This window comes from Adiantum capillus-veneris, chromosome 5, assembly GCF_014529385.1.
Source record: "Adiantum capillus-veneris isolate H3 chromosome 5, ASM1452938v2, whole genome shotgun sequence".
Classification (NCBI taxonomy): Eukaryota; Viridiplantae; Streptophyta; class Polypodiopsida; order Polypodiales; family Pteridaceae; genus Adiantum; species Adiantum capillus-veneris.
This window is the reverse complement of record NC_140935.1, coordinates 4,789,426-4,933,604: the sequence shown is the minus strand read 5'-3', so window position 1 is coordinate 4,933,604 and position 144,179 is coordinate 4,789,426. Positions and strand designations below refer to the sequence as shown.

At 42.8% G+C, this 144,179-nt stretch overlaps 2 protein-coding genes and 1 long non-coding RNA gene across 8 annotated transcripts; 2 read left to right on the top strand and 1 right to left on the bottom strand.

Moving 5' to 3' along the window:
* Nucleotides 1–33,570: 33,570 nt before the first annotated feature.
* Nucleotides 33,571–47,885, top strand: LOC147456816 (N-acetyltransferase). 2 transcript variants are annotated; one of them, XM_086511928.1, is made up of 13 exons: nt 33,571–33,731; nt 33,809–33,982; nt 34,046–34,152; nt 34,612–34,709; nt 34,803–34,851; nt 34,927–35,019; nt 35,122–35,232; nt 35,379–35,886; nt 35,993–36,414; nt 36,522–36,631; nt 46,832–46,890; nt 46,972–47,159; nt 47,277–47,885. In XM_086511928.1, exons 1-13 carry the CDS (start codon nt 33,659–33,661, stop codon nt 47,463–47,465), a joined length of 2,181 nt encoding a protein of 726 aa, XP_086368054.1. In that variant the 5' UTR covers nt 33,571–33,658; the 3' UTR covers nt 47,466–47,885. The 2 variants fall into 2 exon arrangements, with proteins under 2 accessions (XP_086368054.1, XP_086368055.1); XM_086511929.1 differs by having other exon boundaries at nt 33,572–33,731; nt 34,070–34,152.
* A 21,070-nt stretch (nt 47,886–68,955) lies between these two features.
* LOC147456815 (uncharacterized) lies at nt 68,956–72,807 on the bottom strand. Its single transcript, XM_086511896.1, has 2 exons — nt 72,526–72,807; nt 68,956–69,054 (listed from the first exon to the last, which is right to left on the bottom strand). Exons 1-2 carry the CDS (start codon nt 72,805–72,807, stop codon nt 68,956–68,958), a joined length of 381 nt encoding a protein of 126 aa, XP_086368022.1.
* A 781-nt stretch (nt 72,808–73,588) lies between these two features.
* On the top strand, nt 73,589–128,208 carry LOC147456814 (uncharacterized). Of its 5 annotated transcripts, XR_015188268.1 has the most exons (5): nt 73,589–73,685; nt 73,916–74,013; nt 74,112–74,163; nt 74,765–74,841; nt 127,931–128,208. It is a non-coding gene; the product is annotated as an uncharacterized LOC147456814 (long non-coding RNA). The 5 variants fall into 5 exon arrangements; XR_015188267.1 differs by lacking the exon at nt 74,765–74,841; XR_015188270.1 differs by lacking the exon at nt 74,765–74,841 and having other exon boundaries at nt 73,645–73,722; nt 73,899–74,013.
* Nucleotides 128,209–144,179: the final 15,971 nt, after the last annotated feature.

Here is a 144,179-nt window from a genome sequence, read left to right as displayed (position 1 = left end):
ACCATAACTCCAAAGGTACACGAAATTGTAATGAAGCATGTGGTGATCTATAGATCAAGTACACGAATGTGTATAATGCTTTAGCCCAAAACGCTTGCAATAAATTAATCTGTGATAGCATAGACATAATCTGCTCTTGGATGGTCCTATTCATTCATTCCGCAACACCATTTTGTGCAGAGGTATAAGGAGCTATAAACTCATGCTTAATTCCCCTACTTGAACAGAAGTCTGCAAACTCTTTAAACTCTTTAGAGACATATTCTCCACCATTGTCTGAGTGCAAAGCTTTCAACTTATGTTCAGACTGAGTTTCAACACTAGATAAGAACTTCTTGAAGCAAGAAAAGGTCTCATCGTTAGACTTCATGGCGTAGACCCAAACATGCCATGTTACATCATCAATGAATGTAACATAATAGGATGCACCACCATGGGATTTAGAAGGCATGGGCCCACATAAATCAATGTGCACAAGCTCTAAGGGTTTTCTTTCTTTGTCAAAAGAATGTGTACGATGTGTCCGTGTTTGCTTTCCATATTGACAATGTTCACAAAAGGCAAAATCAAAAAATTACAAAGACGGTAAGTAGCCCAAACGAGAGAGTGTCTCCATTACCTTCTTTGACATATGTCATAATCAGCTATGCCACAAAGCAACTATTAGCAGCTCGATTATAGAAAAAACATTGTTTTTATAAGATACATAAAGAGGATAAAGTGAACCAACTTTAGAACCATAGACTATAATAAGATGACAATTTGCAACACGCCATGACTGCTGATGAAAAGTGACTTTGTAACCCAAGTCATCAAGACGTCCAACCAAAATCAGATTGCATGTCAAGGCTAGAACATGGCACACATTATGGATGATAAACTTCACCCCATTTGCCATAACCATGGCAATATCACCTACGCCAACAATGTTACAAGAGTAACTGTCACCAAGTGTAACAGAGCAAATGGTTTCCTCGTATGTAGTAAACCAATGTCTATTAAGTGTGACATGCAACGAAGCACCCGAATCAAGAATCCATGTAACCTCACACTATCAACCCTCAACAACATAGGTTATGCAGTAAAAGGTATAGCCAAGTCTCAAAAACCTGACCAAGTCTCAGAAATGGTCGGGAATGCCGTACTAGCCAAAAGATGGCTCCACAAAAGCGTACAATGGCAATATTCACAAAGATGTACAAGTCTATCACGACGCTCAAACATGCGCCAAAAGTATGTGCATGCAAAGAAGTATGCCTGCGGGGAGTCAAACTGCTCTCAAAAGAGCTCAAACAATGTGAAAGGTGTCAACATATGCATGTACACATAAAAAACTGCTCCCACTGGAACCAAAATATCGCAAGCACTGAAACCTATAGATTGTGAGTTGATACCGATGCCGTAGCCAAAGACGAGATCGAGGCAGACAAGCACAGAGAAAGCTAACCAAGCCGCTCTATGTACCTGTACATGTATCTATATATGTACCTGTAGTCGAAGAAGACAATGCCATCAAACTCCCGCTCTGATACCGTATGACACCACTCCGAAAGACGCTACACACTCCTGAATGAGCCGTGGACTCTCGTAGATGGAAGAGACTGCAACAATGGTACCTGTAATGGCTATGGAAGCTTGCATCACAAACTACCAAAAGAGGGCTGAAAAATTCAGCTCCTGAATTGTAGCTTGAATGAGGTTTATGATGGCACGAATGGCTCCGAAAGGGGGATAAAACAGTAGGACACCTGGAGGAAATGCTCTCAGAATGCTGAATTTGTCGATGCCGAAGTCGAAACCCTGTTTACACTCTTGAAAGTGCGCACATGCACGGAAGCAATTTTGGGAATGAAACCGCTCTGATATCAGATGAAGGAGAGGATCCAGGAGCACAGCGAAAGAGGAAGATAAATCATACACACTCACTCACACACACACCACCATAGCCACACACAGAGGTTGGAAGGGGAGAGCCAACATACACTATGTGCCCCCTTTCTTTCTTCTCTATCTTATGCACTAAGGCACAATACACGTTGTACTTAGTGTTAGTGCCTCACACAAGTGTATAGTTGTACACTTAGGGTTAGTAGCAGCTAGTGATGGGCGGTCGGCCACATGGGCATTAAACCTAACAGATGGTACAAAATAATTTGAATTTGGGAGGGGAAAGGGGGGGTGCGCTTCAATCTCAACCATTAGATCCTTTTTGCATCCAAGGGATCTCACCAAAAGGCACTCTTCAACATCTACCCTTGATCTTGAGTGAGATCCAATGGCTAGGAAGGGGTCCCCTCTCTTCAATATGCGTCTTTGAACCTCCTCCCTTGATCTTGATTGAGATCCAAAGGCCCAAATTGAATCCCCCATTCAAATGGCACCTTTGAACCTCTACCCTTGATCTTGTGTAAGATCCAATGGTCAAGATTGCACCCCCACTTCATATGGAGCCTTGCTCTTTTATCCATTGGACAATTTGCACCTTCCCCTCCAATGAACCAATGGTCCATCTTCCAAGGCCACCCTCCATCCTTTCTGTACCATCTTGGTCTATAAAATATGGGCCAAAGACCCCACTAGTTAGTTTCTTTTGAAACTGACATATTCTAGCTCAAAACCACTAAGAGGTTTTTTGTGTCCCCTTAACCCCCTACCAGTTATAAATTTAATCCCAAACCTTACAAGGCCCCAAAGTAGTCCAATATTTTTCTAATGCTGTTGTAAACTAAAGCTAAATTTAGATAATGGGCCTTAAATAGCTCAAGTGGTTTTGAGAAGATTTATCACTGTACAAAACACCCTTTGAACTTCAAGATTGGTGCTTCCATGATGGCACAACTTATTGAAGGGAATGGTCGAGGACTCCATAGAGGACTTATAAGAAACACACATGGTCTCCCTTGGAGATTCCCAACCCTACTGAATAGGGGAGTTCCACCATCAGATTTTAATATTGGTTTTCAGGGCATCTATGGTAGCTCTAGAAGCCTTGGTAGACATTATTAACAGCACAAGGGCAATCCTTCATACTTTGTGGTGGTGCAAGATCAACCTTTACAATATGAAAATTCAGTGGAGCAATCAGAAGAAATCTTTTCGTCATTGAAGTGCAATTGACTCGGGTACATATCTAGAGGGTACTGAAAGCCTTTCTATGCTTATTGACATTGCAGAGGAAGTCAGGCTCAGAATGTCAAATCTCACAAATGCCTGAGAAGGTAGGAAATGATGCCAAGAAAGATGGGGATCAATTGAGTGATTTTCTTGAAGAAATTTTGCATCTTCAAGATTGGCAAAACCTCCCCATTAGCACCAGGTATCAAGCTTTGCCTCTCGATCTTGACAGCTCAATTGTAAGAAAAATGAGCAGTGCAAGGGATGCTCATGAGGCTGCACCAAGTCACTTTGTATTCCACTATAGATGTATCCGCAATCCAAACCTGAGCCCCTATAACAAGGCATTATGCCCATTGACCGAGCTTGAGGAGTGATCGTCTCAACTCCAAGACCCCCGCTATTGCGTGTCAGGTCCTTGCTGTCATACATCAAAAAGCCTAGCATACATCCACCATCAATGGGTCTTTCTTAGCCCTAGTACATACATGTTCTATGAGGCTTATGAGAGAAAAAGGGAGCCAACCCACATCTTTCTCTAGCAGCCCTTGACCCAATTCCAGAATACCTAGCAACACCGCATGCCCCAACCCATTGATCTCAGTACTCTTCGTCTCTTGCAGCAACAGGATCTAAGATTCAGGTCATCATGCATCATCTTAGATCCTCCACACCACATAAGTTTCACAAATAGTTTCTTTTAATTGATGGGCTCGTCTACTATGTAGAGGCAAATCCACTGTAGTGCCCTTTCGAACTAGCATACCGGTCACTCCAAGCAATCAACCACACAAACCCGCGGGTAGTAGATGCAGGCTAATTCTCACTAAAATCCCCTTTCATTCCAAGGAGGCAATGCATCCACTTCAATCCCATGTCCTGGAACCTCCCTAGATTAGAATACTCCCTAAAAAACATGATCATCAGGCGGCGCATCTTGCATAGCTTTGTGTTTGCCACTTTCCTTCATCGAGGGAGTATTCCTCCGCGGCCGACATCAGCCGCAACTTCAATGGTTCTGCTTCCCAATAGTGCTTAGATTGATTTATTCATGTGCCCCAAAACACTCCAACTGATCCGATACTCTTTGCTTATGCTTGTATTGGCTGAGCATAGCCGGCTGCCCCGTAATCACCACCAACTGTTGCATCTTGATCCGAGAGATGCTGGCCTATATGCTCGGACCTGTATTGTCCATTACATGTGTGCATCACATTATCATCCAGTTCCCATTTTCGACGAGGAAACCATCGGCCATCTGTGGCCTATTTCAGTAGCCAACTGCCCCGTTATCACCACCGACTGCAGCATCCTAATCCAAGAGATTGTTTGATGGCCTATATGTTTGACCTTGTATTGTCCATTACATGTGTGCATCGCATTTTCATCCGGTTCTCGTGTCGACGAGGGACCCATTGACCATCTACGATCCACATCATTGGCATACTATGTTGTTCAGTTTGGTACGGCCTACCTCAACCCACATCAAGCTTCAAAAACCCAGCAAGCAGCTCCAATTTGCCTGGCTTAGCCATGCTAGGACTGATCATGCTTAGTGGCCCTTTTGCTTCCACTTCCTCGTACATCCTGGTTGCTTTGTATTGCATTATCATTGTACCCACAATCCGATCTGGACCCCTTTCCTTGGGTCCCATACTAGGACTTTATGCCCGTTGTCTTCTTGTATAGCCCAGCTCAAGGAGTCACCATCTCAACTCCAAGACTCCCACTATCACACACCAAATTCTCACGATCATACATCGCACAAACCTCGCATATGTCCACCATCATTAAGCCTCTCTCAACCCTATTGCATGCCCATTTGGTGGGATCATTAGCCAAAAGAAGAGCCAGCCTTTTTGACCATCAAAAAGTCTCAATCCGATACTTTCAAGCCGCATATGTGCATCCCTAATAAGTGTTGGGGTTAAGGCCTATGTGCCTTGACCGGTCGCCCAAGTCATGGACGTCCGCTCACTGTTACCCTATACTTATAGTGAGTATACTGTATAGGGGGAGCTTCCACTTCACAGTCTCCCCACCCACATTGTGTGTGTCTTCTTCTCTCTCTCTCTCTCTCTCTCTCTCTCTCTCTCTCTCTCTCTCTCTCTCTCTCTCTCTCTCTCTCTCCGCGTCCGTCTGTGGTGCTCCCCGATCCCCTTCAATTGGTATCAGAGCATAGGTGCGGAGGGAGCGCGTGTGTGCACAGTCACGACGACAGCGGAGAGCCAGTTTCATTCCCGAAATCGCGTCCGCGCGCGCGTACTTTCAAGAGTGCAAACAGGGTTTCGACTTCTGCATCGGCAAATTCAGCTTTCCGAGAGCATTTCCATCAGGTGTCCTGACGTTTTGCCCCCCTTTTCGAAGCCATTCGAGCCATCACAAACCTCATTCGAGCTACGGTTGAGGAGCTGCATTTTTCAGCCCTCTTTTGGCAGTTTATGCTGCGTTTTTGGGTTGAAACGGAGGTTTTTTGGCATAGCTTTCACACCCGGACTCAGATACATGTGATCCAGGAGTCTACCTTGGGGTTTTGGCACGCTCCGGACGCACTCGTCATATTAGAATTTTAAAATTCTGAACGCTCAATTTTCTACAGCAACAGTTGTTTATTGTGTGTCGAGGATTCCACACATGGTTTGCTCTCAGAAGTGAGAGTGATATTTGCTGCAAGTTTCCTCACAGGTGGGAGGATACGATGTATGCCTTATGTGGTTTGATGCTCAGGGAGACTAATGTGATTGCATTTTGAGCTCGGCAATGTATGCCTCGAGCATGTTTTTTGGCAGTCACAGGTAGAGCAGATATTTGTGTACTAGATTTACAGGTGTTTGCAATGATGTATGCAAAGTGTGGAGATTGGTGCATGCATTTGGAGTGCGGTTTGATGCGCTTTGATTGCTCATGGTTTTGAGCGTGCAGTCAGTTTGGTTACTGGTTTTGTGGCCGTTTTACTGACGAAACTCTGGCAAAATTTTCCCAGGAGTTTTATGCGCATCATTTATGCGATCTAGGCAGAGATTGCGGGTTGCACTCAGCATTTGCGTGCGGTGTTCTCTGCAGTTGAGAGATTTGTGCGTGTGTATGCATCGATACCGCACAGTGTGGGCTTGGTTATTAGCTCACGGTTTGACAGGCGTACAATTATCTTGGCACACTCACAGGAGTGAGTATTGTGATGTATGCTTGTGTGGCTACGAGCTAGGTAGCCGGATTCGAGCACTAATGGCTTGAGGTTTTTTGGCAGGTTTCAGCTACAGGTTTACAAGTTTATAGGCAGGTTTGAGGGCTTATTTGGGCGCTGAATTTTCAGCCATTATTTCCTCTTTGCAGGTGTCCATGTATGGCTCAGTTGTAGGCTGATTTGGGACACATTTGTGACTTGTTTATGCAGTTGTTTAAGAGCTGAATTTTGGGGCTGATTTTACAGCCATATTTACAAACTTTTGTTGATGCGATTCGAGCCAGTTTAGGGCTGATTTGGTTGACATTTGCTACTCATTGTTGGTTGCTCTTTTGCGAGCATTATGGCTGATTTTTCATTTGACTTCCAGCGTTATGGTCTGACACAGTTTGATGGTGCAAATTTTGTTGCTTGGAAGGAGCATATGCTTGTTGCATTGACGGATTTGGGGCAGGATAAACCCTTGCGTGGTTTATCGACGAAGCCCAAGTCTATGCGTGATGATGATTGGTAGGATCTTGATGAGTTAGCCATGTCTACGATTTGTTTGCATCTAGTTGAGTCTGTTTACTGGCAGGTCTCGAGGGAGACTACAACTCATGCTTTATGGCAGAGTTTACATGCTATGTACGTGACATCCATGTCTACAGGGGAGTCTAGTCCCACTTCTATGTCCATGGGAGAGATTGTTCCCACGCGCAAGTCTCGACGGCATAGAGACTTGACATGTTGGCATTGTGGACATAGAGGGCACATTAGGCGTCGATGTTTCAGGTGTTTGAGACAACGGAGGCGACAGATGTGTGATGCAGATTTGGGCATGACAGATGCTAGTGAGATCAGTATGGTGGTTACTGAGTATGCTTGTGATGGCGATGTCACATTTACATCTAGCTTGTCTTCAGACGATCTTATGTCTACGGATTGCATAGCGGATTGCACATTGTCTTCACATTGGTTACTAGATTCAGATGCTACTTTCCATGTCACGTCGCATCGTGAGTGGTTTAGCACGTTTTCTAGTGGGAGACTTGGTTGTGTGCACATGGCTGATGGTGTTGTGTATGACATTGAGGGTGCAGGAGACGTATGTTTGTCCTTGCCCAGTGGTATGAGATTTACCCTGCGTCATGTGCGTTATGTGTCAGATCTGAGACGGGATTTGATCTCAGTCAGACAGTTACAGGATAGTGGATGTCGGGTATCGCTGCTTGAGCGATCTTTTGCGTTGCATTTGGGTTCGCTAGTGATTGCGAGAGGTGCTAGAGTTGGCACATGGTACCCATTGCACGTAGTACTGGTGCGAGATGGTCGAGTTTCAATCTTGTTACAGCCATGCAGAGAGCGAGAGACTCGGACAGTCTCTTTTGCTCATGGGTTGCATGGAGTGCAGAGTGATGAGCTCGTTGTGCAAACAGTTGGGGCACAACTTGAGCAGTCACACAGAGAGGTGACAGAGTCAGACATGCATGCTTTGCTAGTGACTGAGCAAAGCAGAGAGTCAGTTGTGCGAGATACTTCTATGCAAGATAGACAGGTAGAGCGGTCTTGCTCTAGTGAGTCACGACAAGAGGATGTTGTGCAAGAGTCTATGCATACGGAGTTAGAGCATAAGAGCTCTAGTGAGTCACAGTAGATTGAGTGGTCATGTTTGTAGTGGATGATTGCAGAGGAGACTGAGATGTTAGCGATTATGCAATCATTCCTTTCTATGCTCGACAGTGAGCATGGGGATATAGTTGTGCAAGATATGTCTTCCAGCAGACACCTAGAGCAGCTAGTTTGCTCTCAGGTTGCACGACAGGTTGATCCGTCTTTTGTGGACAGTCAGGAGATGCATGTGGCTGACACGCCTTGTCAGCCAGAGATGCCTATTGCCAGGGATATATATGTTGATGCATGCTCCGTAGAACTAGCAGGGCCCGCTAGCATTGCATCGGCATTCGGTGGTCTCATGTATGAGATGTTGATCTTGAGACCGGATATCGCAGCTGCAGTGGGAGCATTTGCAGCAGAGTTGATTAGTTGTTCGATGACTGATCTCGGCATAGAGCATAGGGGAGGTTTGCAGGTATTGGACCGATACTTGCAGGAGTGCATGAGCTCTTGTAGACTATTTGCAGAGCTTGGAGCTAGCTCTGTGTGGCTTCCTCAGCGGCATGTTTGTCTACCAGTAGAGCCGGATGCACTAGCTCATCGAGAGTCAGTGGGCATAGGTTGAGAGAATATCTCACCTTGACCGGTCGCCCAGGTCATGGACGCCCGCTCACTGTTACCCTATACTTCTAGTGAGTATACTGTATAGGGGGAGCTGCCACTTCACAATCTCCCCACCCACATCGTGTGTGTCTCCTTCTCTCTCTCTCTCTCTCTCTCTCTCTCTCTCTCTCTCTCTCTCTCTCTCTCTCTCTCTCTCTCTCTCTCTCTCCGTCTGTGGTGCTCCCCGATCCCCTTCAATAAGAACCAATAGTTGCTGGCTATTTCGGTGTACCTCGACACCTCTTGTGCTTGCAACATTACCGCAAAAGAGACTCTTAATGGACCCAAAATCTGGTACAATTCGCAAGCACCATGTATCGTAACCGCCAAACCATACCCCAAGCAACCTTTAGTATTAATGATTGACCCATGCGAGGTTCCTAAGACCATCTTCAATAATATCGTATCTGGTCATAACTGACTTGCAGAATATTCCAATCACCCATCAAAATGAGGACCTTCAAGCTCGGAAAAACCATTATCATCAGCCCCATCAAGCTTTCCATAGGGTCCTTATCGACCATCGTGCACCTTTGCGCATACACGAGCATCTGCTCTTTTTCACTACTCCTTATCCCCATTCCAAACGACCTCAACGGCGGGTTGGCGCCAAACATCTTCCTTTGGCCACACATTTCCTTTAACGCCACTGGTGATACCTAGTGTGTTGCAAGGGATGCCATTCCGGAGAGAGAGCTTTCTGCAGTACACCACAATTGACATAAATATCCACCAAGGCATTCCATCTCCAAAAAGCATATATTGATGTTATGCAGCTCTTTCAAAGCACCTACGGTGCCAAAAGAGACTCCTTGTTTGATCTAGGACTGTCACCATGCATTCAAGATGCAAACGTATGTGATTGCATTCGAAAAGACACGCTCACTTTGTATCCACTAAAAACAGCCCACAAAACTGGAGAGAGGCCCTCGCTTCGCATCAACTAGAATTCCTCGCTCTGCCCTTCTTGGGCATATGCCGCAATCAATGCAAGAGATGGCGTTCCAAACAAAAGGACTCCTTTAGCATTCTTTTACCCATATGAGCATTGTATTTCGTGCCACATGCCTTCAAGATGCAAGCATAGGTGATTGTTGCCAGAGAGATGCCCTCGCTTCACATCCGATGTCCTTGCTTTGTGTCAGCTGATGTCATTCGCTGTTGGGCATATCTTGCAATCAATGCACTCCAAGAGATGAAGTACACCACATTTGGCATAAGCAGACACGTTGAACAAGGTAGTCTCAAGCACAACGTTTTTTTTCAACATCCCTTGGAGAGACACCCTCACTTCGCTTTGCTCAAAACAACCCTTAGCTTCATGGCCTTGTCCCTTTTGGGCTTTCTAAAGTACACCACATTTTGTGCACATATTGATCAAGGCATTCTGAATGACAACCTCTTTCTTCAACAGCATATGACTAACAATGTTATAGTGAAATTTTTTGCCCATATTAGCATCCTGTGTAGTGCCACATGCCTTGAAGATGCAAGCGTAGGTGGTTGTATCTGAAGAGACAACCTCGCTCTGCATGGCCAAGGCTTCCTGCCCTGTCTCTGTTGGGCATATCCCACAATCAATGTACTTAAAGAGTCAAAGAACAAATAGGCAAACATATCGACGAAGGCATTGCCAAGCATGACCTCTTTTTTCAACATCCCATGACCAACAATGTCATCATTGTGAATTCTTTTGCCTATATGAGCATCTTGCGTAACAAAGATGATTACATCTGGAGAGACACCCGTACTTCACATCCATGAAAACAGTCCAACACCTTAGCGCTGCCCCTATTTGGCATATAGCGTAGGTGATTGCATTCAGAGAGATACCCTCACTTTGTGTCATTGAAAACAGCCCGCAACTAGAGAGAGGCCCTCGTCGCTTCGCATCAGTTGAAAACACCCTCGAGATTCCTCACTTTGTGCTTCTTGGGCATATGTTGCAGTCAGTGTGCTCCAAGAGATGGTGTTATAAACAAAAGGACTCCTTAAGCATTCTTTTGCCCATATGAGCATGGTGCGTCGTGCCACATGCCTTCAAGATACAAGCATAGGTAATTGCTACTAGAGAGATGCCCTCGCTTCACATCCACTATCCTTGCTTTTTGTCAGCTGATGTTGCTTGTTGTCGGGCATCAATGCACTCCAAGAGATGAAGTACACCACATTTGGCGTAAGCAGACACGTTGACCAAGCTAGTCTCAAGACTGATGTTTTTTTTCAACAGCCCCTGGAGAGACATCCTCGCTTCGCATTTGTTCAAAACAGCCATAGCTTTTATTGGTAGAGGAAGAAGGTGAAGAAGAAAGAGAAGAGGGTGACCTCTTTCTTACCCATTTCTTCCTTTGTTTCCTCTCTTCCCTTTCGGGGTGACGAGGAGAAGGACTGTGTGTTGATCTTTTCCTTCTTGGGAGGAGTTGGCGATCGTCTAGACCGCCGTCTTCGTGGAGCCACATCTTCAGAGGAACTTAAAGTTTCATTGATTTCTTGCTCTTTGGACGACTCCTCTCGTATGGGAGAGAGTCTTCTTTTGGGGGTCTCTTCAAGAGGCCTCCTAAGCTCTCTCTCCTCTTAGAGAGGAAGGGAAATCTCATAAGCGCGAAGTTGTTGAGTAACTTCGACATGCAAAGCAGGTAGCTTGTTGCAACCTAGTAACAAGATAATTGACAAACATAGGGGCATCATCATTAGCACCTTCATGTGCAAAATCAAATCTATCAATGTGCATTCTACTCTCTTGGTTATTGTCAGCCATGTTAACAAAAATTGTGTACGTACTTAGTGTATGCTTTGACAATTCAAACCTTAGTTGCCACTCCTCTTAGCCTTTGAAAATTGGCACTTAAATATCTACATCCACGGCTCGAAGTGGTTAATTATAAAGAGTGGGTCTAATATTGCAGAGTTGCCGAGGGCGAGCTCCTTTCGGACTTCTTATGGTTCAATAACGGTAAAGCTATAGGTAAGTCTAAAAAGACTCCATTATTAAGTCCAAAGCTCTCGAGGGTGTGCACCATATTCCACATAGTGGGCTCAACAAAACTGATAATATATTTAGTCCCACTTACCCTAATATAATTAACAAAATAAACCATTTATCGGCTACTTAAGGAGCTCTCTTCTTAAGCAAGAAAAGAGAAACCAAATACTTTGATACCAATGTAATGGAATTGGCCTATTTACTTGAGAGTAGCGGAAATTAGAGAGAGTACTTTTTGTGAATTACTTTGTGAGCATAATGGGTGAACATAATTGAAGGTAGCAACATAAACATAGCATTTAGTTAAATTGGCATGAACAATACTTTTGCAAGAAAGAGAATTTAGAGAACATGACAACAGTTGAGGACCGGATTTATGTGGAGCCGGTCCCCCCTCCCAATAGGCATTTGTTTATGGTTTCTCCCATCAAGAGAGACTTATTACAATACAAACTTTGTGTTCCTTGTGACCTAGGTGATGCAATGAAGATGGAAAGTTTTATGCATCACGAGCATAGCATAGACTTTGTGAAAAGTATTAACTATCCCAAGCCTCGTTCCCAAGACCTCAAACACCTTTGAAGATGGAGAGAGCTAGCAACAGGGAATGAGGGTAGGAAAGAGGAAGAAGAAACATTTCATAGGAGAAAGAATTAGTTCCTTACTTATCATCACTCTTCTTGCTAGCATACATAATAGCATAGTAATGAAGTTGGAAAGCTTAAGCATTGAAGCATGGATCTTGGTTGGATTTGCATTCCATAGCTAAGAGTGTTGGTGTAGGCTCTCAACCTCTCTACTTGCTTGGAGAAGGAGAGGGAGCTCTTGCACTTTGCACTTCACACAATGAGAGAGTGTGTGAGTGTATGCGGGAGAGTATAGCCATCAAGCAGCCCCCTACTTGCTTTGGTCGACCCCCCCTTGTAGCTCATGCTTGAAGCTCATTGGACCCCTTTAGGCTTAGCCAATCACAAGCAAGAGTCATACCAAGCAACAAAGGGTAGTCTTGGGACAAGTGTCCCCTTCCCCCTTTGAGAGAGAGGGCTTGATAAATACTAAAACATTAATTAAATCCACTAAATTATCATTGGACCTCTTTGAAGGCAAACCAATAGGCTTTACGCACACCATGAGGGTAACCTAGCTAGGGGCTTGACATGTGTTCTACTTGCCTCTTGGACAAGAGGTGCCCTTTGGGAGAGAGAGTGGTCAAGGAACCACCCCCCCTTCTTGCATGGCTCACCTCCTTCTTGTAGGGATTTACTTTGACTTTTGTGCCACCTCAAGCTCCTCAACCTTTGGCCTAGTTCTCACCACAAGCTTGGCCCTTAAGCCCTCAAGCTTGGGCTGGGTTCTCACCTCAAGTACAGCCCTATCATCTCAAGCATGACAAGCACCTCAAGTATCTCAATCATCCACTTCAAGCATCTCAGTCCTCAGACATGTCAAGCACCTCAAGCTTGGGCCGGGTTCCCACCACAAGCACAGCCCTAGCTTACCTTAGGTCAAAGGACTTTTAACGCAAACTATCGGAGGTCTTCAATGAAGCTAACCCTAAGATCTTTATGCTCCATTGGTTAGCCTTGCTCTTTGATGGGCCATATATCATTTGGGCCCCTTTACCATTGGCCCCGTATTGAGGTAGATCTATAAGCACATGTCTATATCATAACCCTTGTTCCCGTTTATTCTCCCACATTAAATGATCAATTTAATATAAAAAAATCATTTGGGCTGGTTAGATATTAGATTTTATGACATTACCTCTCTTTTGAAATCATAGTCGTCCTCGACTATGAGGTAGAAGAGATAAAGTCTTAGTCATTAGTCAATCTTACTTAGCGGGTAAAGGATCCCTTTTTACCCTACGACATCTTTCTAAGATGGATGGTTAATCCATTTGGTGCTTAGGAGACATAGCTACCGCAAGCATGTCTGCTCTTTACTCCATTTCATTCTGCCAAGTAGAGTGACAAATTATACTCGGTGTATGAGAGACGTCGTAGGGGAAATCTATTCGAAGGATGATGTTATGGAGAAGCCTTTCTATCACTTTCTACTCTAGAATAACACATTCATGGGTATGCACTCACAAAAGTAACAAAAAGATATGAGACTAAATTATTTGATGAATGCTTTAGAGGCTTTTGTGAGCAAAGGAACGACAAGTTGGGGATTACTAACCTTGTCAATTAACAGCCTTGTTCGCTTTACTCTTACAATATCAACTGTCCAACCTCAAATGGGTTCAAAAAGACAACATCAATTGTATGCCATCAATAACCTATCCAGGTTTAGATTGAAGCTAAAACCGTACAACTTTGATGCATAGATCAACCAATTACAGCACTACAAAGTGTTGATGGTATTGACTTTTATAGCTAGGGCCATGATATATCTAAGTTCTGATGATATATTAACCATCTTTCACATAGGAAAGAAGGTTTGTACAATCGAAATCAGTGTAAATTTCAATCTACTATGACAATCTTACCTGAATACTATGTAGTTCAGAGCACCATAGCATGGAACATAAGCATGCACCAAAACAATGCTAAATGTTTTACACATTACACACATTCAAGATGACAAAGAGATGGCCGACGAGCAAAGAGAGATTTGATTTGGTTGCAATAGAGAGCCTAGAGAAGGCATTACTCCGTCACTGTTTCAATAAAGTATTTTATAATCCCCCTAATCACCGGTTCCTGTAACATTCTTATCAGTACTATGTAGTTCAGAGCACCATAGCATGGAACATAAGCATGCACCAAAACAATGCTAAATGTTTTACACATTGCGCACATTCAAGATGACAAAGAGATGGCCGACGAGCAAAGAGAGATTTGATTTGGTTGCAATAGAGAGCCTAGAGAAGGCATTACTCCGTCACTGTTTCAATAAAGTATTTTATAATCCCCCTAATCACCGGTTCCTGTAACATTCTTATCAGTGATTGTACATTGTGGATGATTTGGATCCATGCCACCTTGCTGTTTAAATTGATGTGTGTCCGTCAAGTCAAGCTTCATTCCATCCCACTAAACTCTTAGACCAGATTAATCAGTATTGTAGAGAAGGTGATTGATTGATCAAATGCAAACTCACCTTGACAGAGTTTAAACTCCACAAAATTTTTTACTCTCTGAGCTCACTTTTTAAGCCAAAGTCCTGCCTACTGGCTTTGTTCTTTTTTGAAATCATGCAAAAGAGATGTAGGCTCTCTTAAGTAACTGGACTTCAAAGACATGCCACTCTTGAAACATTTCTCGAGAAGGTCAATGGCATCAGATTTCATACCTGTTGGGTGAAGGTCAAAGGCTATTTTTTGAATAAATGTTTGTGGAGTGTTATCAAACCCAACCTATGTCTGCAAACTTACAGACTTGAGACTACAAGAATATCAGGAATATGCAAATCTCAGAGACCTGGCAATCAACATATGCCAAATCAAGTGGTGGTTTTGGAAACAATTAGGGACGCTAGAGTAGCACATCGTGTCAGTATTTTTTATTGTGAGTGGTTGCTAATGGTGGTTTGGATGTTGGCACTTTGGGCAATGCAGTACAGCCTTGATTCCCATTGTTGGCAGTGTCAATGCTAGTCTTAGATCCCTGAACTGGTTGGCTCGAGTTCGATGCACTGGCAAAGTGTACCATAAGACTTCTCTTTGCAGAGTCTGTTCACTTCATTGTGATTAATCACATCATTGTCTGCACTCAATTGCAGAGCTGTTTGTTGCATCTATATTTCTGTAGCAAAGGTCCAAATCCAAAAAATTCTTCGAAGGAATTTCCACAGCACTCTGGATATGCTTTTACCATTGCAAACTTTTCTTTGGCACATACACGGAAGTGATAAATGCATCCAAAGACCTTCAAGTGAGTGAAGTCTGGTTTCTTGCCAGTGTACTTCCTGCCCATAACTAATTATGGCACTTTCTTCTCAACCATAGACACACATGAGATCTCTGGTTTTCCTCTAAACTATACTACTTTGTTATAGAGTATGCATCGGTAATCTGCTTACTTCTTTTCAGATGCATCCAGAGATATAACACTATATAATGACCACGCTCTGTGAAATTCGACATTGATGTGCGCCCAAGAATACTAATTGTTTTGAAACTTTGCTTGATTAAGATGCTAATAAAACTTACAAACAGAAGATTCTGTGTGAATGAGCTGGCCAACATCCCACAACAATACAGACGGAGGCAGGTTTACATAAAGGCTTTTAATTGGCAGATCATCCATTTGGCATGTGCTAAGTAGAGAAGCGACTGCTCGCCGCAATTTTCCATTATGCTATTTGAGCAGATGCCCAATCCGATTGTCAAATGGTAGTATTATAAAATAGACGCATTACCTCATTAGTGTTCGGGCATCAAGTGATTATTCTGTGATCCTGTTCCAAGTCTCTGTATTTGCATGACGTGGGTCTAGAACCCCCCCAAAGCAAAATACTCTGACCAAAGGAGAAAGGTTGCCGAGGTCGAGAAGAAACCCACAGCACTCCAAGTCCAAAGGAAGTGTAGGGCAAAGGGCAAATGAAAAGGCTAAAGGGCAATGCCGGATTTGTTCCGCTTTTCCTTCTAGCAGGTTTGGAATGTATGTTTCCTTGATGCAGGCAGAGTGGCCATAGTAAGGACAGTCCCTCTGCAAATAGCTTCATAGATTCATGCCTTGTTCACAGGCTCAAATAGGCTTTAATGTTACAAAGGAAAATCTGCTGCAGAGAATGGCATCATCATCATGAAACGAGGGGCCCATTTCTTGCTGTTTATGAAAACTTGAACCCAGCTGCGATGGGGTGACATGGCATACTGCGCCCCTCCTCCTCTAGGAAGCATATGCATGCATCTGTGCTAGCAAGAGCTCAAGCTGATCTCTTCTACGGCAAAGCTTACCTCTCCAGTCCTCAGATGAGAACACTCTGCACCACAGGATCGAACCTCAGCTTCAAAGCTAACGCCTACATCGGAAACGTCTACGCAAGAGGATATGGTACGACACATTTGCAATTGACGATTGGGATGCGGAGTCTTTCATCCGCTTAGGAAAAGTTCTGAGATTTATCAACTCTTGCTGCTCTCCTCAACGTAGCTTCGCCGACTTTATACTCAACCTCCACAAGCTACTTCCTCTTGTCAATTTCTAGTATGTGGGTTTATTGAGACATGTCAATGCAACGATTGTGGATTTGGGCCGAATACACATTGCCCAAGCCTTTGCTCATCCCTCAGGGACGGGCGGGGAGGCTTTACACATTCATATGCCCAAGTCGTAATAAATTAATAAAAGCAACGTCTGCTTGCATGAAAAGGCACTTATCCTATTGGTTGCGCTCTTTGTCTTTGTTAATTTATGGTGTAGAGGTAAGTTATGGACCACCACTTTTTGATACTTTACTCACACGATTGATTTGCACCACTCATCTTGGTTGCATTAAGTGATGACGTCCATTACCTTGCTCACAAGAAGGAGGTAGAGATGTAAGCAAACCAAAGAGAGTGACAAAGATGTTGTAGCCAATGTTCAAGCAAATATTAGTGCAACTCTTCTCTTGAGAAAACCTCTACTAATTGCATTGGTGGTCACGTGCACTCATCTCTTCACACCATGTTGAAATGCTTGGTAGAGCTTTGTGTTATAGAATATGTGTTGATGTGCTCTACTATCATATCTTGCTCACAATAAAGAGGTAGAGATGCAAGCAAGCAAAAAAGGGCAACAAAGATGTCAAGGCGAGTTGCGTCCCTGATGTTTAAGCCAATGTCAAAGTCAAAGACAAAACATTGGAGATGGATAGAGAGAGGGAGAAACGGAGTTATAGAATATTTGTCAACGAAGCCGCTATAGTGCACATGAGTGATACATGTCATGGTGACCCAATGAGTGCATCCAATCGTCCTCCTTCCCTACCATACTGGTGTTACCATTATTAGTTAAGTAGAAAAATTATTTAAGTTGATACATATGTCAAAAAGTTTATGCTCTGATGGATTGTGTCAAAAGAATGGATGCCATGCTTCTTTTTTTTGTCGTTGCAACGCGTGGGTCACATATTAGTTGTGCAGTAAGCTGTCTATGAAAGAAAAGGACTCCCACCGTGAGGATATGCAAGGGTTGAGAGAGAAAGAGAGAGAGAGAAGAAGAAGAAGAAGAAGAGTATTTTAACGTCGTAGGAAACTATCCCAAGAGACCTTAAAGATCTATTCGACGAGGAGAGTTGAACTCAAGAGAGAGCTTGTGTTTGTTAGAGATTTACTTTTTCCAATGTGAACATGCCACCTCCTTTAAATTAAAGGCCCCTCATTTTGTGCGAATATAGGCTAAGGGCTTTTGAAGGTATGAATGCATGAGACAAAAAGCACAAATCTTGCAAGTTTTAATTGGCCAATTAATTGCACACTGTCAAGGCCTGATTAAAGCAAATAGATACTTGACGGATTGCTCTCGGTAATAGCTTCGCACACGCACAATGCTAGAAGCGAATTCCTCCTCACCTAATTACCAATGGATAGTGAAGCATGCTCGTGCGGCCCATGGTGTGATTGAGGGGATTGGGATTATCAAGCTAATGCACATAGAGATTAGTGAAGCAATAGACCTAGGTATGAAACCGTCGCCTCTGGTACAACTTAGAGAGAGAGAGAGAGAGAGATGAAGTCGCGGAGCGGAGCTTAGATCGACTCACACACATACACACACAAAGATACACAGATAGAGAGCTTACACAGTACGCAGAGAATTCTTTGAAGGGTTATCACCCAAATATTATTATTCACACAAGTATAAGTGAGGATATACAAAGAGTTAGTGATAAGCGAGTTAGGCGGGCGGGCGGCCATATCCGTATAAGAGGCCACTTGGGCTGTAATCCCAACAACCTCCCACTTAAAGTCCAATGTGGCACTTTAAGTAATTGTAAATCTATGAACATAAATGTACAAAGATTTACATGGTTGCCATCTATCCAATGCCCAATAACTCATGACAATGCACAAAGCCCTCTCCTGTAAGTCCCTTTGTGAGTAGATCAACAAGATTGTCCTTGGTGTGGATCTTCAGCAGTTGTATATGCTTGTCTTCAAGTACTTCCCTAATGAAGTGATATTTCACATCAATATGCTTAGTCTTCGAATGGAACACTGGATTCTTTGCCAATTGTATAGCACTTTGACCATCACAATATAACTCTGGCATGTCTACTTTGATTCCCAAGTCTGCTACCAATCTACCAAGCCAAATAGCTTCTTTGCATGCCTCATTTGCTGCAACATACTCAGCTTTTGTAGTAGACTGCGTAATACAATCTTGTAATCGAGATCACCATGATATAGCACCTCCAGCCAATGTAAAGACATAGCCTGATGTAAATCTCCTCTTATCCAAGTCTCTTGCATAATCTGAGTCAGTGTATCCTCTGACACTCAAACCCTGACTACCATAGCATATGCGCATACTCTTTGTATGTTTTAAGTATCTCATGATACCTTTCACTGCCTCCCAATGTTTCTTGCCGGGATTTGACATATATCTGCTAACCACTCCCACTGCAAATGCAATATCCAGACATGTGGCAATCATTGCATACATCAAACTCCCACATGCTGACGCATACGGCACCGTATCCATTTCAACCTTTTCCACCTTAGACTGTGGGCAATCTTGGTTGCTTAGTTTCACATATGACGGCAATGGTGTCATCAATGTCTTTTCCCTGTCCATATGGAAACGTTGCAACACCTTGTCAATATACTCTTCCTAAGATAAGTAAAGCATCTTCTTTGACCTATCTCGCTGGATATGCATACCCAGTATATGACTTGCCTCACCCATGTCTTTCAGGTCAAAAACCTTTGCCATTTTTGACTTAAGAGCTGAAATTTCTGCCATTTGTCTACCAGCAAGTAACATGTCATCCACATACAAGATGAAGATTATCAATCTATCATCCTTAGCTTGTCGAGTATACAAGCAATGATCTGTCTCACTTCTCTTGTATCCTTGAGAAAGCATAAATTGGTGAAACTTCTTGTACCATTCTCTTGGTGCCTGTTTCAAGCCATAGAAACTCTTTCTCAAATGACATACCAATTTCTCTTTGTCTTTCTCAACATACCCTTCTGGATGTTGCATATAAACCTCCTCATGCAAATCTCCGTGAAGAAATGTTGTTTTCACATCCATCTAATGTAAATGTAGATCATGGTTGGCAACCAAAGCAAGTACACTTCTCAATGTTGTCATCTTGACAACTGGTGAAAAGACTTCATCAAAATCTATTCCATGTTCTTGCTTAAAACCCTTAACAACCAACTGTGCTTTGTATTTTGGCTGTCCATCATGAGGAGTAAGCTTATACCTGTAAACCCACTTACAAGGTAGAGCTTTCTTGCCCTCTGGCAATTGAACCAAATCCCACGTTTGATTCTTATGCAGAGCCGTCGTCTCTAATTGCATGGCCAACTGCCATTTTTTCGAGTCAACCACTTGTAATGCCTCCTTGTAACAAGATGGTCCTCCGCAATCCGTGAGCATGACATAATTTAGAGGTGGCACATAACGATCAGGTGGAAGGTTATACCTATAAACCCACTTACAAGGTAGAGCTTTCTTGCCCTCTGGCAATTGAACCAAATCCCACGTTTGATTCTTACGCAGAGCCGTCGTCTCTAATTGCATGGCCAACTGCCATTTTTTCGAGTCAACCACTTGTAATGCCTCCTTGTAACAAGATGGTCCTCCGCAATCCGTGAGCATGACATAATTTAGAGGTGGCACATAACGATCAGGTGGTTTGGAGACACGCTCAGAACGTCTCACCACAACTGATTCTGCCTCTCTAGCCACTATAGGCTGTTCTTGAGCCTGACCATGCTGTTTTGATGTGCTAGCACTAGGTCCATCTTCCCTAAAGACAACTCTTATGATCTCCTCTGTCTTCTCTGGCTTAGCGTGAAACTTGGCTTCATTGAAATGCACGGCATTGCTACGAATAACTTTTGTGGACTCAGGATCCCAAAGCCGGTAACCCATCTCGCCCGATTCTCCGTAGCCAAGAAATATACACTTCTTGCTCTTTGGTTCTAACTTATTCTTGAACTCCTTAGGAATATGGCTATAAGCTTCACAACCAAATACTCTAAGATGCTTATACGAAGGTGCCTTGCCTATCCATAGCATCTCGGCCACTTCACTCTTATCCAGAACCCTACTAGGAGACCTGTTGATCAAATGGACTGTAGTAGCCACTGCTTCCGCCCAAAATCCATCAGGCAACTCAGCATTTGACAACATGCTTATGACCTTCTCTTGTATGGTCCTATTTATACGTTCTGCAACTCCATTTTGTGAAGGATTGTATGGTGCAGTAAGTTCCCGCTTTATCCCTTTTGCTTCACAAAAGTCTTGGAAAGCCTTGGAAACGTACTCTCCACCATTGTCTGTCTTTAAGCATCTCAACTTCTGACCACTCTGATTCTCCACAAGTTGCAAGAATGTCTTAAAGACCTTGAGCACTTCATCCTTGTGCTTCAAGAAGTAAACCCATACTCTGCGAGAATGGTCGTCTATAAAGGTACAAAAGTACGTTGCTCCACCTAGCGACAAACTAGACATTGGTCCGCATAAGTCACTGTCATAAAATCTAATATCTAACTAACCCAAATGATTTTCTCATATTAAATTGATCACTTAATATGGGAGAATAAACGGGAACAAGTGTTAAGATATAGGTGTGTGCTTATAGATCTATCTCAACACGGGGCCAATGGTAAAGGGGCCCAAAAGGGAGATGGTCTATCAAAGAGCAAGGCTAACCAATGGAGCATAAGACCTTAGGGTTAGCTTCATTGAAGACCTCCAATAAATGTATGTAAAAAGTCCTTTGACCTTAAGTAAGCTAGGGCTGAGCTTGAGGTGGGAACCCGGCCCAAGCTCGAGGTGCTTGTCGTGCTTGAGGTATTTGTCATGCTTGAGGTTCTTGATTAAGATGCTTGAGGTGCTTGACTAGCTCCATGCTTGAGGTGCTTGACTTGCTGCATGATTAAGGTACTTGAGGTGCCTTGAGAAGCTTGCCTGAGATGCTTGTGGGAACACCCCCTAGTTCAAGTGCTTTGTCATGCTTGATGAGTAAGGTGCTTGATCACCTAAAGTCAAAATCATTCCTACAAGAGGGGGGGCGAGCCCTTTTCCTAGGAGCTAGAGAGAGAACACCCACTCACACACACAAGGGAAGCCCCAACTTGAAGAGGCAGCAAGGACACATGTCAGGCCCCTACCCATGTTACCTTCATGTGTTGCTTGAAGCCTATTGGCTAAGCTTCAAAGGGGTCCAATGATAAATTACTTGAATTATCTAATTGATTTTTCATTTATCAAGTCCTCTCTCTCAAAGGGGAAAGGGGGACACTTGTCCCAAGGCTACCCATGTTGCTTGTAATGGCTCCTGCTTGTGATTGGCTAGGCCTGGAGGGGTCCAATGAGCTTCAAGCATGAGCTACAAGGGGGGGTCGACCCAAGCTAGCTAGGGCCTTGCTTGAGGGGTATACTCACCCACACACACTCACAATCTCTCTCATTGTGTGCTATGCAAAGTGCAAGAGCTCCCTCTCCAAGCAAGTAGAGGTTGAGAGCCTACACCAACACTCTTGGCTATGGAGTGCAAATCCAACCAAGAGCCATGCTTCAATGCTTAAGCTTGTCATCTCCTTCTTCTTCATTACTATGCTATTATGTATGCTAGCAACAAGAGTATGATAAGTGAGGAACTAATTCTTTCTCCTACGAAATGTTTCTTCTTCCTCTTCCCTACCCTCATTCCCTGCTAGCTCTCTCCACCTTCGAAGGTGTTTGAGGTCTTGGGACTGAGGCTCGGGATAGTTAAAGCTTTCTTCAAGTTTATGTTATGTTTGTGGTGCACGAAGCCTTCCATCTTCATGGCATCACCTAGGTCACAAGGAACACAAAGACTGTATTGTAACAAGTCTCTCTTTATGGGAGAAATCATAATACAAATGCCTATTGGAGGGGGGACCGGCTCCACATAAATCCGGTCCTCAATTGTTGTCATGTTCTCTAAACTCTCTCTCTTGCAAAAGTATTGTCTATGCCAAGTTAACTAATTGCTATGATTATGTTGCTATCTTCAATTATGTCTACCCGCTATGCTCACAAAATCATTTCTTGAAAGTACTCTCATTAAATTCCGCTATTCTCAAATTGAATAGGCAAATTCCATTACATTGGTATCAGAGCATTTGGTTTCTCTTTTCTTGCTTAAGAAGAGAGGTCCTTAAGTAGCCTATAAATGGTTGATGTTGTTAATTATAATAGAGTAAGTGGAACTGGGATCTAATACCGGTTTTGTTAAGCCCACTATGTGGGGGATGGTGCACACCTCGGGAGCTTTGGACTTAATAATGGAGTCTTTTTAGACTTGCCTACGGCTTTACCATTATTGAGCCATAAGAAGTCCGAAAGGAGCTAGCCCTTGGCAACTCTGCTATGTTAGACCTACTCCTCTACTCTCTATAATTAACCACTTTGAGCCGTGGGTGTAGATACTTAAGAGCCGATTTTCAAAGGCTAAGAGGAGTGGCAACTAAGGTTTTGAATTGCCAAAGCATACACTAAGTACATACATAAAATTTTGTTAACATGGCTGACAATAATCAAGAGAGTAGAATGAACATTGATAGCTTTGATTTTGCACATGAAGGTGCTAATGATGATGCTCCCATGTTTGTGAATTATCTTGTGACTAGGTTGCAACAAGCTATGGGCAACCCTACCTTGCAAGCCGAAGTTACTCAACAACTTCGTGCCTATGGAATTTCCCTTCCTCTCCAAGAGGAGAGAGAGCTTAGGAGGCCTCTTGAAGAGACCCCCAAAAGAAGACTCTCTCCCATTCGAGAGGAGGAATCCAAAGAGAAAGAAAGCAATGAAAGTCTAAGTTCTTCTGAAGATGTGGCTCCACGAAGAAGGCGGTCTAGACGATCGCCTACTCCTCCCAAGAGGAAAAGAGCAACCCATAGTCCTTCTCCTCATCACTCTCAAAGGCAAGAGAGGAAACAAAGGAAGAAAAGGGCTAGGAAGAGGTCACCCTCTTCTCCTTCTTCTTCACCTTCCTTCTCTTCCGATGAAAGTTATGGCTATTCTCCTAGAGAATACAAGAGGGGAGGGCATCGCAAATCATTTCCTGCATGGCGAAGGTCACAAAAGCTAAAGAAGTTCAAGGAGGGAGGAAAGAGTATCTCTTTTCTCACCTACGATGGCACCTTTGGTGCTACCGACAAAGTGTTGGCCTTCATCCAGCAATTTGATGTGGCCTTTGGAGACGAGGGCTTCACAGAGTCCTCCAAGCTACGCCATGTAGCTATGCACTTCCAAAAATCAGTTCGTCAATGGTGGGCTAGCCTTCGTGGCAATGGAGAAGCCCCAAAGACATGGAAAACTCTACGAGTTTCCATCATGAAGCAATTTCTTCCAAGCGATACTAAAGATAAAGTTCTTACCGAATGGCGCGGCTTGAAGCTCCTCTCTCATGAGTCTATCAACAAATATGTAGATAAGTTTTGGGATTTACATCTCAAAGCTACTGTCTTTCAAAAGATAGACTTTGCCAAGCAAAGACAGCAATTCTGTGCGGGATTACCTGAAGAGATGGCCGAATATATCAATTCTCAACGGCCCGGTACTATTACCGAAGTAATCCACCACACCATGGTTGCTTCACGCATCAATTTCCATCAAGGGGCTATACGTAATGTCAAGCCCATGGAAAACAAAGATAAAAATGATGCAAAGGGGAAATCCAATGCTCAAAATAATTCCCAAGGCACTTCCAACAACAACAACAACAACAATCGGTCCAAGGAGAAGGGAGTTTACAAAGGTAAAAACAAACTCTCTCCTGAAGAGCTTGAAGCTTTTCGCAAGGACCATAAGTGTTTCAAGTGTGGGGAGCAAGGACATGGCTATCGTTCTTGCCCCAAGAAGAATACTCGCAATGAGACTCCTAGGGCTTCCACCATCGAAGCTCCAAAAGAGGATGCTCATTGCAAAGGATCATCACTCTCCTATGCTTGGGGAAAGGTAAGAGAGCATGATGCCTTCATCTTGTTTGACCCTGGCTCTACTCTCAACTTCATATCAATAGAGTTGGCCACCAAGTTGGGCATTCAAGCTTTTGAGATGGGAGATATAGTAACAGCTGATGCAGCTTTCAAGGGACAACAAGCCTCCGTTACTCCCTTGATTGGGAAGTTGAGGCTTCATGTCCAAAGCTATGTCGACAAAGAAGACTTCTTCATCTCTCCCCTCCAACATCAGGATGTTATCCTAGGGGCACCATGGTTTGATCGCATGGCTGCCAACATGAAGTTCCCTGAAAGGAGAATTTACTTCACCTACAGGGGAAAGAACATGTATATAGATGCTAGTGAGCGTGGTCGCACTATTCCACTTGTAAATCCTCTTTCTTTTGATAAATCAATTAAGAGCTCAGTTTCTGCGTACATGATTTATGTCAAAGAGTCTCTAAAAGCTAATAATGTTTCATCAAATGAAAATGATAGGAATCAAGAAGAGTTAGACTTTTCTACTTTTCTAAAAGGATTTCAAGATGTGTTCATCGATGATATCCCTATGGACCTACCTCCAAAACGAGGGGATGATGACCATCGTATTGAGCTCCTTCCAGGAAGCTCACCGCCTAACAAACCTCCTTATCGAGTCTCACAAGCTCAACAAGAGGAGATCATGAGGCAAGTACAAGATCTGGTAGACAAAGGGATGGTGAGGCCTAGTTCCTCTCCCTTTTGTTCTCCAGTCCTTTTAGTGCAAAAGAAAGATGGTACATACCGTATGTGTGTGGACTATCGAGCACTAAACCATATCACTATCAAAAACAGATTTCCCGTACCTCGGGTAGAAGATCTGTTTGATAAGCTACAAGGCTCTACCTACTTCAGTAGGATTGACCTTAAGAGTGGCTATCATCAAATAAGGATAGTGGATGAGGATATCTTAAAGACCGCGTTTCGCACAACATTTGGTCTTTATGAATATCTAGTCATGCCTTTTGGCTTGACTAATGCACCAGCTACGTTCAATCGTTTGATGGAGAAAATTTTTAGACCATATCGAAAATTCACTGGAGTGTTCTTCGATGATATCATCATCTACTCCAAGTCTTTGGAGGAACATAAGCAACATCTCCAAGTGATTTTTCAAGCCTTGAGGGAGAACAAACTTTTTCTCAACCAAAAGAAAAGTGAATTCTTCCTTCAAGAGATTCAATATCTAGGCCATATTATCTCTCACGATGGTATTCGTATGGATCCATCAAAGTTAGAGGTAATAAAATCATGGCCTAACCCAAGGAATCTACATGAGCTAAGAAGCTTTATTGGTATGTGTGCATACTATAGACGCTTCATAGCAAAATTCTCTCAAGTAGCAGGACCACTACACGACTTAACCAAGAAGAACATTAAGTTTGTATGGACTGCTAAGGAGCAAAATGTTTTTGAAAAACTCAAAGAGAAGCTTACTTCCCAACCAGTCCTCGTGCTTCCGGATCTCTCAAAGCCATTTGAGGTCCAATGTGATGCTTGTGGTGATTGCCTTGGAGCGGTTTTGCTTCAAGAAGGGCATGCCATAGCATATGAGAGCCGAAGGCTCAATGGTGATGAACGAGTCTTGGGCATTTATGAGAAAGAGCTTTTAGCTGTTCTACATGCCCTAGACACATGGAAGCACTACCTATTGGGGACTTCATTTATCCTACGAACCGACCACCAAAGTCTCAAGTATTTCATGACGCAAACCAAGCTTTCCGACAAACAAATGAGGTGGGCAAATTTTCTTTCGCAATTTAATTTCCATATTGCTCACATAGCTGGTAAGCACAATCAAGTTGCCGATGCACTTTCACGACGACCAAAAGTTAATGCGGTGTCTATAGCTACTCACAATGATCTATCCTCTATGATAGATGAGTATGCTACTGACCCTGACTTTAGAGACATAATGTCAGCCCTTGCTTTGGGGAAGAAAGAGGAACCATTCACCTTGCAAGATGGTTATCTTCTCCACGGCAATAGGCTATGTGTTACCCATTCCCTTCGTGAAAAGGTTATGTATGAATCCCATGCTCCCCCATATGCAGGGCATAGAGGTATTCAACCTACTCTCCGAGGAGTAGAGACGTATTTCTATTGGCCTACCATGAAAGTGGACATACAAGAGTATGTTTCAAAATGTGTAGTATGCCAAAAGACCAAGTATGATAGAGGGAAGCAACCTGGATTACTCCAGCCATTGCCTATTCCAAATTCACCATGGGAGAGTATATCCATGGATTTCATCTTTGGATTACCCAAGTCTATCCATGGGAATACAGGAATATGGACAATAGTCGACAGGTTTAGCAAGCAAGCACATTTTATTCCTGTCAAAAAGACTATTAAGGCACATCAAATGGCAACTCTCTTCATATCTCAGATTTTCAAACACCATGGATTACCCACATCCATCATGTCAGATAGAGATCCTAGAATGACCAGTAATTTCTGGAAAGGTCTCTTTGAAAATCTAGGAACAAGATTGAATTTCTCTTCGGCCTATCACCCACAAACGGATGGCCAAAGTGAGATAGCCAATCTTACGATACTCGATCTACTCAAGACTTATGTTACCGAAGTAGATCAACGCTCACAATGGGAAAAGTATTTACCGCTAGTAGAGTATGCCTACAATAATACTGTACATACTTCTACGGGCAAAGCACCTTTCGAGATCATAGAAGGAAGACCTAAAAGTCCCTTGCTACTGAAAGTACATGGGAAGATCTTCGCCGCCGATGAGTATAGCCGTGACCTACAAGAATCTTTTCAAAAGATTAGGGAGGCTATAGCCATCTCTCAACAAAGGCAAAAAGCTGCTGCTGATAAGCACAGAAGAGCCTTAATGTTCAAAGAAAATGATTGGGTCTTACTCAAGTTTCCTAAGGCTCGATTAAGGCAAACGACGGGCAAAAATCCTACGGGCCATCAAAAGTATTATGCTAAACTAGCAAAAAGATACTATGGTCCTTTCCAAATCTTGAAGCCTATCAATGAGACGGCTTATCAACTCAAGTTGCCCAACCATTGGCTTATACACAATGCCTTTCATGTAAGCTTACTTAAGCCCTACAAAGGAGAGCCACCAATTGAACCAATTATTGAAGACCCTCCCGAAGTTGAAGACCAAGAAGAGGTGCTACAACCCGAAGCTATCCTTCGGCATGAAGACAAAGTACTACGACATGGTAAGATTATCCGACGGTATCTTATTAAGTTCAAAAATTATCCTTTTGAAGATGCTAAATGGATGCAAGGAGTACAACTTAAGGATAGTATGAACCTTGTCAATGCTTACAATGCTACATTAGAGTAAGCAAATGTACAAATTTCTTTTAAATAACTCATGTTTTTGTCTTATATGACTAGTCCTCTTTTTAATTGTGCACAAATTTAACTAGTATGCATGCTTAGAATCATGTTTGTGATGACGACGTCTCTCAAACACCAAGTAGAATTTGTCACTCTACTATGGGAGAATGAAATGGACTAAAAGAGCAGACATGCTTGCGGCAGCTATGTCTCCCAAGCACCAAATGGATTAGTCATCCATCTTGGAAAGATGTCGTAGGGTAAAAAGGGATCCTTTACCCGCTAAGTACGATTGACTAATGACTAAGACTTTATCTATTCTACCTCATAGTCGAGGACGACTATGATTTCAAGAGAGAGGTAATGTCATAAAATCTAATATCTAACTAACCCAAATGATTTTCTCATATTAAATTGATCACTTAATATGGGAGAATAAACGGGAACAAGTGTTAAGATATAGGTGTGTGCTTATAGATCTATCTCAACACGGGGCCAATGGTAAAGGGGCCCAAAAGGGAGATGGTCTATCAAAGAGCAAGGCTAACCAATGGAGCATAAGACCTTAGGGTTAGCTTCATTGAAGACCTCCAATAAATGTATGTAAAAAGTCCTTTGACCTTAAGTAAGCTAGGGCTGAGCTTGAGGTGGGAACCCGGCCCAAGCTCGAGGTGCTTGTCGTGCTTGAGGTGTTTGTCATGCTTGAGGTTCTTGATTAAGATGCTTGAGGTGCTTGACTAGCTCCATGCTTGAGGTGCTTGACTTGCTGCATGATTAAGGTACTTGAGGTGCCTTGAGAAGCTTGCCTGAGATGCTTGTGGGAACACCCCCTAGTTCAAGTGCTTTGTCATGCTTGATGAGTAAGGTGCTTGATCACCTAAAGTCAAAATCATTCCTACAAGAGGGGGGGCGAGCCCTTTTCCTAGGAGCTAGAGAGAGAACACCCACTCACACACACAAGGGAAGCCCCAACTTGAAGAGGCAGCAAGGACACATGTCAGGCCCCTACCCATGTTACCTTCATGTGTTGCTTGAAGCCTATTGGCTAAGCTTCAAAGGGGTCCAATGATAAATTACTTGAATTATCTAATTGATTTTTCATTTATCAAGTCCTCTCTCTCAAAGGGGAAAGGGGGACACTTGTCCCAAGGCTACCCATGTTGCTTGTAATGGCTCCTGCTTGTGATTGGCTAGGCCTGGAGGGGTCCAATGAGCTTCAAGCATGAGCTACAAGGGGGGGTCGACCCAAGCTAGCTAGGGCCTTGCTTGAGGGGTATACTCACCCACACACACTCACAATCTCTCTCATTGTGTGCTATGCAAAGTGCAAGAGCTCCCTCTCCAAGCAAGTAGAGGTTGAGAGCCTACACCAACACTCTTGGCTATGGAGTGCAAATCCAACCAAGAGCCATGCTTCAATGCTTAAGCTTGTCATCTCCTTCTTCTTCATTACTATGCTATTATGTATGCTAGCAACAAGAGTATGATAAGTGAGGAACTAATTCTTTCTCCTACGAAATGTTTCTTCTTCCTCTTCCCTACCCTCATTCCCTGCTAGCTCTCTCCACCTTCGAAGGTGTTTGAGGTCTTGGGACTGAGGCTCGGGATAGTTAAAGCTTTCTTCAAGTTTATGTTATGTTTGTGGTGCACGAAGCCTTCCATCTTCATGGCATCACCTAGGTCACAAGGAACACAAAGACTGTATTGTAACAAGTCTCTCTTTATGGGAGAAATCATAATACAAATGCCTATTGGAGGGGGGACCGGCTCCACATAAATCCGGTCCTCAATTGTTGTCATGTTCTCTAAACTCTCTCTCTTGCAAAAGTATTGTCTATGCCAAGTTAACTAATTGCTATGATTATGTTGCTATCTTCAATTATGTCTACCCGCTATGCTCACAAAATCATTTCTTGAAAGTACTCTCATTAAATTCCGCTATTCTCAAATTGAATAGGCAAATTCCATTACAGTCACTGTATACAAGAGCTAACCGTTCATCCTTATGATTTCCCTTTGATCTATGTGGTTCCTGTATTTGCTTACCACAAACACAATGCTCACAAAACTCAAAATCTTGAAATGAAAAGCCAGGCAAATAACCATAACGAGAAAGTATTTCCATTCCTCTTTTTGACATATGTCCCAGCCTACGATGCCACAGTGACACACTTGGCTGCTCAATCACATTAATTACATGGGTTTTGACCTCTGAAACATGTAAAGTGTACAGATTTCCTGACTTGCTGCCATGTGCTACAGTCATCGAACCTTTGGAAATCTTCCAAGCATTGTTCCCAAAAACTGTCACATAACCCGCATCATCCAACTTCCCTATACCGATCAAGCTCTTTCACATTGCTGGAACATGTCTGACATTCTTGAGCCATAAAGAAGAGCCATTCTGAAACTTCAACTACACATCTCCCACTCCAAGTATGTCACAAACCTGCTCATTGCCAAGTTTGACATAATCTTTAGTAGCCACATATGATGTAAACCACTGTTTGTGCGGAGAAACATGTAAAGATGCCCTGAGTCGATAATCCAATCACTCATAGCATGTCCATCCTCTGCAGTCAAGAAAACAGAATCAAAATTGCTTGTGAGGAAGATGTCACCAGCTGCTATACCAAAATCGCTGTCTGAACCAGATCCTGTGACGTTCACCTCTTCAATCTTCATTGAACTCTTCTTTTCATCTTTGCACAGAACTCTTTGTTTTGCCTTTTTCTTGTTTCCACTTCGTACAGTCTCTCTTCATGTGACCCTTCTTGCCACAATGGTAGCATTCTATGTCATCCTTTGACTTCGAGTCACGAGACTTACTTCGGTTTTGTGCCTTCTTACTCTTTAGATTGTCGTCTCCCTCGAACAACCAAAGCACTATTGCCTTTGTCTTTGTCAATGTTCTTCATGTTCACTTCCTCTGTGAGCAAGCTGCCTTCTACATTGGCACTTGTAAGACCTTCTGGCACGACAGAATTACTTAACGCTGTGCAAAAAGTATCCCAATTGTCTGGCAAAGTGATTAAGAGAAACATAGCTTTTCACTGAATCTGGAAAGACTATCTCCTCTGTTGTTAACTGGCTGAAAATTATGTGAGATTAATTGAGATGATTTGACATGGCTATCCCTTCCTTCATCTTCAAATCCACCAATTTCTTGAGCCAGTAAATCTGAGAAGCAACACTTTGTTTCTCGTACATACCACATAGCTTTTGCCATACGTCATACGTTGTAGTCTCTTCCGCTACGTTGAAGTAAATATTTTCTGCCAAGTCAACATGATTGTGGAACAAGCTAACTCGTCAAGCTCTTCCCATTCATCTTCAGCCAGATCTTCTAGTCTCTCCCCTTTGAGCTTCAGTGGTTTCACTTGTTTTTTCTGCACCAAAACCTGCCAAATGTGTTTCTTCCAGAGTGGAAAGTTTGTGCCATCCAACTTCTTTATGTTGTAAAGAGTCTCACTTTGAGAAGATGCCATGTCTGCCAAACTGTTTACTCCTGGTAAAAATCCAGCAGAGTTTCCCCTATAAACTGGCCTCTGTACACAATAAACAAGCTGTAAACAACAAGCTGAACACCTCTCCTTAAGAACTATTAGTATTTTGAATTTTTTTTGAAAGAGTCTCCCCTGTAAACTGAGCTTTGGAAACCAAAAGATAGCTCAAAACAACCATAAATAGTTGACCAGTGACAAATCTAAAAATCTCTGTAATATGTTGTCCTGTAAGCATACACTGTCTCCTATCTGGGCGATCACATAACCTGTATCTGTTTCAAGACTGAACCCTGAACAATGCCTCAACTGCTTGACGCATAAGATGCAATCCAGTGTCTACACAAAGTCATACATCCTATGGGATAAAAGTCGCCGAAGAGGATGCGTGTAGAGGGAAACTCCAACAACCTAATCCACCTCACACTGGGTAACCCAGCCCCCAGTGCTTGGCTTTAAAAAACCTCACACATGACCCTCTTAGATGGCTTAGCAAACTGCCCAGAACTAGCATACATCCTACAATAGACCAATCACTGTCCTATGACCACTGCGGCAGTCTGTCTACTAGCGTGACTCACAACTAGCAGACCCACAATCACAGTACATCAATCTGCAATACATGCCAGTGGTGTCAAACCGTCATATAGCCACACCTCCCCTGGAACCTGGCAAGCACAAGAAGTAGCAATGCAGACTGCAATATATATATCTGATGATATATATGTGTACTTGGTCTATAGATGATGCTTTGAAGACTAATGAGTGATGTATGTCGATGCCGATATTGATGTTGACCACCTCCTGCTTGCCAATCTACACAAGACGGGTTTCTTTGTGGCTGAAACCTATCTTTTGATGTAGTGCTCAGAACGAAATTCTGAGGGCATAAACAACTTCGAAAAGGGGGTAAAACCCCATATCACCTACTAGAAATACTCCCGGAACGCCGAGTGTGAATTTCCAAGCTCCGGATCCAGAATCTGCCTGAAAAGTGCGCGCGCATGATTATGTGAAAACGCACTGAACCTTGCTCTGATACCAATTGAAGTCGCGGAACGGAGCTTAGATCGACTCACACACACACACACACACACACAGATACACATATACACAGATAGAGAGCTTACACATTACGCAAAGAATTCTTTGAAGGGTTATCACCCAAATTTTATTATTCACACAAGTATAAGTGAGTATATACAAAGAGTTAGTGATAAGCGAGTTAGGCGGGCGGGCGGCCATATCCGTATAAGAGGCTACTTGGGCTTTAATCCCAACAAGAGAGAGAGATGATAAATGGTAAGCTCTCAATTGGACTAAACTCGTCGTTGTTTTAGCATGTAGAGAGACGAGTGTGTGAACTATCTTTCGGACGGGGGAGAGAGAGAGGGATAGTATATACTAGGAAAAATTCCCGAAATACCCCCAATATTTGTCATAAATTCCCAAAATGCCCTTCAAATTTTCCAAAATTCCCAAAATACCCTTAGTCGTGAGATTAAATTTCTCCAAAGATATAAAAAATTGCAGCTTTTCATAAGAAGACTAATTGTCTATCAATTCAAGATGCTAAAACTAGAATTTGAGTTGGTTATGTAGGCTTTGGAGATAAATCGTCATTATTTTTTAGACACAATCACCTTTTTTTGCGAGGTAATTTGTGATAAATTGCATGCTAAGCACTCAAAAACGGATCTCAATTGTCAAAAAGGAATAAGGATTAGAAAATTTTCAACAATCCGACCAAAATAGATACAAGGGTATTTTGAGAATTTCCACAAAATTGAGGAGTGTTTTGGTAATTTTCCCTATATATCAAGGTTGGGTTCAAACGAGGCCGGAGGAAGAAAAAACTGTTACAGACCTACTGCCGCCTCATATGAACAGTGAAAAAGTTGAACCGTAGTAGAAGAAGAAGAAGAAGAAGAAGAGAGTTTTAAAGTCGTAGGAAACTATCCGAAGAGACCTTAAAGATCTAGGAGTAGGGAAAATCCATAGTGCTTCAAAGATATCTTGGCGCGTAAAATTTATAGAGTTAAATTTGTCAAAACGCGCCAAAACCTTTAATTTTGAAACGAGAAAGGAGAGAGAGCACTGCTCTCAGAGTACAATAGACGGCGAGGTTACTGAGAGAGAGAAAGAGAGAGAGAGAGAGAGAGTTCCAAATGCCTCGCAAAGCTACCCGTGAAAGTGCTCCCCCTCAGCCTTCAACAACCTCGGCTGTATGCGTCTCTGTTGGTATAGATTTCTCTGCTTACCACCCTTCACTTTGTTCCATCATCTTTCAAAGCTGACAGAGATCTTGATTTGCACAGGTGATTGCAATGTCAGCATTCCCCACAGCCTTTCCCATGAGCGATCAGGGAATGCTGTGTCGATTGAGGTGCCGAATCATGGTCGGGTTACGATCACACACGAGATCAATTCTGCTGAAGCGAGGATGGTATCTATATCCAACAGTGAAAAAACTTCCATCTCCAAGAAGCAAGGTATGGTGAGGTTCATATTTCAGCTTTGGAAGACTTTGCGTAACAAGATGATAGTTATTACAGATGCTACCTATCCTTCCTCTCCAGGCCTGCCAAGCTTACTGGAAGGATTGTCAGTTCAGCTCTTGAACCCCAAGTCTTTCGACAGCCAAGGCCACCTCCTTCTGAAGGTTAGAACTTAACACTACTTACAGTTCATCGACAAACACAAGTAGCAGTTTATTGCCACTTCAAACAATGCTGTTCATAAACCATTACTTCCAGCTGGGTGGTATGGGCATCAAAAGAGTACTATTTATGATGAAATACATTTTGTCCCAATGAATAAAAATCCCACTAGAAGAAATCTAGTCCTTGATTCCTGTTTCTGGGTAAGCAGATCTAAATGGAGTAAGTACTTCCCTCAAGGAGAAAATTGTGCAGTATCACAAAAGGATGTGCTGGTAACGGTAAATGCAAAGCATAGTCGTACAAACCCTGCTTTTTTAATGGATTGGTAAACAAATTGAAAGACGCCTATCACATAAATCAGGAGGCTGGCATTTTCACTCTGAAGTATTTAGATTAATGTGGCGATTCCTATGCAATCCAACATTTCAATGAGAATGTTCACCTTGTGGCATTTGCAGGCTGTTTTGAAATTGTACAGCACAGAGCTCCCTGAGATGAGTTTTGCAGCCAATACCGGGAAAGAGTCTCCTTTCCTAGATAAATGTGTTAGTAGTGGGTCTGTAATCAGCTCTCAAGTCAAATGCTCCTTGCTTGCAATTTTTTCACATGCATTGCCCTCTCTAACCAGAAGGTTTGCTGCTGTTTGCAGGAAGTATTGCACATTGCTGCTGAGACATGCTGCTTGTTTGAAAGATGATGTAAGACTTGTGAGCAGTGCAATTGGATCATCATTTTAAAAAATTGCAATGTCTTAATTTAATGATTTTGTTTAGGTTGTAGCCGCAGTAAGTTATCAAATTCTACCCCCAGATACACAATATGCTGAAATACCTTTGGCTGCAGTCAGCAAGGATTACCAGCACAAGGTGCAACCATATATACGACAATCGGATGCCTAATTTCTCTATGCTGGGATGCAACATGCTAGCTCTCTAAAACTTGTTGCTGACAGCACATATTTCTTTCAGGGTATAGGATCGTTTTTGTTCACAGAGCTGCAGAGGAGGCTTCAAGATGTGGGTGTCCTCACAGTTTTCTGTTGGGGTGATCAAGAATCAGAGGGGTTTTGGATTCAGCAGGTACAGAAGCATGTATTGCCAATTAGGGCTTGCACGAAGATCTATCAGTTCGAAGAGTGCTTTAGTTTCACTCTTTATTCAACCTTGAGTATGCATGCATGTCCCTTCCAGTGCTTGATCATTTCTAATGGTGTAGTTGATGTCAGGGTTTTCTCAAAGTGGCAGAAGTAGACAGGCTTGGGAAGCCTCGCAAGTTGCCCATAAAACCAGACATTCGCAGAGCAATGAGCATTCCTGGTAGTGCAATGCTCCTTGTCTTGCACATGGACAAGAAAGCAGCAATCGTTGTATCGGATACTGACAACAAAGCTGCTGTAACTCCACCTAGACTTGTTCAGCCTGATACAGCTGAAGGCTTCCATGAATCTGCTCCACCACCTTGTTTGGGACCATCTCCAGTGGCTCTTATTACCACTCCCATGGTTGGTGAATCTAGAGCTCCTGTTAAAGCAACGCAGCTACCTGCATCAGATGGACAGGTTAAGTCATCTACCATTGTGCCGTCAAATATGGAAGGTGCCTTTTCTAGCGTTGCAACCCAAAAAGAGCTTATAAGCTCTATGACAACCAGCAGGAATGCTGCTCATATAGATGTGCCGATGGAGCCGATGTTGTCCTTGACATTTGCGCCTCCTCAACCTGCAGCCATGCCAGGTATGTGATGGGAAAGTTTTTTCACGCTGCAGGGCTATGCAGCTTCCATGTGTTGCAAAGCTTTAAGTCTGGAATCTTCTGACTTTTATTGTTGTTCTTCCCAAAGGTGATGACCTTGATTCTATGGAGCTAGTCATGCCAAATCAGGAAGGGAAACCAGGAGCAAACCATAGTCAATCCTCTTTTGTATTCAATAAAGAGAATGTTTACAGCAGATCTAACCAGAGGGGTAGAAAGCCAGAAACTCCACAGGTGCAAAGGACCAAGAAGCAGAAAAATGAGCAGGGTTCCTCTCAAATGTGTGAGAGGCAGCTAGATTTTGCTCCTCAACCTCAAAGGTCACCAATGCAAGACCTATCTAGTATGAATGTTACACCCTTAAAAGCACATCTTCCAGGAACATGCTCGGAAATGGTGAAAGAGATGAAGCAAAATCTTGGGGCCTATGCCAAATTTGAACAACAATTATGTCCAGCCATTATGCTCATGAACATGGCTGATGATAACAGGAGGATGCAGCTTACAAAGGTGAGTGACTTGGAATTTGCTTGATCAACACAAAATCTTCATCGTGTTTACATCAACTAAGATTTGTAATTCCAGGTCTAGGTCACTTACTAGCTTCTTGTGATCAGTTTGTAGAAAGGCTCGGAGGAAGAGTTACTAACGATGGTAGCCAGTGTACACATGTGGTAACTGGCGAGGCACGGAGGACGCTGAACTTTTGCAATGCTCTCAATGCTGGGTACATTTTTTTGATTCATGAGTTACCACCATGTTTTTTTTTTTCATGTTTTTGCTTTTGCTTATTTTTCTTTTGAAAGAGTCTGAAACGATACGCCAAAATAGTACATACGAAGAAATGTCTCACATTTAAGAGAAACCAAAACAAGCCTAGAGCTAAGGGGAAAAACAGAAACAAAGAAATTCTCTTCAATGTCTACAAGAGGCCACAATGACCTATACTTAGTCACAAGGAAAATGGCACGTTTCATCGTGGCTAGAAATGGTCATTTTCTATCATAGGAAACTGTGAGTTGGAGGGAGCTTCTAACTTTGATCCTTTAGAAAACAACTTGTCAATGATTCATATAAACATTAGAGGGCAAAAATATGAACTTACAGTTAAAACGAATCTTTGGAAAAAGATCTCTAGCATCTTCGATCCTAGTTGTAACAACTATAAATGTCACATGCACATCTAACCTTGTGTGTGTGTGAACATGTTTTAACTCTTACATCTAGGGTTTAGGACGACTTAGGAAGTGCTCCACCATTGTTTGCATATCAACCAAGAACTTGAAGTATTCAACATTGAGCCCTCAGAATCGTTAGCATTCAACATTTAGTCCTTTCAATATCCCAATGACTTAAAATGTTGACAGTTGGTGTGAGAACTATCTCTTATTTATGAAAATCCTATGAAAAGATAAGTGCTTGTGTGATAAGACAAATGCATTCTTTTTATGAAAATCAAGGGCTCTCATTAAGATAACCTTTGGACCTTATAAATAAAGGATTTTCATGTACATAAGATATTCTATGCTATCTTAAGTTAATGTATTAGATTGCAATTTGAGTTCACTTTACTTTTTAACATTGTACTTCTCTCTTTCTCTATCTCTTATTGTGTAAGCTATAGTTGCCTACCTTTCCAAACCCCCTTGAGCTCTATTGCACTCATCGACTATCCCAACAATTGGTATCAGAGCTTTGGTCATTAGAGTGCAGTTGAGTTTAATTAGGGTGCAATTGAATTTAATTTCTCCTCTCTATTATTATCCTTTTCAATTTCTAATTATCTCTTAATTAACTAATGTGGACACATTCTTGAGTTGATCTCTTCAGCCACTATCCTTATAGTTGATTAAAAACGTAATTAGTGTTAGTTAATTGCATTTAAGATGCTCAATAAGCTCATGACTTGAGGCTTTTTTTAGTCTTCTCTTTAATGAACTCTCTAATAAGAGCACTAGATTATTGGTGTCCCATTATGTGTGTAGTTCAGCTTGACAGATATTTAAAAATGTTAAAAATGCTATATTTGTGTTTGCGTGCTTGCATGTAGTGCGAGATACTTCCTAAAATAAAGAAGTTAAAGTACTTTAACTTACTTAGCCACCCAATCACACACAAGTGCTCGCTCTCCACACTATCTCGCACATGCAGCTTCAAATGGGATCTACGGTTGAGGTGATTCGGACCGTAAGATGCACATTTGTAAATTCGAAACATTTGGTAAATTCGAGGCAGTCCGCGCTCCACGTCTTGAACCCGTGACCTCTCCACTGCAAGCCATGTGCACTAACCACTACGTCCGCATGCGTTCGTTGAAATATAGGGGATTCGAGTATCTCATATTGTAAATGTGGGCCGATTAATAAATTGATGATAAATTAGTAAATTCGGACAGACTAGTAAATTTGGGACGATTGTCAAATCTGACAGTCCACGATTGACGCGTCCCGCGTTTTCCTCCTCCACCATTGATCCCATTTGATCATGCCCGTGTGATACAGTGATGAGGCTCGCCCACAAGAGTCAGCTCGTCGTTCGTCATCAGCTTACACCCAACGAGCCAGCTTTCACAAGCCCACAACTCGCTGTATGTTGTCAAGTATCGAGGCAGCTACTCCATCTAATTGGCACTGGTTTTACAAGCTACAGCGTCCATTACTGTCGCTCCAAATATGCTTAAGGAGAATACTCAGGGCAAATTTTGTCTGCAATCAATTGCCTAATTGCTTTGTCAAGTATCTACTGCCACGCTCATCTTGGCTCTATTTCGCTGACACAACCAGCCCATTAAATCTTGTCACACTCTGCGTTAAAGCTGCAGCAAAGCAACCACCTGCCGTCTCCATTGCTCTCCAACACCATCGCGGTGTTTTTTTAACTTGCCTTGGCCCAGCTGAGAACTCGTCCACCTCTTTTTGATTGTTTGTTTTCTTTAAACAATACCCCCCAAAAAAAGGTTTAATTTTATTCGCAGGTTCCTGCATACATCTTAACTCTCTTTGAGACCTACAACACGCACATGAAGGACTCTACTCTTCCACTTTTGCAACAATAACAATGTGTGAGAAGCGACCCTGTGGATGAAGGCGGAAGAGATGATGGCTCCTCTTCAATTGTCATATCGATGATAGTGGATGTTTGTGTGGCTCCATGCATCTTATTTTTTCCTTTCTTTGCGTCCTCGATCCACTTTTTAGTTTTATCACTTTCTCTTGTGTTTTGAATAGGTGCTTCGCCCATGAAAGGGTTGTTCGCGTGTATTGCTCTTCCTCGTCGCATAGAGTTCTCACTTGCTCCTTAATACTTTCAAGCTCCTTTATCATCGAGGGTTGATTTTCTCTCTCTTTTGCGGGAGTATTTTTACAGGTTGCGAGTTCTCCCTTAAGTGTCTCAATCAATGCATCCTTTTCATTCATGTGTTCTTTCATTGATTTCCAGGATTAAAAAGCAGCAAGTGCATCCTCTAATCTTTCTTGCATCATGCATTCCATTACATTCACTTTTGTCCTCACTATACTTTGTATTTCAACCTTCAATGATGTGTACATCTCATCATGCTTGCCAAGCATCTCTTTGTCCAACTCTTTTCCCATTCCCAGATTTGCATACATAGCTTTTTGTAAGTCTATGCATTTGTATACATCTCTTTTTCAATTTCACTCCTCAAAAGGCTCAGTCTGTCCTTAATCATCACCTGTATCTTCTCATACATTAAGTCATCTTTGACTCTAGAAAGTTTCTCTACTCTAAAAAAACTTGGCGATAGTGTACTCTCTCGAAACCTTCGCCTAAATGCCGCTTTCAATTTAGACAAGGTTTCATAAAGATCGAGATCAGCTGATTGGTCCATCCTGAAGCAGTCCGTGTGAGGCTTCGTATAAAGTATTGGACAGTTCTTCACGATGGAATTGTTTATCACCTTATAGATAGTAGGTGACAAGTTTCTTCAGCTTGTCAAGGTGCAAGCGTAGAGAGAGCTTTGATTCAATGAGAAATGAAATGAAATGATATATTAACGTCTACAAAATGCCAAAATGACCTATGAGACCAACTGATTACAATGATGAGTCTAGAACCAAGTCTGGGTACAGACAAAGAAAACTAAAAACTAAAAACTGAGATAGGAGTGCTACCGACTCTTATGGGTGGTTGGTAGGTTGAGCAATGGTATCATGCAACAAAGGTACAAAGTGGGGATAAGTGTCACCATGATACAATATAGCAGTAGCATGAAGCCTATCCTGATCGACACTCTGGGTGTCGTGCTAGAATCCTGTGGGTCCTTTGCCGCAATCTCTGTCGGTGCTGTGTGGCTCCTCTCCTCAGTCGCGGTGTCTCGATCTCCCCAACTCTATAGCTCGGTCAATGAGAGTACCGCTGGTGTGTATGGGTGGGAATCGAGCTCTATGATGGTGGTGTCCCCTCTGTCTCTGTGGTACTTTCAAGAAATCTGAGATGCGTCTCTAGGACTGTCTCTGTCTATGCACTCTCAATAGAGAGTCTCTATGTCTCTGTATCTTAAGTAGAAATAATTTCAGATGTCTCTGATCCTGATATCTCATGACTCTATCTAACGAGTCAAAACCATCTCTGAATAAACAGTGAAAGCGTCCCTGAATCTCATAGTAGATAAATGATATTGATCTGGTAAGTGCCTCAACCTCCATAGGTGGGGCAGCCAGCTCCGCTTGTATGATGTCATGTGGAACTGAGGCCTTGGCTCTAATCAGCCTGAAATCATAGATACCAAGGACCTCTCCATATTACTCCATCCAGCAGTGTCAACAGACGGTCCCCAAACCTGAACCCCATAGTACATAACGGAAGCGACCAAAGTGTCGAAGAGCCAGAGCTTTGTTCGGGGTTCTTGGAACTGAACCGGCGAACATATCCTCTCTAAACCGCCTAGGGTTGCATAGGCACGAGTCAATCTAGTGTCTGCTGCCACTTTTAGTGTGAACCTTGGTCCACTAAAGACCACCCCAAGATATGTGTATGCATCAGTGTACTCCATACTGTCCTGACCATATGTGAATGTAGGTGCTGATCTCCTAACCCACTGTGGCGTGGTATTAAATACCATGACCTTGGTTTTACACAATCCACTATCCCTTGCAAAACTATGCAATGCGTCCAAATGTCTCTGCATACCCTCTGGTGAGTCTGATATCAACACGATATCGTCAGCATACTATAAAAGAGGGATCCATGTCCCTGTTGCAAGCTGAGCACCTCTACCTCCTCCTCTGTCAATATAATCAGAGACCTCATCAACATATATACCAAATAAAGTAGAGGACAATGGGCATCCTTGTTTCACTCCGATAGTAGAGTGAACTATGTCAGATATCCCCTCTGATGTGCGTACATGACCCATCATTGAATTGTACAATGCCATAATCCTCCATATCAGCTCTGTGGGTACCCCCAATTCCATAAGTCGGCGCATCAATCTGGCCCTCGGTATTGTGTCAAAAGCTTTGTGGAAGTCCACAAAGCTGCAATATATCCGTCTACCATGTGCTCGACCCTCCTCAATAATAGCTCTGAATGTAAAGACATGATCCAGTGTGGAGAAACCCCTCTTTAAACTAGCTTGCCCAGGTGCTCGTATTCCCATAATCTCTACCCAACTTCTCAGCCTATGCTCAAGGATGGATGCATACAACCGTGCCAATGTGTGTCCTACCATGATAGTACGGTAATTCCCCGGCACTGTGGGGTCTCTTGTCTTGAAGATAGGTACAATAGTAGATAATCTCCAAGACTCAGAAAAGCCCTCACAGATGACACGGTTGAATAACCGTGCAAGCATCTCTGCCAACAAGTCCCCAGCATGTATAATGTGCTTTGCTACCAAACCCTCATGACCCTGTGCCCGTCTGGTCTTCATCGTGTCAATGGCCTCCTTTACCATCTCAGTGGTAAAGAAGGTGCTCGTAGCCGGACATGGCTGTGGTGGATGTGATAGTGGTGGTTGTCCAGGTACAGTGTATAAAGATGCTGCATATTGCCCCCATATCTCTGTAGAAGTAATCACTGGTGGGGGAGATTGCTCATGGAATAGACGCCAAGCCTCTCCTGAATCTCTACTAAGGAAGAGCTGATATAAATCTTGCTCCATCTGGACCAAGAAAGCTCACTTCTTCTGTCGCACTAGTCGTCATGTAGCAATACGAGATTGTCTATAGGTGATCACTCCCAATGCAAGCTCTTGTTGTATTTGAGCTCTCCTCTGTCGACACTCCTCATCATACCAGCTATTCCGAGGCATGTGCCCAGAACGACGTCTTTGACCAGGTTGAGTGTGTGGGTATGTCTCTGTCGTTGCCCCAACCAACAGAGAGAGAGAGAGAGAGAGAGAGAGAGAGAGAGAGAGAGAGAGAGAGAGAGAGAGAGAGAAATGAAATGTCATATTAACGTCTTTAAAAGGCCAGAATGACCTATGAGACCAAATTGATACAAAAGTGGTGAATCTGTTACAATGTTTGGGTACCTTAGTACTAAAATACTAAGTGTGAAAATAAATGTGAAAAACTAAATACAAAGTATTAAATAAACTTCTTAGGAGCATTCTGGGTGTCTGGCTAGAATGCTTCTAATCCTTTGGTGTAGTCTCCTCCGGTGAAGTGTGCTTCTGCATCTCGGTCGTGGTCGTCTCAATTTCCTAAGCTCAATCGCCCTGTCAATGAGGGTGCCTTTGGTATGAGTGTGGGTACTCCTTTGTGCTGGCTGTTGGCCTCTTGCTTCTCCTTCCACTCTTGCTTCTCGATCCGAAGAAATCTGTGATCTGCCTCTAAGGCTGTAGTGCTCTTTGTCTTCTCATTAGATTTTCCCTGTGCCGATGTAGTTCCAGTAGGTACAAGCCTAAGCATCTTTGATCTTGGTATTGCATGACTCTATTTAGAGGTCCAAAGCCTTCTTTAAATAGGCAATGGAAATGCCCACGTATCTCATAGTATACGGTGCAATGGCATATGTAGTGTAATTCTGTCTCCGGCTCCATTCCGCATAACTTGCAAATTTTGCTCTCAGGTGGGATTCCCCTAAATTTGCCAAATTCAATTTTCAGCTTGTGTGAGGATGTACGAATCTGACCAATAGCACATCTCAAACCATGAGACAGGTGGGTATCCATGTAGCTTGGGCAAATCACAAATCCATCTTCAGATAGCTGTAGGAAGTTTTCTTTGTAGTCGGCCATCTTCATACCCAATTCTTGTGTAGGGTCTACCCATGTCCTCTTAGTATCCAACTGTATAAGATCCCGACGGATGATTTTATTAATCTCCGTTCGTGTAATTGCCAGTGATGGAGCCTCAAGAGAGTATTGGAAGGGGGGTAATCTTTCCATACTGAACTTGTGTCTCTCGCATACGAGCATGATGTATCCCCTTTCATTGCTAATTGTCGAGAGGATTCGAGGGCCAGTCTAGTATATCGGCAATTATTTGTATCCCACAAACCATGTATAAAGGACACTGATCTGGTAAGAGCTTCAATTTCTATCGGAGGGGCAACTAGTTCCGCTCGGGTAATCGCGTGTGGTACGGAGGCCTTGGCTCTAATCATTCGGGAAATCATAGATACCAAAGGTCTCTCCATTGACTTCCAATTATCCTGATCCACAGATGGTCCCCAAATCTGGACCCCATAAAGCATAGCCGAAGCCACCACAATATCAAAGAGCCAAAGTTTTGTTCGTGGTTCCTGAAACTGCACTTGTGAACACATCCTCTCCAACCCTCCCAAGGCCGTAGAGGCTCTAGACAATCTAGCATCCGTTGCTTTCTTAAGAGTAAACTTCGGTCCTGCAAATACCACACCAAGGTATGTGTATGCATCTATGTACTCTACTGTATCCTGGCCATATGCAAATGTAGGTGCCGATCTCCTAACCCACTACGGTGTGGTGTTAAACACCATAACTTTGGTTTTACCCAAGTTTACCGACAGTCCACTGTCCTCCGCGAATTTATGTAATGCATCTAGCTGCCTCTACATTCCATCTGGTGATTTTGCTATCAATACAATATCATCTGCATACAACAACAAAGGGATCCATGACCTTGCACGTTGAGCACCTCATTTGATACCTCATCTATGTACATACCAAATAAAGTAGGGGACAGTGGGCATCCTTGCTTTACTCCCAACGGTTTAATGAACAATGTCGGAATCCCCTTCTGGAGTACATAGAGAGAGAGAGAGAGAGAGAGAGAGAGAGAGAGAGAGAGAGAGAGAGAGAGAGATTTTGCGTTGATTTTGCAAAACACTAGATTGCTGGTGCAAAGAACGCTAGGCTGAGATGCTCCTTTGTAAAATGCTAGGGCTGAGCTGAGTGCTACCGTATCTAATCAAATTGTTAGCTAATTGGCTCCCTTTATAAGCGAGTTTTGATGGTTATAAACTCCTTCAAGCTTAGGTAGGGCAAAACCTTCATAAAAAATTCTTATAAAATAAATCACTAAAATGATTTATTAATAAGTTTGACCATGGCTAAGTTTTTGGGTGAAACTGTTGCACGTCTATCGATCCAAAAATCCGGTTGATGTGGGGAATGACTCGTTGGATTCCTCCAACCTAAAACTACATGTATGTCATGTTAGATGGCCATCTAGTATAACAACACCTGTCAATACACTTGTATAATCCATTTATGCAAGAGGGTTCCAAAACTGAAAAGCCTAATCTAATGGCCTCGTCGAGAAATTCTCCTTGGATCCTAGACTCTCCTGTTTGGGATAGGTGGAAATTTGACTTTGGAAGGCGATAAAGCATGTCCACGTGGGGCACAGAGCTCTGTGCATGCGATAGCTTGTTAGCTTGCTGTCAATAAGATTTTTGTGCCTTGCTTAGTCGAAGCTTCAAAATCTTAGAAATTTCGTCTAAGGATTGGCTCTCAACGTTGGTATCAGGCAATTGGGACTAATCGATCTAGTCAACAAAAATGTTGCCTCATACAGAGTTCTACCAATGGCATTGGAACAGGAGTCATTCAAAATTGCTTGTACTAAGGAGAGACAATGCTCCTAATGAAAGTGTTGATCATGTACATATGACTAAGACATCGAAGGCTAATTGATTATAAATCTCAATTTGACTATCGTATTTTGGGTGAAATATAGATGAAAAATTCAACTTAGTGCCAAAATTTCAAAGAGTGATTGTAAAAAATGTGATGTAGACTTGACATCACAATTGACCTAAGCAAATCACAAAGGGGATGCCAGTGCTTAATGAACAAACGTGCGACATCTTGTGTTGTGATTGTGGTCTTACACGGAATGAGCATGCAAAATTGTTGAAATGATTAAAATATTTTGTATTCCTTAAATACAAACTAGGTGGAAGATTAATCACAAAATGCATGAAAATGTTTTGAAATGGGTCTTCGAGAATAGGAAGTGGTATCAAAAGACCTTGTTGCTTACCAGTTCCTATTGCATGACATACTTAAACATATCTTTTCACATTTAGCCAATAGAAGAATTTTTCTTCATTTTTCTAAAGTGGTATGGTATTCGTATCTTTGTGCCCTCTCGTGAGTGGATTGTGCAATATGGCTTGCCTAAGAGAAGGTAAGTCAGAAAAATACAAGAGACCTTTACGAATGAGATAGTTGTTGGACCTTTGGGTGGCAAGAGTCTACAACCATTACCTATCAAACTCGGAATTTGCATACTGATTTTGTATGTTGTCAAAGATACTCTTCAAATGGAAACTGTGAAACTTGACTCAAGAGTTAAGATTTGTCCTTTGCGACTTAACGCATTTGCAACGGGATTAGCTTTATCGAGAACATGTTCAATTAAACCACCAAATTGCTCAAAAAACTGAGACCACCTTGCTTGGCAATCACTCCAATGTGCACTAGACATAGACTGGAGTCACTTGAGAGCTTGTTGATCATTACATGTTAGAGTTATGTCATCTCTCGAGATTCTTCCAGTCGGCGGTCCCAATTTCTCCTAGGGACAGGTGTTAAGGAGTGAGGGTTGTTTTGTGGTTATGCTCGGTCAAAGTGAGGTAGTTTTCTCATGTTGGGATTTTTCAACTATGTTCAGTTCTCGGGTTTGGTTCATTCTATGGGTATTTAGGCTCTTGCAGGTTGTGAGTATTTCTCCCCAGCCTCGATCTATTTTTTCCTTGAGCTTTATGTCCCTATATTTTGCCCTTTCTTCCCCATTTTCCTCATTTCAGCCCCTTTTATTATAGGTTATGAGCTGGAAGACTGGGTTTGGCATTTTGTGTCTTACTCTATATAGGAAGCAAGGGGGCTAGATCGGAGTCGATGTGTCCACTGAATCGCAGGCCGGTTCTTGTCTTCATTGCATCTTTTGTTGCCTATTCTGACAGTACAAACAATAAAATCTCTACCATACAAAATATGCTTCCAATGCTTTAGAGAATGAGTGATAGAGAGAAGTTTTTTATCGTACATTGAGTAATTCTTTTTTGCACTCCTTAACTTCCTACCGAGAAATGCAACTGGACAGCCATGTTGCTTGGTCTTGCAGTAATTTCTTGGGTAATGGAAGTTCAACGAGTGTGTTGTCTCTCAAGTTCTCTAGCTGACAGGAGTAAGATCATAGAGAATTGTTATGCCCTTCCATAAGCCTCCCTTAGAGAGGCAAGTCTGGCCTTTATGTCCTATTAGCTTGTACATACAGACAATGTAATTAGATTTCCAGAGACAGAGAGAGAGAGAGAGAGAGAGAGAGAGAGAGAGAGAGAGAGAAATGAAATGTTATATTAACGTCTTCAAAAGGCCAAAATGACCTATGAGACCAATCAGTTACAAAATAGTGAATCTAATACCATGTCTGGGAGAGAGAGAGAGAGAGAGCAAGAGCGCATTTGCTTTGTTGTATCTGTTTAGTTCCTTCACTACCCGTTAGAGTACTTATCTCTCTGGCTGTGGCAGAGCTTGGGTTGTATCACCTGCTTGGCTCAAAGCAAGCGTGAAGGAGAAGAGGTTTGTCGGTGAGTAATCAGCTAAAGCTTAGACTGTACTTATGAAGAAGTTATTCATTGATGAAGCAAGTTGCTGCTGTTGTGATGCAGAGGAAGGAGCTTTTATTCTTAAGGATGCTGTCTTTGAAAGCAGATACAAGACAACATTGCAAGATGTTATCACACAGCGGAGGCAAATGCCTCATGGGTTGCTTGAAGGAATGTACATATATCCCACAAAGCATGTGCAACCACCAGTGGAGACCATGTCTGCCATTGTCTTGTCGGCTGGAGGCAAGGTACACTCACTGCATCTCTATTGTATTTGTTGAAAATTTCCATACCTGCCGGACGAATTTCTTGCATTAAGATATGCAATAAATTTACTCACTGTATCTCTCTTTTATGATGCACAGGTGCTTGCCAGTTTTGAAGAAGCTAAGCAGTGTGTAGATGCAATCGTTGTCGCTTGCGAGGATGACATTTCTGAGGCTCTAATTGCAGCAAAGGAAGGGCTGCCGACGTACTCAAGTGAGTGGCTAATGAGTTGTATCATGAAGCAAGAGCTTGACATGACAACTACGCAGTTTGCAGAATCGCTTTGAGGCAACACATGGCAGAATTGTTCGAGTGGACTCATGATACTCCATAACCTGGTGACTTGTTTTACAATGTGATGCTGGCTAATGTATGTCTGTCTCACCACTAAATTGCATTGGGAGATGCTGCAAGGTGAAGATGGTGCCTCTTGAGGGGAAGGACAGCTTTTCCTGTGCAGATAACTCGAGATGGTTGAAGAGTCCAGCCCGTTGGCATATCTAGGAAGGTTATCAGCATTTGTGAATAACAGTTGGACTTGCCATGGTACCTGGCACCTGCCTTATTGGATGGAGCTTTCTTGTTTGTAACATACGAAATCAGCTCTTATTAACAGTCACTTCATAAACTGTTGAAGGTCCCATTTTGTCCTTTCAACAAGATTACTGATCCTCTACTCAGTTGAGAATTACATGAAATTGTGTCTGTGCCAGGTTAATTTGGCGCTTCCATAATTGTGTAGACATGAGGAAATAAACCCCTCAAATCGTGACACTCGCCATCACTAGAGCCGGTCAGCCACTGCCACTGTCTTGGGCCATTTAGACATCAGGACTCAGGAGAGTTGCAAATAAGAGTATCATCATCCTCGGAATTAAGTGGATCTCACAAAAAAGGAGGTTTGCATCTACTAACATAATATGGCGGAGGACGTGACCCTTTACACGTCACCTTCTGTGAGATGAAGGCTATAAGCCAAAAGTGGGGGATCGAAAAAGAGAGCTCAGAGGGGGAGCAAAGGTGGCCGGCCGTACTCGTAGGTCTTAAACTTGGGGGGAAAGGTGTTGTCGATGGGGGACCAACATCGGTGGGCTAAAAGGGTTGCAGGAGCAAATCTGACATGGTTAAGATTGTCATGTCGTCAAAATTTAAACGGGGCCATGTGACCCAAAAAAAAAAAAAGAGGGGAACTTGACTTTTGAAGAAAGAGATGAAAGCCTAGAAATAGATGAGGCTAGGCTCTGAGCTACCCTGAGATGATAGCCAGCCATCATTTTTGCTACAATCTCCTTTCCCATCCTGCCTTTACGCCCCCGTATCGTCTTCTGACCATCACAAACGATCTCAATCTCAAAGGGGAAAAGCCCACTAAGGCTCCTCTTTGGGTGGACTTTCTTGACCTCCAGCTGAGTACTATCCTTGGCTCAATAATATAGGGGGTGTTGGTAAAGTCTTGGGACAGAAGGCTAGAGGTGGAATCAACCCCAAATGGCACCCACAACTACTTATTGATGTGGTTTTGAACAAAACCCCCAAATTGATTGTACCCATTAAAAACTGCTCTGGTAACATTTTGCATCAGGAAAAGATTGAGTGTTCCCAAATTCATCGTACCCATTAAAAGATAACATTCTGCATGAGCAAAATATTTTGTACAAAAATTTACCTAATTCTTGTTGTCATTGCTTCCAGCAAGGGCATCTGATCAAAGATTGTCCAGCTCTTATACAAGCATGATAACAAACCCAACTTGACAAAGATAACAAAGCTCCCCAGCAAAGATCTTTCTAGCTTGTCAACACAAGGAATACCTCTAAATTTTAATAAAGGAAAGGAGGACCAAACCCTTATGCTAATTATTTTGATGTTTTGCTTGAAGATTTACTCCATCCACATGCCAAGCCAATTTGAAGTCTGATGCCATAGAGCTTAAGGAGACAGAGAAGGCTCGTACTACAACCCTTAACTTAAATCAACAAGTCACTTAGGTCCTTCCAAAGAGCCCCAATGAGAGCTCCAAGCCTATCAAACTTTGATAGTGAAAATGAATGTATTAAAAGCACCCAGGTGAATAACCAGGATGGTGTAAATGATATAGCATTGATCATAATGCAGGAAGAGGAGGTGCTACTATAGGGATTGCTTGCAAATGGGTTGACTTGATCACCAAATTTCAACAATCAGAAAAAGGTTTTTGGGTAGCAGTGACCTCATCCCATTAATTGAACTGTGGTCAGTTTGTATGCTCCTAATTCCATTACAGATAGAGCATTTTGTTGGGAGGAATTGATCAATCTTCCTAGAAACATTGTTCTAGCAGGAGACTTCAATATGGTTAAACATATTGTAGACAGAGGCAACTCCCAAGTATAGTTAATCTTTGGTAATGAAAAAGATCCTCACCTTGATCAATCTTTGTTTGGTATTGCCACTATTTAAAAAAAAGTGCAAAATATCCTTGAAAACTCCTTTGCATTGTACTCCTCTCTTGCCAAAGCATGGGAGTACTCTGTCAAAGAGATTCAAAATACCTTGACCAATTATAAGAGGATAGCTAAGGACATTATGGCCAAAAGAAGAATAATGATAAGTGGGGAGATTCAACTAGAATAATCTCGTTCCAAATCTGACCCTCCCCCTAGGAAGAGCTCCTTGAGGCGAACAGTGCCCTTGCCTTCACTAGAGAATTTTGGGTTGGCAAAATAAATAACCTAACAGTTGCTATGTGGAGTCTAATTGCTAAAAACAGAAAACGTTGTTGCTAGGGCTGATTCTGTCGTCGGGAATCTGCAAGACGCCAGGTATTTGCAAGATTCAAAAACGCTAGGCTTGATCTGTTCCAAAAATGCCAGGTTGGTTCTGTGTTCTGCTAACGCTAGGGTTGATCTGCTGAAAAATGCTAGGCTGGTCTTGAGCCAAAACGTTGGTCTTGATTTGCTGTTGACTGGAAATGCTAGGCCTCTTGTCGATCTTGCTAAGAAGGTGCCTGTGAGGTGGTGGACTCCTGCTGCCTCTTCTGCCAAAAAGTGCTAGCGCTAGCTTTTCTAATATATTATCTTAGCCAATTTTGCCCTGCCCAGTTTCCCAACCAAGTCATTTATTAATAATAAGTGAATGGCTAAAATAGGGAAATGGGTTCTGTGCACTGTAAAATGCTCATGATGGTTATTGATTGTAATGCTGATGATCATGTTGTGTGCAATCAGAGGATATGCAACTACTATAAGTGTTTGGACATGCACGGCCTGCGAACAGACTCACAAAGGTGCCAAAACGCTTCCTAAGTTGACCTGAACCCTAGACCTGAAGTAGCTTGTCCACATGCACGTGACATCCCCTCCTTTTTAAAGTGAGATACTAGTACTGAATTGTATGGCGTCAAGGGAGAGCGCCAACAGTGTCTGGAATCCTGGGAAGGACTCTTCGTCGACCCACTCTAATGTGCAGGTCGTGCAATATTTGAACTTCATGAAGGTCTGCAACGCTTGCTTCGAACGTGCCGAAAGCGACACAAAGGGATTTGTGGTTGCGTCAATGCTCCAACTTCGGCTATGGTCGTGCGTCTACCTTCTTCAAGAATCTCCAAGGAGGAAAATTCTTGAAGCCACTTTCAACACAAAATCATACACATACCCATTCCATGTAGAGTGACTGGAAAAAGACTATTCTTCCTAAAAGTTTGTGTATGCAATGTAGATGAACAAAGTGGCGAAGTGCCAAACCATTCATCAAACACACACAAAAAATGGGGTCGAATCTTGACTTTCTGATCTAAATCTATCAACTGTGGCAAATCACAATGGAAATGCCGATGCTTGATGGTCAATCTTTCTTGTGCTCTTTTTGAAATTGTGTCATGCCAAGGAAGAGACATGGAATGTGAATTTCTTGAATGCAAACTTTTCTTCTTTAGCTCAATGCAGCTTACGTATGTAGTGTGATTAAGTTAGAAGAGGGAGGATCTTGAATTGGACTAACCCAAACCCAATGTACTTCTTCTTAAGCTTATTTCAATGTAGCTTACATATGTAGTGAGATTGAGTTAGAAGAAGGCCCTGAATTAGCCTATCCCAAACCCAACGCACTCCCCCCCCCCCCCCCCCCTTCCCCCTTTTCTCTCTCTAATCATCTCATTGCTACAAAAAAACAATGCTACATAATCATCTCTCGCTACCATAGGAGTAAGTCTATGATGGCCAAGAAGGGGTCCAAATGAGAGATGGTATGTTAAAGAGAAATGCTACTTAATGGAGCTGTTAAATTTTTTTGACCTTAGGCAAGCTAGGGCTGACCTTGAGGTGGGAATTGTAATGGAATTAGCCTATTCAACTTGAGAATAACGGAAATTAATGAGAATACTTTCGAGAAATAACTTTGTGAACATAGCGGGTAGACATAATTGAAGATAGCAACATAATCATAGCAATTAGTTAACTTGGCATGAACAATACTTTTGCAAGAGAGAGAGTTTAGAGAACATGACAACAATTGAGGACCGGATTTATGTGGAACCGGTCCCCCCTCCAATAGGCATTTGTATTATGATTTCTCCCATAAAGAGAGACTTGTTACAATACAGTCTTTGTGTTCCTTGTGACCTAGGTGATGCCATGAAGATGGAAGGCTTCCTGCACCACAAACATAACATAAACTTGAAGAAAGCTTTAACTATCCCAAGCCTCAGTCCCAAGACCTCAAACACCTTCGAAGGTGGAGAGAGCTAGCAGGGAATGAGGGTAGGGAAGAGGAAGAAGAAACATTTCGTAGGAGAAAGAATTAGTTCCTCACTTATCATACTCTTGTTGCTAGCATACATAATAGCATAGTAATGAAGAAGAAGGAGATGACAAGCTTAAGCATTGAAGCATGGCTCTTGGTTGGATTTGCACTCCATAGCCAAGAGTGTTGGTGTAGGCTCTCAACCTCTACTTGCTTGGAGAGGGAGCTCTTGCACTTTGCATAGCACACAATGAGAGAGATTGTGAGTGTGTGTGGGTGAGTATACCCCTCAAGCAAGGCCCTAGCTAGCTTGGGTCGACCCCCCCTTGTAGCTCATGCTTGAATCTCATTGGACCCCTCCAGGCCTAGCCAATCACAAGCAGGAGCCATTACAAGCAACATGGGTAGCCTTGGGACAAGTGTCCCCCTTTCCCCTTTGAGAGAGAGGACTTGATAAATACAAAAACAATTAGATAATTCAAGTAATTTATCATTGGACCCCTTTGAAGCCTAGCCAATAGGCTTCAAGCAACACATGAAGGTAACATGGGTAGGGACCTGACATGTGTCCTTGCTGCCTCTTCAAGCTGGGGCTTCCCTTGTGAGTGTGAGTGTGTGTTCTCTCTCTAATCCCTAGGAAAAGGGCTCGCCCCCCCTCTTGTAGGGATGCTTTTGACTTTAGGAGCTCAAGCACCTTAGTCATCAAGCATGACAAAGCACTTGGACTAGGGGGTGTTCCCACAAGCATCTCAGGCAAGCATCTCAAGGCACCTCAAAGTGCAAGAGCTCCATCTTCTTCTCTAAGCTTATTGGGAAGTGGAGAGCCTACACCAACACTCTTGGCTATGGAATGAAAATCCAAATGAGAACCATGCTTCAATGCTTAAGCTTGGCATCTTCTTCATCTTTATTACTACGCTATTATGCTATGCTAAGCAAGAAGAGTGATGATAAGTGAGGAACTATTTCTTTCTTCTATGAATGATTCTTCTTTCTCTTCCTTACCCTCATTCCCCGCTAGCTCTCTCCAACTTCGAAGGTGTTTGAGGCCTTGGGATAGTTAATAATTTTTGCATAGTTTATGTTGTGCTCATGATGCATGAAGCTTTCCATCTTCATTGCATCACCTAGGTCACAAGGAATACAAATATTGTATTATACCAAGTCTCTCTTGATGGGAGAATCTATAATACAAATGCCTTTTGGAGGGGAGATTGGCTCCAAGTAAATCCAATCCTCGACTATTGTCATGTTCTCTAATACTCTCTATTGTAAAAGTATTATTCATGCCAAGTTAATTAAGTACTATGTTTATGTTGCTATCGTCAATTAAGTTCACCCTCTATGTTCTCAAAGTAATCTCACAAAAATGCTCACTCTAATTCTCTTAATTCCACTGTTCTCAAAGTTCATAGGCCATTTCCATTACATTGGTATCAGAGCATTTGGTTTTTCTTTTCTTGCTTAAGAAGAGAGGTCCTTAAGTAGCCTATTATTGGTTTCTTTTGTTGATTATATTAGGATAAGTGAAACTGGGATCTATTATTGATTTTGTTGAGCCCACTATGTGGGATATGGTGCACACCTCCGGATCTTTGGTCTTAATAATGGGGTCTTTTTAGACTTGCCTACAGATTTATCATTATTGATCCATAAGAAGTCCAAAAGGAGCTAGCCCTTGGAAATTCTGCAATATTAGACCCACTCCACTACTCTCTATAATTAACCAATTGGAGCCATGAGTGTAGATACTTAAGTGCTGATTTTCAAAGGCTAAGAGGAGTAGCAACTAAGGTTTTGAATTACCAAAGAATACACTAAGTAAACACATAAGTATAATTAGCACGGTTGAGAATAACCAAGAGAGTAGAATGAACATTGATAACTTCCATTTTGCACATGAAGGTGATAATGATGATGCCCCCCATGTTTGGAAATTATCTTGTTACTAGGTTGCAACAAGCTATGGGCAACCCTGCTTTGCAAGCCGAAGTTACTCAACAACTTCGTGCTTATGGATTTCCCTTCCTCTCCAGAGGAGAGAGAGCTTAGGAGGCCTCTTGATGAGACTCCCAAAAGCAGACCCTCTCCCATATGAAAGGAGGAATCCAAAGAACAAGAAAGTAATGAATCCCTAAGTTCCTTTGAAGATGTGGCTCGATGAAGACGGCGGTTTAAACGATTGCTAACTCCTCCCAAGAGGAAACGGTCAACACACAGTCCTTCTCCTAGTCACTCCAAAAGGGAAGAGAGGAAACAAAGGAAGAAAAGGTCTAGAAAGAGGTCACCCTCTTCTCCTTCTTCTTCACCTTCGTCCTCTTTCAACGAAAGCTATGGCTATTCTCTTAGAGAATACAAGAGAAGAGGACATCGCAAATGATACCCTGCATGGCGAAGGTCACAAAAGCTCAAGAAGTTCAAAGAGGGAGGAAAGAGTATCTCTTTTCTCACCTATGACGGCACCTTTGGTGCCACCATCAAAGTATTGGCCTTCATCCAGTAATTTGAACACAAAGTATTGCTAAGTTGCACTAGAACAAGATGAAGTCATGCACGTCAAGGGATGCATGATGGTCAACAAGAGGTGGGATGATAGGGTTTCAGCGATGCAAGACTTTCTCCTACTCTTTGAGCACCAAACAAGAACACCATACATTTTTTAAAATGGATATTTCTACTAATTGCAATGCTTATTCTAATGCGTGGAGTGAAATGGAAGGGAAAAACCTCTATTTTTAGACCATTATCCATCATCTATGCATGGCCTAATGCTTAAAATGGAACAAAAATGTATATGTCCAAACGGAGGTTGTATCTAATGAGAGGCAAAATAAAAAGATTTATTGAAGAATTTATTTTGGACAACCTAAGAGGAATTTCCATATTATTGAATTTGGGAATTTCCCAATTCCCACTTTCAAAATGATCTTAAAATTTGACCACATGGCCAAATCTTAGCCAACTTTTTGAGTGCATGGCTTGAAAGAGCTTTTCAAGTACTATTTTGTGGAAGGAGTTGGCCTTAAAAAATAGTTTGAATTTATTTATATGGCCAAATCTTTAAGACTGTTGATTTCCAAATTGGTTATAGAGAGAGAGAGAGAGAGAGAGAGAGAGAGAGAGAGAGAGAGAGAGAGAGAGAGATAAAGATTCAAGATAAAAGATAAACTATGGCAAGTAAAAATTGGAGAAAAGGGTACCATCAAGCTCAAACTTTGTTTGGCCACCTAATAGTCAACTTTGAAATGGCTAGTGTGTACAATTGTAGTGAGCATACTACAAGGGTAGCAATGCGTGAGAATAAAAAACCATCAAGGAAAAATATCCCCCCTCACAAGGAGGTCTTTTCCCCTCATGCATTGTTTAAACATCCATCATAATAGGGCTAGATTATTTGTACTTTCATGCTAAGTACTACTAACTCTTGTTGTGTGCTTCCTTTATTTTTTGCAAGCATTGTGTGTGCATGCTTGAAACCCTAATTCCAACAATTGGCATGAGACTAGACTTTGGTCACATGCCTTGATTTACAATAATGATTTTTTAATGTAAATCAATGGAGATATATGATGCAATGTGTCTTGGTTGGAAGGCATGCAAAAAATGATGTATGTTCTCCTTCTATGAATGCACGGTTTCTTTAGGATATTGTAGGTTCTAACAATTGTTCCACTAGGTTTCTATCATATACCACCAAAACTTTTATTACTCGACAAATTTTTGCACCAAAAACAACAAAATTGACTTTGGGATATCCTTGTTAACTTGTATGCATGTGTGATGAGGCAAAAATCATTTTTACATAAACAATTAGAGTTTAAGATCAAGCAAGAGGAGGGTAAAATGGATGATCATATGAGAATATTGGGATTTCCCAAAGCAATTGATTGCTTGAACCAAGCTTATTCCTGAAAATTCTCTTACGCAAGCCATTTTTCGTCCATCACCAAATTTCTATCACTGAATTGGCTCCCACTTGGAGACTGATGGGAGACTGAAAACTGTTAACTTTGACACACTAGTCTCTAGGCTACTACACAAGGCCCAATCCAAGGAACACAAAAGTAGTTAAATAGCATGGTATAAATTAGGTTTTTTGGTGACTTTAAGGAGGAGCAATCATGTTATCACATCTAACGTTGCTGCACATCTTCAACTACATCATTAAGAAATTTATTTACTTAAAGGAAAATATAAAATGCACTCCTTGTAGATGCTTATTCTAACATAGATTCTGCGAATGTTGTGCACAATATAGAGTAGGAACTAAGTGCACATTGTCAGTTTGGCCCTTTTGTTCATGATGCATTACGTTGGTTGTGCACTCACATGTTTATTTATTTTTAATAGTGGCATCACAAAGAACACATGCCTTGTTGAGATATGATCACTTCCTTTAAAGTTGTTCCCATGAGAATTATAATTACTTGTACAAACCATGCCTTTTAACACTAGTCTAGTAAAAAAATAGCCAGTTTTGTGGCTTTAAGAGGATTTTGTTAAAAAAAAAATTCAACAACTAATTAGATGTCCAAACAAGAAATCCTCTCAACGAAATACGCCTAACATAGTCTTTGCATGGCCATCTCTAAATACTAATTTGGTAAAATGCGAATCATTTTCTCAATGGTAGACCAATTGTTTTTTGAACAGACTCAAATTCTGTGAAAAATCCCTTGTTGATAGGTATGTAATGAGCCTATCACACTTCTATGTTGCTTACATAAAGACTGACAACATTTACTACTCGCCCAAGTTAAGTAGTAAATTCTTTTTAAAAAAACACAAAACTTTATTTCTAGCATTTTTTACTCAAATATGACTCTCGTAGTCTTAGACACATCCTAACAAGATGATCAAGAAGTTTTTTGAAGTTTTTATGTCAGATGCAAAAGTTATGCTTAAAATACCAGAATCTAAGGATGGGTCACTTTTGTGACCCATTACAAGACTAGTGTTAAAGTCAAGAGGGTGGTAAAATTGTGATTACTGATGGGACTTGTAGCTCTTTCACACTTGCATCAAGGAATATTATTACTTGCAAAAAAAAATCCTCTTATCCCTATATAGGAATTGACAAACTACTAGATGAGGATGCCAAAGAGCTAGCTTCTATGTAGTAGTTTATGATTTACTAGATGAGTACGTGCAAGAGAAGGTTGTTATATAGAAGTTTGTGACTTATTGGATGAACTTACTAGATGAGTACATCCAAGAGCAGGTTGCTATATAGAAGTTTGTGATTTGCTAGATGAGCTTACTAGATGAGGATGTCCAATAGGTTACTATATCGGAGTTTATGACTTACTAGATAAATTAGAAAATTGCTAGATTAATTGCTAGATTAAACATGAAAAATCCTATTTGTAACTAGGATTTATTGAGCATGTAGTCTAGCTTGCCATCTAGTAACATGTCCAAAGCTCCTTGTGTTGATAGTTGATATCTCAAATATATACAATAAGCTAAGCTTTTAAAACCAAAAAATCCTACACTCAATCCCACATTAACCTCAAGAATAGGATGTTAGAAAAGAATACTTTGTTAACTAATAGAAATAGATGATTTATCATCCCAAAAAATCAAGAATACAAAAAATCATAACAAGAGACCTAATAAAAAACAACACTTAGCAACCACTTGCAAATTTGACATTTATCAAATATTCTTTGTAAGAAAAGTAACATAAATCACACCACCACCGTGCGTCTTGTCACCATTGTAAATACAAGTAAGCCATCATCGTTCTTCAAATGAACATAAGAGAAGAAGCCCACAAAGAAAGTCATAAAGGGGGACTTGAAAATCTCAAAGCAACAACAAAAGAAAAGAAGTGTCATATAGTACCGAGTTGCCCAAGGGAGTGTTTGCATTCTTGTGCTTGACAAGATCATTAAAAAAGATTGGCATTGTAAGTGTTCACAATTAGAACCACTTTGGGACACACAATCAAAGGATGTGATGAGGTATCACAGTCCTGCAAGATCGTCTGCAAAGACAAAGAACCATGTCAAGATTGCAAATTCATGAATTAAGAACGAAAAAAAAAAACTTAAGTGTCAATGAGACTCTTTCTATAATTAAAGAGGTTCAAAAACATATTTTTGTTTTTTTGTAAAGATGAGAGTCAAAATCACAAGAAATATTTTCTTCAAGTAATAATATTGCCACACAATAGTCACTATTTTGATTATCTTTCTTGAGAAGGGCTGGGTATTTATCCTCACCAGCTTTCTCAATCTCAAGTCTAGTGGTAAGATAATCATTCTCTATTGCCTTTTGTTTTGCCTCCCATTGTGAGAAACCACGGAAAAGGAATTGTGAAGGCTCAGAGTTCCTTGGGTTTTGCATTATCTCAATTCCTTATATTGATTGGCATATTTGAGCTCAATCACGATAAATTTGACAATTTAATTTGAAGGTCAAGAGAACCAATAAAAATTGAAGTAATTTAATGTAAAAACCTTTAAATCTAACTAGTCTAGCTCCATATTTTATGAAAAAAATCTCAAACACTTATTAATATGGTCCAAAAATACACTCTCTCTCCAACATTGTAAATGCCCTAAAAAAAGAGTGTCCAAAAAAATTTGCAAACAAGTTTCAGAACCGCACAAGATCCCCATATGTAAAAGTGGCCACATCTACTGCACTCTTCAAATAGAAAAGTGTTTTCTTTTATCCTTTAGCTTGAAGAATTTAAGAATCAACATGTAATGTGATTAAATTTTGATTAATGCAAAAGTCTCAGTTATTCGCCACAGATTACAACTAGAATGCTTATATTTTGACCTTGGAAGTGTCTTACCACATGCCTCTAGGAAGTGCACCAAATAATAATAACAAAGGCTTTTTATGAGCTCATGAAAAAAAAGAATGGAAGGCAAGAAACTGTTGGATCTTTGAGAACTCCATGGAAATAGCTAAGTTCGCGGAGATAATTCAAGAAAGCAAGGGAGCTCATAAGAAAACATATTTGGAAGGCAAGAAACTGTTGGATCTTTGAGAACTCCATGGAAATAGCTAAGTTTCACGAAGACAATTCAAGAAAGCAAGGGAGCATTCATCGCCATTAGAAAACAAATGAACTCTAATTAACTTGGAACATGACAATGGGTGCCGCAATGACTAACTTGCATGGGTAAAATTGTGGTCTCGTCCATTGTCATGGGGTGCCTCCTCTGTCAGCCAATGTATCTATGATCCTCTATAAATTCCATAGTTTGTCACGAGCATGGTATAAATACCTTATTCCCATGGCATTACGGTCCAAGAAATAACCGCTTCCTCTGTAGGCATAATGGGTTTTTTCCCATACATTAGCTCAAATGGCATAAAACCTATAACAGAACTATGTGTAGTTCAATCAGCCCATAAAGCAAATGGTAGGAGTTTAGGCCAATCACCGTCCCTGGCATGCATTTGCTAAAGCTTTAACAATAGGCGGATGCCCTCTTTCACTTTTACCATTACCCTTTGGATTGTATGCTGTAGTGAGAGCCAATTTAATGCCCAAGCGAGCAAAGAAATCCCAAGCTTCATCTGTGTCTAGCTCTCCTCTATCAGAGTAATTCTACCAACACATCCATACCTTGAAATAACATCCTCAAGCAAAAAATTGCACACAGAACTGGTAGCTTTGGTACGCAAAGCTCTGCCTTCTACCTGATTAGTAAGATCTTCTCTGGCAAGAACAATATACTACACCTGCCAAACACCTACTGGCATAGTAATCAAGTCCACCACCCACTTGTAGTGCATAGCCAGTGGATAGGTGGAATGCAATACATCTTGATGTCATACATTAGAATACTGTTGGCATATTAAGCATGTCTCCACAAACTGAGCCACATCTTTATACATACATTTCCACCAGTAACGATCCTTAATCTTGACAAAAGTTGCTCAGACCCCTCTGTGTCTAGCCCATAAACTTTCATGAAAATCTTTGATAACCTGTTGTTGAGTCGCTTTATCGCAAACAACTCATTGTGGTACCCCTTTAGAGCGCTTTGGTTGCTTCCATAAATGTCCATCCTTCATAAAATAGCCATAAGCCTTCTTTCGGATCCTTTTATACTCTTGATCCATCCACCCTTCATGCTTAGTAAGAGTGCTAAGGTAACGACCGATCAAAAGCCACTCTCCATCATAAAACTCCTCAAAAAATACCTAAAAAATATGAGCAATATTACCGTAATTTGCATGTAGATAAGAAGACGTATAGAACTTCAAGCCAACATCATCACTTGTGGTCAGCATCTCTTCTTCATCTTCAAACCTAGCTCTTGATAACATATCTACAACAAGATTATCTCTACCTGCAATATGACAAAATTCAGGGTTAGAGACTTAATATAGGCTATCCATTGCAGCATAGCAATATCCGGAGTAGAGCAATTTGCAATCATCCCTATCAGTGGCAAGCCACGAATGAAGCTCCAATAAAGTATTCTTTATCAGATCTTAGAGCAATAGCAACTCCCCAAAGTTCTCTCTTAACCTATGGGTAGCCTCTTTGGCGAGGATTGAGCACTTTTTCTCCAAATCGAACCGCATACATGTTCTCTTCTTCATCATATTGACCTATAGCCCATCCAATACCTGTCGGGTTAGTGTCAACTGTTAAAATTACTGGCCTTCTGCATTTGTAGTTGACTTTCCTCAAGGTCGGAGCCTCAAGAAGCATCTTCTTTAATTTCCTGATAGCCAATGTGTGAATTTCTTTCCAAACAAATCTTTTACCTTTTCTCAGCAGTTGATAAAGCACTTCTGCAACATGAGCAAAATATGGCAGCCAAATAATATAGAATACACATGCACCCAAAAATCGACGAACTTCAATAACCGAAGAGCACGTTTCCTTCATCTTTTAAATAGATTCAACTTTAGCCGGACTTGGCCTTCTACCTTCTGGATTGCACATATGCCCCACATATTAGAACCTCTTTAGCACCAAAAGTTGATTTTTGCCCTAAAGTGTTAAGTTAACTTCTTCAAGCCTGGATAAAATAGCATCACAGTCAGCAATATGTTGAGCAACAAACTGTCGGCACCCCCTCTGATCTTTTACCTCATCTTTTGAGCCTTCCTCACAGCCTTTAATTGGTAGATCATCAATGAGAGGCATAGTAATATGAGGGATAAATTCCCTTAATACCTTATTCAAGCCGCTCATCATATGAGCTATAGAATTAGTAGCACCCTGTGGTAGAGTGCACATCCTTACCAACCCGAGAGGTGTACGCATCGTAGTAAGATCCCTGCTCTCCACAGCTAATATGAGGGATAAATTCCCTTAATACCTTATTTATGCCGTTCATCATATGAGCTATAGAATTAGTAGCACCCTGTGGTAGAGTGCACATCCTTACCAACCCGAGAGGTGTACGCATCGTAGTAAGATCCCTGCTCCACATAGCTAATATGAGGGATAAATTCCCTTAATACCTTATTCATGCCGTTCATCATATGAGCTATAGAATTAGTAGCACCCTGTGGTAGAGTGCACATCCTTACCAACCCGAGAGGTGTACTCATCGTAGTAAGATCCTTGCTCTCCACAGCTAGCTGAAATTGATCATATCCAGAGTAAAGATCACCCATGGGGTAAATTGATCTACCTGCAAAGGCCTCAGCAAATTCATCCACGATTGGGCCAATACCCACATTGCGGATTGTTACTTTATTAACCGGCTGCATATCTTGTATAAACCTTAAAATACCATTTTTCTTTGGAACTGTGAACCATGGGTTGGAGTATGCCGCACACGATAGCTCCAAAATTCCCATTTGTATCTTCTTATTAAGCAAATTGATAAGCTTTGGCAAGTGAGCTTTAGGAACTGGAATGGGACGTAAGCTCCATGGCATGTGAGGAACAATGAATATAACCATAGGTGAAACAACACTTGGATCCACACACCCAATCTCACTTGGCTCAAAAGCAAAAGCTTTACCGTGTTTTTCGAGCATACCTTGAAAGCACTTGATTTCCTCTTTGTTGAGAAAACCATCTTCTCCAACCTTCAGCTGCTGCAATGTCTTCTTAGTGAATTTATGCCCAATGTTCTTAGGATTCTGAGCGTAGGTTCGAGAAGCTTCTTTAATCACCCCATCACTTCCTTCTAGTAGAGGTGTAGCCACTGGTCTAACTTTCTTTGCAATTGTCTTGTACTTTGTCTCTACTTGTGCTTCAACTTCTTTACCCAAGTCATCCTCAATATGCATAAGTGCCTCATATATGTCCAACATGTCCATTGAGTGCACTTTAACAACTTCAATTCCACTTTCTAACTTGTTTTGCCTGATATCCTCAAGCTCTGACATAGTGTCAACATAAGAAATCTCTTCAAGAATTCATGAAATCACATCATCCGGTTCAAGCACATCACATCCCTGCAATTCACTTTGAATGCTTGAGACATATTGTTTCTCCCACTTAGATAAATCATTAAATTTTTTGTAAGATATGAACCCTCAGATGTCAATCCCAAAAATCTTGAAGAGAAGGTTTCTCTTTGCGAGAACTTCTCCTCACTTGTACCACCATAGTCCCGGTTTATAGTGGCACCCCAAGAAAATCCTGAGAAAATCTTTTTTTTTTGAACTCTTTACGAATCTTCGGCATTGGACGATCACATAACTGTCTTTGTTCTTGGCATGGTCAACACATACAATTAAAAATTGAACCGCTTTCTTACCATCTTGGCTCCGAACCCTGACATAGGCAGAGCCATCATCTAGCACCTTAGTTTTCATCCGTACAGCCATAATGTAGGGTTGTCCCAGAATTAGTGGGTAGGAGGAATGCTCCTATATAAAGAAATTTTGACATCCCCAATAGTTACCTTGACATTTGCACATGCACCGTAAAGATTGTTTGGAAGCATACTGACAAATCGAATCCACTACCCATGGTCCACATCAATAGGCCACTTCCCCTTCTTGTGCAAATTCTTCGCCATAAGATTGGTTTCTGAACCATGGTCTAGTAGGGCTAAGACTGGCTCCTCAATGTCACCAAGCTTTACCACAATTTCTGTCGTTGCTCTTGCCCAATGAGTCCTTGAAAAGTGACTCTTGGGTATAGTTTCTTCGTCTTCCCCTTCATTAAAATGCATGTTTCTTACCTCGAGTACAATTGGGTTTGAAACCACCACAGGCTTTGACTCTTCTTCTTTAAGATCTGCTAAATATTCTTCATAATCATCCAAAATTGCTTCAATGTGACGAACCACTTGTCTCTTACCTGATTCTGGCTCTTGCTCACTCGGTATCTGTCGCTTCCTTTTTATAATGTCGATGATCTCCTCATGGAACTCGCGCTTGGCAATTCTCAAAATATCCCCCAATGTGAGCTCCACTTTACTATTCAGGATACGCTCTTCAGACACCTTCTTCAGATCTGTTGCCAATTCAATATCAAATTTGAGTTTATACGAGGGTCCCTTAGGCTTACCTTGCTTTTTGTCCTTCGGAGCCTCCTCCATAACCACTTCAGGAGCAGGCTTAGGAGTAGGCCCTTCTTCTTTCTTGCTGATGGATCTCGTTGTCCTTTTTGACATCCCAGCAACCTCTTCATCCCTTTTTCGCTTCTTTTCCACCATAGCTTCATTGGTTTGAGGTTTGGCAATATATGCATATATTGAAAGAGAATCTACTGGATCGGTCCACCCTGTAGTTTCTCGAATTGAATTCCCCACCTATTGTAACTTCTCATATGTTACCTTTCTTGCTTCTGATGTCTTTAAAGCATATGGCCACAGTTGGCCTTTGCACCTGTACCTTTATCATCTCCCTTACCACAAACCTACAGCCCATATGTAGCTGCTTCCACAAGAGCAACATTATGTTGTATTTCTTCCACTAGCTTCTTCATGCCGCCCCTGCCAAAGTTTAAGCGGAGCAACTCTCCTATTGCCCTGAGATGAATCTTCCTGTCTTTCCAGAAAACCACATTCTTCTTGTAAGCTTCATCAAACTCATCACACTCTTTGACATACCTATGGTCTTCGCTATCACACCACATGCATCGATTATCCCAATTGTTATGTGGTGGCTGCTGCTGCTTAGGCTCGGTAGTAGACGCTTTTGCAGCTAGCCCTTCAAATTTAACGGTTTTGAAATTAAAATTTAGCTCTTGAATATTTTTTACTAGATTGTCGAGAATAGGCCCTTCCACCTTGGGTACTATCGAGGGGGATTTCTCTTTAATCTCTTCTTCAGCATCATCTATTACCTTGACCACGATCTTCTTGTCAACTCGCTTCTGTTGTTTTACAATCATATTCACCGCTTCAGAGACTATTTTTCAATCTGAAGTCAACCCCAGTTCTCCTGTCGTGTTCTCCAAATAATTCCACCAAATTATTTTGAAGTCGTGGATCAGCAGCTTCAATAAACAATTCCACCTTTTGATCCTTCAAAGAACGTTGTTCTGCTGATGACAACTGATCAAACTTCTTTTCAAACTCTCATAACAGTTCTCGTGCACATAAATTCTTACTCTTCTTCTGCACCCACTTCATAAAACTCTGTCTGGTCACCCTCTAAGAATCTTACAAAAAATATTTCGCTTGCAGTGCCTTCTTGAAGTCCTGCCAATCCGGTCCTTGAGCCGCCTGAATTTCTTTAATCCTGGCCCTAAGTTCTGACACTGCAATCAGATGAAATCCTTCCACTGAGTCTTGGTCTTCAATTCCATTATCTTCCATAGACTGCTCATAAAAATGGAAAAAAATTGAACTATCTCGGCCTTCAAACCGCTGCAACTTCTCTATAACACATTTTGTCGAGCTTTACGAATCCGCTCTTGCAGATTATGTTGCTGTTGGGCAGCATGTTGCTCTTGCATGTACACTACAAATTGCTGCACCGTGTGCTACATGGCTGCCTCTTGCGGTGTAGACATAGGCTTCTACTATTTTCCCACCTCAGCTCGGTTTCACGTTGGGTTCACCAAGTGTCAGGGGATATGTGCTCAAAACGTGAGCCGGGGTCAGCATCGGGCTGCTAGTTGTGGGAGAAGAGGGAAAGCCAAGAGTTGCTGTGCCGCACGAAATAGTAGTTATTAGTTAATTGGAAATTCTAGCGACGCACAAAATTGGCTTGGAAACTGGCAACACCGATGAAATTAATGCACAATTATGAAGCAGTGCCGTTAATGACACCGTTAATTAATTCAAGCAATGATGTAGGAGTTTAAGCCGCCATTACAGTTTTTCTCAGGCCGTTAACGGCTCTGTGATTCATCAAGAAGATTAATTAAACTTAAGTTGTTTCCGATGAACAAAATCCTCATGTGTCGATTTTCCAGAATCGATTATCTTCCGCTTTAACTCTTCGGTTATCGTCAACTCCTTTCTTTTGTTACTTGCTGAGCTCGACTCCCTTCCTGCCTGCGAGCTCCCTTGAATCTTCTATGCAACTTCCTCCTTGCTTACTCGAGAGCGAGTCTCCTTCAAGTTCCCGAAGGCCGAGAGAGATAGAGCGAGAGAGAGAACCCTTTGCTTTGCCTCTGCTTCTCGAGAGAGGGAGACCTACTTTGGTTTGCCTTCTTCTTTCCCTCTTTGCCTTGCTGAGAGAGAGAGAGAGAGAGAGAGAGAGAGAGAGAGAGAGAGAGAGAGAGAGAGAGAGAGAGAGAGAGAGAGAGAGAGAGAGAGAGTCCCTTGCTTTGCTTGCCAAGGACGAGAGAGAGGAAGAGAGAGCTTTGCTTTGCCTCCCCTCCGATCTTCTTGTTAGGAAATAAGACGTAGCTAAATAGATAATTGAGTAGATTACTTAATGGAGAGAGACAGATTTATATACACGAGATTATAGAGTAGAGAGAGAGCGTTGGACATTTGACCATCCATCACTGACTATAGTGCATCCTTTTTTATCAACTGATTTCAAGATCAACCTATCAACTTCTTTTTGGGTGTCATCGAAGCATTTATCCAAGAAGGTTGACCGCATTTGATGATATGATGGAGGGGAAAAGCCAACCCCATACTCACCAATCTTCTTCCATGCATGCTTCCATGACTCATGTGACCATCAACATAGAACTGCCTATAAAATAGATAGCTTGTGCAAGAGCAGATTGTGTCTCTTCAAGAGCAATCGATCGAAAGCTTTGCTCTAGACTTACTTGCCTCGTTCTATGCATTTCAAACTGGCACTCGGGCGATCCATCTTGAGTGCTAGCTCTTTCTGTGTGTGTGTTGGTCGGCATGGAGGGTGCACCATATTTTGTCCGCCTTGTGTTGAGGCACCATTGCCTTGGTGCTCTGATGCATAACGGCTTGGAGTCGGTCTTTTAGGTCGCCTTGCATTGGCTAAACCTCCTAACAACTCTCTCAAGCGTTTTGTAGCACTCTCATGACCTACATCATTACATCTGCCTCCATTAGACCTATTAGTTGTTCCATTCCCTGATCCAAGGAGGTGTTCCCTAATATGAGGTGCACCTCTTGATTTTTCTTTGCCACATAATTTTGCAATGTCAATGTATAAAAGATCTTACATTCTCAGCAAATTTCCACTCAGGCCCTGGCACCTTACCACCGACGGCCTTGCACTTCCCTTTATTCTTTGCTCCATTGTTTGACACTTCACCACCAGTTGATGGGCGACTAGTAGCTGCATTGATGTTCTCAGAGCAAGCATTGGCATCCATGACAAGTTCACAAGCCACCTATACATTCATACAATCATAAAAATAGTAAGTTTTTGAAAAACAAAATTTAATTGAACAATTGTACAATAAAGTAAAATAATATATATATAAACATAAAGCAAAAAATGAGCCCCAAGCACTTGCAACCACCTATACCTTCCGCAAGGATGCTTCCTACCCAAACCTGTTTCCAGGCGGATAGACACCCAAGGGAGGTAACTATACGTAACAAACAATACGTAGGTGTAGTGATAAGGAGCGCTCCATTCCAACCATAGAAATGAGCCCCAAGCACTTGCACCGCCTATACTCTCGGCAAGAATGCTCACTACCCAAACCCGTTTCCAGGCGGATAGACACCCAAGGGAGGTAACTAACGTAACAAACAATACGTAGGTGTAGTAATAAGGAGCGCTCCATTCCAGCCATAGAAATGAGCCACAAGCACCTGCACCTCCTATACCCTCCGCAAGGATGCTCCCTACCCAAACCTGTTCCAAGCGGATAGACACCCAAGGGAGGTAACTATACGTGACAAACAATACGTAGGTGTAGTGATAAGGAGTGCTCCATTCCAACAATAGAAATGAGCCTCAAACACTTGCACCACCTATACCCTACGCAAGGATGCTCTTTATCCAAACCTGTTCCAGAGGCGGATAGACACCCAAGGGAGGTAACTATACTTAACAAACAATACGTAGGTGTAGTGACTAGGAGCGCTCCATTCCAACCATAGAAATGAGCCCCGAGCACTAGCACCACCTATACCCTCCGCAAGGATGCTCCCTACCCAAACCTGCTTCCAGGCGGATAGACACCCAAGGGAAAGTCTGTTATAACAATTCGTGTTGTTAAAAAACATAGGAATCAAAGCTACCTGAATGAAAACCAAGACCTAAAATAAGCCAATAAGTGTGTCAAAACAAATGGAGGCAAGTATGAGACATTGATATATAGCCACCTCCAGAAATGGGAGGCAAGAGGAGGATATAGCCGAGCCCACTGGGCATGACTATTGGCCAACCGGCCCCGTCTGGATAACTTAAAATGCCGTCGGGCTAGGAGGAAATGACGGTTCTATCAGGTGCTTGTGAACTTGATGTTATTAACACTCTCATGGAGTGTTAATAATATGAGTGATTACCACTTCCCACTTCACGTGAAGACTTGAATGAAATCCCTGGATAAAAAATCAACTTTGTTTTAGAGAAATTCCACCAAAATTACAGAGAGAGAATTAATTAGAAAGAGAAAATATATCGAGAGAGAGAAATGTTTTAGTTAGGATAATCTAAAGAAATAAAATTAAGTCTAGAGAATGAAAATAAACTCTCTATAGAAGAGAGCGCGTCATAGAAGGATTCTTGGCATGTACCACTTCTCTAGAGAGAGGGCATTAGGTCCGATGGACCCACCGGTGAACTACGTCTTAGTAACACTTGAAAAAACATGTTGATACGGTTGGACACGCAAGTAAACCCGGGCACAAGGAGACAGTACTTGCAAAGAAAACACAACACACATGAAGCCTTCATCATGCCTAAGTATAGGGATTTTGAAGCCTACATATTCAATGAAAAACATGACAAGAGGCACATGATTTTACATAACGAGGTAGGGGCTTTGTCCTCCTTTCTTGGGCCTTTAGTGTCCTCATGCCATGGTCTTTCTTTGAAGCTTGCACAAGGAGCCAAATTGCCAAAAATCACATATAAATGGCTTATTTCAAGTCAATAGGAAAACTCATGCACTAACAAATAACCTCGGGCATTGACAAGAAAACCAAGACACAACACAAAAGCATACCTCTTTCTTTTGTTGTCTTGCAAACGTCATACCTTCTTCCTCTTTGTCCGCACCCATTGCTTTGGACCTTTTCTTGTTCACATGCAAAGCCTTCATGCCTTGGTATTTCTTTGAAGCCTGCACAATCTGCAAATGTGCCAAAACCCCACAGTGCATCACTTATTCCAAGTCGACAGGCAAACTCAAGCAGTAACAAATAAACCCCGGAAAAGCATACCTCTTTCTTTGTTTGGTTTCCTCAACCAGGGTTTTCACATTGTCCTTGAGGGAGGGGCATTGAAGCTACTCTTGCCTTGCCCCTGGGTTGTTTTTGTGGATCACTGTTGGCCTTTGATGTTCCTAAACCTTTGACTACATTCAAAGCCTGCACAATTTGCAAACATGAACACTCTCAGCCTGCATAATTTGCAACCATAAAAGAATGTGTAGGAAAGCATGACATGTAAAATTGAGAACTTAGAGGTAAACCCAAGCACTAACAGATAAACCCATCTCCAGCTTAATTGTTTTGTCTGCTGGGCCTTTAGAGCCTTCCTCGATGCCTTCATCTTCTTCCCCTAGATCACGATAGCAGGCTTGCATGGCGGCTACTGCGCACCTTGGCTTGGCTCCAGAGATATATCCACCGACGAAGGAACATCGTGGATAGAATGCGTGACAATGATGGCACGTGTAATGGAAAAGGCCTATGAACTTTGAGAATAGCGGAATTAGGAGAATTAAAGAGAGCATTTTTGTGAGACTACTTTGAGAACATAGAGGGTGAACTTATTTAGCGGTAGCAGCTTATCCATAATACCCAATTAACTTGGCATGAACAATACTTTTGCAAGAGAGAGAGTTTTAAGAACATGACAACAATTGAGGACCTGATTTATGTGGAGCCGGTCTCCCCTCCAATAGGCTTTTGTATTATAGATTCTCCCATCAAGAGAGAGACTTGGTACAATACAATCTTTGTGTTCCTTGTGACCTAGGTGATGCAATGAAGATGGAAAGCTTCATGCATCACGAGCATAACAAAGACTTTGTAGAAAGCATTAACCATCCGTAGCCTCAATCCCAAGGCCTCAAATACCTTCAAAGGTGGAGAGAGCTAGCGGGGAATAAGGGCAGGGAAGAGGAAGACGAAACATTCGTAGGAGAAAGAAATATTTCCTCACCTATGGTCACTCTTTTGCTAGCATACATAATAGCATAGTAATGAAGTTGGAGAAGATGGCAAGCTTAAGCATTGAAGCATGGCTCTTGGTTGGATTTGCGTTCCATATCCAAGAGTGTTGGTGTAGGCTCTCAACTTCTCTACTAGCTTAGAGAAGGAGATGGAGCTCTTACACTTTGCACGTCACACAACGAGAGAGAGAGAGCGCGTGCGCGTGCGTGCGTGTGTGTGTGTGTGTGTGTGTGTGTGTGTGTGTGTGTGTGTGTGTGGGAGAGTATACCCTTCAAGCAAGCCCCCTCCTTGCTTGGGTCGGCCCCCTCTTCTAGCTCAAGGTGAAAGCTCGTTGGCCTTCCCAAGCCTAGCCAATCACAAGCTTGTTCACTACTTAGCAATAGAGGTAGTCCTTGGACAAGTGTCCTCCTTTCCTCTTAGAGAGAGAGAGGGCTTGATAAAAGCTCAAAACAATTAATTTAAGTAGCTAAATCCTCATTGGACCTCTCTCAGGGTCAACCAACAGGCTTTGGACACTCCTTGAGGGCAACCTAGCTAGGGGCTTGACATGTTTCCTTCTCGCCTCTTGAGCAAGGGGTGCCCTTTAGGAGAGAGGGAAGTCATCCAACCATCCCCCCTACTTACATGACTTGCCCTCCCTCCTTGTAGGGATCTTTGTTGACTTTTGTGAAACCTCAAGCCCCTCAATCTTGGGCTCGATTCCCACCACAAGCTTGGCCCTTAGGCCCCTCAAGCTTGGGCCGGGTTCCCACCTCAAGTAAAACCCTAGCATCTCAAGCATGACAAGCACCTCAAGCATCTCAGTCATCAAGCATGACAAGCACCTCAATCTTGGGCCGGGTTCCCACCTCAAGCATAGCCCTAGCTTGCCTAAGCAGTGCTGGAAATTGCAACCCTTCCCACCCTTCCTTAGGGGTCTAGCCCTGCACATGCATGGCACTTTTGTGATAGGCCTTCCCGATGAAGAGCATGCTGTTTAGAGGCCCCTTCCCAATAGACGGGTCCTTTGAAAATAAGCCTTCACTAGGAAGGGCAAGTTTTGAAAATGCCCTTCAAAGATAAATTCTATAGAATAGCCCAAAAAAATTCAAAGTAGAAGGTTGCTTAGTTAAAACATGAGCCTAAGTTCTAAGATGTAGCTCGGATGTGTTGCATTCAGGATTGACTCGTTTTAGTTTGAGCTTTGTGGTGGTAGGAAGTTTCTTCGATAGATTATAATTTGTTGCCATGTGTCGTTTTGTCTTCCTATACATTGGACATGTTGGGGTGGGGTAGCAAGGACCTCAATGTGGTGGCATCCACTGCTCAGGATCTGTGTCCAAATATATTGTTTGTAAGATCCTAGTCTTTATGGTGTTTACGCTCCTTGTGACATGTGATGCACATGGGGTTTTCATGGTCTATACTGGTGGGTTGCGGGTCCATATAAAAGCCAAGACACTTGTAGTGTTTTTCTTCTTTAATATAAATAGCTCCTATTGAGCATTGCTTATATATTAGAAAAAAAAATAAAGCCTAAGCTCTAAGGTGGTAAAATATAAGTTCAAATTTATTAAGATTTGAATCCCACCACCTAAATCAAAGAAGAGATAACACTTTTAATATGTTATGTTTAATGAAGACCTTCAAAAAATCAAAATGTGACAAGATTTGAGAGTGGCAGCTCACTAGTTATGCTTTTTATACGGATGTAGATGCTTTGCAATGCAAAGTCTGATGCAGCCAGACTTGTGATGTGTGCAACGTGCATGATGATTCTAGAATCTAGCGACCTCTAAGCTCCTCCTCTAATGTCCTAGCCTCTAGTGCATGTGTGACTACGGTTGAGTTTGGGCATGAATCTTTTAAAGGAAATGAGGAGATAGCATTGAGGCTCAAGGAAACTAGTCACGACCTCTCTCTCTCTCTCTCTCTCTCTCTATATGCATTTCTGGCCTCTTCATGGCTTCACATGAGAGATGAACACTTTCTATGTACAATTCTTTCTCTGTTTGCGCCACGCACTGCCCTCTCTCCTACTTGCAGTTATAGCATGCAAGTAGGAGCATGCCCGTTGAAGGGCCACTATATACCAAGAGAATCTCGAACCACATCTTAGCCCCTCAACCCTTGCACAAACTCTTGGATCATGTCATCCATGCCTTTGTTGCAATAGGCATTGACCAAGACACATTCCTCTTTCTTCCTCTTAGAGGGCCTTACCTCATTGAATTGCCTCCCTCCTCTTCCTTTTCTCAGAGGGCCTCACCTCACAAATGTCCCTCAAACTTGCACACTCTTGCATACTCTTCTTGTGGCACATATTGGCTAAAGTGAGTGCTCTCAAGATGTGTGTGTGTGTGTGTGTGTGTGAGAGAGAGAGAGAGAGAGAGAGAGAGAGAGAGAGAGAGAGAGAGACGTGAAAACTAATGGTGATGCTTTTGGGGGCAAGAGGAGCAAACAGAGCTAAAGTATAATATACCAATATACTAAAATTTACTAACCATCGAATTTAATTAAAGAATACCTAATGCTAGCTCCTCTTAAGTATGGAACAATAAAAGATACACCAAAAGCAAGTGAATATTTCATAGGAGCAAGAGAATTAAGGGGTATCGAGTGATGGGTTGGTGCATTTTTGCCTTGCATGATGACGGGCAAAGTATATGATGGCCCTTTTTCTCCGAAGGCCAACTAAGGGAATTCCCCTTCCCTAGGAAGGACAAGGGCACCTTTCAATTTCCAGGCCTGTGCCTAAGGTCAAATGACTTTTAACACTAACCATTGGAGGTCTTTAATGAAACTAACCCTAAAGTCTTTAAGCTCCATTAGCTAACCTTGCTCTTTGACAAATCATCTCTCATTTGGACCCCTTTACCATTGGCCCCGTGTTGAGATAGACCCATAAGCACATGTCTATATTCTAACCCTTGTTCCCGTTTATTATCCCAAATTAAATGATTAGTTTAATCATTTGGGTTGGTTAGATATTAGGTTTTATGACAGCACCTGACCGGTTCAACTCCGCCATGATCCTCCCCATTGCAACCTGCACCACAACATTGCTTTTGTCCATGAGTTGCGATGTCAATGGGACCTCAACCCCCTTCACCCCTGGGTCCTTCTTCAATGCACAATCCTCCACGAGCACCTCGTTCACCGCTTGCAATGGCACTGTCACCTGTTTCGCTTCTTGCAATGTCAATGGCACCTCCTTCACCACTTGCACGGGAGGCACCTCTGACTCAGTTGACTTTGGCGCTGCCATGGCATGTGTGGCTGCCATTGTAGGCAACGCTTTGGTCCCCCTCTAAGCCCTTGTATCAGACAACTTGCCCTTGGGCGGAGGTGTGGAGTAAGCGCCCCTCATCCCCGACCCCGTCTAGTGTATTTTACAGGCTGAAATTCGAAAATCCTGGTTAGATTTTGAGCTTGCCTTGAAGAAAGCTGGAAACTTTTCACAAGTTTTAGTGTAATTATAGGAAAAAGCTTCAAAATTTTTTCCTAAAAACTGAGAGAATTTTGAGTTTGCCCTTATTTTCTTTGGTTAGGAAAAATGTATTTTTCTAGCCCCGATCCCATCACTCGTCCTCATTTAATGATATGGGCATAGTGTGTATTGTACCACCTCCCTCTAGAAGCCATCCTCAGGACTAAGTAACACACAACATTTAATGATGGGTGGTGAGGGGATCCACGGTTGCCAAGTCCACGCACGAAAACCATTGCAATCGCTACAGCATGAGTCACATCAAAACTAAACCCGGGCAAAAATTACACCCCTAAACCTGGGCGGAGCATTTTGAGTTACCATAAAGCATCAAAAAAATGGGGTAGGATACATCATGTGCGCGTGGGTGAAGTGGTTAGCCCATGCGTCTCAAAGCTTGGGGCATGAGGTTATGGGTTTCTTGTGTTGCCCAAGTTTAGCGCGCCTCAATTTTGGTGATGGCCCTCATCCCCCTTCATAAAATGTTGTGCGTCACTTAGTCTCATCAGCCACCCTCCAAACATTGTACCCCAAAAAAATATTATTTCTGTGCGTACTGATTTCAAACTTCAAAGTTAAAACTTCAAGGGCAAAGCACGTGTTTAAATATCCCATGGCAGTACTGGCATGCATGCTAGCTGCAGTGCAAGCGTTTCTCTCTCTCTCCCGCATATGTGAGTTCCTCAGACCCCCCCCTTCCTCCTCTCTATGGTGAGCCCCGCGCCTGCACGCCCACTATTCCTTTCTCAATATTGCTTGCGTTGAGCGTTAGGAAGCTCAATGTCTCACTTGCAGAGAACGACTTCATTAAAACCCAGCATAGCCTAAATTGAGATGCTGCAAGTCTACTCTTGTCGCAATGGTTTTGTTTGCATCCATTTTGACAGAGGTTGCTGCAGCGTAGGCCGACTAGGATTGAAGAGCTTGAGTCGCCAAAGAGAGGGACGCAGCACCTGATCAGTCCGGGGCGGCGTGTCATGGAATGTCTCACTTTGCAAAGTTGTAAGCCACGTCTGTATATACAACCATTTATGCGCGTAGAAGTTTGGATTTCCAAATATGGGGTTGTTCTTTGAATGCCTTTCCTTTTGATTCATCAGCTTCCGCTTCAACTCTTGATCTCTCAAATCGGCAATGCTTCGTCATTCAAAGGTGAGGAATCTCTTTCCTCACTCAGGATTGGCCACCTTAGGCATGGCTACCTTTTGCATTTATCTCTGTCAGTGAATCCTTGTAAATGATTAGACTTGGTGAAGTAATCGGGTGGTCAATGGGGTTGCTTTTTGAATGTCTTTAGCGTGAGTACTAAGCAGTCAAAACAGGCTCTTGAGGGGAGCAAGAGGAGGAAAATATTCGACCTGAATTTCATTGAAACTGGTGTATATATGTAAAATTATAGTTTGTTTTGCAAAAGTAGAGTGATGGCTGCCACGTGTCGTTGAATCTGTGCCCCTTCAGCATGTACAGCTCTCGGTTTTGGCATTTTCCTGCAATTGAACACCTTGGATGTCTCATTACCCCCATGCCATGTGGGCAACTTCTCTCCAAAAATATATTTTGAAAAAATTACCAAAAAACCCCTCTAATTTTTGGAAATTCCCAAAATACCCCTCACATTTCAAAAATTCCCAAAACATCCTTGGTTGTGAGATCAAATATCTCCAAAAATAATTTTTTTTTGTAGCTTTTCATAAGAAGATTTATTGTCTATCAATACAAAATGCTAAAACTAGAATTTGACTTGGTCATGTAGGCTTTGGAGATGAATTGCTTCATTATTGTCAGACATCATTGCCTTTCTTTGCGATGTAATTTGTGAAAAATTAAATGGTAAGCACTCAAAAATGGATCTCAATCGTCAAAAAGGAATAAAGATAAAAAAATCTTGAACATTCCAACCAAAATAGATACAAGGGGAATTTCCACGAATTAGAGGAGAATTTTGGTAATTTTCCCAACATTTTTCCTAACCAAAGAAAATAAGGGTAGATTTATTATTCTGGTTTTTAGGTAAAATGTGAAGCACTTTCTGGTAACGACGCTGAAACTTGTTATATTTTGCCGGCCTTTATAAAGCTGCCATCAATGTCTGAAATCCCAATAGCAGGTGCACTTTTGCGTTGGAAGTAAGCCACCATTGCACTTCAGGTGCAGAGGCTATCTCTCTCTTGGGATAGTTTCTTATGATGTTAGAATTCTCTTCTTTTCGGGTGTGTGTGGGGGTCTGTGCTATTAAAAAAGAGGAAAATGGTATAACCTTTCTATTACCCAGTGTGGTAGATTGGTCTTTCCATTTTTCTCTTGGATAATAGGTCTTGAGTTCAACTCTCCTCATCGGATAGGTCGTAATGTCTCTTGGGATATTTTCCTACAAGTTAAAATTCTCTTCTTCTTCTCTCTTTCCCTAGGGGCACTAAAAATTCTCTTCTTAAATGGAAAGCAAACATTTTTTTTTTCAAGAAAGAGATCCTTTCAATTAGTTAATAAAACTGCCCAACGGGCTGTGCCCCGACAAGAGGGGCCTACATCAGCATGAGGGGAGACTCTTAATGAAAGAAAAGAGATGTACAATGATAAAAAAAGCATCAAGATCTTATAAATCAATGAAACCATGGTGGCATTATTATATGGAACATTTATCATATTCAATTGGTTTAAAATATGGTGCAGGAAGTAGATGGCTATTGTTGATCGGGTCATGATAATAGTTTGAAGAATAATTGCTTAAAATTTGTAACTCAACAAACAAACCTTGTTTGTTTGAGTTGGACTTGATTGAGCGTGTCTTGTAGTCATTCCTTTATGGTTTTTGTGCTATGGACCTACTCATGTAACAATTCAACATGCCTCAATCAAGCAATAACTGTTTCCCTTATTATGATAGTGATATGTTTGAACATACATATGAGAGTGGGGGTAATTTTTTCCTCTTTAGGAGGTTTTTTTCCCTAGGCTTGTATATATCACTCTAGGGCGAGTCCTATCTTTGTATTGGCGTACTCAGTAATACTGCTTTCTGTATTGTGTGCTCTTCATCTTCTCCATCTTTGTGTACGATCATGTAGTCTTAAAAATTGGTATCAAGACAGGCTTCGACATCTAGGGTAGTGTCGCTAGTACTCTGGCTCACATTCTTTGATTGAAGTGATTTTTGGCTAGCGTTGGCAGGGCCACATAACCTACGTGCTCACTTCGACCTTGGTTTTCATTCTTGGCAATATTGCGTAGGCTATTTATTCCTATTTTGTATGTTTTTGATAGTGCCAATTTTTGCAAAACAAGCACTTTGTAGTCTATAGTGGGTTATGCAATTTTTCTTTGATACTAGTAGTTCTTGCATGAGGTGTAGGCATCAGCTATGGCTGACAACAATGGTGTTTTTTGCATGTTGTTTGATGAGGAAAAATTGGATAGGTAGTTTACATGATACGTCTCCTTGTTGCAAAGGTATTGTGGAGGGTTAATATATAAAACCAAGTTTTTAATGGATACATGTTCTGTGGATGATGTTAGGTTCGAGTAGTTATGTTGCTAGAGCTGTTTTTCCTACTGCTTAGCAAGAACGTTGGGATGCTAAGGTTGCATAGGCTATGCATTGATTGTGCTCTTCGTTAAGTGCTCCATTACTCCACACATTTGCTTTGCAAGGACAAGAAGGCAGGCATGGCATAAGTATTAAGGCTAGCTTCCTTGTATACGGGTATTGGTTTTGCAAAAGTTGCTCACTTGCATAAGGAAATAGAGTCCAAAGTTATGCATGAGGAAGACGATATACATGTATTTCTTATGTGCTATTAAGCATGGTATGAATGTTGTGAGTGCGCGTGTGCAGAGAGAGAGAGAGAGAGAGAGAGAGAGAGAGAGAGTAGATCACAAACACAATATATGGTGAAGAGGAGGGGGCGATCAACCCCCCATGACTACCATGATCCTCAATATAATCAGTATGAGTAGTATCACTATGTTCGGGAGCGGGTTTTGGTTGGAGATCTTCATTTGGAGTATATCCCTACAGTGGACAATGTATCATACATCTTCACGTAGAATGTACCTCAGCGGACTTTGGCTTCTCACCTTCGACTCATCTGTGTTGTCTTAGCATCCTGTGTTGAGAGGGGGTGTTAAGAGTTACACCACCGTTGCTTCGCCATTTTGTACGGCTAGTGATTGTCCCAGGCTGGCCACCCATCGCACATCACGTAGATTGCATGGGCGGACACTTTAGCACGTGTCCGGTGGGTCATTTTTGAGCAAGCTAAAATTCTATAAATAGAATGGTTAGGGTCTTGTAGTCATTCATTGTATATTGAGAGCATCAATTGCAAAGCACTTGTGTTTCTAGCATTTTCTCTCTCTCCCTTCAACGTTTCCGACGCACGTGGCTCGCACCCTCTCCGTTGCTCACTCTCATAGATGCTACTAGTCATGGAGTGTGTGCTACTTAGCATGACGTGTGCTATTAAGTATGGTGTGTATGCTACTAAATAATATGTACTCGATGGTGCGTAGCATAGCACAAATAGTATATCTATGTTTCTCATCAAATACATGTATAGGGTGTTTGATGTAGCTTTACCTCCCAAATATTTTTCTTGAAAAACCCTTTTTATTGGCTATTCATATTAGTGACGCTCACACAGCGACGCTAAAAAAAAAAATTTCTCGGCGTCGCTATGAGCGTCGCAAATTTCTTTGTAAATTTGCGACGCTCATAGCGACGCCGACTCGGCTAAAAAAATAACAGAGAGCGCCCAAAAACTCAGATCTCAGATCTGAGTTTTTCGGCGCCCTCAAGCAAGGAGCAGGTAACGCTCTCCCTCTCTCTCTCTCTCTCTCTCTCTCTCTTCTCCACACACACACACACACACACACACGAGGAGAGGAAGGAGAGCCAGGTATGCTCCTTCCCTCTCCTCACTCTCATGTTCCCTTCCCCTCTTTCTCTCTCCCTCTCTCTCTCTCTCTCACACACACACATACACACACATAGTGTTTTTGAGAGAGAGAGAGAGAGAGAGAGAGAGAGAGAGAGAGAGAGAGAGAGAGAGAGAGTACAAACATAAACAAAAACGCACACACACATACATAAACAAAGAATGCACACACACATTGAGAGAGGAAAAGAGAGAGAGAGCATGCATAAACAAAAAACGCACACATTGAGAGAGGAAAAGAGAGAGAGAACATGCATAAACAAAAAACGCACACATTGAGAGAGGAAAAGAGAGAGAAAACATGCATAAACAAAAAAACGCACACATTGAGAGAGAAAGAGAGAGAAACTAATTTAACGTCGTAGGAAACAAATTAAAATTAAAAGACCTAAAGATTTAGCCGACGAGGAGTTGAACTCAAGACCTATTATTCAAGAGGGAAATGGCATAACCAATCTATCATACTTGGCATGGGTGATAGAAAGGTTATACCATTTATCTCTTTTTATTGGCACACACATCCACACACGCGCACACACACAAGAAGAAGAGAGTTATAACGTCGTAGGAAACTATCCTAAAAGACGTTAAAGATTAGGTTAGATGTAGACTTACGTTAAATTAGATTTAGGTTTATTTAAGTTAAATTAGATTAGATTTAGGTTTATTTTTAATTAGATTTACGTTTATTTATGCTAGATTTAGATTTACGTTATATTAGATTAGATTTAGGTCTCCATAGACTGCGATGCCTGCATGAAGCGGGTGAAGAAATCCCTCAATGGAATATAGGGTATTGCTGCCTTTACTCATGGTGGGCTCCGTCGATCCAAAAGTACTGGTGAAATGTCTTCAGAAGATAGGGAAGAAGGTGGATCTTCAGGGCGGCAAGAGTCACTACATCCCCGACACAATGACCATCTAGACAACCTCTAGTCATTCAACATCAACTTCAAAGTTAGTAACAAGAGCAAGAACGGTCTAAAGGGCCAATTGCTGTCGTCAGATGTGGATGGAGATGAGGCAGCGTCACCGCCGGAAGTTAACTCTCACATCTTTAGTGATGAGAATGCAAACTCTTGCCGAGTTATGTGAAAAATTATGTGTTAAATCAGTTTTAAGGTTCTTATAATCCCTGTTAGTTTAGTTCTTTGTTTTTAATATAACATAATTTACGTTAGATTTAGATTTATGTTATATTAGATTAGACTTAGGTTTATATAGGTTTACACACACACACACACACACACACACACAAGAAGAAGAGAGTTTTAACGTCGTAGGAAACTATCCCAAAAGACGTTAAAGATTAGGTTAGATGTAAACTTACGTTAAATTAGATTTAGGTTTATTTTTAGTTAGATTTACGTTTATTTAGATTTACGCTTATTTACGTTAGATCGAGTCCACGCAAGAATTACTTACGGTTTAGGGTTTAGAGTTAGACGAACAGTGAAAAGATCTACTGTGAATAGATGTTAAGATGCTGTGAAGTGCTACAGCTAGAGAAGAGGCAAAGGGGTTTTGTCCACTACATGCAGTATCATGTAGACGTGGGTCTGTAGATTTCTTGTACCCACAAATATAGGTATTGACCAATAAAGACGAGATTATAACCCGGTGGTTCTGATCTCCGTGCACCTCTAGACCGAGGTGTGCGGGGATTGGACATGACTAGAGAATGAGAGAGAGAGAGAGAGAGAGAGAGAGAGAGAGAGAGAGAGAGATAAGACGAAGAATGCCAATAGAATATTAAATTTGTTGTCCAGGTTATAAGATTTTTATCCTCATTATGAGTAGTGACGAGGATGTGGGACCGTCCAACCGAAACACCTATCTCTCAACGAGGGTCTTATGTCCTTGTAATCAATGCAAGCATGCTGTGCGACGGACAAGACGTGTTTCTTTGCAGCACGTTCGCGAATTTGGCGAGTTCGATCCATCTATTATAGATCGAGTTGTTGCCAATTATAACTCGTCGGACTCTGACGTTGGCCAACAAGCAGCAATCTTGCAACCCAATACACAATCTTGCAATGTGTAAATATTGGCTAGTACAGTTGCTTTGCACTTGTTGCTCCTCCCTCGATGTTAAATCCCATAGAACGAGCATATATGGATGTTGCAAAATTTGATGAAGGATTTTGTACCACCGGTAGTGTCACTAAAGAGCTTTATCTAATCGACAATCAAGTACTTCGATGTTTCATTGACATCTATCAGACTTGCATCATTCTTGTGCTTGCTATGCTCTTCGTATTATCTCTTCTTTATGACCTCGTACTCCTTAACCAAAGCACGTAATTCAAGCTGCTTCTCACAATGGGCCTTATGGCTAGAGCTTATCCATTCAGCAAGTGACCTTGTAACTTTGGAAGTAAATTTTTGCACAGTGGAATATCATTAAAAACCCGACCCCCTTCCATCAATTATTTAAACACACTTTGGTTATCCTTAATACAGCCGTATAGCGCAGAGAGAGAGCGAGAGAGCTTGTCCTTGGAGTTTGTTTTGTCTATTTTTTTTTGTTGCTTTCGTTTGTTTTGTTTTCTTTCTTCTTTTTCTGATGGGCTTGGGTTGGTTGTTGGGGATTTTGGTTATTGTTGTTGCTTGTTAGTGTTTGGTTTATTTGGGGTTGTTTAATTGCTCTCTCTACCAAGCTTCTTTAGCCCGTTTTCACTTGGATGTTGTGTCAAAGCCTCCTACATTGTCTCCCAGAAGTTCCCTCTCCAGTTATGGTCTTTAGAAGCCACCTTTAGTAAGTGGATTGCTCAGCTCTCTGAATGAAAGATCCTTGTGAGCTTCGGTGCAGTGCTTAGTTATCCACCTTGTGCCATCCTCTTGAAGTATCTTCGTGATTTCAGCTGTCTCTTCACCCTCGTCTTTGTCACCAACTGATCTCCCTTCTAATCCTCTAGTATCTTTTGCTGTCAGAGTTTACTAGCTAGCGGCCATTTGTACGACACTCTAGCAAGGCTACAATGTTACTTGCATTGGACTAGCAGTTGCAATTGGTCTTGTATTCACATTGGGTGGACTTGTTTGGACAGTGACGTAGGGGTGGCACGGGTTGTAAGTCTAGTGGACACCGTGGTCAATTCACCACCATCACAATTCGGAGATAGACTTAGCTAGAGCGTCGAGAATATATTTTGCTAGCCGTTGGTGGCTCTTCATGATTGTATATATGTGTGGGTGGTTCTAGTCATCATATGCGCCATCTATTTTCTACGGTCTAGCATCTTGAGTCTCGTGTCGTGCGTTCAATACTGCAATTCAGTACTCTCCTTGTACATTGGCGCTCAACACCCAGTCCTTGGCTTGGAGCTAAATGTGTTGCCAACAAGAGTCTCTATTGGTTTCATGAGTTAGTCGAGTTCCATGGTATTTTGAGTCTATTGTTGTGTATTTGGATTTCTCGTTCCATTGCTGTGTTGTGTTCTCTTTTTGTTGGAGTGAGGTTTTTTCACCTTGCGTTGAGGAGCATTCACAGTCGAGAGCACGATACACTTTTCTTGTTACAAGTGCTCTCATTTTTGGCACGCCGGGTGGGATCTCAATTGAAGCCTCACTCTACTCCACTGAGCATATATGGTTGAGGAGCAAGCTCGTTCAGCCCTCTCCTGGTCTAGTATGATGGTGTGGTCCTTCTTGGTCTAGACTAGCTTCGCCCTTGACTAGCTTGGTCTAGTCCATTGCCTCGTCCATCTCAGTCTATCAAGCCTAGTCTCTCTCGTCCCTGTCTAGTCGGAGTTGTCTACCCGAGTCTAGCTTAGTCTAGTTGGTTCTGGTCCAATGGGTATAGACTATCGAGTAAGTTCAAGGATATTTGCGCCTAGAGCTTGGATGGGTTTGTTGCTACTGCATGACACATACAAGGTTGAAACCGGCCCTTATGACGATAGACTTGAGCTTTCATCCGATTCCTTACTCGATAAACTTTACTTGAACTTTACAACACAGAGGGACTTCAGGAATAAACGTGTGATCGGAATTAACACTTCAAACAAAGCACGACTTGGCAGTGCTCCCAAGTAGACACTGACACCCTGTAGGCCTCAATGATGGCCCCAATGATTTGCATCCCTTCTGGTATTTCTTTATTCTTATTAAACTTGGGAGATAATTTGCAAATTCCTACAGGCTGTCCCGCTTTTACCGGGCTGAAAATGACATACTCTAGCCCGATTTTAGCAGCATAACCGCAGTAGGAGGCTTCACATGCAAAATCCCCATGCAAAAGGTGACTTTCCCGACGCATTTGGGCACTTTCCCAAACCTGGCGAGAATCTGTAGCACGTTGAATTCTCTGTTTTCTGCCTTGAAAATGCACTAGAACACCTGTGCAGTGATCCCCTAGCTTTCTCGAAGCTCCTGGGGGTATTAGGAATCAATTAGGATCAAAACTTTAACCTACAGAAATACACAGTAGGTTGTAATTTATTGTTTCGGGCTTTGTTTTACGGGGTGTTGCATTCGTAGAAAGCCCTTGAGCTCCCACACCTGTAGGGCTATTTGCCCTTTGAATCAGACGAGATTTCTTGGGTGAAATCTCTCCGAGTTCACTTGTACTTGCGAAGGATTAGCAACTAGCTAATCCAGTACCTGTGCAAGAGGCTCTTACCTCGGCAAACGTGCATGAACCCACACAATTGTACATATAGATAAAAAGCCCTTGAGTGGGGCATCACGTTTTTGTATTCAAAGGAGGAGAGAGGTGCATGAGAGCGGAATTATCATGCTACATAAGACAAGGGAGAAGACAAGATTTCCATTAAAGCTGTAAGACTTGCATCCACTACTCACACACTGTGTAGTTCGCAATGAAGAAGAAACAACCAAATTAGCCTTATCTATCAAAATTGGCTGCCCCCTCTTCATGTTGAGTCTGGCCATTTGATTTGGAGCTGCCAAGTGTTCCCTATGCCCTTTTGAGTTAAATTCCTAGTATCCACCACCTTATAAAGTGTAACGCGGGGCCTAAATGACCTTGAGCTGAGTCTAGACACCGTTTTAGTGCTCGGATTTCAGTGCCGATTGGCCCCACCAACTTGTGGTGATCGGATCTTCATTGCTACGTGTGAAACTCTCGGGCATTGGCCGTTTCACACTAGCCATACAATGTTCGGTCATTTGTGACTTCAAAAGGAGGGTCCCAAAAAATAAATAAAATCATGGGAAAGAAACCAACAACTAAGGCTAGTGATTTCCACACCCTTGTGACATACCCTCTTGAAATTGCAAACGTCTTGAATTGCATGCCAAATATACATGCCATAGATGATTTAGTGTGATAAGCACTTTGTAGAGTAGTGTATACACTGCTATTGCATTGAATCTGTATGTATATTTGATGTGCTAGCTCCATTATTACCCCTCTTTCGAACACCTTGAGCTGGGGCATACGTAGGTTGTATTCGAAAGGCCTCAAGATAAAGTTGCAATACATTCAGTGACTCTAGCAGTTCACACTCTTCTATCCTCTTTGCATCCATAGGTCGATAGTTCTTGAACTTCTCCAAATACCGTCGTGCAACTTTTCCCTGAACTTTTCTTTAAGTGTCAAAATTTTCTCAAGTACCAAGATTTCATCAAGTTCCTCAACTTCTTGTTGATCCTCATCTGGCATATCTTCTAGCAAATCTCCCACAAAGGGTCTTAGAAGACTCACATGAAATGCATTATGAATCTTCAAAGTGTTGAGCAATTTCAACCTATAAGCAACATTTGATCTTGTCAAGCCCTTAAAAAGGCCCATAGTAATGTATACTAAGCTTCATAAACAAACTTTCCTTGCCCTTTATCTTCTTTAACCTTGCCTTTTCAAACCATAAAAGTACCCAGTCACCAATTGAAAACAACAATTCACGTCGGTAACAATCAACAACCCTTTTTTGCTTTGCTTGAGTCTTCTCCAAGGCAAGCTTGATCTTCTTATACATTTCATCCATGTTCTCAACATATTGATCTGCTTCAGAAATCTTGTCCTTTGCGTGCAAAATGGGAGGAACCTTTTTGCCACCCTCAACAATCTCAAAAGGTGCCTTGGATGTCTACGAATGGACCGTATTGTTACTTGCGTAGAATTATTCCCACTTACCCTTATTATCTGACACATAGCATTTCAACAGATCTAAGACAATAGAATTAGCCTCTTCTGATTGTCCATCAGTTTGTGGATGAAATGAGGAGGAAAACTTGAGCGTGGTGCCTATGTTTTCAAACAAGCCTCTCCAAAATAGACTCGTCATATGAGGATCACGATCATTGACAATAGACTGTGACATACCGTGGTACTTAAAACGTGTTCTTGATGGTATTCTTATTCAACGCACAATAATCAATACATATGCGCCAAGAGCCATCCTTCTTCTGCAATAGAAGCATTGGGGAGCAAAAGGGTGAAGAACTAGGTTGAATCAACCCTTCTCTAGTAGCTCCTCTACTTGGCCCATAATCTATTTTTGTTGAGCCGCACTAACCCTGTAGGGAGGTCTATTTGGTAGGTTGTACAACCTGGCACCAAATCTATCGCATGATCCTCAAGCCTCTCTAGCGGCAACCGAGATGGCAATGAATCAGAAAAACTATCACTAAACTGTCGCAAAAAGGTTGACCTTTCTTTATCTAACACATATAAATTTGGTTGACTGTTATCTGAAACATCACGTGCAAAAATCAAGTACACAGAAAGATGATTCATAATTACAAAAGTGATAGCGGAAGCAGATACAATAGGGACAGACTCCCTTTAATCTTTACATCAAGGATGTGAGTTTTGCTCCTATACTGAAGGGTGATTTTTTGTTCCATGGGATTCCCAACAGTGCATCGCACCCTTCCAGTGGCATGATATAGAAAACTTTTGTGTCCACATACGATTGAATATGCAGATGCAACTTTCCAATGATAGGAGTAACACACCCTGAGTAGCTAGGACATACCAATCCTGCCTCTACTGTGTATAGCCCATCTCTTTAGCTCTGATGCCCAACTTGATGGCCAACTCTGGTGAGATAAAGTTTACTTTAGCACCTGGATCAAAGAAGATAAGTGATGTCTGGTCCCTGAATTTACACCATGCTCCACATAGCTCACTGGCATCTGAGTTTGTCCTATCATCCATCATGTCTGGCACTAACCCGGCTGTGGGTTTGGGCTTCTTCCCTTTCTTGTGCTCTTTATCCTCAAAGTCAGCTGGCCTCTTTCTCTGTGGACAATTTGTAGCAAAATGACTTAAGTTGCTCGCATATAAAGCATTTGTTCTAAGCCATTAAAGCCTTTTTTTCCTCGAATGACTTGCCCGCAAAAAGGCTTCTTTTTCTTTCTCTTAGCTTGTCCTTCATACATCTCGACTGAGTCCTTAGCTTTTCCCATCTATTTTGCAACAACAGGCTACAAGCGGGCCTACACTCTTGGCACACCCCCTCTTGACTCATCAAAGTCCGTCTTTGCTTGCCTTTCGAACATGATCATTTCTAGTAAACTTCCGTTTTTGCTTTGTTTAAGTTTTTTGTTTCTTTTTTGCATCCTTTGTAAAGCTGACTTCTATGAATTAGCACTAAGGGTACTCGTGCGTGATTCAAAATTTTCATCTTCGTCTACGTGATTTAGGAAGATGAATGTACTCAGTCATCCCACAACGAAAAGGCTTTTCTTTAAAATGCCGCTCTTTGTCTTTTCAAGAGAAGATTGAACATGACGACGATCTTTTACCTATTGCATCTCCCCGCATGCAAGGTGTCTCAAGGCATCTAACTATGGACCTTTTCTTTTAATCTACACCTTTTTTACGCCTTGTAGGCATCAACATCGACAACATCAAGCTCTTGTTTACCTTAGTGGAATCAAGAAGGAAAGTAGCACTTTTTAGGTCATTTCCTTGCTCTTGTTGTCAAGTGATAGGAGACAAAACTTGCCTTTGATGTCCCACACAACTATACAGCCTGCGAGAAACTTATTTGTCTCCTTGTTAGGAGGATTGATTACAATGTGTTTGTGAGTTGTTTCCTTTCAGACCATGTCTAATTACATGGTGTCTTTAAAATGTTTCTAACTACACTTGTTCGTCTAGTTTCTGTGTCACGTGACAATATCCAACCCTATGTGTCCGTGGACAAGCTACAGCACAACCAGGGTTCAGTCAGTCAAGTCAATCTAGAACAGGAAGTGATCTGGCACTTTTGTGAGTCTGTTCGCAGACCGTGCATGTCCAGACACTTAGATTAGATGCATATCCTCTGGTTGCACGCAGCATGACCATCAGATTCCAGTCAGATCCCATCAATAGCATTTTTACAGTGCATAGGCCTATTTTCCCTATTTTTGACATTTTTTACTTATTATTTTTAAGTGACTTTTGTTGAAATGTAGGTAGGGCAATTTTGCTAAGTTTGTATATAAGCAAACCAGAGCTAGCACTTTCTGGCAGAAGAGGCAGCAGGAGCACCTTGCTCAACAGGCAACTTCTCAGCAAGACCAACCCCCGCGACTACTCTGGCGTTTTCTACACAGAAGACCTAGCGTTTTTGCATCAGATCAGCCTTGGCGATTTGTGCACAGTAGATCAGCCCCGGCGTCGTCAAGACACAGCAGATCAGCCTAGTGTTTTGCATTTGCAAAACAACCGGCGACAGATTTGCAGACTTTCAGTCCTAGCGTTTTTGCATCTGCATCCAACCCTAGCGTTTGCAGATTCTCCGTGACAAAACCTCAAGAACCATCAGCATTTTCAGTTTTCAGCCTTTAGACACCGAGATCAAGCCCCCAAACTTCACAGATCTCACCTTCCCGCAGCAGATCCTCGCCGCACGGTTAGATCCCGCGAAGTTTGTAGATTCAGCCCGGGAAACGCAGATTTCAGCATCTGCGTTTTCAGTGCGTCGTCGTCATCGACATCGTCATTGACATAGAGTCAGAATTCAGCAGATAAAGATTTGCAGATTTCAGCCCTTGGCGTTTTCAGGTTTCAGCCTGTCTCGTCGTCGTCCACATCGTCGGCAAGTCCAAGCATTGTAGAGATTTGTGCAATCATAAGTAGACCGCTCTCGCCATAGAGAGTGGGGTGTGGTGTTGTATTCTCTTCTCTATCTCTCAGTCTCATGCATTTCCATTCACAGTGTCCATTCACTTTGTTGTGTCCATTGCATTCTCTCACTAAAGGAATGGAAGGCTCTCCCTTCCGTAAGTAAAAGGAATCCTTGAGCACAGTTCGGAGCACTCATCTTGAGCAAAGTTCAAACATTCATACCGTTGTACCTAACATTGGTATCAGAGCTTTGGCAGTGTTCTGTATCACTCAAGGAAAGAACCACAAGAATCACAAGAATTTTTTTGCTTGTTGGTCGCACGAACCCAAGTTCGCTTGGGCGTGTCGTTTCCTAATCGTGTTTTTGAAGAGTGACAGGAATCCCAAGAAAGAAGGGCTTGTCCAGTCTCCCCTTGTGTCTCTTTTCACTTATTGAGAGCGGACCGTGCACTTAGCGGCCAGCCAATCGACGTGAGGTGGGAAAAAGCAACCTTGGTGTGAGCGCAAGGCCGCCAAGGGGTGCGCCCGCGGAAAAGAGCAGAACCCGGGTGAAGAGAAGATCCTTCTCTAACACAGATTGCAAGCGAAAGAAAACATCAAGACCCTCAAGAACCCAAGAACCCAAGACTCCCAAGAACCCAAGTTCCTCGTGAACTGAAGAACCCAAGACCACAAGAACCCACGACTTCAGAATGGTCGTCACTCGAAGCGGAATGGATACTTCGCTTAGAGGTGATGAGCATGAGAGAGGCCAAGAAGAATTCTCCCCACCAGGAGGTTTTTCCGACCCTCCCCCTTCCCCATCTACGTCAAGGATTGCACTAACTTCTATGGAGGTTTTGGACCAGATGTTTATGGAAAGGAAGTTAGAACGCGAAGCAAGACATGCAGAAAGAATGGTAGAATTTGATCGTGAATGCAAAGAAATAAAAGCAGAAATGGATCGCACACACGCAGAAAGAAACACAGAAAGAGAAGCAGAAAGAAAGGCAGCCAAAGCAAGACAAGAACAGAGCGACCGACACAACAAAGAGTTCTGGCGACTATTTTCTCACGTTCAGGCACAAATGCAAGAGATTTGGGGAAAGGAGACTCTCTCAGTCTCTTCTTCTCCCAAGCATGACACACAGGATTTGAATGACAATGATTTGCATGATGATTTGGATGTTAATGATGAGCATGATGATTTGCATGATCACGATGTGCTTTCTCACAAGCATGATGAGTTGCATGAAAAGGATGTGATTGTTCACAAGAAGGATGATGTGTTAGTTGATGCTTTTTCTAGCGAAGCTAACCTCGTTGCAAATTCGATCAATCACGAAGAACCGATCTTGGCTCTCGAGCCTAGGTCCAAGAAACCCTCACAGGAAGTATTGTGTGTTCATGATTCATACGCACGCATTATTCGAGTGTTTCGTTCGTGATCGTTTCCTATATTTTAGTCTACGTCTTTATGTGGTCCCTTTTACTAGGCATGACATATTGTATGTTGAGCACGTTTCACTCATGGATGAGCACGAATGTATGCGGATTGTTCATGAAAAGCTGAAAAGTATGCATTCAAGGAAGTCACATTCCATGTCTCTTCCTTAGCACGACACAGTTATAGAAAGAGCACATGAAAGTATGAGCACCAAGCATGGGCATTTCCGTTGTGAATTGCCACAGTTGATTGCTTTCGATCATAAGAGAAAGATTCGATCTCATTGTTTGCGTGTGTGTGGTGAACGGTTTGGCACTCCATCTCTTTGTTCATCTACATTGCATGCACAGTCTTTGAGGAAGACAATATTTTTTCCATTCACTTTACACGAAATGGGTATGTTCATGTTTTTGTGTTAGAAGTGGTTTCAAGAATTTTCAGCCATGGAGATTCTTGACAAAGAAAGAAGCATGACTCTCGACGAAGTTGAAGCATTGAAGGAGCCACAAAAGACTTTGTGTTGCTTTCGGCGCGGCCCAAAGAAGCAAGCGTTGCAGACCTTTATGAAGTTCAAGTATCGTACGACCCACACATCAGAGTGGGCCAACGAAGAGTCCCTTCCAGGATTTTGGATGCTATTGGCGATCTCCCTTGACGCCATACAGTTCGGTACCAGTACCTCACTTTGAAAAGGAGGGAATGTCACATGACACATCCACCCTATGTGTCCGTAGACAAGCTACAACACAACCAGGGTTCAGTCAGTCACGTCAGTCTAGAATAGGAAGTGATCTGGCACTTTTGTGAGTTTGTTCGCAGACTGTGCATGTACAGACACTTAGATTAGATGCATATCCTCTAGTTGCACACAGCATGACCATCAGATTCCAGTCAGATCCCATCAGTAGCATTTTTACAGTGCATAGGCCTATTTTCCCTATTTTTGACATTTTTCACTTATTATTTTTAAGTGGCTTTTGTTGGAAAGTAGGTAGGGCAATTTTGCTAAGTTTGTATATAAGCAAACCAGAGCTAGCACTTTCTGGCAGAAGAGGCAGCAGGAGCACCTTGCTCAACAGGCAACTTCTCAGCAAGACCAACCCCTGCGACTACTCTGGCGTTTTCTACACAGAAGACCTAGCGTTTTTGCATCAGATCAGCCTTGGCGATTTGTGCAGAGCAGATCAGCCCCGGCGTCGTCAAGACACAGCAGATCAGCCTAGCGTTTTGCATTTGCAGAACAATCAGCGACAGATTTGGAGATTTTCAGCCCTAGCGTTTTTGCATCTGCATCCAACCCTAGTGTTTGCAAATTCTCCGTGACGGAACCTCAAGAACCATCAGCGTTTTCAGTTTTCAGCCTTTAGACATCGCAGATCAAGCCCCCAAACCTCGTAGATCTCACCTTCCCGCAGCAGATCCTTGCCGCACGGTTAGATCCCGCGAAGTTTGCAGATTCAGCCCGGAAAACGCAGATTTCAGCATCTGCGTTTTCAGCGCGTCGTCGTCGCATCATTGTCATTGACATCATCACCGACATAGAGTCAAAATTCAGCAGATAAAGATTTGCAGATTTCAGCCCTTAGCGTTTTCAGATTTCAGCCCGTCCTCATCGTCGTCCACATCGTCGGCAAGTCCAAGCATTGTAGAGATTTGTGCAATCATAAGTAGACCGCTCTCGCCATAGAGAGTGGGGCCTTCAGAGGAGGGTTTTACGTCTCTGGTGTCGTATTCTCTTCTCCATCTCTCAGTCTCATGCATTTCCATTCACAGTGTCCATTCACTTTGTTGTGTCCATTGCATTCTCACTAAAGGAACGGAAGGCTCTCCCTTCCGTAAGTAAAAGGAATCCTTGAGCACAGTTCGGAGCACTCATCTTGAGCAAAGTTGAAACATTCATTCCGCTGCACCTCGGCCTGGGCTAGTCATGTTGAATCTTGTAATTACTTAGTTTTGAATAATGCTTACATTGACGGTTTCAATAACTTAAACTATACATGTATAGTCCGTATAGTGGATTCTTTAAGATTTTCTATATCTCTTTCATCTCTAGTCAAAAACACATGCTCGAAGAAAGTAGGCTTTCTCTCAATTGAACACCTGTGCATGTTTTGTGACATGCATCTTAAAAGCAGACCGAGGTAGTTATGGAGGAGTTTCTTCCAATGATCAGGTGAGTTGGAATTCTCTAAAAAGTCATGCGTTGTATAGCTTCTTTTGCAAATATCATGCTTTCAATCGCTGAGAAGAGCTAACATTTCACCTTGGGGGCCAGTGAGATAGATAGCAGTGATGTGGACATTAAAGACCAGATAAACCAAAAGCGAGACCTAGCTATGGATTATAGAGCAGGCATGGAGCAGACCAATGCTTGGCCTCATCTCCCATGCTTGTGGTGAGAATTGCAAATTAGGATAAGTACAATGAGATCATAGTTGCATAAAAAATTTCAATGTCCATGCAATTCTTCAGTTGTTGATACAACATGCACTGGCTCGTTGTAGAAAATCTAAGTTCTCTCAAGTCAACAACACGTTCTTACTCTGTATATTTATTGAAGATGCAAAATGAGACAAAGTTGCCTATTTGATAGTTGAGCATTTACGTCGCCTTGTTTTCTTGGTTTGCAAGAGTTTGGTGAAACGGGCAGATAAGCCACTCAATGAAAGTTTTTCACATGTGTATTGAATCTTCTATGGGCCAAAATAGCTATTGATTGGGAAGAAAGGGTTTATCTATCTCATGATGGCCTAAGGAAAGGGAAGGAGTTACATGCTCATGACAATTCTATGACCATATATTGTTATTGGTGTATTCCATTGTCCACAAAGGACTAGTGTACTTGTGGACTCTACAGTTCAAATTGTTTGTCCAAAAAGTCGTCTAGCAGGTGCTATAGGAATTTTAGTACACAGACAAAGGCCTGTTTTGAAGGTGGCAATCAAGAAAGACAAGCGAGACTTCAACTTACCTCAAAATGTGACCCTTCATTTGGAAGGTAGGTTTATTGCTTGCAGAAGCTTTAATTAACACTATATTGGTAACGTGACACTTTTTTTGTGTCCTTTTAACTCAACAACTTCCTAGAATTATTGCTTATGCCAAGGAGGTTCTAAAGTGCTCTAATGACCTGAAAAAAACTTGGACTTTTTTGGGCCAAAATACCGTGTGAAAACCAAGAAAGAAGCCAATATGTTGTTTTTGGTCAAATTGAGCACTCCTTGGCTTTGAGAACTCCTCATGGCCACAAAGTGTGGTGTTAGCTTTGAGCTTCACAAACACATACATATGATAGCAGTATTTGATTTAAAAGAGCAATCGTCTATCGTGCACACGAGTAGCTTGTTACGTCACTTACAAAAAACCAAAAAACCAACACTTCACAAAGGCAGGCCAGAAAGTGTGGGATTTGACAGGGAGCGTAGTATCCTCGACAACATCTTTACCTTTTTGGAGGCATATTTCCTTACACGCCTTCGAGCAGAGGATCTTGTGATACTCCTTGATTTTGAGAAGGCTTACAACAGAGTTGACTAGGATTTCTTGGAGGGCACTTTGCACACGATTGGGTTTTCAGATGCTTGGATTAGAGGGGTGTCAGCTCTCTACAGATGTACGCACACTTGGGTGCTCTTGGCAAGGGGAAGAGGGGAACGCTTCATGCTCATGCATTCGATTAGACAGGGTTGCCGTCTTACCCCCTTCCTCTTTGTCTTCTATGTTGAGGTGAGCAAATTTTTGACTTCACAGAAGGTTGGTTTGCGTGGTTTAGAGCTCCCTATTAGGGGAGACGAGGTGCTTGACACTGAGTTTGCTGATGACTCATGCATATACATGGAGGGACATGAGGCCAATGTGCACATGCGCGAGAATCTCTTGAGGTGATTTGTTGTGCATCAGGAGCACCGATCAATTGGAGGAAGACTGTAGCTTTTTGGGTTGGCAATGCTCCTACGCCTGATTGGTCGTCGGGAGAGGGTGTCAGGTGGATCTCCCCAGGGACTTCTGTATGTTATGTGGACTATTAGGTTTGCCTGTATTTGTCTCCAGAGCAGTAGAGTGCTCCCCTCCTCCTCTCCATAAGGAGGAAATTGCTTCATTGGAGTTTGGCACAGCTCTCTTTGGCTAGTAGAGCTGTAGTGGCCAACTAGGTGCTTTTGGCTACTATGTGGTACATCACGTCTTGTTGGATCTTTTCGAGCTCCCGCATCAGCCAATTGGAGAGGTTGATCAAGAATTTTTTGTGGTCATGGCACGAGACCCAGTCAGCCTGGGCTAAAGTGTCGTGGCAAGTCATCACCTTACCATGTTCTCAGGGAGGGATGGGGATCATCGACTTAGCACGACAGAGCAGAGCTCTCCTTCGGAACCTTGTGGTGAGAGGACTTCTTCCAATGGAGGAGCCTTGGAAGGAACTGTTGCTACACCGGATTTGTGCTTGACTCTCTCATATGGGCGGCCCTTGGAGCCTGTCTATCAGGTGGATATTTACAGAGATGCACCGAGTTGGCCTGAGCAGGAGCTGGGAGGACCGCTTTGTTGTGAGTCTGCTTAGGTCTTGGGAGTAGTTGCGGAGTGGCTTGGAGTAGCACCAACCCAATTGCATGGAGGAACGCTTGAGGTAGCCTCTTGTTTGGAACCCCATGGTTAGCCCACAAAGAGGCCACTTAGTTGGTAGCAAGCCTCGTGTTTCTTGGGCCCATGGCAGAGGGTCTTGCGTGCAGTCTCGGCAAACTGGCTACAGTTTTCACGCCTTTCCTAGGAGATTCAGAGCATGTGTCGGAAAATTACAGAGGCTATGCCAGTTGAGTGGCATACCCTGCTTGAGGCTCCCAAATGGGATGGGAGATTCAAGGAGAGGGTCTTCTTCACAAAATCTTAGTAGAGGCACCACAAGTTGCACAGTGCTGTTTTTAGAGTATCTGAGTTGTGGGCATTTGTGGGAAGACTTGTGTCATAGATCTTGACTTGGTTTGAGTCTCTACTAGATAAAACCAATTGCTTAAATTAGGGCGCCCAAAATTGGGTTCATATGCTGTCAAAAGCACAACCAACCAAAACCCATTGAGAGTAGGGACATCAAAACCGGTAATAGCATAAGCGGCCAAAACTGCCATGTCAGCAATGTAAAACCCGTTGTGAGTAGCGGCATCAAAATTGATAAAAGCACGGGTGGTGTCACATGACACATCCCAACCCTATGTGTCCGTGGACAAGCTACATCATAGCAGGGTTCACTCAGTTCAGTCAAGTTTAGATTAGCAGTGATCTGGCACTTTTGTGAGTCTATTCGTAGACGGTGCATGCCCAGTCACTGAGTGTAGATGCATATCCTCCGGTTGCACACAGTATGATCATCGGAATTCCCATCAGAATCCATTAGCATCAGTTAGGGGAATTTTCCAGTGCATTTAGCCTATTTTCCTATTTATTGGTTATTTTCACTTATGATTTTTAAGTGACTTTCCAACAAAAGTAGGTAGGGCAATTTTACTAAGTTAATATATAAGCAAACCCAAGTTAGCACTTTCTGGCAGAAGAGGCAGCAGGAGCTTCCCGCTCAACAGGCAACTTCTCAACAGTACCCCCTCAGACCATCCCTGGCGTTTTTGCATCTTCTCCCCTTGGCGTTTTTGCATCAACTCAGCAGCCTTGGCGTTTTCCTCTCTTGCAGTCATCGCCATCTACCACAGTGCCCTAGCGTTAGCAGATGCTTGCAGATCAGCCCCATCCTCTGTGTTTCCCGCGACAGAATCACTTCAGCCCTTAGCGTTTTTGCAGCCAATTACCAACGCTAGGATCTCAGCCACAAAGCCCAGCGTTTTTGGTTTTCTAACCCCCAAACTGCCTGGTGTTTTTGGCAAGAACAGGACAGCATCAGCGTGTTTAATTCTCAGCCCAAAACAGCAGCAGATCCTCGCAGTTTTCAGCCTATGACTCAGTAGCAGAACCATCCCAAGTTGGTTGCAGATGTTCCCCCATTTTCAGCCATAAAAACGCAGCCAAAACAGTCATTTTCAGCCACCGAAACAGTCCCCGAATTCAGCGATTTGAACCCTACAGATTTCAGCCATCGAGTCGTCGTCGTCATCGGCATAGTCCAACTTGCATCTGTCCATTGCATACGCATTGTACACCTTTGTGCGATCAAACTAGACCACTCTCGCCGACGAGAGTGGGGCCTTTGGAGGAGGGTTTTACAACCTCTCGGTGTCGTATCTCTTCTCTCTCCTTCTATCAGTCTCATTCACTTGCACGCACAATATCCACTCACTTTGTTCGTGATCACAACACTCCATAAGACAGAAAGCTCTCTCTTTCCCTAAGAACTAAAAGGAACCTTGAGCAAATAAAGATCACTAATCTTGAGAAAATACAACATTCATTCCGCTGCACCTAACAGGTGGCCAAAACTGTCACATCATCAAAGTAAAATCCTTTTTAATTTTCGAGCTACCACGTCACTTCATGTAAGGACTCTCTCTCTCTCTCTCTCTCTCTCTCTCTCTCTCTCTCTCTCTGTGTGTGTGTCCCCTTGATTTTAAATCAGACAATCCGACTTAAAGAAATTCTCAGCTACCTATTGGGATGTATAACATTTATGCTAAAAATTGGGATATGTGTTTACTTGGGAGTAGGTAAGCTTATTGCATTTTTTCCCTTTCTTGAGCTTGGAGGTGGCCGCTTGGCATGATCACACAGATTGCAACTCATGCGTACGCAAAAGAGGGACGATGGGCTCAAAGCTTTAGAGTACTGGTCCCCCCTTTTAAAGGGTCTGCACAGACTTGGAAGCGAACATTGACTGTTCTGACAAAGTGTTAGCCGAGTTCATCATCGGTCTCGTCTAGAAATGTGAGAAGCAGGAAACGTTTGTTGAAAGCCTCATAGACAATGCACTATGAGCACTTCTTGACTACTTCGTCTAAAGTTTGTAAAATTGTAGTCATGTTGTTCTCTTTGTAGCAGGGCTATAGTGTCACTGGCGCAGGACAGATAGTTAGTTCAATTGGTCACATTTGGTCTGGAGCTCACATTGGACAGACTCTCGCCTAGGCAGTGAGACGTGGCAAGTGATACGGATGGTGGTCTAATGGAAATCGAGGTCAAATCATCACCACTTGAGTTTGGAGACAGGTTTAGTTGGATTGGATATTTGCTAGCCGTTGGTGGCTCCATATATATGAGTGGTTGGGTGGAGGGTCGGATACGCTATCACCATCTACTTTATATGGTTGTGATTCTTGAGTCTAGCATCTTGAGTTAATGAACAACACGTCTACACCATCCCTGCACAGTTGAGCCTCGACAACCCCATTTGTACTCGTGAGTTTTGGGTTGGAGCTGAGTGTGCTGCCATGCCAGAGTCTGTACTGGTCTATTTGAGTTAGTTGATGTTCATGCTGTTCAGGTTCCACTGTTGAGTCGTGGGTGTTGTTGCTCTGTTATTCACCGTATTTTGTGTTTTCATTCTGTCGGAGTGAGATCTCACGCACATTGCATTGAGGAGCACCTATTGTAGAGAGTACGACACATTATCCTTGCTACAGGTGCTGTCATTTTTTGCACGCTCAATGGGATCTCAATTGAAGTCTCACTCCATGGAAAGTCGAGTCGAGGAGCTACCTGATTTAAGCTCTCTGTACCAGTCGGTTGGTTTCGACTGGTCTGGGTCTGCTTCAGCTTGGTCCTGTCTAGTTTTCCCTCGACCTGCTTAGTTCTCGACTTGCTTTTCTAGTCTCTCGTCTTGGTCTAGTAGTCTCTCAGCTTGGTCTAGTCCTCTCTTGTCCAGGTCTAGTTAAGTGGTCTAGTCACTCGCCCTGGTTCTGGACCAATGTTCAATAAGTTAAAGGTCTTTGTGTCCAAAGCTTAGGTGGGATTTGGGTTATTGCATGACACATACAAGGCAATCAAAAGAGCGACAAATCCCACTACTAAGTCCTCTGAAGTACTACCACAGAAAGCGTCAACCCTTTGTGCCAAGAAGAAGTCCACCAACCCCATTTCGCCTACCTTCCCCCGCCGCTACCTCCATTCCCTCAACTAGTTCTACACCTCCCCAATCACCCCCCTCATTAAAGTTCTCACCCACTATGTTACAACAAGATCTTGAGCAACAGGCTCTTGCACAGACACTCCATGGAGGAGCTCACAAGCCTTCTAGCTAAGGTGAATATGAAGTTTCCAACTTTCAAGGGTCTCTCCACAGAGGATGCCGATGACCATGGCCGGAGTTTTGTTTCCCTTTGTAGGGATCGTGGCCTCAACCGAGAAGACGCCTACTTAGGACTCTTCCCATCCACCTTGGATGGCTTAGCAGACAAATGATACAATCAGTTTGCAAAAACCACTTTACTACTTGCGCCACATTAAGACACAATGAAGATTTAAGACCAGGGGACTTCCAAGAGAAGGTTTTGGATAAATTGGCCAACTGGATGCTCCAAACCAAAGAGACTTTTGCAAAGCTCATCACCAAAACTTAGTCTCTGATCGCCAAGCTTCCTCAACAACCAGGCGAATTTATGGTTAAGAAGTGTGTAGAGAAGTCTTCTCAGCAAAAACTCCGAACCTGACCTCACTCGCGACGAGTTTGTCGTGATTGCTACTAGGATCGAAGAGGCTAGGAAGCTGTTCACCGACTCCCCTCAGGTAGAGACCACTTCAGTCATTTTGGAAAGTCCTTATGATCCTTTGACTTCTTTACGCAGGGAATTTACAACGAGCTCTTCAAGAAGAGAGATCCATCTCTCTTTGATAGGAGAAGCCTCCACATCACAAGGCCTTGGACCAGATCAATTGCGAGCTAGAGGAGATCAGATCTCAAGGATATGGTCTAGTGTAGCTCATGCCGCTCCCCGGGGCACCCTCCACAGGACTGTCCCCTTTGGGTTTATTGCCACTTCTATGAAAAGTCGGGACATGAGGACAAGGATTGCTACTACCTAAAGGGATTGTAGCAAATACATCAAAGTCTTGGTCGTGCACTTTGTAGCAGGGCTCCATTGTCACAGGCACTGGACAGACAGTTAGTGCAGTTGGGCTTGAGTTCACACTGGGTGGACTCTTGCCTAGGCAATGACACGTGGCAAATGTTACGGATGGTGTTCCAGTGGACACTGTGGCCAGATCACCACCACCTCAGTCAGAAGATAGGCTTAGCTGGATTGGGTTATCTGCCAGCTGTTGGTGGCTCTTTAGGAGATACATATGAGTGGCTGGTTCCAGTCGTAGGTACGCATCATTATCTACTTTGGTATGGTTTAGCGTCTAGTCTCGAGTCCCGAGTCTAGAGTTCTGCATGCCATTGGCATTCTCCTGCACATTGGAGCCTTGACACCCCCATTGTACCTTGAGTCCTTAGCTTGGAGCTGTATGTGTTGCCAGCTAGGTTCTTTGAGCTTGTCGAGTTCGATTGAGTTGAGTCTGCAGTCGGTCATATTTCACTTCTGTGTTTGAGTCATGTTCATGTGTGATGTTTCTTTTGTTGGAGTGAGGTTTCATGCATACTGCACTGAGGAGCACCCACTCTAGAGAGCACGACACCTTTTTCTCGCTACACTCTTCAACAGGGGTTAGCATCTGCATCCAACATGGTTTTCCCCTATGGTTATTCAAACTACATGCCGCCTTTGTTGAATACCCCTCCTTTGCAAGGTATGCCAAGCACTTCTCCATCTCAAAATTCTTTTCATGCCAATTCTTCCTCAACCCCTCGGAGCTTCTACACTTCAGCCTCCAACTCCATGCAGCAGGAGCCTTGTCCCCCATTTCGTCCGTCCAATCGGCCCATTCTATGCTACGGATGCGGAGAATATAGGCATTACCAAAGCAAATGTCCTTAACCTTAAGGGTCTCGTCCTTGCCGTCATTGCCCGGAGACTAAGGACCACTACATTAAGGATTGTTCCAAGCAAAGGGCATCCACATCTTCGAGCCAACGTGAATTCACCTTTTCCAAAATCAATTTGATAGCAGTGAGCACCGTCCCTCAACCATCACCTTCTACTCATGTGGTGGCCCCTAATGACAAGTTCAAGCAGGTACACGAGCCCACTGGTATTCTCACTTGGGCCCAGAGAGCATCCTTGGGTCTTAGCCTTCCAATCAATTTCGCTCTTCCACCCACGCTTCCAATTGTCGACAAGCCATCCCCTCGTGCCAAGCAAGGATCCTCATCTCTACTCTCAGATATAGATGAAGCTTTCTTAGAAGCAGTAGCCGACCTAGAGCATATTAAGGTGTCTCAGAAACCACTTGTAGAAAAAGAAAAGCTTACAGGAGCTGAGACAATCTTGAAGAACACCTTCAACAAGTGTCACTCTATGACATGCTCCGGCTAGACGCGAGTTTTTGAAGTGACACCGTTGCAGTTATTCAGTCGCTTTACCTCGGAGCAGGTCCTTGTGGCGAGAACCTCCTAGTGCCACCATCAGCGTCTTATATGATATCCTATCCCGTTGCTCCCCTCACTGATCATCAAAGTCCTCGTCTCACCGTGTCCACCTTAGGGCAGCAATTCTCAGGAGTAATTGTGGATGGTGGATATGACATCAACATAATGCATGAGTTCACTATGTTGGCTTTAGGCCTGCAGCCTACTCATCTTGCTCCCTTCACACTAACATTGGCTGACTAGAGGATAGTCTACCCTGTGGGCATAGTGGACAAGCTACCTCTGCAGGTACAAGACTTCACCTTTAGTTTGGATTTTGTCGTGGTTTGTCTGCCACAGTTTGAGGGAGGATTTCCCTTGCTCATCGGTAGACCATGGTTGCGGCACACTGAAGCACTTCATGATTGGGGAAACGACGCCATGTGGATATATACTCCTGGCTCCCCCATGAAACCCATTTGACTTGAAGGAGGAATGGATCCAGTAGTACAACATAGTTCTTTGTCAATGGAATCCAACCTTGAATTGAAACAACCTTCTCCACTTGAATTGCTAGATGCAGATATGTTAATAGTGGTTGGAAGCTACCAAGTCTATGCTTTGTTATGGACTATCTATTAAACCTTTGCTTGAGATCACACCCTTTTCCAGTGTTTCTACGGTAACTGAGCCCAATGAGCCAACACCAAGTGTGGAAGTCACAATTACTCAGTTGGCCCTTTAGTAAAAGCCTTTAAACTTGGTAATCTTGCCAAGGACTGCAGTAGGAGGAAGTTTGTTGTAGCTGTCGGTGCTCCCATTATGAAAACTCAAGTCATGGTATTTGCTATGTTCTTATTATTGAGCATTCTCTTGCTCTTGGCTGTTTCCTACCCACCCCCTCTCCACACCCTTGCCCTCGGTGCTCCCATTATGAAAACTCAAGTCATGGTATTTGCTATGTTCTTATTGTTGAGCATTCTCTTGCACTTGGCTGTTTCCTACCCTCACCCCTCTCCACCTCTCCCTTGCCCTCGCCCCTACCCACCCCTGTCGCCCCTATCTAACCCCCTCCCTCCCACCTCGCCCCTACCCTCTCCCCTCTCGTCCCTCTCCACCCTCCTTGCCCCTAACCTCCCCAACTTGCCCCTATCTACCCCCCTCGCCCCTCTCCACCTCTCCCTTGCCCTTGCCCTCGCCCTACCCTCCCTCCCACCTCGCCCCTACTCTCCCCATCTCGCCCCTATCTACCCCACCTCGCCCCTACCCTCCCCATCTCGCTCCTACCTACCCTCTCCCCTCTTCACCCCCTAGACCCCTACCCACCTCCTCAACTCGTCCCTCCACCCTCCAATGTTAGAAAAAAGTTTTACAGGCCGCGATTTTGAGCACTACCTTGAGGAAAACCGGAAATTTTCACAAGTTTAATTGCGACGGAGGCTCCTAAAACCAGGAGTATTTCAAGTTTGCCCTTGTTGTCTTTTGTTTGGAAAAATACCATTCGTGGTATCCAACCTCGCTCTTTGGCTGCATTTACACTACCGTTGTGACTTTCTGGGATTTGTTCATCTTGGGCAGTCTTCAGTCTCTACTTTCTGGAGAGCTTACCTCATTGAGGCGGGGTTTTTACTTCTTCAGCATATCTTGCAAATATCTACATTGCTTCATTGGTACCTTCCTCCTAGGAACTCAAAATCTTCTCCACACATCACCTTCTTCAATCAGAGTGTACTGCGTTTTTCCTGCTTGTTTCACTGTTCTCTCTAGTTTCAATGTTCTCTCTCATCGAGACGGTGAGTGTTCTTGTGGTGGGCAACCTGTAGCAGGGCTATAGTGTCACTGACGTAGGACAGACAATTAGTTCAGTTGGTCAGGAGTTCACTCTAGACGAACTCTCGCCTAGGCAGTGACGTGGCCAATTATATGGATGGTGGTCTAGTGGACACCAAGGCCATATCACCGCCACCTGAGTTTGTAGATAGGCTTAGCTGGATTGGTATATCTGCTAGCCGTTGGTGGCTCCTTACATATGAGTGGTTTGGTCCAGGGTTGGATACGCTATCATCGTCTACTTTGTATGGTTGTGATGCTTGAGTCTAGCATCTTGAGTTCATGCACAACACGTCTACACTATCCTTGCACAATTGAGCCTCGACAATCCCATTTGTACTCGTGAGTTTTGGGTTGGATCTGAGTGTGTTGCCATGCCAGAGTTTGTACTGGTTTATTTGAGTTAGTCGATGTTCATGCTGTTTAGGTTCCACTGTCGATTCGTGGTGTTGTTTCTCTATTATTCACTGTTTTCTTTGTGTTCATTCTGTTGGAGTGAGATCTCACGCACATTGCAGTGAGGAGCACCCACTGTAAAGAGCACGACACAATCCCTGCTACACTCTCCCCTAAAAGCAAGAGTGTAGACAAGGAGAAACACAATGGTAATCATTGATTTAGGCTTCCTTGGTTTCTATTCTTAATGACAAAAAGAGAATCAAAGATTTGCAGAAGGAGCTTGAGCATGAGGCTAAGTTGAAAGAAGAGGAACAACACAGAAGCAACGATGATGGTAGAAATGATAGCATAAGTGAAAGCAAGAGTCGACACGAGGATAGAAGTCGATGTAGAAGAAGTAATGATAGAGATCGAAATAGACATTATCGACATGATAAAGGAGATCGGGGTAGATATGATTGACATGAGAAAAGTATGAAAACAAAGAGGCAATGACAAAGATGATGAAATTTGAATGTTGAAGGGATCATAACCATAGGGATGCAGTGGTCGAAGGACCCACCACACAGAGCATCATGATCGCAAGGATATATACAATGGATATGCTGGCAGTAACTACAACAATGAACGTAGAGACGGAAGCAAGAGGGATTGAGATTATAGAAACCCTTTCTCTTTGAAAGGTCATCAACCACAGGAACTTGAGCTGTTGAACGTCTAAGTGGCCTTCACATGTCATGGATCTTAGTTGCTTTGAGACGTTTGTGAGCTTTCTTGATCGAAAGGAAGGGATTGTGCATGTGTCGCAAATTGCCACACGTATGAATTTTAATACAAAACATGTTGCTAAGAGAGATCAAGAGGTATGGGTTACGATTGTTTCCATGACGACAAAAATTAGCCTTTCCATGACAGATGAGGACCAAAGGACATGGCAAGATCTTGTATCGATAAAAACAAGTTGATCTCTGGATGAGGAATCTAATCTTTAACAAGTTGCAAAGGGATTTCTCGGGTTACCAACCGAGAGGAGGATGAAAATGACTCTTCTAGGCGATCACCAAAGAGAGTGAGTTCATCTAAGAGAGGAAATGCTAAGCTAAAATAGCGTCAATTACCCCTAATTATGATACTAATAGATTTCAATCTTGTATCAAGAAGAAGGGGCTGAAGAGGAGCTTGAAATTGAACCAACCTTAAATGGGCAAACAAGGTACTCCATTGATTTGTCGCGTGTGAAAATTGTAAGAAATCTAGACGATTCACTTTAGGGAGCTTCAATGACACAATGTGCTTTGTCCAAAGAAAGGAGAAAGTTAGGAAAGCATCAAAAAAGGACCATGCTTGATTCCATCCTGAAAGATTTGAATTGTCCTTGGGAAGATCCAAAGAGAGGCATCTTGCTCAAGGACTTTGTGGTGTAGGGCTCTCTGCATAGAGAAAGGGATGCATTTGGAAAGGTACCCACTTTTGGCCAACGGTCAAAGCTATGAAATAAAGAAGCAAAGACAAAGAAGACAGTTCTCATAAGTTTAGTGCTCTATCTTGATGGAGAGATTGCATGCGTGCTTTACAAAAAAATGAGGTTTTGATTTCACAATCACGTTTTACAAAATCTTCTATGTTTATTCTGATTTATCATCTTTGTTTAGAAAAACCTATCAAGCAATAGTATCCTATTTACACAGTAACTATTGTGACAAGGCCAACCAAGCAAGACTAGTTCATATAAGACACGATATCAACAAAGATTAGTGTTGGAGTTTCTTAACGGCACGAGCTTCGTATAGACTTCGCCCCAACAATTGTGACCATACACATGATCATGGTTGTTTTCATCACAATGCAGTGTTTGGGAAAAATGTGTCTCAGCTTAATATCGTGCCATTTTCAATTTCAAAAATGCCGGTTGAGGGCAAGGAGAAATTCCGCCCCAAAATAGAGAAAAATAGTGTAAAAACCCGAAAAAATAACTTGCTTTTCTAAAATTTCCGCTCAACAAAATCAGGGAAAGGAATTTTGTATGCTTGGAGAAATGATTTTTTCTGAACACTAACACAATGATAGTTTCAAAATTATTTTTGTCATTCTCAAAATCATAGTTCATGTCGGAAAATTTTATCGGCGTCCTTGTGCAACTCAAATGCATGGACAACGACAACTATTCACAGTAATTGCAAATTGAGCATGACGTTAATATAGAATTTTATTTCATTTCATCTCTCTCTCTCTCTCTCTCTCTCTCTCTCTCTCTCTGTCTCTGGACACACATTAATGCATTTATCCTTGAGCAACTGAGCAGAGTGAGGGCATACGGGCAGCGGGACAAGCCGGTTTCAAGAGAAGCTTCTCCACTCTTGACCATATTCTGACACTCAAAGCCATCACTGAGGAGAGTAGGGCACATGGGAGACGGATTTATTGTAGCTTTGTCGGTTTTCACAAAGCATTTGACATGGTGCCCAAAGTGAGGTTGATGCATAGACTATAGGAAACGAGAGTGCCCATTGAGTTGATTTGGGGGATCATGGCTCTACACAGATCAGTGGTGGGACATGTATGCACTCTAGAGGGATATCTCATTTAGTTCACTCCACTATTGGAGTGAAACAAGGTTGTCCATTGTCTCCTACTCTATTTGGTATGTATATAAATTAGGTTTCTGATTACATTGACAGAGAGGGTGACAGTATGTACGCACTCTATACGGGATATCTGATTTAGTTCAATCCACTATGGAATGAAACAAGGCTATCCCTTGTCTCCTACTCTATTTGTTGTGTATATAGATGAGGTTTTTGATCACATTGACATAGAGGGTGATAGAGGCGCCGAGTTGGCAGGGACATCGATTGTCGTTATATGTTGATGATATTGTGTTGATCTCTGGCACACCGAGATATTGTGTTGATCTCTGGCACACCGGAGGGTATGCAACGACATTTGGATGCATTACATAGCTTTGCAGAGGATAGTGGATTGTCTATAAACCTTGGTAAAACCAAGGTTATGGTGTTTAACACCACACTGCAGTGGATGAGGAGATCAACACCTACATCCCCTTATGGTCAGGAGACTGAGGAGTACACATTTGCATACACTTATCCTCGGGTAGTCTTCACTAGGACAAGGTTTTCTTTGAAGAGAGCAGAAGAGACTAGATTGACCAGATCGTATGCGGCCTTGGGAGGATTGGAGAGGATGTGTTCTCAAGTTCAGCTCCAAGAACCCCGAACAAAGCAGAGACAAGACCGACCAGAGCGTATGCGGCCTTGGGAGTATTGGAGAGGATGTGCTAGCAAGTCCAGTTCCAGAAACCTCGAACAAAGCTTTGGCTCTCTCATACCTTGGTAGCTTCAACCGTGCTCTATGGGGTTGAAGTTTTGGGACCCTCTCTGAGCCAGGGTGGGTGGAGAGGTATAGAGAGGCCCTTTGTATCTATGATCTCTTGGTTGATTAGAGCCAAGGCCTCCGTGCCACACGAGATCAGTGGAGTTACCAGCCTCCCCTATGGAGATAGAAGTGCTTACCAGTTGGGTCTCTTTATGCACAATTTATGGAATACTACTAGAGAAAGATATGCTAGATTGGCCCTTGAGTCCTCCACACAGTTAGCTTTACAGGGGGACACATCATGCTGGTATGCACAGATGTCATCATGGTTCCAGATACAGTTTCTCTCCCTTCCAATCCTCCCTTGATGCACCATCGATCTCTTACACGGGTGGAGATTACTAGACTCATTCGCGAGGACCTAATCTAGTTGGATACCAAGAGGACATAGATAAAGCCAACACAAGAGTTAGATGGCTTTCTATAGAAATCATCTTCTTGAACTCGCAAGAGATGGGTTTGTGATTCGACCCGGCTATATGGATACACACCTATCTCATGACTTGATTTGCACAGACACAGAGATAGTTTATTGAGGAGATTTGGAGAGAAACAATCCGAGAGACAGATTACGGATTTCTTCACACTAGATAGTGGACTGCAAAGCTCCTCTCATACTCACACATGCTGTACTCTCATTGATTGAGCATCGAAGCTAGAGAGATCGAGACCCCCACGACCGAGGAGAGACCGAGACCCCCACAACTAAGGCTAGGAGCTTCATAGCATGGACGGAGACTAAAGCAGAGGATTCCAGCCATACTATTTCGACATCTAGAGTACAAATGAGGATGGATTCATCACCCATTATGTCATCCTCTTTATTAGGCACCCATTGTATATGTGGCATACTAACAGGGAATGGCCATGTTTTAGTTTGCCGTACACATTGCCCGTTCCCATTTCCGTTCTGATTCTCATTCTATGTGACTATATAGTTATCGGGAATGGCAATCAATGCCGTCCCCCATTCCTGTTGCCTGTTCCCATTTTCTGTTCCGTGTTACTATGATCAGTTTTCATGCATACCCCACATAGATAGTAGCACTTTTGGTGAGGGGGGCGAGGGTTGGTAAGGGGGGCGAGAGCAGTATAGGGGGGGGTGAGGGGTGGGTAGGGGGGCGAGAGCAGTGGAGGGAGAGGGGCGAGGGTGAGTGGGCACGGGGCGAGTGGGTGTGAGGGGGTGGGTAGGGGCGAGAGGATAGCAGACAATAAACATTCATCTTCAATGCATTCCACTGTAGATGAATTCGATGGTCCATTGGTTGAAAGAGGAGATGCTACAGAGCGCAGTAGTTGATGGAGAGCATGAGGAGGTGTCATGAGCAGGGAATTCATCAAGCAGGACGGACTCTCTGAAAGCTAGACACAGAGGAGAGCTTTGTTCTGGTCGGAGAAGCAGACGCCAATGGGGCTGATGTTTGAGGGGGGGTGAACTCCTGTAGAGGAGATTTCTTCCCGCTTCTATGATTCTTCATAGGCGCACCGAATTCAAAGGCTTCCACCAAGGGCACATCAGGAGTAGCTTCTATGACCTTGAACCTTTGAGCTGGCTCAGGTGGCTCATTAGGTTTAGTTATTGTGGAAACATTGGAAGAGGGTGTACTTTCAGGCAAAGAGTGAATAGAGAGAGACTCCATAACAGGTCATAGATTTGGTAGCATCCAACCACCCCAACAGATCCTCGTCTGACTTGTCAGGTGGAGTACATTGTTCCAATTCAAGGCTGGTTGCTAGGGACAAAGAACTATGTTGCACGATGGGATCCATGCCTCCTTCTAGGCAAATAGGTTGCATCGGGGAGCCAGAAGTATGTATCCACATGGCATCGTTTCCCCAATCATGAAGTGCTTTATTGTGTTGCAGCCATGGTCTACTGATGAGCAAGGGAAATCCGCCCTCAACCTGGGGAAGACAAACCACAACAAAATCCAAGTTAAAAGTAAAGTCTTGTACCTGCAGAGGCACTTTGTCCACTATGCCCATTGGGTAGACTGCTGGTCGGCCAATGTAACTGTGAAGGGAGCAGGGCGAGTAGGTTGTAGACCTAGAGCTAACATAGTGAACTCGGACATCAGGTTGATGCCAGATCCACCATCCACTATCACTCTTGAGAATTGCCGAACCAAAATGGACACTGTGAGGCGAGGGCTTCCATAATCAGTGAGGGGAGCAGCGGGATTGGATATCATATAGGACTCTGATGGTCGCACTGGGAGGTGCCCGCCACTAGGACCTGCTTCGGGTAAAGGGATTGAATAATTGCAAGGGTGTCACTTCTGAAACTCACATCTAGCCGTAGCACGTCATAGAGGGACACTTGTTGGAAGGTGTTCTTCAAGATTGTCTCTGCATTAAGCTTTTATTTTTCTACCAGTGGTTTCTCTGGTACCTTGATCTTCTATAGATCGGAAACTGCTTCCAAGAAAGCTTCATCAATATCGGAGAGCAAAGGTTTGGATTCTTTCTTGGCACTGGGGGATGGCTTGTTCACAGCTGAAGGCAGGGTATCCACTGTTGTGAGAATGTGTGAGGGAGTTGAACTTGCTAGAATGCTAAAACCGAGAGCGGCTCTCTAGGCCGAGTGAGGACACCCGATGGTTCCTCTACCAACTGCAACGGCTTATTTTGAGGGGTAACCACGAGGGTAGAAGGGGGCGGCTGAGGAATGGTGCTAACTGCTATCAGATTGAGCTTGGGAAAGGTAGACTCATTTTGGCTTTGACTTGGGATCGAAGCCGTGGATGCACTGTAGTGATCCTTCATTTTAGGGCAATGTCGGTAGGGAGGGGACCCTTTGGGCAGCGGACATTTGCTTTGGTAATGACCTTATTCCTCGCATTTGTAGCAAAAAATGGGTCGATTCATGGGCGAGTCGAAGGGCGAGGCAGTCCTTGCTCCTGGTGCACGGAGTTGGAGGTGGAGGCACAGAAGCTTTGAGGTGATGAGGGAGCATGGGTATGATAAAAGCTCTGAGAGGGAAAAGTGCTCTCGATACCTTGCATAGGAGGGGTTGTCAGCAAAGGTGGCATATGGTGTGGATGGCCATAGGGAGAAACCATGTTGGATGCAGGTGTTGGCCCTTGTTGAAGAGTAGGAATTGTCGCAATCCCTTGAGGTAGTAGCAGTCCTTGTCCTCATGTCCAAACTTTTCACAGAAGTGGCAGTAAACCTGAAGGGAGATTTCTTGTGGAGGGTGCCTTGGAGAGCGGCATGAGCTACACCAAGCCATAGCCATAGTCTCTTGTTGAGACTTGAGCTCTTCTAGCTCGCTCTTGATCTGTTCCAATGCCTCGTGATGTGGAGGCTTTTCTTGTCTAGTAGAGAAGGACCTCTCCTCTTGAAGAGCTAGCTGTAACTTTAGGGCTTCCAGTTTCCTGCGTAAAGAAGTTAATAGATCAGAAGGACTCTTCGAAAACACTGAGGGGAGTTGGTGAACAGCTTCCTAGTTCCCTCTATCCTAGTAGCAGCCGCGACAAACTCCTCTAGAGTGGCGTAAGGTCGGAGATTCTCTCGGAGTTTTTGCTGGGAAGTTTTGAGAAGAGCCTTCTCCACCCACTTCTTAACCTTAAATTCACCCGGTTGTTGAGGAAGCTTGGCCACCAGAGACTTTGTTCTGGTCATGAGCTCTGCAAAAGTCTCATTCGGCTAGAGCATCAAGTTTGCCAATTCATCCAGGACTCTCTCTTGGAAGTCGCCTGGTCTGAAAGCTTCACAAAATTGTTGTCTTAATGTAGCCCAAGAGGTAAAGTGGTTCTCTGCAAACTGACTGTACCACTTGTCTGCTAATCCATCCAAAGTTGATGGAAACAACACTAAATAAGCATCTTCTCCATTAAGACCACGACCTCTACAGAGAGAGACAAACCTCCTTGCATGGTCGTCTGCATCTTTTGAGGAGAGTCCCTTGAAAGTAGGAAACTTGATGTTTGCCTTGGCCAAAACACTGGTCAACGCCTCCATGGCCTCTTGCTCAGGAGCTCGTTGCTCAATAGCTTGCTGTAATAAAATGGGAGAGAGCTTTACTGGGGAAGGTGACCTGGAAGATGTGAAATCGGATGGAGGAATGGATGATGCCATATGTGGAGGGATGCGTGATGAGGTTGGTGGACTTTTACTTTGTACCAAGTGTTGACGTCTTGTGTTGTAGTACTTCAGAGGACTCAGTAATGCGCTTTGACGCTCTAATGATCGCCTTGTATGTGTCATGCAGTGACCACAAACCCAACCAAGCTTTGGGCAAGAAGACCTTTAATTGAATGAACACAGGTCTAGACTCTACTAGGCCAGGGTGAGTGACTAGACCACCTAGCTGGACTAGGGACGAGGAAGGACTAGACCAGGACGAGAGCTTGGTTGGACTAGGGTGAGAGAGGACCAGACCAGCCAGGGCGAGAGACTAGGTCAGGTAGAGTAAGATGTCGAGGGTGAAACTGGGCTAGACCAGCAGGCTGCACTGGGCAAGGCGAAGTAGGCAAGGCTAGGTAAAATCCAACTAGCTCCTCGATTTGTACCTCAACAGAGAGTGAGACTTCAGTTGAGGTCCCACCGGGCGTGCCAAAAATGAGAGCACCCGTAGCGCGGATAGTGTGTCGTGCTCTCTACTGTGGATGCTCCTCAATGCAATGTGCGTGACATCTCACTCAAAATAGAATGAAAACACAGGAAACAATAGATAACAGCTAATCAACATAGAGACATAGCAGCAGGCCAGAACATATGGACTCGGCTATCTCAAAGAACCGATACAGACTCTGGCGTGGCAGCACACTCGGCTCCAGCCCAGAACTCATGGGTACAATGGGAGTGTCGAGGCTCAGATGTGCAGGGATGGTGCAGACGTGCTTTGTATAGACTCGCTACTGTAGACGACGATGTTGCGTCATGGAGGCTTGAGAGTCGGTCTTCTTGAGTTTCCTATAGGAAATCACTAAGGAGATTCTGGAAAGTCTTGGAAGATCTTGGAAGAAAGTTTTGGAAGACTCTAGAAGACGGCATCATCGCTTATGACATCACTTGCATCACCGTTGATGTCATTGCCTGCATCATCCCCATCACCTGCATCATCGATGATGTCATTACCTGCATCATCCCCTGTGTCATCGCCTACATCATCGCTAGAAGGCTATAGAAGAATCTAGAAGGATCTAGAAGATTCTAGAAGGTTCTAAAAGTATCAAGGAGATTCTAGAAGTTTCTAGAAGCTTGGAGAAGATTTCGGAAGAATCTAGAAGTTTCTGGAAAGCTCTAGAAAGTTGAAGAGGATCTAGAAGGTTCTAGAAGAACTAGAAGGATCAAGAAGTTTCTAGAAGCTTGGAGAAGATTTTGGAAGAATTTAGAAGTTTCTAGAAAGCTCTAGAAAGTTGAAGAAGGATCCATAAGGTTCTAGAAGGACTAGAAAGATCAAGAAGGTTCTAGAAGATTCTAATCTCCTAAAGAAGAACCTAGAAAGTCCTAACCTCCTCAAATAACCTCCTCAAGCACTAGTATAAATAGGGGTCTTGGGCCACAAGCCCCTCAGTATTGCGAACACCAGTTGTGAGCCTCCTATGAGGAAATCCCTCTTCTAGTTCTTATGTTCAAGTCTTGTCCTTGCAATCAAGCCTTGTCTTGTAATCAAGTCATGTAATCCAAGTATTGTATCTAGCTCTCTTAATAAAGTATTAAGTCTTGTAATCAATATTAAGCTTATCATCAAGCCCAAGTTCTTGTACATTGTGAGCGCCTCCTCTTTCCCTCTTCTAGCTCTATATGCGCTCATAACAGTTTGGCAAGACTCCTATCATGGCTTACCTAGCCATGTAGCAGTGTATTTTTGAAAGCATTGCATCCACCTTGCAAAAGGTGCAACAACAAACGCAGGAGCTACATGCACAACAGAAAGAAGAGCAATCACACTTGCCAAGTCTAGTGGTGCAAGAGCTTCAACCCCCATCCCATTCCCAAGAGCTTCAACCCCTAGTGCAAGAACTCCATAAAGCCACTATATGCCAAAATCCACCCATGATTTGGGCTAGTCCAAGGGGTCAAGTAGAGAAACCACACTTTTCAAGTCCAGTAGTGCAAGAGCCTCAATCACTAGTCCAAGAAGCCAATACTTTCAAAAATCTTCCCGTGGTTTCAACTGGTTCACCCCAACAAAGGAAGGAGCCCAAGGACAACTTAACTGAAAAGAATGATGGGATAGGATCAAATTTTAGAGGCTTCTTCCAACAAGAAGAGCTATTTATATGCATGCAACCAAAGATTTATTTGGATGGTGCTTCTTAAATTAATCTCATTGGCGCAATTCTCTCAACACGCTTTGGAGAAGTAGTTGTTGAAACCAAGCTTAGCAAGCTACGTTAAGGCTATCACCCTTCTGCATTCATTGGGAAAGGAATGGGAAAGCTTTTCTTTGAGGATATTTATCGCTATCATGGACTTCCAGGTGACATTGTTTCAAATCAAGGACCAGAGTTACTATCAAGATTTTGGAAAGACTTGTTCAAGATTCAAGTTGGAAAGATTAACCTCTCTTTATCCAATCATCCACAAAGTGATGGACAAACAAAGGGGGTGAATCAAGCCGTAGAGCAATATCATCAATGCACAATCAACTATCATCAGCACCTAATGATGGATGTCTACATGAATCATCAAGTAAAGAATCGAACAGCCACAGATTTAGCCACACATCTACAAAGCATTCACAAAGGATTGATAGTAAATATCAGAAGAGCTCAACAGAGGTATAAATCTAGCATGTACAAACATCAAATGCAACATCCACTTTCGAGATAAATGATCGAGTGTGGCTTCTCCATCGGGATCTACGTTCATCTCACCCTTTGCAAAAGCTAGATTATCAAAGAGTTGGACCATTCAAGATAGTTGGCCAAGTGAATCCAGTCACATACCATCTTCAATTTCTACAGTCTCTGCGGATTTATACAATCTTCCATGCTTTAGTACTGGAGTCTTGTCATTGGTCCAAACTTCATGAGTACCATCAACAACCATCCATCAAGCTTTGCTCCCATGCCAAGAAGCAAACTGCTCCTAGTGGAACTCGTCGCTAGAGGAGGGGATAATGTCATGGAGGCTTGAGAGTCGGTCTTCTTGAGTTTCCTATATGAAATCACTAAGGAGATTTTGGAAAGTCTTGGAAGATCTTGGAAGAAAGTTCTGGAAGACTCTAGAAGACGGCATCATCGCTTATGACATCACCTGCATCATCGTTGATGTCATTGCCTGCATCATCGCCTGTGTCATCGCCTACATCATCGCTAGAAGGATCTAGAAGATTCTAGAAGGTTCTAAAAGTATCAAGGAGATTCTAGAAGTTTCTAGAAGCATGGAGAAGATTTTGGAAGAATCTAGAAGTTTCTGGAAAGCTCTATAAAGTTGAAGAAGGATCTAGAAGGTTCTAGAAGAACTAGAAGGATCAAGAAGTTTCTAGAAGCTTGGAGAAGATTATGAAAGAATCTAGAAGTTTCTAGAAAGCTCTAGAAGGTTGAAAAAGGATCCAGAAGGTTCTAGAAGAACTAGAAGGATCAAGAAGGTTCTAGAAGATTATAACCTCCTTAAGAAGAACCTAGAAAGTCCTAACCTCTTCAAGTAACCTCCTCAAGCACTAGTATAAGTAGGGGTCTTGAGCCACAAGCCCCTCAGTCTTGCCAACACCAATTGTGAGCCTCCTATGAGGAAATCCCTCTTCTAGTTCTTATGTTCAAGTCTTGTCCTTGCAATCAAGCCTTGTATTGCACTCAAGTCATGTAATCCAAGTCTTGTATCTAGCTCTTTTAATAAAGTATCAAGTCTTGTAATCAATATTAAGCTTATCATCAAGTCCAAGTTCTTGTACATTGTGAGCGCCTCCTCTTGCTCTCTGCTAGCTCTATACGCGCACATAATACGTTGGACCATATATTAAGAAGATGATAATGATGACCCAACAACTACTACTCATATGTCCCACCATAAAGAGCCACCAACGGCTCATAAATGTTAGCCATCTAAGTCTATCTCCAAACTGAGTGGTGGTGGTTACTTGGCCACGATGTCCACTAGACCACCGTCCGTATCCTTGCCACGTGTCACTGCCCATCCCAGAGAGTCCATCCCGTGTGAACCAGACCAAACCAACTGTACTAACTGTGTGTCCTGTGAAAGTGACACTGTAGCCTGCTACACTCACATTCTCTCTCAAAGTTGCGTAGACACAGGGAGAGTCCCTTGAGGAGATCAGGCAATGGGAGACATTCACAGAGGGAGAACACGAACTTCTTTAGAGCAAGGACTCGGTAGTCAGATGAGCAAAGCTTCACAGAAGACTTCAAAGCCCCACCTATACCCAAGGTATAATAGTTGATGGAGCCATTGAGCTTGGGAGAGCTAGACACCCACGTCTACGAGGGTGACCACGGCATCGACGTAGGCTCTATCAGAGGATCATGACTATTCTAGCATGACATGGGAGACGTCCAGTACGACTATTTTACAGAGGCAGACATTGACGATCTTCAGTGATCGATGCATTACTTTCTCGGACAGCGTCCGATGTCGGGCATCCTCGGGTATTGATGATGATGATGAGGATGATTTTAGTTTTTTCATTCTACCTCAACTCTATTTTATTTTGTACCTAGGCATTGTATTAGACTCACCAAGATTGTATCAGTTTGGTCTCATAGGTCATTTTGGCCTTTTAAAAATGTTTAATATAACATTTCTGTTCATTCCATTTCTCTCTCTCTCTCTCTCTCTCTCTCTCTCTCTCTCTCTCTCTCTCTCAACACAGATATCAAGAGACCCAAGCATATTCTTGAAGGAGTTGCTGATACCCTTATCTTGGATGTATACCATACGACATTGGCAATATAGTACACGATGGAGCTAACTAGAGTGCATATCATACTTGTATCTTGTATGTATATAGTCCTGCATTCTGAGCCCCTAGCAGCAGAGTCCTCCCTCCATCTACCATCATGGCCACCACTCATATACCCCACTTCCCCAATTTATCAGTTAGCATTAAGTATTGTCTTTACTTTCAGTTTAGCTTTTCCTCTTTTAGGATGGCAGAGGATATTTCACATATGCACATTGATTTGTCTCATAGGCCCCTCCTCCTCCTCCTCCTCCTCCTCCTTCTCCTTCTCCTTGTCCTTCTTCTTCTCCTCCTCCTTCTTCTGTTGCTTCTCCTTATCCTTCTTCTCCTCCTACTCCTCCTTCTCCCTCTCCTTCTCCTTCTCCTCCTCCTCCTCCCTCTCCTTCTCCTTCTGCTTCTCCTCTTCCTCCTCCTCCTCCTCCTCCTCCTTCTCCTTGGCCTTCTTCTTCTCCTTCTTCTGTTGCTTCTTTTGCTTCTCCTCCTTCTGCTTCCTTCCTTCTTCTCCTTATTCTCCTCCTTCTCCCTCTCCTTCTCCTTCTCCTCCTCCTCCTCCTCCTCCCTCTCCCTCTCCTTCTCCTCCTCCTCCTTCTCCTCTCTCTCTCTCTCTCTCTCTCTCTCTCTCTCTCTCTCTCTCTCTCTCTCTCTCTCTCTCTCTCTCTCCTATCCCACAACCACATGAGCCACGCCCCACGTGCTCCTCCTTCTTTACAGCAGAGATGGTAGAGAGGGCCATACGCCGCATGCAGCACAGACGATCAGCTGACCACACTGGATTACAGAGTGAGCACATCATTTATGCGGCCTCCACTATAGCCCCGTTGATTGCACATGTCTTCAACCGGGCTATAGGGGAGGGCTTCCCAGAGGAGTGGACACAGCACACCATAGTGCCTATCCACAAATCTGGCGACACCCTGGACCCAGGGAACTACCGGACTATCATGATTGGCCACACGATGGCCAAGCTATATGGAGCAGTACTTGAGGCACAGCTTAGCTGCTACGCAGAGACCGAGGGTTTACGAGCTCCAGGCCAGGCAGGTTTCAGACGAGCTTTCTCCACCACTGACCACATCTTCGTTCTGCGCTGCCTCATTGATGGGGCAAAGGCGCGGAAGAAGAGGCTTTACTGCTGCTTTGTGGATTTTCGCAAGGCCTTTGACACAGTCCCACGCGAGAGACTCTTCCAGCGCCTTCACAGCATTGGGGTACCGACATAGATGATTTGGGCCATATATACTCTCTACGAGAGGGTGACGGGTCGAGTTCGTTGCCCAGGCGGCTTTTCAGAGACCATTGCTAGCACCATTGGTGTTAAGCAAGGATGCCCACTCTCCCCGACACTCTTTGGGCTCTACATCGACGAGATCTCCGACTACATACTACGAGCAGGGGGAGAGGGGAGCGACTTGGCAGGTACTCCGGTCCACATCATGTTATATGCTGATGATATTGTGTTGATTTCAGAGTCACCCGAGGGCTTGCAACGCCATCTTGAGGCCTTGGACGATTTCAGCACACACAAGGGGTTGACTGTGAACCTTGGCAAAACCAAGGTCATGATCTTTCACACATCCAGTGCAGTGAGGAGCGCTGCCACCTTCACAGCAGCAGGAGGACAGGTTGATGTAGTCACCTCCTATGTCTATCTTGGCATCACATTCACCAGCCTACCAGGACCCTTCACTATGAGGCAGGCTGCTGCTGACAGGCTCACCCGAGGATATGCAGCTCTGACCATGCTAGAGCGGAGATGCCACCAGGCACACTTTCAGGAGCCCCGCACGAAGGGCTGGCTTTTTGACACCTTAGTCACCCCGGCCCTGATGTACTCGGCGGCAGTATGGGCACCAGGATTGACAGATGACCAGTGGACACAGCTTGAGAGACCACAGGTATGTATGATCTCACGCTTGCTCCGCAGCAAGAAGACAGTGCCACATGACATTATTAGAGCCGAGCTCGCCACACCACCTATGGTTGTAGAGGCATTATTCCAGACAGTCTGCTTCATCCAGAGGATGAGAGAGCTACCTCCTGACAGACTCACTCGTAGAGCATTTGAGGCAGCTATACAGCTATCAGAGAGTGGGCATGCGAGAGCTTGGTACTCACAGGTCAGAGCATGGTTTGAGGGACACGGTCTTGACATGGAGAGCCTACCACCATTCCAGTACGACCCCCACTCACCATCTGTTAACCTCTCTCGTAGTGAGAGAAACTTGGTATTGAGACAGGATCTGTGGCAGCTATACACTAGGAGAGTCTGGGAGTCACCTGGCTTGGGGACGAGGATGTCAGATTACAGAGACCAGTTTCTCACCATATTGTCTGGGGGGTTCATACAGAGACCACGCTATATGGACACATATATGCCACATAGCTCACGGGTGGCGATTGGTCAGCTGAGAGTGGCTTCACACAGGTTAGAGATTGAGATCGGGAGACATACTGGTGTTCCCAGGGAGGAGCGAGTCTGCAGAGCCTGCACAGAGGAGGTGGAGAGTGAGGAGCACTTTGTATGTAGATGCAGAGCATACACTGAGATCAGAGGCAGGTATGAGGCCTTATTCAGAGGACAGCCCACTCTCCGAGAGATCATGGACTCTCGAGATCAGAGACAGCTCGGACATTTCTTACTAGAGATACAGAGCCATCGGGACACACTACTACAGCCACGCACAGCTACACAGACAGAGGGGAGACAGTCGCAGCTCACAGACTTCTTTCAGAGGATTGCCACCCCTACCTCACCAGATACTCAGAGAGGAGTGACACTCCCACAGGCGGAGGTGAACCGAGCTAGACGACGACCACGAGTCACAGGCTACAGGGGCGTGAGCTCCCACCACCGACAGATCGAGGAGATCCGAGCCCGGGAGCGCGGTGCCACTGAGGAGCGAGTAGCTCAGATGAGGGCCGACCCGACAGCTTTCATCCGGGTAGCCTTGGCACCAGCCCCGCCCATGTACCACATCTTACATCCCCCCATTTGTACAGGATGGAGCTAGAAAGCTTGATGCATTCTCATGATTGTACTACCTTGAGCATATAGACATGCATATACCCCTAGAGATAGAGCCCCATCCCTCCTCAGATACTCCATTACCTACATTCAGTTCAGTTTTGTATCAGTTTTGTTTCATTTGTCTTTCCGATAGACGGATGACATACACGCCATGTACATTTGATTTGTCTCATAGGCCGATTTCGGCCTGACATAGACGTTAAAAATCTTTCTTTCTTTCTTTCTTTCTTTCTCTCTCTCTCTCTCTCTCTCTCTCTCTCTCTCTCTCTGCTCCCCTGCCCCTGCTGTCCTACCCTCTTGCTCGTTGCTTCCTTGCCCCCCCATGCACGCGCGTCTGCCCCCCGCCCTCCTGCTCGCTCGTTGCACCAACCCCTGCTTGCGCGCTCTGCACCCACCCCTGCTCCTGCTCGCTCGTTGCTCCCCTGTCCCTTGCTCGAGTGCGTTGCACCCCCCCCCCGGCTCGCAACGGCAGTGCACCCCACTGTTCGCTGCCTCTTTCCCACGACCCTTGCGTAGAGAGAGAATGGGCATTTTTTTCCAACGTAGAGAGAGAATGTGGCCCAGGAGCGTAGAGAGAGTGTGGTTCTAGAGCGTAGAGAGAGAAAGAGGCGCTTTTAGGCATAGAGAGAGAAAGAGGGTTTTTTCATACGTAGAGAGAGAATAGGTCTGCGAGCGTAGAGAGAAGAGGAAAGCCGCATAGAGAGAGAAAAAAAAACAAAAAAAACAAAAAACTCCTGTGGCGGCCTTCCGACCATGAGGAAGCAGAATGGCAAAGATGACTTGGTGGTGGATGCCATCCAAAAGTGCAAAGAAGAACTGAGGGAGTCCATCAGCATGATCAACCGCCACCTCCTAGGTACTATCAACATACTCGACGCGCGCGTGGCAGCACAGGAAAGCACGATACATACACTCAAGGATCGCGTGAAGGCTCAAGATGAGGAAATTGCACTACTCAAGAAAGAGGTTGTAGAGGTGCGATCACAAAATGTCGTCGAAGAGGAAGAGCTTCAACCCTCAGTAATTGAAGAGCTTAACACGATTAAGGAACAAGTGCGGGCCATCAAAGAAGGTGGGGAGCAACAAAAAGAAATGACGACCTTGTGGGTAGATGTCATCACAAAGACTCAACAAAAAGCAAAAAAGGCTGAAAAATGGATCGAGACTGTCAAGAAAGGGAAAGGCAAGGAAATAACCCCCACCCCCACACCAACCATCATCAACTTGACACTAGAAGAGGAGCAAAGGAGACGTGTGTGGGCCTTACACGTAGGATATGTGGCCTCAGAGACCAAGATAATGTGGAGGAAGAAGTGAAATAACTCATGACTCTCGTGGGGGTCAACAAGCAGACGCATACGAGGGCCTGGAGAGTGGGCACAAAGAAAAGCGGGAGCAACGGAGAAACCTCGAAGGAAAGGGCACTCGTTCTCCGCTTCCCTTCCATGGAAGCGAAGAAGGATTTCCTGAAGAAGAGACCGACTCTAAAGAAGACTGGCATCTTTCTTGGAGATGACCTCACCCTCTCGCAGATTGCTCATATGCAAGAAGTAATGCCGGAACTTAGAGCAGCAAGGGAAAAGGGGAAGATTGCTTTTTACAAAGATAGAAAGCTGGTGATATTGGAGCAACGTCCCGCATGACGGTGCGAGACCTATGGGACCACACTAAAGATGGCAACCTGGAATTGTAACGGTTCACTTCGTCTTGATGTAGGGGCCTTTGAGGATAGCTTCACAGGGAGAGACATCATCTTCTACTCTGAGACGCATCAAGCCCTTGGGCAATCCATGCCACAGGTGAGCGGATATAGATGGGAGACAGCCTGCAGACAAGAGACCAGATCGGAGCATCGAGGACGAGGCTTAGGGGGAGTGGCAGTTCTATTTGGGGAGGAGTTGCAGCCATTGATATATATAGCACCCAAGGATGGGCATACTAGGTACATGTGGGTGAGGCTCAGGGCAAAGACGGGCAGATACCTCTACATTGCTATCTGTTACTTTCCTCCTAGTACGTCAGTATATGCATCACCTAGGGGACAATCCCCCTTTGCTATTTTGGATAATGACATATGGGAATTTTCTAAAGATGGTGACATTATCATACTAGGGGATTTCAATGCTAGGACTGCCCACCACCAGACAATATTTTATGATACTTTCGAGGAAATGCTTAGGGAGCTGGACGATACAGAGATGGATCTGGCGGGCGGGTCTGGCGCGAGGGTGAAGGTCTGTGGCGGGCTGAGTGCAAAGGTCACTCTGCAGCGAGAAGGACAGCCCTCTCTCTGGCGGGTGAGCAGGACAGTGAGCAGGTTTGGCGGGCAGGTCTCTGCAACGAGCAGGTCCTGCGGGCTGCTTTATGAGCGCGAGCAGATGCTGAGCAGTGCGTAGCAGTTGTAACAAGTTCTGAGCAGCGTGCAAGTGATGCAGCAGATGTGCTTTGGCTGACACAACCAGAGGTGAACGAAAGCGCGATACATTTATGGAGCAAGATCCAGGCGCCAGATTGGCGGCGAACCACGACTTAGCTCATGCCGATTTTACACACTCAAATGGTACTGTTACAGAAATGGGTAGGGTGGCAGGCAGCACAAGTGAAGATGCTGTTGAACCCGTTGCCAATCTGCCTGAATTAACACCTGATAATCTTCGGAGTTCTGAAATTGAAGCTAGTATCTTGCAGAATGTGAGAACTTCAGGCCAGACAGGGCTGGTAGAAGCACAGTGGGAACAAGTACAAAGCAGTCCAAGTCTGAGGGCCATTGTAGAGGAGATGGTAAGAGAGGGACCTGCTACAGTAATGAGGTATATGGATGATCCAGAGGTCTTGAGTAGGCTAGGAAATTCCCTTGGGTTTTCATTTCCTGAAGGATCGACCATTGATCATGAAATTAGTCAAGCAACACCAAGTGTGAAGTTTCCAGGTGAAGATACTGGAGAAGAGGTCGAGGAAGGATTGGCTCTTCACCATGCAGCAAGTATAGGAGATGCAAAGGACCCTGCACAGGACACGGAAGCCGTCAATGTCTCACTTGTTTGCAAGTCGCGAGCAAAGGCAACCTTCATGCTCACGAACAAGCGGATGGCGCAGATGGAGAAGGAAATGAAGGAGTGGAAAACAGAGATGGAAGGAGAAAGCCAACCTCCTTCAGATGGTCTTCAATGAAGGCGCACAATGGAAGAAGGAGAAAGAGAGCCTTAACGCAAAAATACAGACACTCAAAGAAGAAGTCTCAGCCCTCAAACAAGAGAACCCAAACGCCGAGATACGGACACTTACAAATGAAGTCTCAGCCCTTAAACAGGAGCTTGCTGATAGAGTAAGCAGTGGGCTAGAGGAAGGCGAATTTCAGCCCTCGGTAATAGATGAAATCAAGGAAATCAAGTAACAGGTAAGGATGATCACAGAGGAAGAGAAACTGAGTGTGGCAAAGACATCTTCATGGGCGGAGATGATAACAAGGACACAGAAAAAGGCGGACAAGGCCGAAAAATGGATTGAGGTCGCCAAGAAAGTGAAAGGTCAAGAAACTCCTTGCACACCGACGCTCATCAACATGACCCTCGAAGAGGAACAAAGAAGGCGGATGCGAGCACTGCATGTGAGAGTGACCGGTCTCAAGGACATAAACAATGTGGAGAAAGAGGTCACAAGCCTTACATCAATGATGGGGATGGAGAAGCCTTTGCACACAAAGGCATGGAGGGTAGGTAAGAAAAGTGATGGCACGGGAGAGTCTTCAAAGGGGAGAGCTCTCATACTACGCTTCCCCTCGTTGGAAGAGAAGAAGGAATTCTTGAGGAAGAGGCCTACTCTCAAAAAGACAGGTATTTTCCTCGGTGATGACCTGACTCTTTCACAGCTCGCACATATGAGAGAGGTAATGCCAGAGATTACAGCGGCAAGGGAGAAGGGAAAGATAGCCTTCTACAGAGATGGACGGGTGGTGATTTTAGAGCGGCGCGTGGCATGATGGTGCGAGACCTATGGGACCACATTGAAGATGGCTACCTGGGATTGTAATGGGTCTATGAGGTTGGACGTGGGTGCATTTGAGGACAGTTTCAAAGACAAGGATATTGTATTCTTCTCAGAGACTCATGAGGCCCGTGGACAGGTGATGCCACATGTGTTGGGATACAGATGGGAGACATCTCACGGGACAAATGCGAGATCTGAGCATGGGAGTAGAGGTTCAGGAGGAGTAGCAGTGCTATTTAGAGAGGAACTACAACCATTACTGCATACTGTACGAAGAGATGATCATGCTAGATATATGTGGGTGAGACTGAGAGCTGACACAGGTCGATTCCTATATATTGCCATATGTTACTTTCCTTCCGGTACATTAGTGTATGCTGCATCCAGAGGGCAGTCGCCTTTCTCTATACTAGATGATGACATATGGGAGTTTTCTAGGGATGGTGATATCATTCTCCTAGGGGACTTCAATGTCCGAACGGGAAACTTGCAGACAGTCTTCTACAACACTTCAGATGAGATGCTTAGAGAGCTGGATGTGGGTGAGTTGGGACTTGACAGATGCTCAGATGACAGAGAGCAGACGGAGTATGGGAGATACCTCATGGAAATGACGACTACACATGGATTAGCTATACTTAATGGCTTACACCGATTTCCTAGAGCAACCAGTTTCACATGCTTTCCACACAGACATGGGGCCAATACAGTGGATTATGTTATGACACAACCGAGCTTTGTCCCTTGCATTCAGGATTTTACAGTGGGAGCGAGGCCAGTGGGCATAGCAGTAGATCATGCTCTCTTGACATTATCCGTTAAATTTCAGTATAGTACAACCCAGACATCAGGAGGCAGGTCACACACCCGCTATACATTTACACTAGAGACTGATTTCGTTTATACAGAGGAGATCTGGGATCGTCTATTAGAAGGCACAGCTGGCACAAATGGTACAGGCCTCTTAGTGGAGGAGTGCACCACTCTACTGACTGAAACATTTCATGGGGCTGCATCAGTGGCATACCCACACACTCAGCCGGGCAAGAGACGACATTCTAGGAGCATGCCCCAGAATAGTTGGTATGATGAGGAGTGCAGAGAGATGAGAGCCCAACTTCAGAGGGATCTTCTTTTAGGAGTCATCACTTACAGACAGTCTCGGATTGCTTTCCGACGCCTTGTGCGATGGAAGAAGCGAGCTTATCTAGCTCAGATGGAGCGAGACTTATATCAGATGTTCTTGAGTAGGGACTCAGGAGAGGCATGGCGACTCTTCCATGAGCACTCCCCTCCCCCAGTGATTACTTCACCTGATGTGTGGGCCCAATATGCGACATCATTATATACGGTTCCTGGACAGGAACCCCTTCCAGACCCTACCAAGCCTTGCCCAACTACGAGCACTTTCTTTACACCTGAGATGGTACAAAGGGCCATCGATAGGATGAGGATCGGGAAGGCATATGATCATGACGGTCTAGTAGCGGAGCACTTTATACATGCCAGGGATATGCTGATGGAGGTTCTCGCAGTGTTGTTCAATTGTGCCATGTGTGAGGGATTACCTGAGACTTGGAGGTTGTCTAATATTGTGCCCATCTTCAAGGCGGGTGACCCTACAGAGCCTGGGAACTACCGCACTATTATGGTTGGACACACATTGGCACGGTTGTATGCATCTATTCTGGAGCAACACTTGAGTAATTGGGCAGAGGGTGAGGGTGTACGAGCAAGGGTCAGGCCGGCTTCAGGAGGGGTTTCTCCACTCTTGATCATATTTTGACACTTAGGGCCATCATTGAGGAGGGCAGAGCACATGGGAGACGGATCTATTGTAGCTTTGTGGATTTTCGCAAAGCATTTGACATGGTACCAAGAGCTCGATTGATGCGTAGACTGCAGGAGATGGGGGTGCCCATAGAGGTGATTTGGGGGATTATGGCTTTGTACAGATCAGTGATGGGACATGTATGCACTCCGGAAGGGGTATTTGATTTAGTTCACTCTACTATTGGAGTGAAACAGGGCTGCCCATTGTCTCGTACTCTATTTGGTATGTATGTTGATGAGGTATCTGATTATATTGACAGAGAGGGTGACAGGGGTGCCCAGCTGGCAGGGATGTGGATCCCATTGTTGCTATATGCTGATGATATTGTGCTGATATCTGATTCACCAGAAGGTATGCAACGACATTTGGATGCACTACGTAGTTTTGCAGAGGATAGTGGATTGTGTGTAAACCTAGGTAAAACTAAGGTTATGGTGTTTAACACCACACCGCAATGGGTCAGGAGATCAATACCTACTTTCAAATATGGTCAGGAGATTGTGGAGTATACAGATGCATACACTTACCTGGGGGTAGTCTTTACTGGGCCGAGATTTTCTTTGAGAAGAGCAACAGAGACTAGACTAACTAGAGCTGGTGCAGCTCTGGGAGGAATGGAGAGGATGTGTTCGCAGGTTCAGTTCCAGGAACCTAGGACAAAGTTATGGCTCTTTGATACTTTGGTTGCCTCTACTATGTTATATGGGGTGCAGGTTTGGGGACCTTCTGTAGGCCAGGATGGTTGGAGGCGTATGGAGAAGCCCCTGGTATCTATGATATCTCGGTTGATTAGAGCCAAGGATTCCCTACCGCATGATACCATTCGAGCGAAATTAGCTGCCCCCCCTATGGAGATTGAGGCGCTTACCAGATCAGTCTCCTTTGTACATAGTCTGTGGGATACTACCAGAGATAGATATGCCAAGGTGGCTCTAGAGTCCTCCAGACAATTAGCTCTTAATGGGGATACATCATGCTGGTATGCACAGATGGCATCATGGTTTCAGACACATGGTTTCACAATGGACAGGTTGCCTCCTTTTCAATACTCTCTACAGGCACCCTTGAGGTCTCTGACGTGGGATTAATAGACTCATTCGTCAGGATCTGATCCAACTGGACACGAGGAGGACATGGATAGAGCCGATACGGGAGTTGGGCACAAAGATGGCTTTCTATAGAGAGCATCTTCTCCACCTCACGTGGGATGGGTTTTTGATTCGACCTAGCTATATGGACACACATCTTTCTCATGGTTTGCATTGTGCCATTGGCCAGATACGCACGTCCTCACATCAGCTCGAGATTGAGACTGGCAGATTCAGAGGGACACCAACAGATAGTAGGATATGCCGCTTATGCCATCTAGAGCCAGAGACAGAGGTACATTACATATGTCATTGCACAGTGTACTATGAGATATGAAGCCGTTTTCATTGTCTATTCAGAGAAGGTTTTGGGCCTTTATACTGAGGAGAGCTGAAGAGAGACAACCCCAAAGACAGATCACAGCTTTCTTTACACTAGATATTGTACACCCAGAAGAACAGACAGAGGAGCAGCCAACAGTGGAGAGGTCTGCCCGCACTACTTGCATTCTCATAGACCGAACATTGGAGCTAGGGAGATCTAGACGACCCCGATGGAGAAGAGGAGCTACACAGTTTCGAAGGAGGCTACAACATAGGATTCGAGCCATACTTTTTCGTCGTCCAGAGTGCAGATGAAGATGGATCTCTATGAAGATGGATCTCCACTTCTCTCCCATAATGTCTACACATTGTACTGCTTAGTTCACACATTTCACGCCTTTCACCTTTCACACCTATCAGCTTAGTTTAGGTTTCCGCAGTATTTATATTTTGTTATCCTAGTTTAATTTATTTTGTTAATCTGACTTTGTACCAGATACACCGCACCGCATTGTAACTTTCTGGTCTCATAGGTCACTTTGGCCTTTGGAAGACGTTAATATAACATTTCATTTCATTTCATTTCTCTCTCTCTCTCTCTCTCTCTCTCTCTCTCTCTCTCTCTCTCTCTCTCTCTCTCTCTCTCTCTCCACACATTAACATGGTTGTATGCATCTATCCTTGAGCAGCTGAGCAGAGTGAGGGCATACGGGCAGTGGGACATGCCGGTTTCAAGAGAGGCTTCCCCACTCTTGACCATATCGTGACACTCAAAGCCATCACTGAGGAGAGTAGGGCACATGGGAGACAGATTTATTGTAGCTTTGTTGATTTTCACAAATCATTTGACATGGTGCGCAGAGAGAGATTGATACACAGACTATAGGAAAGGAGAGTGCCCATTGAGTTGATTCGGGGGATCATGGCTCTACACAGATCAGTGTTGGGACATATATGCACTCTAGAGGGATATCTAATTTAGTTCACTCCACTATTGGAGTGAAACAAGGTTGTCCATTGTCTCCTACTCTATTTGGTATGTATATAGATTAGGTTTTTGATTCCACTGACAGAGAGGGTGATAAAAGTATGTACGCACTGCAGACGGGATATGTGATTTAGTTCAATCCCTTGTCTCCTATAGATGAGGTTTTTGATGACATTGACATAAGAGGGTGACAAAGGTGCCCAAATGGCAGGGACATGGATTCCATTGTTGTTATATATTGATGATATTGTGTTGATCTCTGGCTCACCGCCGGGAGGTATGTAGCGACATCTGGATGCATTACATAGCTTTGCAGAGGATAGTGGATTGTCTGTAAACCTTGGTAAAACCAAGGTTATGGTGTTTAACACCACACCGCAGTGGATGGGAGATCATCACCTACATCCACTTATGGTCAGGAGACTGTGGAGTTCACATTTGCATACACTTATCCTGGGGTAGTCTTCACTGGGACAAGGTTTTCTTTGAAACGACCAGCAGAAACTAGACTGACCAGATCAGATGCGGCCTTGGGAGGATTGGAGTTCAGCTCCAGGAACCCCGAACAAAGCAGAGACTAGACCGGCCAGAGCGTGTGCGGCCTTCGGAGGATTGGAGAGGATGTGCTAGCAAGTTCAGTTCTAGAAACCTCGAACAAAGCTTTGGCCCTCTGTGAGTCAAGATGGGTGGAAAGGTATGGAGAGGCCCTTTTATATCACCCTCTTTTATTAGGTACCCATTGTATCTATGGCATACTAACAGGGAATGTCCATTTTTTAGTTTGCCATACACATTGCCCGTTCCAATTTCCGTTCTGGTCCTCATTCTATGTGACTATATAGTCATAGGGAATGGCAATCAATGCTGTCTCCCGTTCCCATTTCCCGTTCCTTGTTACTATGATCAATGTTCATGCATACCCCACATAGTCCCAGCTAGTAGCACTTCTAGGCTCATTTATGTATGTCTTTTTTGTACCTAGACATGGTATCAGATTCACCAGTTTGTAACGGATTGGTCTCATGGATCATTTTGGCCTTTTGAAGACGTTAATATATCACTTCATTTCTCTCTTATCCTTCTGCACTCACACATTCGCAATACGTGCAGCCCAAGAGAGAAAATTTCTTTGAGAGATCTCTATCTATCAATTCATGTGCTTTAGTAAATAAAGCATACAACTCAACCAAATCATTATCAAGTGTGACATCTTTTGCTCAAATCCCTCAAGTAAACACCTCACAATAGATTTGTTTGTACTGGCCCGTGCATAATGCTGCATGTCTTTTAGATGCAAGGAAGCATTGGTGATGGCATTTGGAGAGAGGCCCTCACTTTGGATTCCATGAAAAAATCTAGATCTTTGTCGCTCTACCCATGTTGATTGACATGCCCTGTAAGAGTGCATCACGAATAACACAAACAGGGAAGCTTATTAATGAGGTGTTCTGAAAAGTGCACAATAATTGGCATACATACTGACCAGTGTGCTCTGTATGTAGTTTCCCTTCTCAAGCAACAAACTAGATTGATTATAATTATATATCCTTCTTCTTAGCCCAAGCGTTTACAGAGGTCATTTAAGTAGGTCTGCTCACTATTAGGTTTCGAGCATCATCTGTCTGTCCATATTTGAGTTTTCTGGTTGATATTGCTTTCTTTGTAAATTTGCTAAGAGAACTTGAAGATTTTCTGTGAGCTCAAAACAATTGATGCTTACAACTGCAAGAATGAAAAAAACATGTGCATGTGTAGATATTTGTAGATATAAGTACAAAGTGTTTAACACCACACCGCAGTGGATGAGGAGATCATCACCTACATCCACTTATGATCAGGAGACTGTGGAGTTCACATTTGCATACACTTATCCTGGGGTAGTCTTCACTGGGACAAGGTTTTCTTTGAAGAGACCAGCAGAGACTAGACTGACCAGATCATATGCGGCCTTGGGAGGATTGGAGAGGATGTGTTCGCAAGTTCAGCTCCAAGAACTCCGAACAAAGCAAAGACTAGACCGACCAGAGCGTGTGCGGCCTTGGGAGGATTGGAGAGGATGTGCTAGCAAGTTCAGTTCCAGAAACCTCGAACAAAGCTTTGGCTCTTTGATACCTCGGTAGCTTCGGCTGTGCTCTATGGGGTTGAAGTTTGGGGACCCTCTGTGAGTCAAGATGGGTGGAGAGGTATGGAGAGGCCCTTTTATATCACCCTCTTTTACTAGGCACCCATTGTATCTATGGCATACTAACAGGGAATGTCCATTTTTTAGTTTGCCATACACATTGTGCGTTCCAATTTCTGTTCTGGTCCTCATTCCATGTGACTATATAGTCATAGGGAATGGCAATCAATGCTGTCTCCCGTTCCCATTTCCCGTTCCTTGTTACTATGATCAATGTTCATGCATACCCCACATAGTCCCAGCTAGTAGCACTTCTAGGCTCATTTATGTATGTCTTTTTTGTACCTAGACATGGTATCAGATTCACCAGTTTGTAACGGATTGGTCTCATAGATCATTTTGGCCTTTTGAAGACGTTAATATATCACTTCATTTCTCTCTTATCCTTCTGCACTCACACATTCGCAATACGTGTAGCCCAAGAGAGAAAATTTCTTTGAGAGATCTCTATCTATCAATTCATGTGCTTTAGTAAATAAAGCATACAACTCAACCGAATCATTATCAAGTGTGACATCTTTTGCTCAAATCCCTCAAGTAAACACCTCACAATAGATTTGTTTGTACTGGCCCGTGCATAATGCTGCGTGTCTTTTAGATGCAAGGAAGCATTGGTGATGGCATTTGGAGAGAGGCCCTCACTTTGGATTCCATGAAAAAATCTAGATCTTTGTCGCTCTACCCATGTTGATTGACATGCCCTGTAAGAGTGCATCACGAATAACACAAACAGGGAAGCTTATTAATGAGGTGTTCTGAAAAGTGCACAATAATTGGCATACATACTGACCAGTGTGCTCTGTATGTAGTTTCCCTTCTCAAGCAACAAACTAGATTGATTATAATTATATATCCTTCTTCTTAGCCCAAGCGTTTACAGAGGTCATTTAAGTAGGTCTGCTCACTATTAGGTTTCGAGCGTCATCTGTCTGTCCATATTTGAGTTTTCTGGTTGATATTGCTTTCTTTGTAAATTTGCTAAGAGAACTTGAAGATTTTCTGTGAGCTCAAAACAATTGATGCTTACAACTGCAAGAATGAAAAAAACATGTGCATGTGTAGATATTTGTAGATATAAGTACAAAGTATCATTGTCATCTGATGTAATAAAGATTGTTAAAGTTATGGCTTTGAAGCTGTTGAATTATAGGAAAGAGAACCTTGAAGCTTCATTTCGATTGTCGCTGACATCATGCATTGTCAATCTTGAGAGGGTTTTGTGTCTTTGCAGGTATCTTTGTATTTTGTCAATAGCAGGACCATGGCACCTCATCACATCTTTACTTAGGAGTATTTAGAATTAGGGCAAACCGCATATTGTCGGGTTGTTGAATGATCCTAGCGTTGGTGTTGATGTTTACATATTATGAACACTTACGATGCCAACGGTTCTTAATCATCTTCTGAAGCATGAAAGTGAGTGCACAAGCCTGGACAAGCAAATTATTATCTTTTCTTGTTTGCTCGAGGTTTCAATGCAAGACACACATTGTGTGAAATTTGCGTCTCTTTTTTGGCTAAGAAAATTCTCATGTTATCACAAATCAGCAAGAAACTGTGGTTATTTTTGTGATTAGTCATCCATTTTGGGGGATAATAATCATCTGTTTTAGTCAACAATCTGATTCTTCTTACTGGACAATCTCATTCTTTAGGTTGATGTTGAATTAAGTGCCTTTATGATGATCAATATTCCATTTTTTGGGGGAATGCAACACAAAGAGGATGTTTATGCAACCACCACAAAATGATGTGCAATATTCCTGGTTTTTGGGGGATGATAATTATTCTTCTTTCTAGACTATCTCATTCTTTAGGTTGATGTTGCATTAAGTGCCTGTATGGTGATCAATATTCCATTTTCGGGGGGAATGCAACACAAATAGGATGTTTATGCTAGGCAATACAACCGCCACAAAAGGAGATTTTTCTTGTCACAACTTACATTTGTAGAAAGGTATACTTCAAAACAACTCATCCGATCTATTAATCTAAAATAAGTTACTTAGCATAACTCCATTTCCTTTGACAATCGCAAATCCATGCACCATATTACTTTTACACATTCACCCTTGCATCTCCCAGAGTTGAAACAACTCAACCTTTTCAAAGCAACATGATGGATAAATAATTAGCTTGAGAGTCCAAACCAAGTATTTGCAAGAACAAATAATAAAAGTGCTTATAAAGCACATTGTAAACTCTGCACTTTCTAATGTTTGTACGTACATCTAATAACATGTAACAATGTGGTAGAGTAAGTCACACCTTTGGCACTAGATCCCTCACTATTGAGATAGGAAAGATGTGTTCCATTACACACTATAATCACCTCTGACTTTTGGTTTAATACGCTTTGAAGTGTGTCGTACCATGCTTTTCTCCTAATGAAACATACTAGATCTTTCCTAAATAGGTGTAATCTTATTTGCACCTCCAAAATAAAGAGTTCAAACAGGTTTCTAGTTGGCATTACCTTCATCTGCCTTGAATCCTTTGAATTTTGTCTATTCATATCCTTGGTCCATCACGATCTTATCCAACATTCTCCAGAACTTTGTTTGAGCATGTTTATTTTCAATTGTGAACTCATAGATATAGTAATGCTTAAAAGTCATGGAGAAAATGATTGCACACGCGGACACATGGTGGACCAATCTCTTGCATAACTCACATTATCGAAATGCACCCACATGAGGGCCAAGTTTCTTGGGGACACATCCTTGACAACCTTGAGCTCATATATCAAGCTTTCAAAAAATAACACTAAATTCTCACCAATGCGAGGACCGAAGGCTACGATATGGTTACCTATGAAGATATTCACTTTTAAGATGTTGATTTCAAAACAAATGCAGTAAAATAAAGGGAGTGAATGATATAGGTATGCATAAGTCAAACGTACTTTCCATGTGCAAGTTCCAAAGCAATCAAGACATGTGACGTGGTTATAAATCCAAGTTGCCATTAAAAATATATGACATAAAAGACAGAGTCAAACGGCTAAGTCAATAAATGAGCAAGTCATTAGGCCAAAGCTTCAAGCGGTCTAAGAGTGAGTGCACAAGCTTGGAAAAGCAAATGATTTTCTTGTTTCTTTGAGAATCTTAAATGCCCCTTTATGATTTTTTCTTGGTATGTCTCATGTTCACTCAAAGACCAACGATGGTTTGCCCGGAGTTTCAATGGTGACAAAACACTTGTTGTGTGAGATTTGTGTTTCTTTTTTGGCTAAGAAAAATCTCTTTTATCACAAATCGGCAAGAAAGTGTGGCTATTTTTGTGATTAATCATCCATTATGATGTGCAATATTCTAGGTTTTTGAGGATGATAATCATCTACTTTAGTCAATGATTTTTTTTCTAGACTAACATCTCATTCTTTAGGTTGATGTTGCATTAAGTGCCTTTATGATGTTCAATATTCCATTTTTTGGAGGAAATTTATATTTTTTGCTCAACAATTGCTTTTGGACTAACACCTTATTCTTTAGGTTGATGTTGCATCAAGAGTAGCATTTTGTTTTTGGTGCTACAAGCTAAGTGTTTTTGTGCTACAAGCTTAGCCAATTTTAGTATATCAACTAACATTTTTTGTAAGAATTTTCTTTTGCCTTTCACAATTGACTAATCATACTAATATTTATTGCTTCGTTTCTTTTTATTTCAAAAAGCCTTAGGTATCAAAAGAATGAAGGCCTTTCAAACCGGAATATGAATCCCATGAACGATTGATTAGTAGACCAATTTGTAGGTTCAATGATCATCTTTATATAGGTATCTTTTTGCCTAAAATTGGACATTGGAACTTTGTTTCTACGGTACTCAAGTTTTCTTCTGCCATTTAATATGGAATGTGAGCTGTGAATATGTTTTTATTATATTTATGTGCAACTCACAGAGTCCATCTTGAAAGGGCATTATGTTATGTCAAGGACACATTCAAGCTTTCAAATAAGCAACATGAGGGTTTCCAGACTCCGAGCGAACCTTCTCTAGCAATTGTAAATCCAAGCGATATTAGACATAGCACCTCAAATTTAAATAAAAAGGCACCGTAGCTTTATAAGAGCACAATCCAAGACACAATTTAACTCTTCCAAAGAAGAGTTGCAATCTTTGTCACAAGCATCATCTCATTGTTTGATTCCTTAAAAATTGCTCCCATTGCAATCAATGGTATCTAATAAATATTGCAATCATCTCTCATTGTTTGATGTGTTTCATTAAACACTGCAACCATCTCTCACCAATTGTGCAATTATCTTTCTACCCAAATTGACCCTATTTTCAAAGTCTTTTATTAGTTGTGACCTCTACGTCACCATCTTGACATGTATGTATTTTAAATAGAAAGCACTTCGTACTCTTTCTGGTGCCTGTACCTCTGAATATATCTCTGCCCTCCTCCCTTCCTTTTGTAACATAAATCCATTGGCTTGCAATTGATCTTGTGTTATAACCCATACACTTGGTGCAAGACGTGAGGACCCAACAATCATCTCATGAATCTCCGAGTGTGCATGTCATTGGTGTTTCAGAACCAGATGTACCCCTCCATAATTCCTCCACGTTGCACAAAAGATGGGAGGATATATTTTTGATGGCCCCAAAAGCATGGTGCTAGCACCTCTAGCTTAACATGCTTGGATCCTTCATTGATAAATTGCCTATATCTATCAGCTGGACTGGTAATGATGCCAAAGCATGCCATCTTTCCTCCAAGTTCTGCTTTTAATTGTGCATACCATCTTAGAGATGTTACTTTTGGCCATGATTCATTGATACTAATAGTTGTAGCTTCTTTGATCGCGCCCTATAACTCTAAAGGATGACTACCCTCCTCAAGCACGACGTCTACATCAACAAAATTGGCCTTTTCTTTCTAAAAATTTCTCTCAAACATTTGTTCTATTCAGTTCCGGGTTGTTGATCCACATCTCTTAAGTATACACACTTAAGTGAGTAAGGTCCACCAATATCCTTGCAGCACCAACAGATGGTGGTTCATTAAGGAATCTCTCAATCAAGTCTTAAATATTAGGATTGGTAGATCTTTGCATTCTTTTCAAGTATGCATTACACTTTACACTTTGAAGCACTACCATTGTCGTGTATGCACATGCCTCATACAAACTAACATGCTCTTTGTAACTAAATAAAGCACATATACTTGCATGTTTAGTTTCTGACCAATTTGTTATGAGAACAAAGGTGCCTAACTCATCTTGTGCACAGAAAATATGGCCTCCCAATGAGGTACTCTTACATCCCACCTTGCAAGCCATGTCTCTAACAATGCGATCTCTCCTTGAATACCATGCCTCGCCTTTCAAAATCTTTGTAATTTTCCTTTTCACACCTCAACAACATTCTTTGTAAATGCATTCTACCATTTACAACATAAAATCTTGTGGTTCTCTTGAATTTTTTGTCGAATAAAGTTCAAAGTGTGTCGTTGTACCATGCTTTTCTCCGAATGAAATATACAAGATCTTTTCCATCTAGGTGTAATATTATCTGCACATTCAAAATAAAGAGTGTATTGTTATCTCCACATCCAAAATAAAGAGTTTGAACATCTATCTAGTAATTAGCATTAGCTTCATCTTCCATGAATCCTTTGAATTTAGGCTATTCAAATCCTTGGTCCATCATCACCTTGTCCAACATTCTCCAAAACTTTGTTTGAGCATGCTTATTTCAATCGTGAACTCACAGGTAGTAATGGTTAAAGGTCATGCACACAAGGATTGCAAACCTGCACATATGGCTGGACAACCTCTTACATGATGCACATTATCAAAATGCACCCACATGAGGGCCAACAATACGCATCCTATTTACCAAATCCGCTCCACTCCCATGATCTCAAACACATGGGGCTCTTCCAATTGTCTTAAAAGAAGGACACTATGTATCAATGGATATTAACATAGGTTACAAAATATTTTCACATGTGATTGTCATGCCTTTGCTCCATGCCAAGCATTCCGGAGGCTTTTCTTGAGGGGGAAGCTCATAAGCAACATAGAAATCATCAAATAATGGAAGCTCTTTGACATGGACAACATCCTTGACTGCTATGTAATGGAAAATTTCTTATCATGTTAATAACACTAGATGGAGTTGACACAGGGACAAGATTTTGATTGACTATTCCCACTGGTGTCCTTTTTCTACCTGCGATGCTACTCTTGGTGGTCATAAGATATATCCACCTTGTAAACTGAATGCAGCTCGTGATCAGGCAAGAAAGCATCTTCTTCATCATTTATTTTTGAGACATCCACCTTCACTTGTGCTCCTACAATTTCAATGGGCATAACAAAATGTAGTCAACATCCATATCAAAATGTTTAGAGAGAAAAATCATATATCTAGCTTTCAAAAACTAGCACTAAGTTCTTGCAAATGCGAAGACCAAATACTATGATATTCCTGCCCATGACGATGTTTACTTTAAGAAGTTGATTTCAAAACATACACAGTAAAGTATCAACATTCTATTATACATGATACATAGTAGGATAGAATAAAACTCACTAAGAATAAAATAGAGATTAAAATCAAGTTCATTTTTACTGTCTTATAATATTAAAAAGGAGATATAGAATGCTGTTGATTGATACAATGAAGGGAATGAATGATGTAGATATGGATAAGTCAGACACACTTTCCACATGCAAGTTTTAAAGCGATCACAATAAGCTATAAGTCCAAGTTGCCATTAAAAATACATGGCATAAAATTCAAAGTCGGGTAGCTAAAACAATAAATGAGCAAGGCATTAGTTTGAAAGCTTCAAGTAATATTCTTTATGGTCTAAGAATCTCATCTATTCTAAGTACTACTCGAGTTGGAGATTTGAGCATATTTGTGTCACGTCACTCATTCTCGTATATGTGAGCATAAGAGTCAAAGTCTATGTATTTTAAGTCCAGTGAAGCGAAGGAGAAAAGGCAAGAAGACACTCACACATTGAGCACCATGAGATATGAGTGGAGAAGCTTCTACATCAAAAACCCTTCTTGGAAACGTGGAATGCTTATTTAGATAGAGCCTCCATTGATATTTTATTATTAGCCATCACCAATCCAAATCACAAAACCATATTTTAACAATATATTTATGAATTGTTTTAGTGACACGTTTAAAATGTGAGAGTCTTGAATGGCCTTCTCTATGAGGAGGTGCAAAATCAATTCCATGCAAAGTAAGAAGGCCTTAGGCAAAGCTAGCAATTTGAAAGAGGACAATCAAGGGCCAAAAAGTCCATAAACATGAGTAGGGAATGTGAAATTGAGTAGACAGAGGGTAAGGGAGTGAGATCTTGCACTATGAGAAAGAAGAAAAAGATAGCAACTATTGAAGGGGCTAACAATGGAGCACTGCCAAGGTTAGAGGAGCATTGCATCTAGTAGATGATGATGACCTCCACCCAGGTAGACCAAAAGCTATATGTTATTTGAAAACGGTATGCTTAGAGAGAGAGTTCTGTCATTGTATACGAGGGTTTTCTCCATGGGATTTGAGAAGTCTTGGAGCTCTCTCTTTGAGAAAGTCCATGAGTGAGTTCGAGACTTTTTTAATTAGCTATCCAATAACGGCTTACATGTATAACTTCAATCGGCTATGTTGTACATGGCTATGCGCCCAACTCGTTATAGCTTGTAGCCATTTGCATCAACTTGGATGGCCACATATAGGGCCAAAAGAGATGTAAAAGTGCTCTTGATCTTGCAAAAACTTGAAATAATAATGAAACTCAACTCAAATTTAATGAAATAAACATATTTTGGGTCTTCATGTTATTGCTTATAGCCATCTTTAGGCTATGTTCGCTGACAAAATAAAGCAAACAATAAACCTTTGTTCTCATTACCTATAAAGCCAAGACCTTAAGCTTGTAAAGCCTATCATTGAGGTTAGTTAGTCTCCATTAGCTCACAAAATTATCTTTATCTAGTTTTTTGCACCACCTTGGATGCCTAGAAGAGGATAAAGTAGAGGAGCTCATGCTTGACATTAAGGCATGCAAGAGTGCAATGTAGATGAAATCATTTCTCAATCATTGCTTGAACTCATTTTCACTATCGTGAATTCCTAGAGCAAGGGAAATTGAAGCAAGAGTATTCAACATAGATTGAGAGACTTTAGTTGTAGATGCCTAGAGGCAAAATTCAAACATGATAAACTCATTTGCCTTAGTTGGTTTTGTCAAAAAACTCTCGTTTTTATTCATATTTAGCTGTATTTTCTAGTATGGATGGCTACAGACAATAGCTTGAGGACTTCATTTAATTGGCTCCCATTAGTTTTTTTATTATAGTTCCAAGTTTTTACATGATCAAAAGAGTTTCTATATCTTTTTAACTCTATATGTAGCCATCCACACTGATGCAGATACCTACAAATAATGACTTGAAGGATGATAAACTTATTGTTTATTACAAAGTAGTAAAAATCTTAGTTTCCAATACTCTGATTGTAACCATCTCTCTTGACGTGCATGGCTATAGGTAGGATATCAATGATGATGTAATTAGAAACTCAATACTCCACTGATGTTTTTATAAATGGCGTGCAAGATAGAAGCATTTTTGCAGCTTAATGATAGTATGAAAGTTTTCTTATGTTCATTAGAAGATTTGAATTGCTTTCAAATGTGTTCGTCTTTTCTGGTGAAAATGATGAATATTCTTATTTCTTTCATTGTGTGCAATTCCTTTATTTAGGGGGAGAAGAAGGAAGGGTATACCAGTAGATTTAAAATCCTCAAGTGTTCTTGAGACTAGTGTTCAAATTAGCTCTGTCTGCACCACTTATTTGTTCGGAGATTTGGATACACAAGATCAGGAATTGCAAAGTCTAGAGTCGGGCATAGGATTCATGAGATGGATGAATCTCTTATGCTGTAAGAGGCATTCCTTCAAGTAGTGTCGTATGTTGTTCAAGATGAAATTGCAGGAGTCACCAACTTAGGAGATGAAAATAGGCTTTACATACCTAGAGGGGAAGCCATATTACACACTACTCGTATCTTTAGTTTTTTTGAGTGCCCTCTAATACTTTTTTTTGGTTAATACCATATGCAAGAGTACAAGGTTTGAGAGATGACGTAAGTGGTCATAAGGCTATTATCGCCAGAGAAGGATATATGCAAGAAAAAGGGGATTTCATCGTGTCAATTCAGACTTGCAAAAGAGAAGGAATAAGGCTTATAGGTTTGAACACTTACTATTATTATGTCTACTTTTTGTCTTATGTGTTTCAAATTGTAGAATATTCTTTTGTAAAAATTACCCTTTTATGTTTGTTTAGGTTATGTGATGGCAGAATGGGATCAAATTTGCATCACTATCAATGACAAATCTAAGCTCCAAGGCTTGAGCAAACACTTGATTTGAAAGCTCTTAAAATAAAAAGATTTTATGTATGGGAAGGAAATCACTATACAGTAGCATAGTGTGCAACCATTAAAGAAAGATTCTCTAATATGAAAGAAAAATATTGCAAGAAATTTCCCTTCATACTAGTTTGCAACATAGGAACATGCAAGTTTCTGACTCTTTCTACATTTTTTGACGCTTATAGAATAAATGTTCAATAATTTGTTTAATTTGATGTTAATGTAGCATGGACACACGTGCTCTTGTTGTGATACATATAAGGGAGATGAGCTTGTAAGATGTTTGAATAATTGTGTTGTGAACCATGACAATTATGTGAAGGGTCAGTGAGAAATATCAAAAGTTGATAGGACCAATACGGAAACAATATTCTAAGGGCTATATGCATTGATATCCCCTTACATATTGCTATTTAACAAAGTAACTATATGATGTGAGTTCCATTATGTTTTTGTATCGTGATTAAAGCCACCTTATTTTTAAAATATTTAGAAGTTATATGAACAGTTATTGTTAGGTTCAAATCAGCAAAGAGATCAATAATTAATTGGAACAAGCTAAATTCTACAGAGAGTCTTAGGAAAGAGGAAGAAAAAGTTCCATGTGACCTTGTGTCATAATAAATAATATCTAATTCTCCTAAATGATTTTCTCATGTTAAACTGATCATTTGATATGGGGAAGTGTCAGGGGAGAAAAAGCTAGAATATTGGTTAAGCTGGTAGACCGGCCACAGTAGGGATCCAAAGAAGGAAAAATAGGGATCCAAAGGGGGGGGGGGGGCATCTGCAAAAGAACAATGTGCAACAATGGGCTTAAAAGACCCTAAAGTTCAACCCATTAAGACTTCCCAAATGCTAAGCTTCCAAAATTCAAAGGTTTTGTTCAAAGGTCAAACACTAGGAAAATTGGATGCTTTGTGTGTGTACCAAAAAGTCTTCATGGCTCCTACATAGGAGGGGGCGAGCCTTGCAAGTAGGGGATGAGAGAGAAACACACACACACACACACACACACACACACACACACACACAAGCTCCCTTTACACAAAGGGAATGAGGGACACATGTCAACTCCCTAGCCCAGATGCCCACAAGGTGTATTCAAATCCTATTGATGGCCATGGAGGTGGACCAATGAGAATTAGGCTAGAGTAAATCTAGTTTAATTAATTTAAAAACACTTAATAAAAGAATCAATAGGAATTAAGCTGTCTAGAAGACTATTGGAGAGTCTCCCAAGGGATCCAATGAACACTCAACAGCCCAATGGCTTGCCTGATTCCTATTGGCCAGGAGACAAAGGGGTCCAATAAGAGTTTAGTTGCATTAAATAATTACCTAAAGCTCTCACAAAAGGGGAAAGGGGGACACATGTCAGAAGGCTATCACTTATGCTCTTGAAATTCCATTGACTAAGCCTAGAGAGGTCCAATAGGGTGTGAGCATGAGCAAATAGCAAGAGGGGTCGACCAAGAGAGAGGGGGACTGATTTTCTCAAGGCATTATTGCATACACACTCACACTAGTCCATGTGTGGAGTAGTGTGAGTGGTCGACCAAGAGAGAGGGGGACTGGTTTTCTCAAGGCATTATTGCATACACACTCACACTAGTCCATGTGTGGAGTAAGAAGACTCTCTCTCTCCTTCTCAAGCTTTAATGGAAAGCTTACCACCTACTCCAAGCTTGTGAGAAGGGAGGCCTACACCAACAACTCTTGGCTTTGTGATGCAAATCCAACCAAGAGACAAGATTCAATGCAAGCTCATCTCCTCTACCATGCTAATTACTAAGCTAATCTATGCTAATATGAGTGATTATGTGAGGAGATGTACATCTTTCTCATAAGACTACTTCTTCTTCCTCTCAATCTACTCTCATACCCCGCTAGCTCTCACCATCTTCGAAGGTGTGTGAGGTCTTGGGTTTGAGACCATGAGGGAATTGATGTTGTGTTTTATAAGTGTTTTGCTTAGTGCTTGAAGCTTCCATCTTCATTGCACTAGCTAGTGTTGAAGGAACGCAAAGTATTGTATTGTAAAATGTCTCTCTTGATGGGAGAAACCATAATACAAAGCGTTTTGGAGGGGGGACCGGCTCCATGAAAATCCAGTCGTCAACTGTTGTCAATAGCTTAATTTCTCTCTCTTTTGAAGTATTGTTCATGCTATCTAACTAGGTGTTATACTTTTTGTTGCTCTCTCCACCCAAGCATTCTTGTTATTCTCATTAGGAATCTATTCTAATGAAATGCTCACTATGTTCATGCTATTTTCCGCTACACACAAGTTACTAGGCCATTAAATGTTACATTGGTATCAGAGCACAAGGTTTCTATTTTCTTGCTCAAGAAGGGAGGTCCTCAAGCTAGCTATAAATTGGTACTATTAATTGTATTTGAGTAAGTAGAATAGGGATTTTTCAGCCTTGCAGTGTGTCTGTCTTCGTGTAGATAACTGGGCATCACCGTCGAGAGCTATGGTCGTAATAGTAGAGTCCTACGGGGCTTGCCTACGGCTTAACCACACTATTAACCTATTAGAAGCTTGACAGGAGCCGGTGGTGTTTTGGTGTTGAACGACCCTCTCTTCTATTTCTTGCAATTAATGGTATTCGAGCCACGGGTATAGTAGCTTGAGTCCTTTTTCTAAAGGGGTAAAGAGGAGTAGCAACTAGGGCTTGAAGTGCCAAAGTACACCTAAAAAGTTTACACCTAAAAGTTGTTAGAATGGTTGACAATAGTAAAGAGAGTGAAATTAATGTTGATAACTTTGATTTTGCTAATGAGCAGGCTACTATTGATGCCCCTATGCTTGTTAACTACCTTGTTTCTAGGCTTCAACAAGCCATGGGCAATCCATCCCTCCAAAGTGAAGTGCAATGGCAGCTTCGTGCTCATGGGATTCTCCAAACTTCCCACCATGACAAGAGAGTACTTAGGAAGCCTCCTTGTGAGACTCCCAAAAGAGGCCTCTCTCCAATTCGGGAAGAAGAAGAGGATCCATATGAAGGGCTCAAAAATTTTCTTCTTGATGACACATCTCCTTCTCAAAGGAGAACTCACGAGCCTCCACCAAAGGAACAAGAAAGAAGTGAGTCTCCTGCCACCTCCGTGGAGATGGCTCCACGAAGACGGCGGGCTAAACGCTCTCCATCACCTCCAAAACGGAGAAGAGCATCGGACACTTCTCCACACCATAATTCAAAGAGGGACGACAAAATGCAAGAGAAGAAAAAGGCGAGAAAGAGGACACCCTCTTCTCCATCTTCTTCATCCTCTTCCTCTTATGAAAGTGATGGTGCAGACAAAGAAGATCAAGACAAAAAAAGGGAAAGAAAGAGGTCACCCGCTTCTCCATCTTCCTCAAATTCTTCATCTTCTGAAAAAAGTGATCAACTTTTGAACCATCAAAAAGAAGAGGCCATAGGAAATTCTATGCCGTGTGGAAGAGGTCGTCCAAGCTCAAGAAGTTCAAAGAGGGAGGGAAGAGCATCTCTTTCCTTACCTACGATGGCACCTTTTGGTGCTACGAACAAAGTCTTGGCCTTTATCCAACAGTTCAATGCGGCGTTTGAAGATGAGGGTTTCACGAAGTCCTCTAAGCTACGCCATGTAGCCATTCACTTTAAAAAGTCAGCCAGATGATGGTGGTCTAGCCTACGGGCCAACGATGAAGCTCCACAAACATGGAAAGCTTTAAGAGCTTCCATTATGAAGCAGTTTTTGGCCACCGATGCCAAAGACAAAGTACTCACCGAATGGAGAATCTTGAAGCTCTCTCCCTACAAATCCATTCACAAATAAAAGTTGGATTTTGGAGAGCAAAAGCAACAATTTTGTGCGGGCTTAATTGAAGAAATGGTGGAATATGTCAACTCCCAAAGGCCACGCACCATATCGACGGTTATACACCATACTATGGTGGCTTCTTGAATCAATTTCCAAATAGGGGCTAAAAGAAATTTTAAGCCCACGGAAAACAAGGATTCCAATGAGCGTAAGGGGAAGGACAATGAGCTAAGGAGAAGGGAGTTTACAAAGGCAAAAACAAACTCTCTCCTAAAGAGCTTGAGTGTTATCGCAAGGATAGCCGTTGTTTCAAGTGCAGCGAGCAAGGGCATGCGTACCGTGCTTGTCCCCAAAAGGAAAACCGCCATGAGCCTCCTAGAGCTACGTTGGTTGAAATTCAAGAGGAGGAAACTCACCACAAAGGATCTCCTCTATGCCATCCTTGGGGAAAGGTAAGATAAGATGATGCTTTTATTCTCTTTGACCCTGGTTCTACTCACAATTTCATATCCATAGAGTTGGCCACCAAGCTAGGCATACAAGCTTACGAGATGGGAGATGTCCTACCCGCGCAGATGGTGCTTTTAAGGGGCAAGAAGCTTCAGTCACTCCCTTAATTGGGAAATTGAGCCTCCATGTCCAAAGCTATGTGGACAAAGAGGACTTCTTTATCTCTCCTCTCAAGCATAAGGATGTAATTCTAGGGGCACCATGGTTTGATCGCATGGCTGCCAATGTTAAATTCCCTGAAAGGAAAATCTACTTTAGGTTCAGGGAAAAAGATATGTACATGAATGCTAAGAAATGGGTAACACCATACCCATTGTACGTACACAGGCTTTCAATAAGTCAATAAAGAGCTCTATTTTTGTGTACATGATTTTTGTTAAAGATTCTCAAAATGAACCTAATGTTTTAGAAAAAGAAAATATACACACTCACAAAGAATTAGAGTTATCCAATTTTCTTAAGGGGTTTCAAGATGCCTTTATTGACGACATCCCTTGTGAGCTACCTCCTAAACGAGGCAATGATGACCATGCAATTGAACTTCTTCCAGGAAGTTCACCGCCTAATAAACCTCATTATAGAGTTTCTTAACGCAACAAGGGGAGATTATGCGGCAAGTGCATGAGTTAGTTGAGAAGGAAATGGTTAGGCCTAGCTCATCTCCATTTTGTTCTCCTGTGCTATTAGTGCAAAAGAAAGACGGCACATATCGTATGTGTGTCGACTATAGAGCACTAAATAGGATCATATCAAGAATAGGTTTCCCATTCCATGGGTAGAAGACCTATTTGATAAGCTACAAGGGTCCACCTACTTCAGTAGGATTGACCTAAAAAGTGGCTATCATCAAATAAGAATAGCTGATCAAGACATTGTAAAGACCGCATTTCGCACTATGTTTGGTCTTTATGAATATATTGTCATGCCTTTTGGCTTAACCAATGCACCAGCCACATTCAACCACTTGATGGAGAAGCTATTCAGGCCTCACTGAATGTTTACTGGAGTGTTCTTTGATGATATCATCATCTACTCCAATTCATTAGACAAACACAACCAACACCTCAAGGTAATATTTCAAGTTCTAAGAGAGAATAAACTTTATGTTAATTGAAAGAAAAGTGATTTTTTCTTACAAGAGATTCAGTATTTAGGTCACATTATCTCTCAAGATGGCATCCATATGGATCCATCAAAATTAGAGGTAATAAAAGGATGGCCTAAACCAAGGAATCTTCATGAACTAAGAAGCTTTATAGGTATGTGTGCATACTATAGACGCCTCATAGAAAAGTTCTCACACATTGCAGGACCCTTACATGACCTAACAAAGAAAAATGTTAGGTATACATGGTCTGCCAAGGAGGAAAATGCTTTCAAAAAAAAGCTTAAAGGAAAGCTTATCTCTCAACCTGTGCTTATACTACCGGATCTCTCAAAGCCATCTGAGGTCCAATGTGACGCTTGTGGTGATTTCCTATGGAGTTGTCTTGCTCCAAGAAGGGCATGCCATAGCCAATGAAATTCAAAGGCTCCACCATGTTGAGCAAGCTCTAGGCATATATGAAAAGGAACTCCTCGCAGTTCTACATGCCTTTGACTCATGGAAGCAGTATTTATTGGGGACTCCATTCATTCTGCAAACGGATCACCAAAGTCTTAAGTACTTCATCACGTAGACCAAGCTCTCCGACAAACAAATGAGGTGGGTAAATTTTCTTTCACAATTTCATTTTCATATTGCTCACATTGCTGGCAAGCATAATCAAGTAGCCAATGCACTCTCAAGAAGGCCGAGATTGAAAGCGGTTTCCATAGCAACTCACAATGATCTACCTTCTATGATAGATGAGTATGCTATTGATTCTGATTTTAGAGATGTGATTTCAGCCCTTGCATGAGGGAAGAAAGAGGAACCATTTACTTTACAAGATGGTTATCTACTCTATGGCAATAGACTATGCTTTACTAGCTCACTATGTGAGAAAGTAATGTATGAATCTCATGCTCCTCCTTATGCAAGGCATAGAGGGATTTAGTCTACCCTAAAAGGGATTGAGACATATTTCTATTGGCCTACCATAAAAGCAAACATACAAGAGTATGTTTCTAAATGTGTGGTATGCCAAAATATGAAGTTTGATAGAGGAAAGCAACCTGGATTGCTTCAACCTTTGCCAATCCCTAGTTCACCATGGGAGAGCATCTCCATGGATTTTATCTTTGGATTTCCTAAGTCTATCCATGGGAATACGAGCATTTCACAAACCTTCAAGTACCATGGCTTGCCAATGTCCATAATGTTGGATAGAGATCCTAGAATGACCAGTAATTTCTGGAAGTGTCTCTTTGAGAATTTAGGAACAAGGCTAAATTTCTCTTCGGCCTATCACCCGCAAACGGATGGCCAAAGTGAAATAGCTAACCTAACAATTCTCGATCTACTAAAAGCCTATGTAACGGAAGTAGATCAAAGATCCCAATGGGAGAAGTACTTACCCTTAGTGGAGTATGCCTACAATAACATTGTACATACTTCCACGGGAAAAGCACCTTTTGAGGTAATTGAGGGAAGATAAAAAAGTCCCCTGCTACTTAAGGTACACGGGAAGATCTTTGCTGCAGATGAGTATAGCCGAGACCTACAAGAATCTTTCCAAAAGATTAAGGATGCTATCTCTATCTCACAACAAAGGTAAAAAGCTGCTGCTGATAAGCACAAAAGAGCCCAATCTATTTAAGGAAATGATTGGGTCTTACTCAAATTTCCCAAGGCTCGATTAAGGCACACGACGGGCAAGAATCCTACGGGACACCAAAAGTACTATGCTAAGTTAGCAAAAAGGTACTATGGTCCCTTCCAGATTCTTAGGCCAATCAATGAGATGGCCTATCCACTCAAGTTGCCCAGCCATTGGCTCATACACAATGCTTTCCATGTGAGACTTCTAAAGCCTTACAAAGGAGAGCCACCACAAGAACCAACTATTGATGACCCACCGAAGATCAAGGACCAAGAAGAGGTGCTGCAACCCGAGTCCATTCTCCGACATGAAGACAAGGTACTAAGAGGCGGTAAGACTATCCGACGATATCTTATTAAGTTTAGGAATTATCCTGTTGAAGATGCTAGATGGATGCAAGGCATAAAATTAAAGGATAACCTAAACCTTGTCAATGCTTACAATGCTTCCCTAGGGTAAGCAAATGTACAAATGTTTTAAATGAACAAAGTTTTTGTCTTATAAGACTCTCTTTTTCTTTATTGTGCACAAATGTGAAGTAGTATGCATGCTTAGATCAAGTTCGCATAGACGACGTCTCCCAAACACTAAGTGGAGTTTGTCACTCTACTATGGAAGATTGATAGGACTAATGTGCAGACATCCTTGCGGCAGCTTAGGCTCTCAAGCGTCAAATGGACTAGTCATCCATTTTGGAATGATGTCGTAGGGTAACATAGGGATCCTCTACCCAATTGAAAAAGGACTAATGAATATGCTTTATATTCTCTATCTCATGTCGAGGAAGACTATGATTTCAAGAGAGAGGTAATGTCATAATAACTAATATCTAATTCTCCTAAATGATTTTCTCATGTTAAACTGATCATTTAATATGGGAAAGTGAAGGGGATCGGGGAGCACCACAGACAGAGAGTGAGAGATAGAGAAGGAGACACACAATGTGGGTGGGGAGACTGTGAAGTGGCAGCTCCCCCTATACAATATACTCACTATAAGTATAGGGTAACAGTGGGCGGGCG

Excerpts from the sequence above, each read along its gene's own strand:
- LOC147456816 (XM_086511928.1), top strand. The coding sequence starts at position 33,659 with ATGCCTCGCAAAGCTACCCGTGAAAGTGCTCCCCCTCAGCCTTCAACA. Across the intron at positions 34,852-34,926 it reads CTGCTTGTTTGAAAGATGAT|GTTGTAGCCGCAGTAAGTTA; the intron begins GTAAGACTTGTG and ends GATTTTGTTTAG. Across the intron at positions 35,020-35,121 it reads GCAAGGATTACCAGCACAAG|GGTATAGGATCGTTTTTGTT; the intron begins GTGCAACCATAT and ends TATTTCTTTCAG.
- LOC147456815 (XM_086511896.1), bottom strand. The coding sequence starts at position 72,807 with ATGGCAGCCACACATGCCATGGCAGCGCCAAAGTCAACTGAGTCAGAG. Across the intron at positions 69,055-72,525 it reads AGTTGAACCGGTCAGGTGCT|GCCTTTTCCATTACACGTGC; the intron begins GTCATAAAACCT and ends CAAAGTTCATAG.